The following is a 108626-nucleotide window of genomic DNA, read 5'->3' on the forward strand; positions in this document are numbered from 1 at the left end:
GCTCATGTCATAATCTTGTGGTCATGGGATGGAGCCCCCATGTCAGGCTCCCCGCTCAGTGCAGTCTTGCTTTATATTCTCTCTCCCTCTCCTTCTGCCCCTCTTGCTCATGCTCTCTTCCTCTGAAATAAATAAATAACTCTTTAAAGCAACAACTATACCCTTGAGATACCACTATAGCCAGTTAGAATGGCCAACATCCAGAACACTGACACCGCCTAATACCGGTGGGGATGGAGAGCAACAGAAACTCTCACCCTGGGGCACCTGGGTGGCTCAGTGGGTTAAAGCCTCTGCCTTCAGCTCAGGTCATGATCACAGGATCCTGGGATCGAGCCCCGCATCGGGCTCTCTGCTCAGCAGAGAGCCTGCTTCCTCCTCTCTCTCTGCCTGCCTCTCTGACTAGGTGTGACCTCTCTCTCTTTGTCAAATAAATAAAAAATATCTTTAAAAAAAAAAAAGAAACTCTCACCCTTTGCTGGTGGGGATACAATATGGTACAGCCACTTTTGAAGATGGTGCAGCAGTTCCTTAAACGACTAAACATATCCTTACCATGCAATCCAGCAATTCCACTCCTTGATATTTATCTAGGAGCTGAAAACCTAACTTCACATAAAAACCTGCACCCAGATGTTAATAGCAGTTTTATTCATAACTGCCAAAACTTGGAAGTGACCAAGAGGTCCTTCCGTAGATGAATGGATAAATAGATTGTGATACATCCAGACAATGGAATATTATTCAGTGCTAGAAAGAAAGGAGCCATGAAAAGAAATGGAGGAAACTTAAATGCATATTATTAAGTGAAAGAAGCCAATCTGAGAAGGATATACGTATTGTATGATTTGACCCATGGAGCATTCTGGAAAAGGCAAAATTATGGAGATAGTGAAAAACATCAGGGGGAGGGTAGGGTGAATAGGAGGAACAATAGAGGATCTGGGGGCATCGAAAGTACTCTGGATGGTATTACAATGGTGGATACATGCCATTACACATTTGTCCAAATCCAACGACTATACAACGTTAAGAGTGAACCCTCATGTAAACCATGGACTTCAGATGATTATCATGTGTCAGTGTAGGTTCATCCGCTGTAAAAATGAACCACTCTGATGGGGGATATTGATGCACATGTAGGGGCAAAGGGATATGGAGAAATCTCTGTACCTTCCTTTCAATTCTGTTGGGAACCTAAAACTTCTCTAAAAAATACAATCCAGATGCAATATAATACAATACAATATACAGGTCCCACCCAGAAAAACAGCAGATCTCTACAAAAAAGTAAAATAATGGTAAGAACCACTGGAGGCAAGAAGAAAATGGAATAATATTTTTCAAGTGTTGAAGGAAAAGAGCTTCCTTGAAGGAAAGTGACTGAATTTCATGTTCTGTTAAATTAATATTGAATTTCATGTTCTGTTAAATTAATATTGAAACACGGGAGTAAAATAAATCTGAGATATTATGAGGCATGTAGAAGAATCAGAAAGTTTACCACACAGAGACCCATCTTGAAAATATCATTGTAGGACGTTCTTTTTTTTTAAGATTTATTTTATTTATTTATTTGACAGACAGAGATCACAAGTTGGCGAGAGGCAGGCAGAGAGAGAGGATTGTAGGACGTTCTTTAGCAAGAAGAGAAGTGGATCTAGGAAAATGCCATGAGCTAAGGAAAATAAGAAATATGTTTGTGAAGTTTATCATCGTCTAAATGAGCAAGTATCAGAACAAACAATGATATTATATAATAACAATACAGAATTAAAATCCTAGGGCATGTGTTAAAGTCTTTCCTTGTTCAGTAGGATAGTATATGTATGATAAGAAGCTTAATAAGCCGATATGAAAAAATAAAATGAGTTAGAAGCAACAACCAAAATAAAAGAGATGTATAACTTCGAGTTAGCAAGAAAAAATTAATCTAGCTAATGGAAAATAGGAAAGCAGATATAAAGGAGTAATTAATACGAGGAAAGATGACTGAAATGTCTAAATGTAGAAAATAATTGCATTTATTGTAAATGAGCTAGAAGCACTTCTGGAATGGATGCATAAGGATCTTGGAAAGTCCACTCCTTCATAAAGGCAATGAGAACACTGGCAAAAATGATCAAAATCAACTGTTTTCAGAATTCTTTAAATTAACTAAAGAAAAGCTTGCAATAATCTGCAAAGTGTCTTTTTTTTTTTAAGATTTATTTATTTATTCATTTGACAGAGCGAGATCACAAGTAGGCAGAGAGAGGGAGAGGAGGAAGCAGGCTCCCTGCAGAGCAGAGAGCCAGATGCAGGGCTCCATCCAATCCCAGGACCTTGGGATCATGACCTGAGCCGAAGGCAGAGGCTTTAACCCACTGAGCCACCCAGGTGCCCCTGCAAAGTGTCTATTGAAGAAAGACAGCTGAGTTTTATAACAGTGAGCTTTATGATATTTTAACTTGCTCTATTCCCATTCCCCTCTCCCAGGTCCCTTTGAAAAACAACAGCTTCACAACAGTGGTTGCCGTGAAAAGTAACGATCAGGTTGACACGGGAGGTGGCAGAATGGATTTGGAGCTCTTCAGAAAGGTCCCATCCCCAGAGAACTGACTTTATTTGACTTGTCTAACGTCTTCCTTAGAAAGCTCCATTCTTAAGTCTTGGCCCATTGGACCTGACTCAGAGCTTACTCCAGGAAAATAGGGCATTTGTTGAAACAATCAGTGGAAACTCTTTAACAGTATAATTGCCTGGGGTAGTGATGCAAGTTTGGGGTCATAAGAGACTGACCAAAAAAATCAATGAATGCATCCTGTGAGAATCAACTAGATTCAGGCCCTACAGCCAGGGAAGGAGAAGGCCTGTGAGCTTCATGGAGAAATCTGGGCCTGAATCTAGAGGTTTAACCACCGGTTCTCTTAGGAAAAAAAAGTAGCTTATGTCTGTATGTAAGTTTGTTATAAATTTTACTGACATACAAATTATAATAAAATATAAAATATTCCCGGGGCACCTGGATGGTGCGTGCAGTTGGTTGAGCATCAGACTCCTGGTTTCAGCTCAGGCTGGGATGTCAGGGTCATGGGATTGAGTCCCAAGTGGGGTTCCATGAGTAGCATGGATCTGCTTGACACGCCCCCTGCCCCTCCCCCACCTCCCTAAAATAAATAAATAAAATTTTAAAAATGTATATAAAATGTTCCTTACTGCAAATTCCATATAGCCAGTTGATTCTCACAGGATTCATTGATTTTTGCTGAACACTTTCCTGCAGCCCGCCAGTAACTGCAAATGATGAACACGATCATTTGGACATGAATGTTGGTAGTATTTTCCTTTAAGCTAAGGAGGAAGATAAAAGCGAGAAAATGAATACATATGTCGAAATTGGACTTATTTGTTCAAGATGTGAGGAACTTGTTTTTGAATACTCCCTCGATTTTATGTGTTATTCAGAATATTACTACTACAGGCACAACACATACTTTTAGATTTAACCTTCACTTCAACATTTTCTCGGTCACTTTCGTAAATCTAGAACAGGGTTGGCAAACTGTGGGCCATGGCCAAATCTGGCCCTCTAGCCTATTTTTGTCAATAAAACTTTATTGGAATACAGCTTGCTCATTCATTTATACTTTAGCCTATGTTTGCTTTTGTGCTACAGCAGTAGGGTTGACTAGTTGCAAAAGACTATGCAGTCCACAAAGCTGAAAATATTAACTCTTCTGGACTTTCTAGAAAAAGACTGCCAGCCCTGGTCTAGACAATTAACATTACAACAAATCAACCCCTTACATGTAGCATTGGCTAATTTCTGTAATGTAACTAGTTCTACCATTGCTGACTTTCCACTACAAAGGTGGTTTCACTGGCCTGTGGAACTGGGAAGAGATTATCAGAGGCACACTTTAAAAAGGACAAGAGTACTGTTTGTTAGAAAACCCAAAAGAAAAAAAATTAAAGTGGTACCAACTGCTCATCCCTCATTTGTCACCCCAAGAGTCAGGGTGAGATCCTCCCACAGCGCTCCTTGGGATGGGTGTCACTCATAGGGTGTTAGGGATGCTTTTTGGAGCATGGCTCAGCTGTGTGATCACCAGTAGAAAGCTGGGGGACTCGGCCAGGGTCACATGCATGTCTAACCAGAGTGGCCCGTCCACCCCACTTCCCTGTCCATCAGTGCAAGACTTGCTCCTCAGCTCCCCCTCCCCTCTCTTTCTTCTCTCCTTCTAACTAAGGGACAGCGAGAGTGGGTTCCCTTACTTGGTGGTTTGCATCACCCGCTGAGCTCACCTACTTGGGCTTAACTACTTGTGCAGACAAGATAAGGACATCTGAACATTTGAGCTCAGTTCTTCCACCTTGACACCACTGACATTTTGAATAAGACAATTTTTTGTTGTGAGGGCCTACCCTGTGGCCCATAGGGTGCTGAGAATTGTGGTGACCAGGAGCACCCCAGTAGCATACCACCAGTTGCAACAATCAAAAATGACTTCAGATATTGCCAAATACCCCCTTGGAGCAAAACAGCCTGCAGTTGAGAATTTAGTTAAACCAGTCATCTTTGACTCTTATCTCATTTTGAGCCAAAACTTGTATATCACTATGACTAATATATCCATATAACTTTTATTTCTGTTTCCAAGAGAAGAAATACATAGCCTTGGTTTTCTCACTTGCCCCCCACAACACACACACATACCCCAGCAATGGGGTTTTGGCCATCTCACCACTGACCAGGCCAGTTCGGAAATTCCAACCTGAGGGCTGATTCCTGGGGCCATTCTTGGTACCAGCACGCCTTAATGTAAGTTCCTCATACGAGGACTTTATTGGCAAGTGTGAGTCCAAGAGCCAAGAGTGAGGCATGGGGGTTTAAAGCAGGGAAGGAAGGACAGCCATGGCAAGGATACATTATCAAATTGGTCACTTCCTAAGGCATTTGTTGCTTGATCCTGCAAGAGAGAAAGCTTTATGAACTATCTGAGGAGGGTCTTTCTGAAGGGAAAAAAGAGAGAAGCATCAGTTGTTCACTCTTACTTAAAGAGGTGTCCTATAACGCATCATCTGCTGCCCACCCCTGCAATCCTGGGTTTCTCCTGTCCTCATGTTGACCAATTACAGCAGACCCATGACCGCCAAGACACAAGCCATGATGCAAGAGAGAAGCCTGAGGCATGGACTTGAGGAGATGCTCACTTAGGTTCTAACTCCTGGTGCCCGAGTAATATCCACAGTGGTGAAATAAGCAGCAGGTGAGGCCAAGAGGATCTGAAATGGGGCATAAGAGGCGTTTGACATATTTGGGCACCTGAACTTGTGCATTGTGGTTCATTCCTGGTACCTATACAACCAAAGAACCCTGCACATACTCTAAGCCTCAACTTTCTCTTTATAAAATGAGGAGAGTCACCTCAAGCCTGCAAGATTTTTCTGAGAATTAGAGATCCTGCACGCATAAAGTCTGATCATGATGTCAGTTCAGCAAATACATTGTATGTGTGTACGCATAAGAATACATATATATATATTGATTAGTCAGATGTCAAGTCTTCTAAGTTGATCACAAGGGTCGGGTGTGGTGAGGCCAAAGCCACAGTTTCCACCTTGCGTGAGCCCGGAAGTAGGATTCTGGGACTCAGACAGCCAGAACCTGTCCACTCTACAGTTAACCTTCAGTGAACAAGTACTGCGTGCTGGGCTCTGGGCACCCAGAGACCAGAGATGTCCTGGCCCTTGCAATCCGATGGCTCCCAAGCTGGTAAAGGTGGGCAGACAATAGCAGTCGCGGTGCTGGAAGCAAGCCCAGGAGACAGGGGAGCGCAGAAGTTCTGGCGAGGTCCTAGGCCAAGGCGGGCTTTCTCAGTGAGGAGAAAATGGCCCCCCAAGCTGGAAGGCAGTGTAGGCGTAACCAGGCCAAGACAGAAGGCAAGGCAAAACGTTTCTCACCAGGTCCGCCAGTGCACCTCCGCCGTGGTTTACTGGGTCCCTGCCGGGCTGGGGGTGGCGGTGAGCGCCATGGGGGAAAAGGGGGTGCGGGAGGCCATAGCCTACCGCTTCCCCGCCCCCGCCCCCACCCGGGACAGAAGGAGGGGGCGCGGGAGTACCACACTTACTGGGGGGCGTCCACGTGAATAGACATCACCAGCCCTCGATCACCCACCCATTCGCAACTCGGTAGCGATTTGACTAATCCGCTCCATCACCGGTTAATTAAATTTTTGCGGCCAAAATAGAATGTGAGGAATATTGATGACTTTTTGTCTCTTGACAACCGTCCTTCGTTATAGTATTTTATATTTCAATAAAGAAAAGGTATAGATAAACAGGAAGAAGACCCCACACGCTTGTGCACCCACCCCCATCCCCAAACCCCACAGTTTCCCCACGGGACCTGGCGGCGTCTGTCTCTTTAAGAACCCGAACCTCTGCCTCGACGGAGCGCTGGGGGTGGGGAGGTAAGGGAGGAGTGCGGGCTCTGGAGTCCCGGGCCACGACGTGTCCTGGTGCTGGGGCTCTTTAAGGAGGCGGAGCTCTGCCCGGAGGAGGCGGAGAAGTCCCGCCCCCCGGATCTCCGGCTTCCGGCAACTCGGCAGGGCACGAACGTACGCGGAGGGACTGAGTCCGGAGCTTGCCCACGACCGGCTGGACTCCGAGGCCCCCGAGGTGAGGCGGCAGGGTCTGCCGGCCCGCCCGGGACAGAGGGGGCCCGCGATCTCCTGCTCGCCTGGCGAGCTGCAGCCCAGCTCCTCCCCCTGAAACACTGCCTCTGCTTCTTGGGCAGCTCTTTCCCAGACCTGCTTGGGGTTCAGTGTATCCCAGGCTGCAGGGTGGCCCTCACTTCAGCACCTACTAATTACTCGGCTGTGCACTAAGCGCCTTACACTCGCTGTCTCATTTAATGGCCTCCGACACGTTGTGAGTAGGTACCATTACAAACCCATTTTACAGATGAGAAAACTGAGGCCCCGAGGAGCCCACAGTCACACAGCGAGGAGAAGCAGAATCGGGAATCAAACCCAGGTCTGTTTGACTTTAGAGCCTGTGCCCTTAACCACTGGCTAGGCTGACCTGCCTTTGCTCTTCACTGTGCTCATGACCATCTCTCGGACTGTAGCCTCCCCTTCCTCACCCTTAAATCTCCAATCTGTACCTGGTTCTTCAACACAAACAGAGTGAGTGATATTGGATGGAACCTTTGATCCCCCGGGGTTAGTTTATTTATGACAGTTTCATAATATCTGTCGCTAAATGGTTGTCTTTATACAGGACGTGTCACACCCCACTAAAAAAAGGAGGCGGGGGGGGGGGCGGGGGAATCAGTACCATTTCTAACAGTGAAATAAGAATTGTTTGCATATATTTATTCTGGTATCCTATGAAATTTATTTATTTCTCCTTTTTAGACCTCTGCACATTTTCTTCTTAATAATTGGGAGAAGACCCACTGGCTGAATGGCAGCTGTAGATGACTTGCAGTTTGAAGGTACATCAGCTGGGTGCCCACCTTTTATGATCAGTTATTTCCACAGTCACAGAGATGGGTTTTCATTGATAGACTGGCATTTATATTTAAAAAGCTTATTTCAAACATCTTGGTAAAACAATGTCGGCCACATCCAGGTCTTTTGTTTGTCTACACCCGCTGTTCTTTTTTTGCCAAATAGCCCTTTAGATTGGTAACATCATTAATTGAACATAGTGATTACAAAAAACGTTTATAGAGTTACTGCTTTAGTTCAAGAGACATTTATTGAGCCCCCACTTTGTGCTTCTAACTTACTAGATACAGGAGATATAAAGATAAACGAGAAGTTTTTTACCTTGCTGGAGTAGATAAAAGTGCAAAAAGGTAATCATGGTGAAAGGTGATCAGGTCATTCCTTCGTTGAAATAGTAAATATCTCATGAGTGTGATTAGGAACCAGGCAGTCGTTCTAGTTATCAGGGATAGAAGAGTGAGCAAGACAGTTCACTCCCCTACGTAGCTCTCAGTCTAGTGGGGGAGCCGTTAATTTGGTAAATGATCACTTAAATATGTATCCACAAGCTATGCTGATGGAGCAGTTCATCACTTATAACCTGGAGCCCGACCTAGGCTAGGGATGGACAAATGCTTATTTGTCTTGCAAACAGTCACACAGCACTTACTGTATATTAGGTGCTGTTTTGCTTTACAAATATTAGCTCATCTGATCTTTATGTTAACTTTAGGAAATAGTTATTTTGTTCTCCCTGTTTACCAGCAAGGAAACTGAGGCACAGAAAAATTAAGTAATCTGCCTAATGGTCACATAATTAGCAGGTGGTGAAGCAGGGCTTGAACCCAGGCAGCCTGGCTTCACAGCCGATGTTATCTGAGGAAGAGATGGGATGTTTAAAGAGAAATACACCTCCATCTTCAACATACAACCAGCTTCTAACCACTTCTCATCACCTCTGCCTCTCATCATGCTCAAGGTCACCATCGCCTCTTGTGGGGATTACAGCCCTTACGTTCCTTCTGGTTTTCCTGCTTTCCTCCCTTGCCTCCTTGCAGTCTGTATTTTGCAGTCAGTAGTCCTTTGAAACTAAGTCAGATCATATCATTCCTTCAGAACCTTCCAGTGGCTCCCATCTCACTAGGAATGGAAGCCAGAGCGTTTTCTGTGTTAGGAGGCCTGAAGTGCTCCAACCCTCCACGTCCTCTGATCTCCTCTCCTGCTACTCTTGCCCTTTCTCTCTCTGCCCTTCGCACATGGGCCTGTCACTGTCCCTCCTAGACACCAAGTACACTCTTTCTTTTGTGCCGTTTTTCTGTTTGGGAATTCTTCCAGATAGCCATGGGGCTTACTCCCTCACTCTGTTCCAGTCTCAGTTCATTTGAGAGGCCCTCCTTGGTCATCCTTTCTAAGTACAGTGGGAGAAAGTTCAGCGTAGAGAACAGCATATGCAAAGCCCCTGAGGAGGGAAGAAGTTTGTTTGACTTTTTTCCCAAGTAATTGAAGGAAGGCCAATCTGCCAGAGCACAGACGGCCAGGGACACTAGCACAATGGGAGGTTAGAGATGAGGCCAGAGCCAAATCACAGAGGATGGGATAAATGGTGTTTAGGATTTTGCTCTTTAGAAGAGAACGCAGGATGCTATGGAGGTCATGAAAGACTTTCCTGAGGTAGATGGTAGTTCAGGTGAGAAAGTGGAGATCAGGTCCCTTCAGGTGGGAGACACTGTGTCAGAAAAGGAACAGAGACCACACAGAGTGTATGCCAGGATATGCCAGCATGTAGAACCAGAGAATGTTGGTGACGGAAATAAAGAACACACCAGGCTTGCCCTCGAGGAGCTGAGATGGACACGAACAACTCATATGTAGCATTACGTGTGGACAGTGAGAGGTACACACGCTACCTTCCAGTCAAACCAAGCTACCTGCTGTTTCTCAAACAGGGCACACATTCTCCATCTTCTGGTTGTTGCTCCTCACATGCCCTTTGTGTGCAGTGCCATCCCTACCCCACCTCTGGCTGTCCTTGTGTGGCATCTCCTCTGAGAAGCCCTTCTTAATCCCCTCAAATAGAGGAATTATCATCCTCCTTTTTATTTTTTAAAAAATATTTTATTTATTTATTTGACAGAGAGAGAGTGAGAGAAGAGAAAACAAGCAGGGGGAGTGGGAGAGGGAGAAGCAGGCTTCCCGCTGAGCAATGAGCCTGGTTCGGGGCTTGATGTGGGGCTTGATCCCAGGACCCTGGGATCATGACCTGAGCTGAAGGGAGACGCTTAATGACTAAGCCACCCAGGCATCTCATCATCGTCCTTTGAATATCTTTGTCCTTTCTCCCTCTCAAGTGACGCTCTCTTCCTCCTTCTGGCATGCCCTTCTGCCTACTGAACTACTGCTTTTTAAATATGAGACTTAAGTGTATCTTCCTCTGTCTGACTCCCTCAGTTGTGTCCTGTCCAGTCAACAAATGATAGCTATGACAATATTTATTATTATCTCATATCATCCCCCAAATCTCTCTGTAAGATAGGTGTTATCTGCGTTTTAGAAACAGAGACTCAGAGATACAGAGGTGTTTGCCCAAGGTCATGGAGTGTTAGTCTTAACTTAAACAAAGGACCCTCTCACTCCAGAGCACCGTGCTACTCCAACACTGCAGACTGAGGCTTGACTAATTGTTACACACCAGCCACCTAGTTAATTTTAGTCGTTCTGGTTCTCACCCTAAAACTGTTTACATAGCTGAAAGACAGTAAGAGTGGGCTTAGTTATCCTAGAGGCCCATTCCCATCTAGTTATCCTAGAACCATTCTCTTCTGTAGAACATACATTGGCATTGAAACAGTTTAAAAAATGTAATGGCTGTCTACAAAAAATTAGTTTTGATTTGTTATATTCCCCCCATATTTTGAGACAGCACACATAAAAGAAAATTAAAATTCTCAAACATTTTATATTTAGCAATTGAAAAAAAATTACACTGTTTTCCTGCTATGGTCTTTATAAAGGATTTAACATTTCAAGTAAAAAAAAAAAGGTACTAGGGTAACCTAGCTGTATCTTTTAACAGCATTTTTATATAGAACAATTTGAACTGGTATGCAAGCAGCTTCTCTTGTTGTCACATACCTGTATTCAGAGAAAATCACACCCATTTTACAGAAAAATCCCAATACATATACTGCAATAAGCTTAAAGCAATGTTAAAAAGACCAGCATGAATGGCACACAAAACTGCTTCTTTGTAAATCAACTAGAATTTCTGATCATAAAGTAGGCACAGAGAGATCCAGTCCTTAGGGCGTTACTCTCTGGAAGAATAATACCTTTAAGTAATTTTTAAAAACTAGCATCACACTGTTGAAGCGCTTGACAAAACTGCCTGTTGTAGGATTCGTGTATGCTAGTAGTTTTATTTTTTAACTTTTAAAAAAGATTTTATTGAATTATTTGAGAGAGAGAACCAATGAGCACACGAGCAGAGGAATGAGGGAGAGGGAGAAGCAGACTCCCAGCTGAGCAGGGATCCCAACTGGGGTTCTAGCCCAGGACCCCAGTATTGTTACCTCAGCCAAAGGCACAACCAAATGAGCTGCCCAGGCGCCCCTGTGCTTTGTAGTTTTACAATAGTGCCCTGCCGGTACTCTTCCTTAATCCTTCCAAGGTTCAGAGCTGCCTTGAGTTTTATTCAAGAGCAGCTAAATAAAGTTTGTTAGAATACCCAGAGACAGGAAGTCTCCATCATTGCTGGTGGTTGCCAGCAGTTGAGGTTCTTTTGGAAAACAATTTATCACCATGGCTTAAGAGCCTTATGAATGGTTTGTACCCCTTGTCCTGGTGATTGCAGTGATCAGTGTTCATAGGTAATAACTCAAGGGCTTTTCTCTGCAGAAACTTCTTACAGTGCTATTTTTGTAATGAAAAGTTGGAAACACCCCAAATGTCCAATTTAACGGTCTTTCCTACTCTTTCCACCTCCTTGATGGAAGCTGATGGAAGATTTTGTACTTTTGAACATACTGTTGTAAAGACTGATATAAAATGAAAAAATCATTTTTTCTATAATCTCTAGTCGACAGCGCAGGATACAAATTTGTTTATATAGTATCACATCCTAGATCAGTACTTGGCACACTGTAGACGTGCAGTAAATATTTGTTGAATGAATGAATGTTCATCACTGGCATGACTGTATGGATTCACTGTGTAGAGAGAAGGAAACATACCAAAAATTATTAGTGTTTGCCTTTATGGAGCAGGACTGTGAGTGATATTTATTCTGTGGTTTCTACTTTCACTTTTGACCCTATGTTTTCCATGGTAATTACATAGGAATTCTCGGAAAAAATAACTTGCATTAACATTTTTTGACCTTGAATCAAAGACGAGAGGTTTAGATTGGGTACTTGCTGTGGGCCAGCCACTCAGCTAAGGACTTGACTTGGGTAAGATTTCTAACTTTCCCCAAATTCTCTGTAGATAGTGTTCTCTGAAGATAAGTATTGTTCTCCCCGTTGTGTAGATGAGAATACCAAAGCTTATCGGCATTGGGTTATTTACTCAAGCTCATTTTGTTAGTAAGTAACTAAACCAGGACTAAAATCCAGGTCTGACTCCAGATTGTGTTGTGTTTGTAATCCTTTTTCCAAGATTGATTTCTAGATGAGTTTTTCTTCAGAGCCTTTTGCCATTTGTATCAAGTAGAGTCTATAGCTAAACTGGGGTTGTAACAGCTTGCCTTTAAATGAAAAGTCTAGCATGTGAGTGTGGGTAAGGCCTCTGATTGCTTTCAGAATTCGGTGATGCAGCCACTTCAGCAGCAAACCCTGGTGCCACTACGATTCACATCGAGGGTCCTAGTGAGAGCCCGACACACCAACCAGGACTCCCCAGAGGCTCAGGGGGAGAAGAGGACGATGAGTTGCTGGGGAACGATGACTCTGACAAAACTGAGGTTTGAACTTGCCTTTGAAATTGGTTTTTCCTTTTAACGTTTTAAAAACTTCTTCATGCATTTATTTACTGTCTCCTGTGTGCCACACAGAGTGCTGGGCAGTGATGACCCAAAGGTGGGTCACATGTGTCCTCTGCCTCGGAGTGGGGGTAGGGGGAGAGACAGACAGGTACCCAGGGCATTGTTACCCATGAGAAGCATGCTGGTAGAGGGGACACCAGGGCTGTGGGAGCAGAGCGAGGGCATTGGGGAGGTAGTGAACCCTAAACTGAGTCTTGGCACCAACGTAGGAGGTGGCCAAGGGAAGAAGGCAGGGAAGGGTGATCTAGGCAAAGGGAATTGTTTTGGCAAAGCCAAAGAGGCAGAGAAGAACATGGCACACACAGCATTTTTCCTGTCTTCACTTACATTGGGAACAAAATATAGGTAAAGACAGAAGATGAGGCCACATGGCTCGGCAGGGACCCAATCGAATAAATAGGAATTGTATTCTGAAAGCTATCAGGAGCTACTGAAAGATTTTAGATGATATGGCCAGCTAAATTTAAAGATAAAGATACTGTGGCATTTTTAGGTATAAATTGGAAGGAGATGGACTGGAGGCCAGAAGGCCAGGAAGGCGACCCTGGAGGTGGTCTAGGCTAGAAGTGATGAAGCCAGAACTAGAGTTGGACACAGGTGGTTTGGGGGGTGGGGTCAGTAGGACTTGGTGGGAAATGGTTGAGGGAGAGAGAGAGTTCTAGGAAGACCTCTAGGTTTCTGTATCTGGTTGGATGGTAAATATCAGGGGGCTGGTTTTGAGCACAAAGATTTATTTCTGTGTGTACTATTGGTGTGTTCTGGAAAATAGTATTTCTATTAATATTTTAAAGACTTTATTTATTTATTTATTTGTCAGAGAGAGAGAGAAGGCTCAAGCAGGCAGAGGGTAGCCAGAGACAGAGAGAAAAGCAGGCTCCCTGATGAGCAAGGAGCCTGATGTGGGACTTGATCCCAGGACCCTGGGATGAAGACCTGAGCCGAAGGCAGCGGCTTAACCAGCTGAGCCACCCAGGCATCCCTCTATTAATATTTTATAAATGCAGACATGACTGTAATACCCTAGAGGAGTACCCCGTTTATAGCATTGAGTCCAGAGGCTTATTAAATAGTTTAGCTCTTGGGTGCCAGGTGGTCTTTGTGGAACTCCATGAAATATCAAAATAAGTATTGAAGTTTATGCTAAATTAAATATCCTTATATACTAGATACTGTGGCAAGATCTTAAGCCTAGGAGCAGTACCTGGGTGGCTCAGTGGGTTAATCCTCTCCCTTCAGCTCAGGTCATGATCTCAGGGTCCTGGGATCGAGCCCCATATCGGGCTCTCTGCTCAGCAGAGAGCCTGCTTCCCCCCACCTCTCTGCCTGCCTCTCTGCCCACTTGTGATCTCTGTTTGTCAAATAAATAAAATCTTTAAAAAAAAAAAAAGATCTTAGGCCTAGGACCCTAACTTTGAATCCTGGCCCAGCCAGTAGTAATAGCTATGTGGTCTTGGGTAAGGTACTTGAACTTCCCTACAACTGGGTTTCCTCATCTGAAATATAAGAAAATAGCAATGTTGACTATTGTCATCATTATCATTACAATATCTGGTGTTCATTCTGTGTTTAATAGCTGCAGACACCATTTAAAGTTCCTTATTGGATCATCTTATTGAATCCTCAAAACAACTCATATACAAGGAACTATTCTTATCTTCATTCTACAAAGGGGAATCCTGAGGCACAAAGTTTAAATAACTTGCCTCTGTATACACAATTAATTTGAGTCCTCCAGAGAAACAGAACCAATACAATGTATATTTATAGAGAAAGAGGTTTATTTATTTTGATTTTTTAAAAATTATTTTATTTATTTGAGAGAGAGAAAGAAAGCATGAGAAGGGGGAGAGGCAGAGGGAGAAGCGGACTCCCCACTGAACAGGGAGCCCAACTCAGGGCTCAATCTCAGGACCCTGAGGTCATGACCTGAACCAAAGGCAGATGCTTAACTGACCAGGCACCCCTGTATTTATTTTAATATTTGAGAAATATTTATTTCACGTGAGTGCACAAGTGAGGGAAAGGGCAGAGGGAGAGAATCCTCAAGTAGACTCCCCGACCCGGGGCTTGATCTCACAACCCATGAGATCATGATCTGAGCCAAAACTAAGAGTTGGACCATCAATTGACTGAGCCAGCCAGGTATCCTGAAAGAGGTTTGTTTTTAAAAAACTGGTTCATGTGATTATGGATGCTTGGTGCATCCAAAATCTGATAAAAGTAGCTGGTAGGCTGAGATTCAGGAAGGAGTTGGAGTTTGAGTCCAAAGACATTTTTCTGTAGATCCAGGAAGAGCTGGTATAGCAGAGGAAGTCCAAAGGCAGCCTGTTGGAGAATCCCTCTTGCTCAGAGAGGTCCCCCTTTTGTTCTCTTCAGGCCTGCTCCTGATTGCTATGGCCTCCCCACATTGTGGAGGGCAATATGCTTTACTCAGAAAGTCCACCAATTTAAATGTAAACCTTATCCAAACACACCATCACAGAAACATCCAGAATAATGTCTGACCAAATATCTGGGCGCTGTGACCTAGCAAGGTGACGCATAAAATTAACCATCACACTGAGCAACAGCAGGCATCAAAAGTTCAAGAAATGTGTAAGGGGAAAGAAATCTTAAAACTGAAACATTCTATCCATTATCTTAATTCGTCTAGGAATTGGGAAGATGTTACCAATAGTCTATGGTAGATACTGAATTCCTTGTCCTAACTTACAGAACATGTGCATTTCAATATCTTGATCAATACTAGATCAATCAATACTAGAGTTCAAAAGAAACTTCGGTTTCCTTTGTTTCAGCTTTCCTCCCAGGATATAAATGCCATCTGTGGTATGTCAGAAAGACAGCACTTGGATACCTCCAGAAGAAGGCTGTTCATTACCATGGAAAGCGGCCACTGCCATTATTGGGCAACTTAAATTATGGAAAAATTGTCCTTTTAATGAACAAAAAATACCTACTGGAGCACCTTCCCTTGTCATGCAGAACTCCTCATAGGCCATCTGTGCCTTGTGCTGTGTGACTCCTCATGAAAGACCTGAAGTGGCAAGGGGCTTTCATTCTGCTGTCGAATAGCTGTGCTGTTGGGACCGATGTGCCCTCATGTGCCTCTTCTAAATTAGAATTTTGTGGGGTTTTTTGGTTTTTTTAATGTTCTTTTTTGTTTTCTTAGCTTCTTTGGTTTGTGTGTGTGTATTTTTTTTTTTTTTTTGTCATCAGAGGAGTATATTTTAAGTTTTTAGTATGTGAAAGTAAATCAGTAGATCGATATTTTGAGAATTCAGGTGGTGATAGTGTAAGAATCTTGAGGAAGTTTGTACATGTTCGTGTGTATCTATGCGTATATATGTTACTGTACCTGATACAGGTTATATAGAACTGAGCCAGGCCTTCTTATAATCCTGAAAGGGGGATCTTGTTCACAGTGCTTTTTTGGGAGAACAGTCTAGTGATTTGATAAGTCTCTCCCTGGTGGACGGACCAGGAATTGAAGCCTTTCGGTGTGACTTCAAAAATGGAAGCTTGTTTTCTATCAGGCTGAGCTGGGCACAGCTGTTGCAAAGTTGATGAATGCCGAAGAGCTCCATCTCCATGCGTCTTGATTTGCCATTAGATCAGCACCCAGTGTCTATGTAGGTGATAGAAGGAAATTACTTCCATGTTCATTACATTTTATTTTACCTCTGACAGTTACTTGCTGGACAGAAGAAAAGCTCCCCCTTCTGGACATTTGAATACTATCAAACATTCTTTGATGTAGACACTTACCAGGTTTGTAAATCAGTTTCACCTTTCTTTTCACTGGTAGTGGAAACTTTTGTCTTTTATGGTTAAACAGTCACATGACGTGAAAGCTTTTGTATCCTGGATATGTTCTTATAAAAGTAAAGGTTGACATTTAAAAATACTCTTATTGTAAGAGCTGTAATAACAGAGTTTCAGTTTTGCAGTATTTGAATTTATTAAACTTTAAAGACATCTTCAGTAGACTTACCGCTGTGTTATTTTCCAGGTCTTTGACAGGATAAAAGGGTCTCTTTTGCCGATACCAGGGAAAAACTTCGTGCGGCTGTATATCCGCAGCAATCCTGATCTTTATGGTACGTATAGCATCGTTTTGATTCTTTACCGTGTACCGGTTGAATCCAGATGAGCCCGTGGGTTGCCTGAGAAGTTGGAAAAGGGCACTGTTGGCAGGCCATGGGACATTTTATTCAGCTCTTCTGACAATCTTTTTTGGGGAAATACAATTCTGCGTTACTGGAATGCTGCGATGACAAGTAATTAGTATGTGTTTTCAGAGTCTTCAAATGACACTACAAATTTGAGACGAATTAAGTCACTCTAAGAAGAGATTGTTGATTTTAACTCTAGAGGATTTGATGGTGGAGAGAAGGGTGGGGACGGGACTCTCGCACTTACTCATTTGCATGCCGAGTCCCAGCTGTCGCTCCATGAGCTGACTCCCCGTGGGACTCAGCCAGTGGCACTGCAAGTCTGTAAGAGCAGCAGACGGGGGGATGACTGTCAGCCCTGATCTCCCTGCTGTCTGAAGGAAGGTGAGAGGCCCCCACCCAGTGCTCCTGAGGGCAAGGACTCCCACAACCGTGGCCTTCTATGTTTGAAAGAAGAGAAGAGAGCCAACGGCTCTGGGTGCTTTCTGTGTGCGGGTTCTCAGCACAAGACTGTTTGCATGGTCACCTTTAGTTCTCTGGGGTAGATGTCATTATCTGCATTTCTCAAATGAGGAAGCCAAAGCTCGATGAGGCTCAGGAAAATGTATGCTTAGTCCTAAATAAGTATTAGAGTAATATGTTGCATATTTTGTACATACGTTGATTATAAGAGGAGAAGGAATTCATGAGGATCTATTGTGTGCCAATGACTGCATTCACTGTTTAGTCCTTTCAACAAGACTCTAGTGTGATTATCCCTCTTTTCCCTATGAGGAAACCAAACTAAAAAAGTCGAACTAGAACTAGCTCAGTGTTCCATAAAACCCATCTTTATTCTCTTCGCCTGATGATTTTAAGCTACAGAACCTTTTCATCACCTGGCATAGATGTCCAGTCTTTGGAGCCAGTGAAGGGGGAATGGCTGCGGGGGAGGCTGAGGAGAGGCACCTCCCAGCTGGCTTCTCTCTCTGGCAGCACCAACAGCCCCAGCCAGATGTCGGTGCCGCGCCTGGAGCAGGGAGCGCCGCACACACATCCTGCCTTGGCCCATGTCTCTCGTCGAAGTGTTGTCAAGGTGGTCTCTCTCCAGCTCTCTCATTCATTCTTCTAGCCCGAGATCTTGAGAGGCCGTGTGTCTGAGTGATCCGTGCCATCAGCACCTGGCCAGAGGAAGCACGCCAACAATTTTTGAGCACCCTATTTTGTGTGAGGATTCAAAGATGCAGTCATAGTCTCCACTCCCAAGGAGAGAGAAACGAGAGAAAGAACATCTGTTGAGCCAAGTGCCAAGAGCTCAGCTCCGTGTTACTGTTTCACAGTTTTATTTCCCCCACTCTGAGGTAGCCTTGTCTTACAAAAGAGAAAATGGAAATTTGGGGAGCAGAGCTTGCCCACAGTCACAGACTTAGCCATGAAAATGACACTAGCAAACTGTGTGTCCCTGTCATTGGGGGAGAACCTGGATTAACTCACTTCATCCTCATGGCAACCTGAATGTTATGAGGCAGTTACTCTTATTATCCTATTGTATGGATGAGGAGGAGGACGCTGAGTCACGCAGAGGTCAAGTATCATGCCTAAGATCCTGTAGCTGGTGAGTGGCTGAGCTCGGTTTTCAGATCAGCACCATAGCTCTTGAAACCGATATCCCTCATCTCTCTGGTATGCTGCCTTTCATGGCAAAGTCAGGATTTGAACCCAAAGCTTACTTCCTTCACAACAGTATTAGCCTCATGGACCCATAGACATGGTTAAGAGGAGGTACCATATAGGTAAAGAGCTTGGTAGAGGGGAAGACTGGGCCTTGGCAGGAAAGTGGAGGTAGTGGTCTGGAAAAAGGTGACAGAAGCACCAGTCTGCAGAATTGGAGGGAGAGATTGGTGAATTTGACTCCATGTAAACTAAAATAGAAAATTTCTGTGCCACAAAATAAACCATAAGCAAAGTAAAAATTAGGAAAAAAAAGATAAATAAGTGACAGACCAGAGGTAATATTTGCAATTCTCATAAGCAACAAAGGAAGAAAAGCAGGAATATGTTTAGAACTCCTACCAGTTATGAGAATAAAACCAGTTATAAGTTCTGGGGGAAAATGAGCAATTCACAGAAAAGGAAACCCAGATGGCCCACAAAAACTTGCAAAGATGCTGAGTCCCACCTGTAATCACAGAAATAAAAACAAAACAAGGTGTATATTGTAAAGCTCATCATTTTAGCTAGCATGTCCAAATGGGTTTGTCTTCATTCATTCAGTTAATTCAGCAAATATTGAGCACTTCATTATTCTAGGCACCAGAGACAGAGCAATGAGGAAAACAGACAAAAGTCCTTGTTTTAAGGCAGTTTAGAATCTACTGAGCTTAGCAGTAAGCATGTAAGAAAAGTCAGATAATATATGCTAGTGGTGGGGTGCCTGGGTGGCTCAGTGGGTTAAGCCTCTGCCTTCGGCTCAGGTCATGGTCTCAGGGTCCTGGGATCAAGCCCCGCATCAGGCTCTCTGCTCAGCAGGGAGCCTGCTTCCCCCTTTCTCTCTGCCTTCCTCTCTGCATACTTGTGATCTATCTCTCCCTCTGTCAAATAAATAAATAAAATCTTAAAAAAAAAATGCTGGTGTTAAAGGCCAAGGTGAAAAATTTAAAGGACAGAAAGTTTGGGTGGGGGGGGGGATTTGAAATTCAAAAAAAAAAAAAATTTAAGAGGTGAATTTACTCTAAAGGTCTGGAGGAATCAGCAGCAAGCCATGTAGATACCTAAGGGGAAGGCATCTGAAGCCATGGGCACAGTAAGCACAAAGGCCCTGAGGCAGACAGTTGGCTTGGTATGCTCAGAGAACAGCAGAGACTAGTGTAACCTGGCAGAAAGGAAGAAGGGGACCTAGTAGATGAGGTCAGGGGGCAGAGTGCAGGGGTAAGTTGTGTAGAATCTTGGCAACAAAGAGGACTTCATCTTTTTCGTGAGTGCAAAGCCACTGGAGGGTTTGAGCACAGGAATGATGTACTCTTAAGTCAGAGCATCAGAAACATTAATACCGAGAGTTGTCAAGAATGTGCACAGCAATGGAAACTTCTGTGTGTCTGGTGGGGATGTAAGCGGTATGCGAAAGGGAGCCATTGGAAGATGCTCATACCCTACCACTTAGCAGTTCCACTCCTAGATGTGTGGTCCTAGAGAAACTCACAAATACAAAAGAAGACATAGAAGAATATTGACTGCAGCAGCAATGCTTACAAGAGAAAATACTCAGAAGCAACCGCATATTCACCATCAGGAGAAGAGACGTGAACTGCGGTGTGTTCATACACAGAATCTGCAGTTTTTAAGAATGAATGAGATCGACACACATCAATGTGGCTAAATCTCAGAACAAAAGATAAATGAAAAAAAGCACATCATAGAAGGATGTGAGAAGTTTGACCCCGTTAGAAAGACTTGAAAAAGTAGCATGACAGGTACACCAGGGTTGGTTTTATCATTCTTTGTACTTTCCTGGATGTTAGAAATATTTTATAATATAAAAATGCATAATGCAACTAAATTAAGGCTCCCTTCCACCCCGCCCCATAATAAGAGTAGGAATTTGGCAGGAGAGAGGAAGAGAGAAGGCATATGAAGCAACCTGGCAGGCAGGCCCTAAGATGTGTGGGCGGTTGTGTGCCTCTGGAATCCGAGCTGTCTATGTGCCCGCAGGCACAGGACACAGTGACTGTATCTGTTGTGCATCATGGTGTCCCCAGCACCCGGGCTCGGGTCTAGAGGACAGTGGGTTCTTACAAGTAATGGCCAGTAGGATATGATGCTCTCTGCTTTCTAGTGATAGAAAGTATAATACTTGGGCAACTTGTGGTCGTGGCCCATTGACAACACAGGGTCAGTTTTGTTTATTTGTTCATCAGAGATTTGGGGGATTTTTTAATTGCTGAATTGTAGGAGGTGTTTTGGTCTTGTTTGTTTGTTGCCTCTTATGTATGGTCAGTACACAGAATAATACAGTGAACAAGATTTGGTCCCGTAGCAGAGAGCATGCAGGCTAGCGAGTCAGTAGCAATTAGTGGAAAGCCACTGTTGGTGAGTCTTGGAGCGTCTCAGTCGGTTGCTTGTGCTCCCTTTCCCACTGTCAGGAGCCAGCCTGGCTTGGAGAAGTGCTAACCCGTTTCTGCCAGGCATCTCCCACAACACAGTAATTTTCTGAATTTTGTGATATGTCACGGCGCCTGTATTTATTCCCAAAGGTGTCCCAAAACATTGGTGAAATTGGAAAATTAAATTCCTAAAATTTATTAGAAATCTCTCGATTTAAAAATTCTGTTTGGAGGCACCTGGGTGGCTCAGTGGGTTGGAGCCTCTGCCTTTGGCTCAGGTCATGATCCTAGAGTCCTGGTATCGAGTCCCACATCAGGTTCTCTGCTTGGCAGGGAGTCTGCTTCCTCTTGTCTCTGTCTCTGCCTGACTCTCTGCCTACTTGTGATCTCTGTCAAATAAATAAATTCTTTTTTTTTTTTTTAAAGATTTTATTTATTAATTTGACAGACAGAGATCACAAGTAGGCAGAGAAGCAGGCAGAGAGAGAGGGAGAAGCAGGCTCCCTGCTGAGCAGAGAGCCCAATGCGGGGCTCGATCCCAGGACCCTGGGATCATGACCTGAGCCAAAGGCAGAGGCTTTAACCCACTGAGCTACCCAGGCACCCCTCAAATAAATAAATTCTTAAAAAAAAAAATCTGTTTGTGCTACATAGAACTTTTTCTAGATAGGGAGAAACAAGGGTGGCATTCATGAAATCAAGTGAAATCGTGAAAAGGATTTGCAAAGCATGATGTACTCGTTCGTGCAGTGGGATATTTGATAACCACTAAAAAAAGAGTGAGTTGATTTTTATGAATAGCTATGGTAGAATCTCTATATTAAAGTGGAAATAGTACAGAGCAAGATATATATGTACATATTATATATACACACACATATATATGTATGTATGTTTTCGTTTATATAAACACACACCACATATGCATTTGTTTATAGGTATGTAGAAATCTCTGGCAGGATTTGCCAGAAACGGGTTATGGCGGCAAGCTCTGGGGAGGAGAAATGCACAGAGCTAGGGAACAGAGAGAGATGGAAGGAAGTTTATTTTTCTCTAGATTCCTTTTGTACCTTTTGAACACTGAACTATGTGCATTTATTACTTTTTCATTAGAAAAACAGAGCCTTAAACACACATTATTGCACACACACACCCATGATAAACTGGTAATTAAATTAACTCTTCTCCAAAGTGTTCTGCTCGCCCTATTCTTTCATTTAGATTGCAGAAGGACCTGCCTGGTTTATTTTTCTCTGGCATTAATTAACATTTGGCACATAGATAAGGGAAGTAACCTTTGCTTCCTGTACCGCGATGGTGAAGATTTAACAAAATGTCCATGATTTTTTGGACGATCCTCTAATGAAAGAAGTTATAAACAAATTAGTGTCTTTATTCACCTAATTGTGGAAGGTGTTTTGGCCTTTTCATTCGGTCTCCCGTCTTCAATGCACCTAATTGCTGAGTTGTGTGTTTGACCTTTTAAAAAAAAGATTCCCATTAAATGAGTATTGATTGCATCTAAAATTCATTTTCCCTTGCTTACATGAATAGGGAGAGGGGGATAAGAAATTACTCTGTAAGTGTCCAGAAGCAGGCCTTCATTTTCTTGACTGAATTTTCTGGTTTTCTCTGCAGGCCCCTTTTGGATCTGTGCCACACTGGTCTTTGCCATAGCAATTAGTGGGAATCTTTCCAACTTCTTAATCCATCTGGGAGAGAAGACATACCATTATGTGCCCGAATTCCGAAAAGGTTGGTGAATAGCTCGACTCATTGGGAAGGCTTTCAGTTTGTAACCATGAGTTCCTTTTACTGAGTCCTTGGGCCCCTGTCTCTAGGTGCTGCAGCCCCGGCTTTTTGTCTTTAAGGATTCAAACATACTTACCATCTCAGAATTACCACCCATCTATATAAATCTACATAACCTTTTATTTTATTGTGGTAAAAAACGCATACCATAACATTGGCCATTTTAACTCTTTTAACGTATACCATTCAGTGGCCTTGAGTACATGCACAATACTGTGAATCTGCGTTTCTTTTGGGATGCTGGAAGGCAAGGCCGAGTAGCAATTGGAATTTATCCAAAGAAAAATGTGCAAAGTAAGTAAAAAGCAGTGTGCATGAAAGTCTCCATTGTAGCATTATTTGTATTATCCAGATGTTGGAAACAATAGGGGCATTGTTTTTTAAGTCGCAGTGACTCAACTAGCTGGGTTGGTAGCCCCTAATCATGAAGCACTTAGAACAATGTGGGACACTGATAATCCAAAATTATGCCTGTGCTATTGACAACATTGTTACAGAGAAGTCTGCAAATGGTCAGAGGATCTCGCAGGGAGAACCTAGAAAGGAGTTTGTCCTAGCGATGGGCTTGTGGATGACATTGTTTTAAAACTTCCTTTCTTGTGGCAATATTGGATTATTACACAAAGAAAGCAACAGACAGTTTTTTAGAGACTTGCAGAGGACAGCCACCCCCCAGTGAGGACGTTTGGCTTTGTAGGAGATTGAGTGGGTCACTTCCTCTGCCCTCTCCTTCCCTCCTCTTGCCTCTCTGCCGGCCTGCTGTCGAGAGGCTCTAGATAGATGAGGCTAAGAGCACAGTCTCCAGAACCAGATGACAGGCTTCAGGTTCCAGTTCCACCACTCATTAGCTTCTACGGGTTGGGCAAATTAGCTCATTGCTGTTGGCCTCAGATTCCTTATGAGTGCAATGGGAATAATAATACCTATATTGTTGGGCTGTTGGGAGAATGAAGAATTGAGGTGTGTGAAGAGGTTGGAATAATGCCCTACACAAAAAAGAGTTCCTGCGCATGCACACATGTGTGTGTGTAGGGAGATACATAGTTCCCTCTGTGTGCATGGTCTGTCTCCCCATGTATCCGTGTGTGTGTGTCCCCCTGTCCCCTTCCTTATACTCTCCTGGCCCGTTTACATGGAGTCAGACTTGAATTCAGTTGCCTTTGTCAAATGACTCTGGTTTAACTCAATAAATGTTATTCATGAGATATAAACCCTGCCTTCAAGTGGTACAGAGGTTAAATAAAGAAAGATGGATAAATGAATATTGCTGTTAAGTGGGATGTATTAAATTCTGTATCAGAGGTATGTGTAGGTATAGTGACAGAGAAGGAGTAACGGCCCTTCCTGCCTGGGGGTCTGTACGCTCGGGAAGGTTTTTATCTTTTCTTATCCTCCTTGGCTGGGAGTCATGATAGAAATGTACCAGTAAGATAGTCATTGACTCTATCAATAAACATTTTTCCATTTTTTGGAAGATTTATTTATTTATGAGAGAGAAAGAAAGTGGGGGGAGGGGCAGGGGAGAGAATCTTCCAGCAGACTCCCCGCTGAGCGCAGAACCTTCCATGGGGCTCAGTCCCATGACCCATGAGTTCATGACCTGAGCCAAAACCAAGAGTCAGATGCCCAACTGACTGAGAGCCACCCAAGCTTCCCTAAACATTTTTCCATTTTATGTAAAGAGTATTTACATAAATACTTTACATACTTTATAGAGTACTTTAAAGTACTTTATAGAATACTTTAAAGAGTATTTACATAAATATACAAAGTAAGATCCTTCTTCTATCACTTGTTAATTATTTGACCTTGGCCAAACCACTTAGCTTCTTTGATTCTGTTTCCTTATCTCTAAAATGAAGATGTACATTATTTGAAGTAATGTATTTATGTATCAGTTAATAATATAAAAGGCTAATTCTTGATTGAGCATTTATTACTTATCAATCAGTGTTCCAAATATATTTGTTTTAACTCATTTAACTCTACTAATCTTATATGGTTGTATACTGTGTTTATTCCCATTTTACAGATGAGGAAGTTAAGGCAGGTAAGTTAAGTAATTCACTTACTCAGAGTTACTTAGCTACAAATGGCAGAGTTAGGGTTAGAACCTGTGGAGTTCGCACGTGGAATCTGTGCCCTTGACTTCATTATTACACAGTGTTGCCTCTCAGTCTCTCAGTAATGTATTTAGTGGAATGCCTGACACCTAGTGGATGGCCGTAGGCATAGAGGCAATTTTCTTCCTCTTCCTTTAAAAAAAAAAAAAAAAAAAAAAAAAGGGCATTGTATCAGGAGAATTACATTTGACTTAATGAGGGAGTTCTCAATGTGAAAAAAAAAAACCTCCCCTCGGAGCTAAAAATGTTTTGGCCAATCATATGTCTTCACCAGAGTCTGACTACAATTACTTGGGGTGCCTTTGTGCTTGCCAAGAGTGTAAAGTGCGTCACCTACTGATTTTCCTGTAGGAAGGGCTGGTGCCATGGACTTAGCCACATTTACTGGTCCTCTACTCCAGAAGAGGGAGAGCGAAGCCTCTGGAGCATGGTGCTCCTGGAGGAAGAGGAGGAGGGACAGCAGAATTCTGAACGTTGCTATTCTGAGGAGCTGCTAGCTGGCATTTCCAGCACAGAAAGCGAAAGTGAGGAACTTTTTGAGTCGAGTTCCTCGGTGAACTGAAACTCCCTACTTCAGGGACAGAAGGCACTCCGAATAGCATGCAGAGCCAGTTAATCTGTACCCAGATTTTAATAAATTTGCTCGAGAAATCAGCATCAGCCCTTGTGATACTAGGAAAGAGGGTGTGTTCTTTTTTTTTTTTTTAAGATTTTATTTATTTATTTGACAGAGATCACAAGTAGGCAGAGAGGCAGGCAGAGAGAGAGGAGGAAGCAGGCTCCCCGCTGAGCAGAGAGCCCGATGTGGGACTCGATCCCAGGACCCTGAGATCATGACCTGAGCCGAAGGCAGCGGCTTAACCCACTGAGCCACCCAGGCGCCCGAGGGTGTGTTCTTCTAAGGGCATAGTTGGCTTTCCTTTGTTCGAAATGCTTAATATGTTTCAACACTTATTGTGAGGCCCTCTGAAGTCTTTCAGTTGCATAATGCAGTTGTTTAATACTTTAGTTGTTATTAAACAAATTATAAAAGCTACGTGAGAGACCTCTGGTCATCACCATAAAGATGGTGCTGAAGATTCGTCAATCAGGACTCTCCTCGGGTGTCTGCTCTAAGATGCGACCCCACAATCCCACAAAGCAGGTGGACATGCTAGGAAATGAGGTGGGAGATGTGCTCTGATAGTAGTTAAAGACATGATTACACGGGGCTTACCACCTCTGTCCTGTCCTCCTCAGTGTCCATAGCGGCCACCATCATCTATGCCTACGCCTGGCTGGTTCCTCTCGCACTGTGGGGTTTCCTCATGTGGAGAAACAGCAAAGTCATGAACATCGTTTCCTATTCGTTTTTGGAGATTGTGTGCGTCTATGGATATTCGCTCTTCATTTATATCCCCACAGCAGTAAGTACCACACTTATTCTGCGTGATGCCCTAGGCTTGTGGAAAATCAGCCAATGACATCATTTCTAGCCCCGCATCGATGGGCACCTGAAATATCCTTTGAATTTAGAAAGTCAGCAGGAGAGGGGATAGTGAGCCAGATGCCTTTGCTGGACCTCAGGCCCTTCGATCTGAAAGCATTCACCTCAGTCTGCGTGTTGGGATGTTTCTCCAGGCTGGGACAGAGAGGCCGGAGTGGGAGGGGGCGCCTGCCTGCTGATGAGCTCAGGGGACTTTATAAACACAGATGCATGGAATGAACACATGCGTCTCCCAAATGCCTCCAGTAAAGCCCTCCTCTCCCTCCTTTTCTCTCAGGTACTGTGGATCATCCCCCAGAAGGCTGTTCGGTGGATTCTAGTCATGATTGCCCTGGGGATCTCAGGCTCTGTCTTGGCAATGACGTTCTGGCCAGCTGTTCGTGAGGATAACCGGCGCATTGCCCTGGCCACAATTGTGACAATTGTGTTCCTTCACACGCTGCTTTCTGTGGGATGCTTGGTAATGGTCTCATTCCTGTGATCTTCCTGTATGCTTTAGATAGAAATGCTGAAAGACCTCAAGCTGTTATTCACAATGATTCCTTTGAAACCAGCTCCATAAAATTAACATTGTTTTAAATAGACTGTCCTAAATGAGAAGTAGTAAATTTAGGAGAATTTGATGGTATTCTCTGGCTTTACCTAATTTCTGAAATTTGGTTATGATTCAGAGTCTGGCTAGAGGAAGTGGAGGTAGTTGAGTGTCTCTAATAGGTTGGGGGGCGGGGATGGGGGCGAGCTTGGCCTTTGGATGTCTTTGCTGGTTTTCTGCTCATACCTAGAAAGAGTTTTGAAATTTAAAATTTCTTTTCGTAGGTGAAAAGCATGAAGATTGAGTCAAATTAGGAAAGGGGAAATATTTTTAAAGTGAATAACGTTTAAAAGAGTTCTTAGAGTCTTGTATTTGGGTGTCTTTTTAGGGAAAGCATGTCCTTTGAGTTGCACCGGCCCAGAGCAGAGACTGGCTCTGTCACTCACTGGCTATGTGAGGTTGGCCATGGCACCTAACTTCTCTGTATCTGAACATCTTAATCGATAACATGGACATAGTATTTCCTGCCCCAGAGAGTTTTTCTGAATAATAAAATAAAATCTAAATAAAATAAATTTTAAAAATCTAAATAAAAAAAATCTAAAATAAAATAGTACATATAAAATATTTAATGTAGAACTTGTCCCATAAATGCCTGTAAATTAGGTCCCTTTCCCTTGATCCTAAGGGGACATGATTTTCTATTTTCTGTGCACATTGTACACAAAAATTATAGTCCATGGCCTTAACAAGGCCTGACGCAGGGTTTGAAAGAACTTTGAGTCCAAAAATGTTAAGGTCACCGATGAAGGGAAAGGACATGCCCACGGGAGGACATCCGCATGACGGATGTCTAGACCCTTGGTTAGGTTTTACAGTTGTGGGAGTAAATATTTCTCTGGCACCATCTGATCTATACGATTTTTGTGTAGACAGCCTGGGTCATGCATAAGATCCTGATACTTGATCATTGAACCAGTCACATAAAAAGGGCCGGGTTCTGAGACACAGAGCTGGTTTACATATACTTTCTAAGTGTCTGAGCTTTAAATTTTTGAGACTTCTGGAAGACTGTTGTTTTGACTCATGGCAGAGTGACACCGTTAATTTTTGGCACTTGGAGCCCCTGGGCTGATCCCTTGTAATGCTGCTGCAACCCTCCGTGACCCTTCTGTCTGCTGAGGAAGAATGTCCTTTCTCACTGTAGCCCTCTCACTGGCATGTCCCCGTGTTTCCCTTGAATTTTCTTCTGTATATATCTAGTTGAGTCATTGATGGAGAGAAGGAGGCAGGAAGAAGCGCTTCTTTGTTTGGTTGCGTAAAGAATCAAGGGGAGCATGGCACGTCAGACTTGGGATCAGGGAGGAGGGGGTAATGGGTAAGAGTGTTGCTAAGAATCTATTTCATTTCAATCTAGTAGTGTTACTAAGAATCAATCTGTGTGTGGTGGAATTTTTTACCTCTATGCCTGTTCCTCCCTTTTGGGATAAATGACATAGACAGTGGGACTTAACCTGCCCATCTTGCTGCTCAGGAACTTGCTGGAAGAGAACAATTAGAGGGAAGCAGAAAGAGCCCTGCACTGCGAGCCTAGGCGAGAGTCCTCTTTCTCAGAAACTTGGCTTCCTCCTCTGTCACGGACATTCGTATTTTGTGGGTTTTTGTGACCCTCAGTGAGATGGCTGTGAGAGCCCTTCATATGCTGTGAAGGGTTCTTCAGATTTAAAGAAGTTACTAGAAGAGTTTCATGTCTTCTGAAGCTGCCAGGGCCCTCTGCTGCTCATCCCTCCTGAGTGCCTCAGGAAGGGTGGTGCAAGGCCACACAACTCGAAAGACAGGGCCCTTCCATGGGTGCCTCTTGCTGGCATCTTCCTGCCTCTCCAGAATGTCTTTCCCATCATACACTTGGTTGGGAAGTTGGGGAAGACAAGGAGGCAGGAGAGAAGACCTTGCCTGGTTCACTGCTAAGGGACTCTGGGGAGCCAGGCGCATTAAATGATGGAGCAGAGAAGGAATTGCAGGTGTAGGACCCCTTCTTAGAGGGGAAGCCAGTTTTCTCCTCCTCAAAGAAGGGAACTATTCTATCATCAGGTGTTTAGCGTGGGGTCTCGTTCTCCAGCCAGAGATGGCCTCCTCTGTGCTGTTGTGGAGATGTGCAGGCCGAGAGGCTGAAGCAGAGGTGATGGAGATGGGGTCTGGCTCCAGCTCCCTCACCCCTGCTTTGAAGATTGAGTATGTTCTACACATAAAACACAGAGTTCCCGACCTCTCTCCTTTTTTTTTTTTTTTTAAGGATTTTATTTATTTATTTGACACAGAGAGAGAGAGAGAGAGATCACAAGTAGGCAGAGAGGCAGGCAGGGGGCGGGGGGTGGGGAGCAGGCCACCTGCTGAGCAGAGATTCCCAATGTGGGGCTCAATCCCAGGACCCTGAGATCATGACCTGAGTCAAAGGCAGGGGCTTAAACCACTGAGCCACCCAGGCACCCCCCCTCACCCCTGCTTTGGTTATTTCCCCTCTCTGGACCGCACCTCCTCACTGAGAAAAGGGAACTGCAGGAGCATCTTTACTTTTGCAAAGACTGAATGTTATATGTAACATGAACAACACAAGCCGAACACATGCAAGATGGTTTTTTGTTGCTGTTGTTGTTTTTGAAGATTTTGTTTATTTATTTGTCAGAGAAAGACACAGTGACAGTGGGAACACAAGCAGGGGGAGTGTGAGAGGGAGAAGCAGGCTTTCCGATGAGCAGGGAGCCCAATGTGGGGCTTGATCCCAGGACCCTGGGCTCATGACCCGAGCTGAAGGCAGACACTTAACAACTAACTGAGCCACCCAGGCACCCCAGGATGTTGTTTTATTGAAGGGCAGGGAGAAGAATTGGCAGCAGAGGGGCACCAGCTGACCCAGACAGCTTGGCTTCCCACTCTGCCCTGGGGAGCACTGATTCGCATTTTTGCCTCAGTGTTCGGAAGCATATGCCGGCCCTCTACCTGCTGAGGGCCCCTGGGTGCTCACGGCTGTACACCACGTTGGTAGCGGGACACTCCTGGCCAGGATGACTAAGGAAGCCCCAGAGGGTGTTTGCTTGGCTGGCGTGTTTGAGCTGCACAAGCCTGTGTTTGCAGGGGTTACTGTTGATAGCGGACTGTCCTGTGCCCTCATACTCTGCCAGGTGACACTCCTGGCCTGACTTCTAGAAAGCCTGATGGTTCATCCTGACACTTCTATGGTGCCTAGATCTAGATGGGGCACATAGGTCAGGTGCCAAATTGCAGGTCACCCACAGAAGAGAAGAATGTTGTCTTGGGGCTGGACACTGCTAGATTGATACCCTAGCTCAGACACAGGGTTGTGTAGCCTTGGGAAAATCTCCATCTCTTTGAGCCTCCACTTGCTCATCTCTAAAATGGGGTTAACATTGCCTGTTATTAATGATCAAGTGTGTACCTGGTGCGCAGAAGGCATTCCCCAGATGGTAACTGTGGTTGTTACTAAGGATTTGTGGCATTCTTGAACTAATGAGTTATAGAATTATAGCTGGCCCTTAGAGATCATTTTTTCCAATCCCTTTGTTTTACACATTAGAAAACTGAGGCTCAGAGGGGTAGAGTGACTTTTTCATAGTTATGGTGTGAGTTACTAGCAAAGCCAAGTTTAGACCCTGGCCTCCTGCTCCTTTCTATCTGATGAGGGCCTCCTCCAAGAGCTTGGAAGAAAGGCACAGTTCCTTCATTAGGAGGTGTACTTTGTAGCTCTGTACACCCTCGAGATAGCCGGAGGAGCCCAGCACTGGTAGCACGGCCGCTGTCCCCGACCCCTTTAAGAACTGTTTTTTTCCCACCTCAGAAAGCAAGTGCCAGAATGGGCCCTGGGAAGAAGGCTTTTAGAGCTAATAGAATTCCTCTGGGAATGTGACAAGCTAGGGGGGCTCTGCAGCTAGAAACTTGGAAATGGACTGTTGAAGAGTTCACACTGAGTGTGTTGGGGAAAGCTCCAGTGCGTCATCTTGGTGCCCCCTTCTGGCTGATAGAGAGTAGAGCTGTTGAAATGGTTCCTCACTTGGGTTTTTGTCTTTTTATCTTCCTCCTGCCCTGACTCCATGGGGGAAATCGCAAGTGTGCAGTGACCCCTGACTTATTAAGGGATTCCCCTTACTTTGAAGGACCTAGGTATTTTCCTGGGCTAAAGTCCAGATTCTCAGACTTTGAGACAGATCAGAAGATCCTCCTTGGTTTTTTTCCCTCTTCTATCTCCTGATTTTTTTTTAAAAGATTTTATTCATTTATTTATTTGAAAGAGAGACAGATAGTGACAGAGATAGAGAGAGAGAGCACAAGCAGGGAGGAGAGGGAGAAGCAGGCTCTCCGCTGAGCAGGGAGCCCGATGCAGGGCTCCAACCCAGGACCCTGGAATCATTACCTGAGCCGAAGGCAAACGCTTAGCCCACTGAGCCACCCAGACGCCCCTGCCTCCTCCTGATTTTTGACAGTGAAGTCGTAGATGGTGAATGGAATCACTTATCAGACCTTTCTTTTCCAAGCTGGAGAATTATGACGTCAGGCCTGCCTGGCACTTTCTTGTAAAGGTCTTTACCAAGAGCCAGCTGGTTTAGCAGCAATCTGTTGTGCCTCAGTTCCCTTGAGTTTCGGTTATTTACATCATGGGCCAGGCCCTGAGTGAGAGGCTGGTGGCATAGGGACAGGAAGGATACTGTCTTTGCCCTGGAAGAGAGACTGTGTAAGGTAGTGATGAAGAGGTTGAACCTTGGAGTCAGAAAGACCTGACTCTCCCACTCACTAGCCATGTGCGCCGGATTGAATGACAGCCTCTCTGTGCCTCCGTTTCTCGTTTGTCAAGGAGGATAATCATAGCAGCCTGACAGGGTTCTTGTGCAGATTAAGTCCTAGGCAGGAAGTAGCCAATAAACAGTGGCTACATTTTAAAAAAGTAACTGAGTAAGTGAGATGGACAGAAACAGAGTCGCTTGTGGTTCTGTGGGATGACAAGCATGGCAGAGGGAAACATAGGGGCCATGAGAAATACTCTTAGCATGGAGTCTAGAACACTTGAGCAGACTGTTGTGTTTTAACTGCCTGCATGCATTTCCTTTTCCTGCAGGCATACTTTTTTGATGCGCCAGAGATGGACCACCTCCCAACAGCTACAGTTGCTCCAAACCAAACAGTTGCGGCAGCCAAATAGCTAAAGAGGAAAGTAAGAGACTGTATTATTGTTTCTTTTTCTTTTTTTTTTTTTTTTTGAGGTTTGGTACAGTAACAAATGGGCAAGTGTGTCACTTCCAAAATTGTTAACATCAGGAACCAAGAGGGCCAGACCCTTTTGTCTTTCCATACGATTCACTATGGTGTTTGGGCACAAGCATGTCTGTATATACGCAGCCCGCCACCCGGAGTCCTCCGTTGTGAAATCCGCATGGTCCTGGCGTGATAGATTTGGGAGATGTGAGCTCTTAGCTTTTTCACTGGAGGAGCTCCTGCCTTTTGGCCCCAACATCCCCTCTCCTCTGCGCTCTGTCCTCTTCCCAGGAGCAGAGTATGGGTTTGTTCTATTTGGGTACACTCCTGGTGGTTTTCCTAGTTTCCCTGTGACTTCTCAACCTGGCCTCAGACCCTGAGTGTGACTTCTCTTGAATTATTCATAGGGTTCCCAAAGCCTACCAATGCTCATGGCTGATTTGCTCTCTGGCCTCTTGGATGATTCTGTTTCAGTGGTTGGCTCAGTAGGTCTGCGTCCTGGAAGAAGAGACAAATCCTCCATGGTTCATTCCTTGTCTCCCTGTTCCAGATCCTCAGTGTACCAGGGCTGCAGCCATGCTGAACTTCTTGCCATTACCAGAACAGACATGCCCTTGCACTTGCCATTCCAGATATCTGAGTATTCCCTCTATTCCAGCAGTCATCACTTTCCTTGTGGTCCTGTGACACCTTGTATTATACATCGCTGTTAATAGTGCTGGAAGCACGAATTCTTCACTGTCTGTGTGTCCATCTGCATAGTCATTTGTTTATTCATTGATTCATTTGTCCTCCATGGACTGGTATGCCTCTCCAGTTCAACTCAGCAACGTGAGAACAAGAAATGGGTATTATCCTGCATCTTTGTTGCTCATCACAAGACCTGGTATATAGGGAGTGCTTAGTAAATGTTTGTGCAGTGAATGAATGAAGCCACACTCTGCACATGATCTCCCTGCCCATGGAGAACCTCTAGTCTGTTTTGTAATCACAGGGTGAACTTCTCCTTTCCCAGAGCAACAGGGTGTGGTGCGAAGACCAGGGCCTTTGCAGTCAAGTGGAACAAAAATGAAATCCTGGCCTCACCACGTACTACCAGTGTACCTGGGACAAGGAGCTTACTGTCTCTGAGCTTCAACCAACGTAACTGTCAGAGAAGGATGATACAACCTATACTAGATTAGAGATCATGTTTATAAAAGCTCCTGGCTCATAGTTAAGATGCTCAATGACAGAATCAAGCTACTGGCCCTCTGAGAGTGGGTCTGTATTTGTGTTGAAATTTGGTGGTACTCATAGACTTTACCTTGACCCTTTATTTCCTTTTTGTAAAACGAAATAGATTTTCCTTCTTAGTTGAGGAATTTGGGTTGTAGGCCTTGCAAGTTGACAAGATATGGTTGGCCAAAGACACCTCTGGCCATCTTGATGGTAAGACAGTTGCCCTGGCCAATGGAATGCCTAAGGAACTATTGTAAATGTCACAGCCCACCTTCCCCTCTTCCCTTCTTCACATGGGGATGTGATGATGTCAGAATCAAAGGTCAGAGCCCTTGGAGACAGGGTGGGCTCTTCTCTCCTTTTTACCATAAAGAGGCTGAGGCCAAGAGAGAACAGTGCCTTGTCCAAGGCCATCCCAGAGTTTTGTGGCAAACTAACATGAGTATATCACATTCCATTCTACAAAATACCATCTAGATCACTCTCTCTTTGTCCGCTGTTAGCAGCCTTACTGACCCCATCGTACAGATAAGGAAGCTGAACTTAAGAAGTTTGAGTTGACTAAGATCACCTGCCTCTTTTTTTTTTTTTAAGATCTTATTTATTATTTATTTGACAGAGAGAGATCACAAGTAGGCAGAGAAGCAGGCAGAGAGAGAGAGAGAGAGAGGAGGAAGCAGGCTCCCCGCCGAGCAGAGAGCCCGATGCGAGACTCGATCCCAGGACCCTGAGATCATGACCTGAGCCGAAGGCAGAGGCTTAACCCACTGAGCAACCGAGGTGCCCAATCACCTGTCTCTTAAAAGGCACAGCTGGGACTCAAACCCAGGTATTTTGGAGCTATTTCTTGAGGTTTTTCCACTTTCCCACTTTTAAGGCTGATGTTCTTTTTACCCCTAAAATTTGCAGGCTCTCACTCCTGGACTTTTGCATCTTTTTTGAACCCTCCTTTGCTTTTCTAGAGATGCTTCAGTTCAGTTCAGAGAATCCATACTTATTGGATTGCACAACCTCCCAGGAATTTGAGGGCTATATTAATTATCTATTGCTGCCTAACAGTGTTACCTCAAACCTATGCCCATTTATTAGTTCAGTTTCTGTGGCTCAGGAGTCTGGGCATAGCTTAGCTGGGTTCTGTCCTTCGGGTTCTCTTACAAGGCTGCACTCAGAGTGTTGGCCTGGGCTGGGGTCTCATCTGAAAGCTCGACTGGAAGGATCTTCCTCCAGGCTCACCAGGTTGTTGGCAAGATTCACGTCCTTGTGGTCTGTTAGACTGAGGGTGCTCCTTACTAAGTGTCACCTGGAGGCTGTCCCCAGTTCCTTGCCACATAGGATGGCTAACATCATCAAAGCCATAAGTGGAGATAACAGACAGTCTATTAGGAAGACAGAGATAATGTAAAGTAATCGTGGAAGTGATATCTATCAGTTTTCCTATATTCTTTTGATGAGATGCAAGTTATAAGTCTTGCTCACACTCAATGGGAGGGGATTACCCAAAGACATGTGAGTACGTGGAGGCAGGGATCATTGGAGGGCATTTTTCACTTGATCTTAGCCGAAAGGCCGAGAAGCGATAGGAGGGCATTTTTATTTTACACTATTTTTCAGCTTTATTATGGTATCATTAACAAGAAAATTGCAAGTTACTTAAAGTATAGGTTGTGATGATTTGATCTACATGTACATTGTGTGGAGGCCATTGTGTAGTCTGTCCGCCATAAGCACACACCCTAGTAATATGTATGTATTTGAAATATTTACATTGTTGTCAATCCATATAGTAACTATGAAAGCTTAATTTTTTATTTTTTGATGAAAAATAAATATTAATAGAAGTTCTAAATTTTTCTTCCATTACCTCAGTGGGTGATTTTTACAGTCCACTGCCTTAGAATGAGCATTTGGTAGCTTGTTTGCCTTATGGTTTGATTGTCTACATACTTGTTAAGCTCCTCCTGCAGATGGATTTCATTGACAGTTAGCAGAGAAGGCCCTGGGGCAAGGTAGGTCTCTTCCTGAGATTGAGGTCCATGGGAACAGGATTAAGTCTGATTGGACTTGAACTCCCCAGTGCTTAGCCCAGCACAGACAGAGCAAGTGCTCAATTAATGTTGGGTGGCTGGAGGTGACCCAAGGAGGTGGTGACCTTAATTTGCAAAATTAAGGAAAGAGCGGGGATGTGGGCTTTTATCAGAGGTGTCTTGGCTCACGGAGCCCTCATTTACTCTTTCACTCAGCATTTACTTGAGGCTGTTCTGTGGCCTTCGTGGTCCAGAAACTGGAGACCTAGAAAGTCAAATACAGTCAGCCTCGGGGAGCCTTGGTCCATGGGTAAAACAGCAAAACAGATAATAAACAGACAGTGTTTGTAGAGACGTGCCAGACCCAATTTGTGAATTGATGAGCTTGGTGGGAGCACAGAAGCTGTGACTCACTGGCCTGAGGGAAGGCTTCATAGAATAGGTCTTGTTTGAGCTGGACCCTGAAGGTTGGGCAGAAGCAATCAGTTACCTATTTTTCTGAAGAGAGTAGTTAGCTTCTCATGGCATTTGGGAAGGTGAAGTCTTAGGTTCATTGGGACACAGTGATGTGATGTGGGCTCATATCCCTGGGAACAAGAAAATCTGAGCCCAGCTGGAGGACAGAGGTTGTGCCCACAGTAGCAGCCATTGCTTGGGTCTCTCTTGGCCAAAAATACCTGACATCGACCTAGGGAGGGCCTCTTTCGGGCTGCTCCTATGTTAGAACTCAAGTTTCTTCCTTGCATTTTGTTATGAAGGCTCCAGGTCAGTGTCCCATGTACTCTAAACCTTCAGAGAGTCAGAAGCTGGCGTTTGAGAAAAGCCTGGTCCTACGGGCCTTTGCATACCTCCCATCCTGATTTATATAGATTTGACACCTTTGGGCTTTGCTCAGATCTATAAACTTGGGCATCGGTGTCTCCGTTCAGGTGTCAGGTCTCCAAATGAGATAGTGATGAAGAGTTTCTTTGGAGCTTCCGTGGCAGAAGCATCAATCGCTTTGCCAACGAGGGCTGTCCAGAGCCCCAGGCTCTGCGGATTTATGAGCTGCCTGCGCCTTCTTCTGTAATCTCTAGACTCCCAGCTTTCACTGAAAAAGAATGGCTTCTAATCTCACAGATAACCTTCCTCATGTAAATCTGCACACTGGAGGGCTTAGCCTGGCACGGATTACTAGGAGAACATCCACCCCTTCTCTCCCTGGAAACTTGGGATCACAGAGGAGCCTCCAATGACTTATGATCAGGGAAACCACCCCTATATAAATCATAGAGATATTACAGAGAATATCTGGCTTGCTTCTTCCCTCTTTTCCTTCCTTTCTAAAAATTATTTATTTATTTATTTTAAAGATTTTATTCATTTATTTGACAGAGATGGCAAGTAGGCTCCCCACAGAGCAGAGAGCTCGATGCGGGGCCCAATCCCAGGACCCCGGGATCATGACCTGAGTCGAAGGCAGAGGCTTTAACCCACTGAGCTACCCAGGTGCCCCATACTCCTTTTTTTTTTTTTAATTAAATTATCACCTGAGGGCCAGCGCCATTTCTTCTCTGAGCCAAGACCCTGGGGAAGCCTGGAAACTGTGCCTTGGGAGTCTTACTTTGGCTTGTGGGATGGGGTATCTGAAAGATGGCATTTGTATTGGGGCTGCCTTCCCAGGAGCTGTGACAAGTGGGTCTGTCTGGAGGAGGGTGGCCAGCAGGTAATTACACTGCGGTGTGATCGGGCTTTAGTAAGAGATGAGCAAAGGGCATTAGGAGATTCCTTTGTAATTAAAAAACCCTCCTGATTTGATACACAGGGTTTATGTGCAATTATCCTTTCACTCACTCCTGTTAAGAGTGTTCATATTATAAGCCAAAGCTACAAACCCTTTTACTATGTTTATACACATCAATTCTTTTATTCTGAAATCAGTTTTAACTCAGTGCTGTAATCCTCTTTAACAGAGCATCCAGACTGTATGACTTACCACCATGACTAAAGCTGTTTTCCACCAGCCCCTTCTTGTTCACACCTCATCTGAGATGTCCCTGCCCAGAGAGCCCAGTTTCAGTGTCTGTGCTGTTTCTCCATCAGTTTTCTTCCTGGTTCTCTTTGAAGTCAATCGGAAGAACCCGGGTTGGAGAGTGGGTCAGCACAGTAACTTTTTTTTAAAAGATTTTATTTATTTATTTGAGAGGGAGAGAGAGAGCACAAGCAGGGGGAGAGGCAGAGGGAGAAAACAAAGCAGGCTCCCCACTGAGCACAGAGCCCAGTGCAAGACTCGATCCCAGGACCCTGGAATCATGAGCTGAGCCAAAGGCAGATGCTTAACCAACTGAGCCACCCAGGCACACAACACAGTAACTTTTTATTCTTGCTTAAACTTGTTTAGTGCAAAGTTTTTACACATAGACAAAAGCAGAGTGAATAGTATAGTGAATGTCCATGTACCCATTGCTTACTTTGCACAGTTGTCAACTCACAGCCAACTTTATTTCATCCATTCACCCATCTATACCCCCATATTATTTTGAAGCACATCTAAGATTAATACCCCATATTATTATTATTATTTTAAAGATTCCATTCATTTATTTGACAGAGAGAGAGATCACAAGTAGTCAGAGAGGCAGGCAGAGAGAGAGGAGGAAGCAGGCTCCCTGCTGAGCAGAGATCCCAATGCAGGGCTCAATCCCAGGACCCTGAGATCATGACCTGAGCTGAAGGCAGAGGCTTTAACCCACTGAGCCTCTTAGATGCCCCACCCTTTATTATTTTTAAGCACATTTAAGCACATGTATTATTTGATCCATAAATATTTAAATCCTGGATCTATAAAAGACACTTTTAAACTTTTAAAAACATAACTGTAATACCACAGTCACAGCTAAAAGAAATTATATCTTCTAAGTACAGGCATACCTTGTGTTACTGAGCTTTGCTTATTGCGCTCCACAGATACTGTGTGTGTCTTTGTTTTTTGTTTTTTGTTTTGTTTTTACAAATTGAAGGTTTATGGAAGTCCTGTGTTGAGCTGAGTCTATCAGCACCCTTTTCCCAAAAGCAATTGCTCACTTTGTGTCTCTGTGTTACATTTTGGTAATGCTTGCAATATTTTAAACTGTTTCATTATTAATGTGTTTCTTATGGTGATCTGTGATCACAGGTCTTTGTTGTGACTGTTGTAATTATTTTGTGGTGCTATAATCTGTACTCATATGTAAGATGGTAAACTTCATAAAGGTTATGTGTGTTCTGATGGCTCCACTGACTGACCATTCCCCTCTCTCCCTCTCCTTGGGCTTCCCTATTAAAAAATTGTAATATTGGGATGCCTGGGTGGCTCAGTTGGTTAAGCAGCTGCCTTCGGCTCAGGTCATGATCCCAGCGTCCTGGGATCGAGTCCCACATCGGGCTCCTTGCTCGGCAGGGAGCCTGCTTCTCCCTCCGTCTCTGCCTGCCATTCTGTCTGCCTGTGCTCGCTCTTTCTCCCCCTCTCTCTGTGATAAATAAATAAAATCTTTAAAAAAAAATTGTAATATTGAAAATGAGCCAATTAATAGCTCAACAATGACCTCTGAGTGTTCAAATAAAAAGAGTCACACATCGCTCACTTTAAATCAAAAGCTAGAGATGACTAAGCTTAGTGAGGAAGGATGTTGAAAGCCAAGATAGACTGAAAGCAAGGCCTCTTGCACCAAACAGCTAAGTTGCAAAAGCGAAGGAAAAGTTCCTGCAGGAAACTGAGAGCGCTGCTCCGGGGGACACACGGATGATAAGAAAGTGGAACAGCCTTACTGCCGACGTGGAGAGTGTGTGAGCGGCCGGAATAGAAGAGCAAACCAGCCACCACATTCCCTTAAGGCAAGCCTGACCCGGAGCAAGGCCCGAGCCCTCCTCCATTCTGTGAAGGCTGAGTGGGGTGAGGAAGCTGCAGAAGGAAGGTTGGAAGCAGCAGAGGTGGGTTCGTGAGGTTTAGGGAAAGAAGCCGCCTCCATAACGTAGAAGTGCAGGGTGAAGCAGCCAGTGCCCGTGTAGACACCGCAGCTGGTGATCCGGAAGCTCCGGCTCGGATCATTCATGAAGGTGGATGCACTGAACACCAGATGTTCAGTGTAGACGGAGCAACCTTCTGTCGGGAGAAGATGCCCTTTGAGACGTCCACAGCTGTAGTCAGCGCCTGGCTTCAAAGCCTCAAAGGCTGGGCTGACTCGAGTGGGAGAGGCTCATGCAGCTCGTGACTTTATGTTAAAGCTGGTGCCCATTTGCCATTCATAAAGCTCCAGGACCCTCAAGAATTTTGCTCAATCTATACTTTCTGTGCTCTGTAAACAGAACAACAAAGCCTGGATGACCGCATACTTGTTTACAAGATGGTTTACTGAGTATTTTAAGCCTCCTGTTGAGATCTCCTCAGAAAAAAAGATTCCTTTCAAAATATTCCTGCTCACTGACAGTAGTACATCTGGTCACCCAAGAGCCCTGATGGAGACGGACGAGGTAAGTGTTCGAATCCCTCTGACACAGCATCTGTTCTGCAGCCCATGGATCACGGAGTCATTCCAGCCTTCTGATTAAGAAATTCAGTTCATAAGACTGTCACTGCCATAGTGATTCCTCTGGTGGCTCTGGGCAAAGTGAAATAAAAACCTTCCAGAAAGGATTCACCATCCTAGAACATCCGTGATTCATGGGAAGAGGTCAGGATAGCAACACGAGCAGGAGTTTGGAAGAAGTTGGTTCCAGCCCTCATGGGTGACTCAGAGGGGTCAGGACGTCAGGGAGGAAGTGACTGCAGATGGGGCGGAAGGAGACTGAGAACGGGAAGTGGAGGCTGAAGTTGGGACTGCACGGCTGCCCTCTCAGGGTAAAACTTGAGGGTGAGCAGTTGCTTCTTACAGATGAACAAAGAAGGTGGTTTCCTGGGAGGGAATCTAGTCCCGGTGAAGATGTCATGAAGGTGGTTGAAATGACATCAGAGGTTCACAATATCACAGAAACTTGGTTCATGTAGCAGCAGCAGAGTCTCATAGAATTGACTCCAATTTTGAAAGTTCTGTTGTGGGTAAAATGCTATCAAACGGTATCGCGTGCTACAGAGAAATTTGTGAAAATAATCAATCCATGTGGCAAACCTCATTGCCGTCTTACGAGAAATTGCCACATCCAGCCTTCAGCACCCACCACCCTGATCAGTCGGCAGCCATCAGCATTGAGGCAGGACCCTCCCCCAGTAAAAAGATCATGACTCGCTGGAAGCTGATATGATGCTTAACATTTTTTTTAGCAATAAAGTATTTTTTAATTAAACTATGTACATTTTGGGATGCCTGGGTGGCTTAGTCAGTTAAGCATCTGCCTTTTGGCTCAGGTCATGATCCCAGGGTCCTAGGATCAAGTCTCACATTGGGCTCCCTGCTCAGCAGAGAGCCTGCTTCCCCCTCTGCTCCTCTCCCCTGTTCATGCTCACTCTGACTCTGACAAATTATGTCAGAGAAAAAAGTATGTACATTTTTCAGACATAATGCTATTGCACACTTAGTAGACTCTGGTATAGTATAAACATGACTTTTATATGCCCTGGCAAACCAAAAAGTTCATGTATTCACTTTATTGCGGTATCCACTTTATTGCCTTGCTCTAGAGTGTCTCCCCAATCTCTTTGAGGCATCACATGTACTTCAGTGTTTGAATTTCACCTTGCAGTTTGTTGATGTATCTCTTAAGTGTTTTTTAAATGGTAGGTAGATTCCTACTCCATTCTCCCCCCTTTCCCTTTACCATATATTTGTTGAAGAATTATTTATCCTATAGTTTTTCACCATCTGGGTTTTGCTGATTGTATTTCTATGGTGTTGTTTATCATGTTGCTTTGCCTTTGTTTTCTGTAAACTGGTGGTTGTATCCAAAGATTTGGTCAGATTCAGCCTTGGTTGGTTGGTTAGTTGGTTGGTTGGTTTTGACAGGACTACTTGATATGTGGTGTTAAATGCTTTCACCCATAAACTCATAATATGTAACTATCTTTTGCTTTTTGATATTTAAAGTAATTAAGTGATGCCTACATGTGTTAAATCATTAGGGTTTTCAAAATGGTGATATTTCAGTTCTATCTTTGCTTCTTTCTTTATTAATTAGAATACTTCTTTCATAAAAACTTCCCTTTATCTACTATTTGGCTCAGCAGTGGTGTAATTCCTGGAGAAAAGCAGGGTAAATGATTCTTTTGCTTTTTTTCCCACCTACTTTCAAAATAGTAGTTGGCTTGCTAGCACTCAGCAACAATGACCAGTTAGTTTCAGTCCATTGCAAGTATTATGCTTACCAATATTCAAGTTGTCCCTTCTTTGGCTAATGGGAAGCTCTTCAAATTGGCCCGAGTCCTGTTGGCATAGCCCTAAGAATCTCTGATAAATGTGTTATTATCTGTTAAACAAAATTTTCCAGACTTTTCCAGGCTCATCTTGAACATTTCCTGTCCCAGATCCAGACTGAGTCATTTCTTGAAGGAGTCTTGGTTCTGTTCATTAGGGAGATAGTCATACCAAGTCACAATCTGGATGCTAGCAGTACTCATTGCCATTGGGTTGTTTTTTCACAGGCCTTTTCACTGTTCAGAGTCAGGAAATATATGTGTTGTGTGCTTGATTCCTTTTTTAAAGGAAATGCAATGTGGGTTCATACTCATACTTTGAATTCTTATTTAGCACTACAGTTTTTTCTAAATTGCTTTTATCTTATATCTGTAACTCCTTTCTTACCTCCTGGGAATCTCACTTTACAACAATACCAGCAGTGATAGAATTGGGCTAGCACATAAGTACCTAATTGTTTTATCCAGGCACTAGCAACAGTCCAATAATAACAACAGCACTCCCATTAATTACTGGAAACATTGCTTTAAAATCTTTTAAGGCTTTTTTTTTTTTTTTTTTAAAGGTTTTTAAGTTCTGGAATTCCCCTTCCTGGCTTGTTTACTTGGAAGCCCACTATTTATTTTTCAGGATGCACTTCAGATAGCCTGTCCTTTGGGAAGTTTAAATTACTTACTCCTCTGTGCTCTCCTACAGCTCTTTGTATGTTCCTCTGTTAGAGCAATTCTCTTATTCACAGGGACATAGACTGGGAATCCCTAGAAAGGGAAGACTTATTGACCAGTATAGCTGCAGCATCCCACAGGCTTTGAGGAAAGCTTGATTTTGAACTTGACAGTTCATAGACCCATCACATGCACTCATGCTCTGTTCTTTTGCCTGGTGACTTGAAAACTTTTTACTTGTTCGTTCATCGAGAGCCTACCCTTGGCCACCATTTGCTGGGTCACTGGGGTCAACAGTGGAGACTGGACTTTCCCCTCCCAGATTTTACACCCCATTTTCTATCTCAGGTTTCAGATAGACTAGAAGGCCCTGCTAAATTAAAAATGGAACCCTAACTTGGGGAACTTTGGGTTTGAACACCCCTGATCAGGCTTGGGTGCAGGGGTGCCACCACGAAGAGGGCTCAGGGCTGGCCTGGGTCACAGTAGGGCCACCCAACATGGGGAGCCTGAAGTGGCCAGGAATCGGGTTGTAGGTAGGCAAGAGGCAGGGGAGCTCTGGCTAATGGTGGCATTAGGGACCAAGTCTGGCACAAAGGACAGTGTCATCTTACTCACCACCCTCTGGGCTAAGCCCCAGGAATCCCCAGCCTCTGTCAGGCTACCTACTAAAGGTTGGCAGCCGGGCAAGAGAAATTTTCTGTCTTTAATCCCTCCTCTGGTCTTGACATTAATTTGGAACAGACAGCTAGAGAGATGAGAGAAAAAGAGCATGTTTATGAAAATAAAATCTTCAGTGCCTGCCCTGTGGGCTCGTTTGTCTCTACCTTTATTTAGCATTTCAGAAGCCCGAGCTAATGTTTACCAGAAGGCGAGGAAGGACTGTTATTTCTTCCAGTCCAGCAAACTGCAGCATTCATGCTTCTCCAACCACTTTTCACAGATATATTGTTGACAACATTTCCCTTTTCTAGAGCCGGGACATTGAGGCAGATACCGCCGTCTTAGGCCCACCTTCCTAGTTGTGATCCTACCCCCGAGGGTAGTAGGAGGCCTGGCACATTCTCTTAGGTTGGAGGCCATTTATTAGGAAACGCCTCTCTGCCACATTTCTTAATCCCCACCCTGGATTTAACTATATCTAGCACCTCTTCCCAAATTTTCATCTATTGCAAGTCGCCAGCCAGCTAGGTGTACCAACAGATGAGTCAAATTCGTTACGTTCAAGACTAAACCCATCTCCCCCGCAACCAGATCCTCCTTATATTTTCCTGTCTCCGTGAATGGCACGACCATCCACATTGCCCCTGACTTTAGACTAGGTTAGGTTCTTTATTATACTGTCTCACAGTACCTCACAATTACAATTACATAAGTAATATGTTATGTATATGTTTACCCGGTAGTTTCCACTGCCAGACTGTGTAACTTCCTTGAGAGTTGGGACCATGGTGCTTTATTCATCATGGGAATTCATCACTCCAATGCCCAACCCATCTGACACATGAGTCCTCAATCACTATTTGTTGGAATAATTAAGAAATCCACCTGGTCACCCTAGAAACCTCATCATCAATGTAGAATCCCCCTTCTAACCTTCAATATCTTACCTCTCCGTACAACTTGTCTATTCTACCCCTGAAATGTTTCTCAGGTCTGTCCTATTAGTACTATGCCTGATGTTCCTGGTGTTCAGGACCCAATCATCTCACATTTGGACTATGATGCATAACCAAAGCACTTTTCAAAAAATTATAAAACTGTGTCACTTAAGAACTTTCTTTTCTTCTTCTTCTTCTTCTTCTTTTTCTTTTCTTTTTTTTTTTTTTTGGCCTCTGATCGTCTAAAAGACAAAATCTACACTCCCTGCAGGATCAATCCCTAATCTGTTTGTCCTACCTCATATCCTGCCGTTGTCCCCTGCACAACCTCGTGCTTCAGCAACCACAAACAGCTCTCCAGTTTTCAAATATTTTCATGTCCCTCCATATTTACTTTATTCCTCCTCTAGCACCTAACACAGCTGTTACAAAGAAGGGAGACAAAGAAGGATGGGGGAAGGTAGCCATGAGATCTGGCGGAAAATCACTGGTTTTTCAAAGTAATAGAGGAAAACTTTAAAATGTCGTCTCCCCTCCCATAATAAGTCTTCTTGGAGTTGGTGACTCAGGGCTCCAGGTTGTCTGGTATTGAAGCTATACCTCTGAACATAAACAAGTACCCTTCCCTACAGTTTAGGTCCTTTCTAAATATTGGGGGGGGTGTCTTTTTCTTTCTTTATTATTATAATTTTTTTAATATTATGTTAGTCACCATACAGTACATTATTAGTTTGTGGTGCAGTGTTCCATGATTCATTGTTTGCATATAACACCCAGTTCTCCATGCAGTCCATGCCTTCCTTAATACCCATCACCGGGCTCACCCATCCCCCACACCCCCAAAACCCTCAGTTTGATTCCTGGAGTCCATAGTCTCTCGTGGTTTGTCCCCCTCTCTGATTTACCCCCCTTCATTTTCCCCTTCCTTCTCCTGATGTCCTCCATGTTATGCCTTATGTTCCACAAGTAGGTGAAACCATATGATAATTGTCTTCCTGTGTTGAGCTTACTTCACTCAGCATAATCTCCTCCAGTCCCATCCATGTCGATGCAAATGGTGGGTATTCATCCTTTCTGATGGCTGAGTAATAGTTCATTGGATATTTACACTTTTTCTTAAAAGTGACTCTTTTTGTTTTTCAGTTCTCTTTTCTGTTTTTTGAAGTGTGGTTCTTTGGGACATGGCATCTACTGCAGGGAAGCAAGCCCGTGGGAAAACTGATGGCATGGCCCACCCTCCGGCAGCTGTAAGGTGCCACGCTGAAGTCTCATCACCCAATTTAACAAACAGTAACTAAATGTTGATCAGTCCATGTGTCTTTCGGCTCTTCTTTCTCACCTGTCAGTTATCATTGTAACTATGCACCAATTTAGGACAAAATACAAGGGAACGTGGTAGGTGTGCCTGCCATCTGCCTCTCGCTGTCCTGGGATGCCCTTAACACGTAAAATGGATCCATCCTAACGTCTGATGACTTTCTTCGGAATTGTATACAGATGATCCTCTAAGGTGATCCTCTTCTCTCCAGTGCTTGCCATCGTAAACTGACCGAACTGTATGAACTTTGGTTTGGATTCATTGGGAGCCCAAACAATTTGTCTGTGGTGACTTGACACTGGGCAATTGAACCTGATTGTTGCAAAATAAATACCTCATAGAATGTCTGTCTGCATTTCATGACTTTGACCTCGAGTTCTTCCTTGATGTTTTATCTTTAGCATGCTGGAAGCTGCTGTAAATCTGGATTTATTTAATGAGATGTGGGGATTAAAGTGGACATCAGAATTTTTCTTCCTGTAAGTATGGAACAGAGGGTTGAAAGAACTTGCTCCCTTATAACATATTTCAACACAGAGATTTTAGAAAAAAATTTTTAGGGCACTTTGAGCACCTCTTCATGGTGGCATGACTCCTGGCTATAGTGCATTAAAGGGAGAAACAAGTGACAACTCAGTTACTTTGTTTTATTTTTTTATTCAAAATGTATGCCATCTGGGAAGCTGGGCTTCTGCCGGGTCAGGATTGCCGATCCCCTACTGTTTCTGTTGTCCTCTTCAGGCCAGGAATTTCCAGTGTGTTTCTGAGACAGCTACAAAGACACACGTGGACTTAAAAGGCTGGTCACACCGAAAAAGGAAGAGGCACACAAACTCAGGCCACCGTGAACTTAAGGACAAGTTGGCAAACCTCCCATCAAACACAGGGTACCCTCCCCTCCATGAATTTACTTCACAAATGCAGGTAGTGCTCATATGTGGTCAGCATTCTAGGTGATGGGGCAGGAGCAGTGAACAGAATAGACCAGGTCCCTGATCCCAGGGATCCTGCGGGCACACGATCGTGTCTGGGGGTTTCCCAGCCTCAGCCTCTTCAAGGTCGCTGTCTCCTCCTGGAACAAGTCCTTGTGCGCGCATCTCTGCGCTTTTGCCACTTGGTCTGAGCTCTTCCCCTGGGCCTCTCAGATCTAGTCTGAGCTTTCTTCCCTTTGTTGACTTCAGATGTTTGAAAGCAGCTGTTCTGCCCTCCTCCCCCCACCCCCCACCAGCTCAGTGTTTATTCTGTCTTCAGGGACTCTTCGGAAAACTTGGTGTCTCTACCTTCCAGACCCTCTCTGAGCTGGTACCCTGGTGTTCTTTCATTAACACCTAATTCCTGCTGCCCAAGGCAGTGATTCTTACGCATGTGGGCCCTGTGAGCGGGTACCTGCGGTCTGCAACCTCCCCTTCCTGTGTCTCACCAAAAGTGGTAGGATTTTTCTCCACTAAAGAATAGAAGGATACGGGGCGCCTGGGTGGCTCAGTGGGTTAAGCCGCTGCCTTCGGCTCAGGTCATGATCTCAGGGTCCTGGGATCGAGTCCCGCATCGGGCTCTCTGCTCAGCAGGGAGCCTGCTTCCTTCTCTCTCTCTCTCTGCCTGCCTCTCAGTATACTTGTAATTTCTCTCTGTCAAATAAATAAATAAAATCTTTAAAAAAAAAAAAAAAAAAGAATAGAAGGATACTATGAAATTATATATATATATATATATATATATATATATATATTAGCCTCTGCTACGGTTTCGACAGAGCTGCTAAGAGCCTTGCTATTTCCTGCGTGATAGAGTGTCTGACAGAGCTCCCAAATTTCTTGGAATTTCCTGGGTGGTGGAGCATTTTTTTTTCTAATGAGGTGACTCTTGGGGTGGTGGGATCTGGATGGGGCTGGTCACCAGGAAGACCAAGCCATGACTGGAAGCTGGGAACCTTCAGCTCCACTCCCCATTTTCTGGAGAGAGGTGAGGGGCTGGAAATGGAGGTAATAATCGATCAGGCCCGTATGATGAAGCCTTCATAAAAATACCGAAAGAACAGGGTTTGGAGAGCTTTCAGGTTGGTGAATACATCCACCTGCCAGGATGGTAGTGCATCCCCAGCTCCGAGAGAGACAGAAGCTCCTGCACCTAGGACCCTTCCAGACCTCGCCCCATGTATCTCTCCACCGGGCTATTCATTTACATCCTTTAAAACATCCTTTGTAATAAATGAGCAATAGTGAGTAAACTTTTTCTGGGTCCTGGGAGCAAATTACCAAACCCAGGGAGGGGGCCTTGGGAGCCTCTTCTTAATTTGTAGCCAAGTTGGACAGAACTCATGGGTAACCTGGGGATCCACTGCTTGCAATTGACAACTGAAGCGAGGGGGCAGTCTTGGGGGACTGTGCCCTTACCCTCTGGGCTCTGCACTACCTCCAGGCAGGTAGTGTGAGAATTGCTTGGTGTGGAAGATCCACATATCTGGTCACGGAAGTGTTGTAAGTGCTAAAGGAAAGGAAAGCAGTGAGTTTTTCCCAGGCACATGTAAATATCCTGGGAAGGATATTTGAGAAGGAATTTAGTTACTACTGAGTATTTATGTGGTGTAACTGGTAAAGTTTTCTCCCCAAAATGTTTAGAGATTTTGGGGGCACCTGTGTGGCTCAGTGGGTTAAAGCCTCTGCCTTCGGCTAGGGTCATGACCTCACAGTCCTGGACTTGAGCCCTGCATCAGGCTCTCTGCTTAGCAGGGAGCCTGCTTTCTGCTCAGCAGGGAGCCAGCTTCCCTTCCTCTCTCTCTGCCTGCTTGTGATCTGTCAAATAAATAAATAAAATATTTTTTTAAATGTTTAGAGATTCTTTAATACAGAGGTCAGGATTTTTAAAGTAAGGATTCCAGACACAATCAGCATCATAAATTAGAACCATCATCTTATAAAAAGAGAGGCTATCATAATCTCAAATAATCTGGAAGGATATAATGTCAGTACTAAAAACTTGAATAAATTGAGCTTTCTGGAAAGCTGACTATTTTGCTCATTTTTTTCTCACCTACCAAAGACCAGTGAAAATTTCACGAACCAGCCAGCACCACCCTTTAGGAGCCCCTACTCTCGGGATCCCCTCGAAGCACTTAGGAATCGCACTTAGGAATCGTATTCAACAGTAAGAGAACTCTTAAAAGCAGTAGCTTAAACAAATCAGCACTTGTACTTTTCACATGGAAATAGAAGTTTAGAGCTAGCCCCACCCAGATGAATACAGCTACTCCGTGATGTCATTAAGGATTCTGGCTTTTTAAAATTTTTCTTCTGCTCAGCAGTCCTTAGTGTGAAATTGCCATCATCTGATCCCAAGACGTGTGCTGCTTTCCGGCAAAGTATAGGCAATGAAGAGTCTGGCTCCAAGCCAGAACCCTATGTGTGATCTTTCAGGCCTGATCGTGGGCAGTTAGGGGCTATGGACCTGAAGGTCTTCTCCTCCTGACAGGCCTCCTGGGAAAGCCCCCTACACACACCAGACTAGGTGCACAGCCTGAGCACTGCACCCTCTGTGGGGAGTTGTGGTCAGTGGTTTTGGCCTCACCTTACCATCACCCCAACCTTGTTCTTAGGCAAATCTACTATCTCTAGCCCAGCTGCCTTCTTCTGGAGGCCTAATGGAGCTAAGGGGTGAGGGCCCTAGCCATGGCCTCTCTCAGGTGCCTTTGCCGAGACTAACATACTGGGGGTCCTTAAAGATGTCTTTTCCACTCTGACCCAGTATTCAGTACTCTTCCACCTGCCGCCCCTCCCCCCTTCCTCCTCTTGCCTCCTAAACTATAAAATGGCAGGAGGTTTTTGTTTAGGCAGTAAGACTGTGCCCACATCCGCACCAACCCACCTGACCCTTGTGTGGCACTGTGCCATGGAGAAAAATGGAACATAAGGGGAACCAATGCTTTCTCCCATTTCGTATCTTGCTTATAACATCACAGTAACTGATTAAAGACTTGACTGTAACTTTTCACATTCACTGCTCAGACAGTGAACAGCTGAACAGTGAACAACTGAGCAGTGGCAGCTCAGCTCTCTCCAGCTCAGTTCCACTTTTGACAGGCAGGAAGCAGGGAAAGGGCAAAGAGCGTTGACCAGTTGAATTGACCTGGCTTTTAATGAGCTTTCTCCCAAACCCCATCTAATGCCTTATGCTTCTATCTTATTGGTCAGAAATGTATCACATGGTCATCCCTAGCTGCAAGGGAGGCTGGGAAATGCTCTTTAGCTGGGCATACTGCCACCCTGAATGAAACCAGAATGGGTTTGGAATACATAACTGTTACATCGTGGAACCCCTGCTTTTAGAAAAGTTAATGGATGGTGGTTTTTCCATTGTCAGTTTGATTTCACGGTTTGTGTATAAAGATTTAAGAGGCGCCTGTGTGACTCTGTCATTTAAGCATCTGATTCTTGTTCTCAGCTCAGGGGTTGATCTTACAGTCATGAGTTCAAGCCCCTCATGGGCTACACAGTGGGCATGGAGCCTACCTAAAAAAGGAAAAAAAAAAAAAGGATTTAAGAGAAAAGAATTCTGGAAAGATGGCAGTGACATTTTTTGAATTTCCCCAAATTCCTCCATAAAAATAGAGTATCTGGGATAGCAAAACCAAAAACCTGTGGACAATATCAATAACAAACTTGGGTGACAAGATATCACCACAAACCCCCAAATTCAAGCAGATGTAAACCACTAGCCACTCAAAGACTTGCATGGTATCAGCATTTTTGTGGAAAGAAGCAAAGGAAGCAGCTGGGTGTCTGAGAAATCTAAAAATAAGAAAACCCCAAAATAGCCAAGAGGTACTCCCTAGAAAGTACAGTGGACCAATTGGAGAAAAGCAGCTAGATTTGGGGGCAGTTTGGTACAACCCAGTTTTCAGCTGATGAGTGCAAGGGGTCCGAAGAAGGATCTGAAGAAGTTGGGCTCTGGAAACCAGCCAAAGTATCTTTCCAGGACATCAGAGTAGAAACTGCAGGGAATAGAATACAGATAGAGTAGGCCAGGGATATTTGGGGCAATGAAAAGGGAAATCAGATGAAAGGCACGGAGCCAGAAGATCCAGAAAGTTTGAAGCCATATTTTTGAACACTTCCTGGAAACAGAGAAAGAAGTGATAGAGTCTCAAATTTAGCAAAGCTGTCCTAACTCACCCCTCCTTCCTAAATGTGCAGGAAAACGAATTTCATATAAAAATGAGCAGCAGAAAGGACTGCAATCAAACCTCATAATGAAGTTATTATAGGAAAAATGAAAACATGGAGCTGAATAATATCCCTAATGATATGAAAACATTCTGGAAAGACATGCCCACAAAACCAGATGAAAACTGTAACGTAAGATTTCAAAATAAGCTAAAGCAAATTAAGGAAATAATACAAGTTCCTGCTCAACAGCAGTGGTGTAGTTGTAACAGCAGTACTGGCGTTCCCCCCAGCAGCCCCACGTCATGAGTGTGCTGGTGGGCTCTAATGTAGAAGGAATAGCACCTTCATGATATTTGGATAACTTCCTTCTCCCTTTGCTACTACAGCCCTATTCTTTCTGCCCCATGCCCTTTCAGCCCTTTGAACACTTTTATTATCTATTCCCTGGGTTCCGTTCCTCTTTGAATTAGGTAACAAAGTTTGTTGTCCTGAATAGACACTTTATGCTGCAGTTCCTTCCATTCATTCTTCTGTTCATTTAGCAAACATTTATTGACTACCTTCTCCTGTATAGCATTTTGGAAACAATGATAAACAAGATAGACAAAGTCTCTGCCCATGGGACACTTATGTGCTAGGTAGAATTCAGACAATAAATAGGTAGTTACACATGATGATTTCAGAATATGATTAGTTGCTCTAAAAATAAAAGTGGCGCAAACAATAAATAATTGTCTCTGTTGTGTAAATGAAGGCAGGAAGTAAGGGCAGGTAGCTAGGATTGGTATGGTTGCTTCAGTAATCAGGTTTACTTTGAGCTCAGTACTTGATTTTGCCTAGAGTGTGACACATCCAAATTCTATGCAGCTGGATGCAGGAAGGGATTAATAAGGTGGCAAAGGACGTGGCTAGCTCTCTTTTAAGGGGAGTTTCTGGGAAACTACCATGCAATAGTTTGATTATATTTTATTGGCCTGAACTCATCAGTCACCTGGCTCCACCTAGCGGCCAGGGAGACTAAGAAATGTAGCCACATGCCCAGTTAAAAATCAGGGATTCTATTTCTAAGAAGTAGAGGAGAAAGAATGCTGGGGTAGACAACTAGTAGTCTGAACCAGGTACTAAAGGAACTAAACAAAGTAAACTGACTGCAAGTGACCTTGTCTGTGTTTAATGACACTCATTTAGAATGATTATCTTTTTCCACCACCAGAAAGAAGGTTTCTTCTTGGCAGAGACTTGATCTACCTTTGTATTCCCAGTTTATACTGCAGGGCTTCAGACATGATTGATATTAACATGTTTTTGGAAATGAATATAATCTTAAAGCAACAGTATAGCAAACGTTACAGAGCGCTGTGTGTGATGTCAGTTTCTCTCACTAGACTGAGTTTCTCCAGAATCAGTAAATCACTAAATCTCTCTGTCTTTACAGAGTACTGAATGTTGACTGTGGTATATAATTGGGTATTAAAAGGTGTTAGCAGTATACCTCCAGGGATCTAACTGAGGGCTAATGCAATCAGAGAAAACTTCATTAAGTGGGACTTGGATCGGTAGAAATCTTTTTCCTTACTGGCAGGAAATTAAGGATAATCCGTATTTGTAGTAGCATTTTCATATTTTCGCAACATCAATGGATGCCATCTTTATTTTTATCCTTTTTTTCTAGATTAAGAAATGGAGTCTCAGATAGGATCAAGACATTCCATTTAGCAAGTGGCAGAGATGGAACTAGGAACCAGATCTTAGGAAACCAAATACACTTAAAAAAAAAAAAAAAAAAGATTTATTTGACAGAGAGAGACACACAGTGCGAGAGGGAACAGAAGCAAGGTGACTGGGAGAGGGAGAAGCAGCGTTCCAGGGAAGCAGGGAGCCGGTTGCGGGCCTTGATCCCAGGACCCTGGGATCTTGACCTGAGGCCAAGGCAGACACTTAAAGGCTGAGTCACCCAGAAGCCCCCAGATTCACTTTCATACAGATTATTTTCCATTTCAGTAAAATCAGTGAGTACCTCTCTGGAGAGGGCCACAACATTGTTTGATTTCACTTTCAGGCAGTCGATAAAGAAAATCGGGAGAAATAAGCGCGAGTCATTTTGCCAGATCTAAGTGTAAAATCCGGTCAATGGACACTGTTAACTCTTAGGGGCTTTATAAAAGACTACGATTCCCAGCACGTCACAAGGTACCTCTGGGAAAACTTCCACTCCCAGCATGCTGTACTTTGGAACTCTGAGTCCCAGAATGCAACGCTCCCTTGCGCCCAGAGCGCCATCGAGACTACAGTTCCCAGCATGCAGCGTCGCCCCTGGTTTCTGGCGTCCCGCTGGACCCTGCTTTGGAGAGACCTTTTGGTCTCCAGCGGGCGGGCCCTGAAATCCCAGCCCCCTCTGGGGGACGTGTCCGGGGGCCACTTCTGGCGCGTTAGGCCTGTCCAGACGAAGCCTCGAAGGGACTGGTTGGGCCCTGGCCCGGGCTTCTCTCAGGCGGCGTTTGAGGCAGCCCCAACAGGGTCCTCCTGGGGCCTTTCTCCCTTTGAACAGCGGTGGCGGGCGGGCGCACTGTCTCCTGCACCCCTCAGAGCCGGGACCGCCATCACCATGGCCACGGCTGCAAGTCGGCCCTACGCCGGCGGGTCGCGGGACATCTTGTGGCGCGTGAGTGCTGCGCGCTCTGTGGCGCGCGCTCGGCCCGCAGCTGGAGTCGGGCCTGGCGGGCGGACGCGCGCTGAGCGCGCGTGCGCGCCGGGCGGGGAAGGGACCGGCTTCTGTGTAGCATGGGGAGCGCGTGGGGAGGGGGCGGCCAGAGGGAGTGATTACAGGGATGTGGGGGGGTGTCCCGAGTGGAGTCTGGTTGTGGGGTGGGCGGGGCGGGCTAGGGAAAGCTGGTTACTAGTGTGCAGTGGCGGGATGTCCTGAGTGCAGACTTGTCATGGGGTGGGAGAGGAGTCCTGAGTGGAAGCTGTTTAGAATGACAGGGATGACCTGCATTGGAACTGGGGGAGGGATTGTTAAGAGTTTTATGCAAGGATGGTGTACCTGGTAGGTGCAAAATGAATAATTTGTTGATTACTTGGGGTAAGAAGTGTCTTACTTGGGGTGGGAATATCTAGAATTAGAAAGAATATGATGTGGCCTCAGCAGAGGCTGTATCCGAAGCTAAAATTTTGAGTCCTTAAGTCTTGCCTATTCTTTACCACCTATATTATCAATTACTGATTTTCTATAGATGTACTTCAGAAAATATGACTGCAGTTTTTTTTTTTTTTTTTCCTCCTTTCTTTCCCATTGCCACTGCCTTCCTTTGTACACTGTGAATTTTGGCTTTGGGCACGTGTAGTAGACTGCCTCCTAATTGTCTCTTGTGTGGGTCTTGCCCCCTTTGACCCACCTTCATCATAAGCACCTTGCAAAGAGTGTTTTACTTTCCAAAATGTAAATCCTATTAAAGCACTTTCATGCTTCAGACCCCTCAGTATCTCTTCTTTACTCACTTATTCAGTAGCGTATCTTGTATCTCTTAAGTGGTAGGCACTGGTGATTCACACATGAATACATTGTGCTAATTGTCCAATAACTGCCATAGCTAATAATTGTAAACACAATTACAGTATGCAGATGATCCCTATAAAATGTGTACAGCTTTTAGATATTGACATATCAATCAATTAAACCTAAAGAGACAAGTATAAGGCTGGGACGCCTGGGTGGCTCAGTGGCTTAAAGCCTCTGCCTTTGGCTGGGGTCATGATCCCGAAGTCCTGCATCAGGCTCTCTGCTCAGCGGGGAGCCTGTCTCTCCCTCTCTCTCTGCCTGTCTCTCTGCCTACTTGTGATCTCTGTCTGTCAAATAAATTAATAACTCTTAAAAAGAGAGAGAGAGAGAGACAAGTATAAGTTGTTGTAAAATACAGTTATAAAACTAAGACAATTCCTCTCCTCCCTCAGACTGTGATGTTCAATGTAGCGTCTGACTCTGGTCTAAACGCAAGCATCAGTTCCCTGATCTTATAAGATTCGGGAGTTGTATGTCATGTTATTAATAGGAGTAACCACTGGAGCTTATAGCTGCATGGGCTATGATCTAGTGTAAATACTAGTGATTGACTTCCCATATGAAAAGATAGGATTTGCATAACTGAAATAACTGAAGTAGCTTGACTTCATGATTGAGGGATTTTGTTTGTTTAATTATAGGTTTTGGGCTGGAGGATAGTTGCGAGTATTATCTGGTCAGTGCTGCTTCTACCCGTCTGTACCACAGTATTTATCATCTTCAGCAGCATTGATTTATTTCATCCTATTCAGTGGCTGTCTGGTAAGTGGTGCTCAGTTTGGGGAAATCAAATTTACAGGACCTATTTCTCAACATAAAAGTTGTGTTATGTTTCAGATCATTTGTTTTTAATCACTGCCCGTATTGATGGACATGGCAAAACATTCCCCTTGGAGGTGACCTTAAGGCATTCCCTTTATAGATCACCTTTTCACTGTGTAATTATAAGATTAGTAAATCGGTCAGAGATCTGTATTATCACATGAGCAAAAAGATTATTAGAAGACTGCATAACTGAAAACTTAGCTTAATTTTTTTATGTCTTTGTCTTTTTTGACTCCTTTTTTGACGTTTTCATTTTTAAGGACCAGAACTGTTTCCTTTGTCTACTTAAAAATTTTGAGTAGAAAATAATGACATTTATCTTTTTGAAAAGCCTGCCTAAAAATAAGACTACTTCATTTCTGTATTGTGGCTAATAAAAAGATGAGAAGAGAGAAGAGGAGGAAGGAAGTACAGACTAAGAAGCGTAGAGGTGAATATAAAGACTGATGAGGAAGAAAAGCTTGGAGCAGATTAAATGTGGAGATCAAAGTAAAATTACTAAATTTATTAAATTTATTATGATCATGTTAATTAATAATAACCTCCAATTATTGCCATGTACTGCATGCCACGTACCGTACTAAGCATCTTAAGTATATTGTTATCCTTCCTACAACCCTATATAATAAAGAGGTATTATCTCTGCTTTATAAATGAAGAAGCTGAGACTAAGATTATAGAAGTCTGTGTAGACATACAGTCAGTGAGTAACGGAACCAGGATTTGAACCTTGGTTTCTGACTTCAAAGCCTGTTTTTCCACTATGCCAACTGGAATTGGAGAGAAGTGTTGCCAGAGTAGGTTTTGAACTCTTTTAAAAAGTCTTGCCTGGGGCGCCTGGGTGGCTCAGTGGATTAAGCTGCTGCCTTCGGCTCAGGTCATGATCCCAGTGTCCTGGGATCGAGCCCCGCATCGGGCTCTCTGCTCAGCGGGGAGCCTGCTTCCCCTTCTCTCTCTGCCTAACTCTCTGCCTACTTGTGATCTCTCTCTGTCAAATAAATAAAAAAAAAATAAAATTAAATTAAAAAAAAATAAAAAGTCTTGCCTAAGGCTAAAAAGCACAAATACTCTCGAAATTCTTTTTATTTCCCTCTCCACAACAATAACAAATTCCTTTTGCCTAGGGAAGTGGAAAGTGTGTTGTTAATTTAATTTTCAGAAAAAAAGTGCTAATTTTCAAGGAGTTAGCAGCTTTACCTTGTGGTCTTTGGAGCTATTGCTGCTAAAGAATCATAGTAGTGTTACGTTCTTGTTGAGAGGTCTCAATCACTTCTTGCATGGGACCTATAGGGCAGATAAAATTAAGCCATGAGCCAGCACAGGAATGCCAGGTATTTCTGTAACCACCTTCTCTGAGCCTGGATCCCTCATTGATCTCAGCGGTCTGGTCACAAGCTTGGAATATTCAGTCCTGAAATCTAGAACCATTACCCATTGTTCAGGTTTGGCACTCAAGAAAAAACTTTTTGCCATTTCATGGGTCAGGGATTTTTAATCCTAATAATACTTTATCTGGAGATGAGATTTGATTTATGCCATTTTTCTCATCAAATGTTACTCATCTCTTTCAACTTTTGCTTCACAAAGTCTTTTTAGAGAAATTGTACTCTTCCCTTACTTATTTCCAGTCACATGAATCAGTTCTTTCATTCTCTTAGCTCAGTATAATGTTGGGGTTTAATTGTGAATCCTTAATAAATACTCTTATTAGTTTAGGTCAATAAATTATTCTCTTAAAAGTTATTGATTTCATTAAGTTTTAGTCTATTCAGCAAATGTATTTCCTTGCTGTTTTTATTTCTCTTATTTATGTTTTTATTTTTATTTATGTTTTATTTTGTTTTATATATATATGTGTATACATGTATACACACACATATATGTATATATGTTTTAAACTGGGCCAGATTTTTTAAATGAAATATTGCTTGTTGAACTACTCTAAAATGTGAATATATTAGTATTTTTACAAAGGTATCATGATTTTTTTTTTAAATTCAGCATTTGAATGATTTATGGATTATGCTATTTCCAGAAATGTTACTTTTTTCATAGTAGAAGTTAATTGCATTTGTTAAGAAGAGATCTGAAAAATATTATTTATATTGTAAAAAGAAGCCTTGTTGGTATATTACTAAATGTGGTACTTCTCTGTTTCACATGAGGAAAGAGATTTGCATATGGTAGTATTTTTCTGATGTTAACATCTGGGTCATCTAAAAGAAATTCTAGTATAATTTTAAAGGACCCCGAGCTTGGTCCAAATAACTCACACTGTAGTTCTTGAGTTGATGTCCTGTGGGATCTGTCAACAGTGGATGAGTGAATTCTTGAAGAAAAGATAACTTTTAAAAGGAAAGTTACAGTTGTGGTTCAAACCCGTTTTCTGTTGCAATATACTGATCATGACTATATGACTGAATGAACTTACTAATTCATCTCTCTTGTGTTTTAGATTCTTTCAGTGATCTGTATAGCTCCTATGTAATCTTTTACCTCCTGCTGCTGTCAGTGGTGGTAGTAATAATAAGTATTTTTAATGTGGAGTTCTATGCAGGTGAGTTTTCAGATGTTAATCATCTTAAAAGTATGTGAATTTATATTATTATTATTAATGGCAGGCTCAGCGCATTTAGTATGTGGATGTGTGTAACAGGCTTGTTTTGTGTCAGCCTAAAGTGTACATACAGAATCATCTGCTTTGAATGTTTTAACTAAAAATTTATGTGAAGGTTCGTTTCTGTTTGAAGAATATTTAGAGCTGTTAGGACAAACATTGTATGATTTTACTTACATAGGAGGTTCTAGAGTCGTCAGATTCTTAAAGACAGAAAGTAGAATGGTGGTTGCCACAGGCTGGGGGAGGAGGGATTGGGGAGCTGTTTGCTGGGCACAGTTGTGGTTGAGGTTGGGGGGAAAGTCCTGAGGTGCATAGTGGCAATGGTTACACAAGAGTGTGAGCGTATGTATGCCACAGAACTACATGCTTAAAAATGGTTAAAATGGAAAAAAAAAATGGTTAACATGGCAAACTTTACTTATGTGTGTTTTACCACAATAAAAAAAATTTAGACCTTTTAATAGTTAACAGCTGCTGTTAAAGCTGTGACTCAGCAGATGTATTATAAAAATAACTCCTTTATAGGGTAGGAGATCAGGACCAGATGATTTCTAAGGTCCTTTTCAAATATAAAAGTCTATAATTCTATAGTTTGAAAAAACCCAGTTGTATGTTTTGCCTTGGGAGAATCACCTGCTAGATTCCAGAGCTTTTTCTTTTCCTGTTTTTCTTTTTGCTTTTTGTGCCTTTTCTGATTCCTGTGTCTGTACTTACGGTACAGTGAGAAGCTTCTTATTCGAGTATAACATCATTCCTCTTTTTAGCTCTTCAGTAGTTGCTTCTTAGAGCTGGTATAAAATTTCCAATCTTACTCTGGGTGTTATAACACATACCCTTTTCCTTTGCTTTCCTCGTCCCTCACTCCTCACTGCTGGATATCTTTTTCTGTTCAAGCCATACACAGATCTCCTTGGCTTATAGCACGTGCTCTTTTACATGGTCCCACATACTTAGGTCTTCTTGATGTAGATGCCACACTAGGGCTCTCTGCCTTGTCATTCTTAAAGTCTGATTAGTCACTTTGGCTCATTCCTTCAGCAAGCATTCTATGTGCTGTGCATTGTGTGGGGATAGGATATAAGTGTTACGGTCCCGGTTATCCTGAGAGGACCACAATTAATAGGGAGACAGACTAAACATCAAATATATTTAATTACAATACACTGGATAGTATGGGAATATATAATATAGGAGTACCATTTACCCAGCCTGGGAAGCTTCCTGGAGGAGGTGATGCTAAAAGGATGAATTGTATTAATTTGAGAAGGAAGATAATGATCCAGGGAAAAGGATAGCACGTGAAAAGGCTTAGAGATACGAGAAGATTTGGTATGTTCAGAGCATTATAAGCCAGTTGCACACTCAGTAGGTCTAATGGGCATTTCTTGGGGGGAAGAAGAGGTGATAGCAGCCTCTTTCTCAAAGTGTTAAGCACCTAAGCCCTCTCCCTTCACATGAATTTTCCATCTCTCTACAGTCTCTTTACTTGGAATATATTAAAAGAAGGATATGTATATGGTTAGATCAGGAAACCCTCTACTAGCTGTTTTCAAGGGTCAGCATCCCTCCAACCCACACTCACCTACCCGAATACACCCAGAAAACTTATTTTGATTATCTGAGAGGCATTAGAAATTCCTGTACAAACATTTATTTTGGTATTCAGTATTGTCATTATTTATGTATTTTGTGGTTTATTTTTTCACAGTTGGACTATATATTGACCAGTTCAAATGCTGAAGTAAAAATAACTTGTCAGAGGACAAGCACTGTCTTTTAAAAATTATGATTATTTCTTTTCTGGCACCTAAGAGAGTGGTAGGGTAGACACTATTTGAACTGTCAGGAAATTTTACTTAAAAAGAACTGAAAAATGTTAATCATGCTATCCTTAGGCTTCATCTCTCAGAATCTTTGATTTTTCTTTTTTGTGTACATCTTTGTGTATTCAACCTTTTCAAAATCTTTTAGGTTCAAATATTTAACTTAGAATTTTTCTGTACTTTACATTGACTCTCTGTTTCTTCCTCCCCTTTGGAATATTTGTGCAAGTATGAGAGGGAATAATAGTTCAGGTCCTCTGACTTCATTTGGTGCAGCCTAAAGCCATTGTAATGTGCTTTGTTTACAGTTGTGCCTTCCATTCCCTGCTCCAGACTGGCACTGATAGGGAAGATCATTCACCCTCAGCAGCTCATGCATTCTTTTGTCCATGCTGCAATGGGAATGCTGGTGGCTTGGTGTGCTGTGGTGATAACCAAGGGTCAATACCGTTTCCTTGTGGTTCCCTGCACTGGTACTGAGAGGTAATAGTAAATATATTCTTTTTATGGAACCTTGTTTAGTTACTAAGGTGATCTGCACAGATAAATAGTTTATGGACATTCTTTGCTTTCGAGACTTTTATGGAAGGTGCTTTTATATTTAATATCAAATGTTTTTGATATTTATGTTTGCTGAATTCAACAGGTTTTTTTAAGACATGATCTCTGCAAGGCGCTGTGCTAGGTGCTGTTGGATTTATGAGAGGGATTCATGCATAAACTATAAGGTGCTTGAGATTTATGAACAGGAGGGGAATTAAGCCATGGACACAAATGGGTGTGATAGGAGAGAAATAGGAACTTCTGTGACATGGGCTGTAATAAGATAGTGAGATGTGCACATAAACCTGTGGCAGTTCAGGAGGCAGGGAAGATCCCTGGCTTCTTGGAGGAGGTGGCATTTAGGTTGGGAGTTTAAGGAAGGATTGTATGGGAAGAATGAAGAAAAAAACTTTAAAATAATGACAACTACCTTCTTCAGTAGAGTACTTGTATAATTTTGAAACTGATACAGTTCTTTGGGCAAAGAGCACACACAGAGGTCAGGGAAAGAGAAAGGAGAAAGAGAATATTAGAGAATCTTGAGCAGGCTTCACACCCAGCACGGAGCCCAGTGGAGCTTGATCACATGACCCTGAGATCATGGCATGAGCCGAAATCAAGAGTTGGTCGCTCAGCTCACTGAGCCACCCAGGCACCCCATAAACTGTTAACAGTTCTTGAACACATGACATTAATACCAATTTCAGGTTGATATTCTAACTTTAAAAATCAATAAAGATTACGGTAGGGTTATCTGGGTGTCTCAGTGGGTTAAGCCTCTGCCTTCAGCTCGGATCATGATCTCAGGGTCCTGGGATCGAGCCCCACACTGGGCTCTCTGCTCAGCGGGGAACCTGCTTCCCCCCTCTCTCTCTGCCTACTTGTGATCTCTCTCTCTCTGTCAAATAGGTAAGTTAAAAAAAAAAAAAAAAGATTACAGTAGTAATCTTAAGTTCCCAATTTTCTTTCTTCTTCTTCTTCTTCATTTTTTAGATTTTATTTATTTGAGAGAGAGCATGAGTGTGGGATGGAGCGGTAGAGGAAGGGGGAGAACCAGACTCCACACTGAGCAGGGAGCCCATCTTGGATAGAGTCCTAGGATAGCCCTGTATCCTAGGACCCCAGAATCATGATCTGATGCTGAAGGCAGACACTTAACTGACTGAGCCAGCCAGGCGCCCCTATACTAATGAATATTTAATTTCTTTTTGTCCCTCAATTACTATTACATAAGGCAGGGTTTTTTTTTCCCCTAATTTGTTTTTTTTTTTTTTTTTTTTTTTTTTTTTTAATAAGCCTTTACATGAATACACATTCCCTTTTCTCTGAGGCAAGTACGTAGGAGTAGAATGGCTGGGTCATAAGGTTTTTTTTAATTAAAATTTTTTTTTTTTAAATTTATTTAACAGACAGAGATCACAAGTAGGTGGAGAGGCAGGCAGAGAGAGAGGGGGAAACAGGCTCCCTGCTCAGCAGAGAGCCCGATGCGGGGCTCGATCCCAGGACCCTGGGACCATGACCTGAGCCGAAGGCAGAGGCTTAACCCACTGAGCCACCCAGGCGCCCCATTTTTTTTTTTCTTTTTTTTTTTCTGTGATGCCTGTTTATTCCCCACACATTTCTTGTCACCGTGGCTATCACTCAAGTTAGGACACTCAAACTAGCACTCAAGTTAGCACTCAAGTTTTCTTTAGTGAGAAGGGTCCCTGTGAAGGATTGCCCAGTTATAAGAGACAACACAGAGAGAAGCCCAAAATGATGGCATCTCTAGCAGGTCCATAACATTCAGTTCTAGTTCCTCTCCGTCTAGATACAGCATACCCACCTGTAAGCAGCGTTGGGGACATTCATACCCTTTTCAGATTTCCAGAGGAAGAGCTAACACGTTAACCTTTAGAGAGGTCAAATTCTCATGCATCAGGGTGAGGGTTTTGTTCATCTCTTGCCCGCATTGAACCTGAAATGAACTATTTTGTTAGAATTTGGGACATTTAATAAATGATTAAGTCAAAGTTTGAGCCTAAAGAAGTGATATGTGTCCCTGACTGTCGAATTAATAACCTGTTTCTCTCCAGTTTAAACAGCCCTGCTGCACAGACCTGCTTAAATGAGTATCACCTTTTTTTTCTACTGGCTGGAGCATTTATGGGCTACAGCTATAGTCTCCTGTATTTTATTAACAACATGAATTATCTGCCATTTCCCATCATACAGGTAAGATAGCATTTGGGTGTTACCTTATGTCAGAATTTGGCAGATGTAAACTTGCCTTGATGTATATATATATATAACTGGCCTCATCTGATTAACTCAACATGTGGTCAGTAAAACTTAGGACTGAGATCATCAAAATGCCATTTGGAGAGGAGAGACTTGTCTTCATGAGATTTTAGCATATGTGTGAGAGCTATCACTGCCCTTGCCACTGCCGCTCTGAGAATACTGCTTTGGCCCACTCTTTCCCACCCTGCTAGGTAATGGCAGTGGCTGTGACCTAGCAGGGCTGGGGGAGGATGATGATGACATTCATGCAGTATACCTCTGTGCAGCTGCCAGCTTCTTTTTGAACCTAAGAACTCATGGGCTTGACGATATGCAAGTAAGTATAGAATGTCAGTTACTGCCTCAGATCTTTTCTAGAACAAGGCATGGTGTGTATAAATAAATAAAACAGTTTTGACTAGGACAGTTGGAACTCTCTTTCAGTTAGGTTTTTAAAAATCTAATCTGGTAGGAGCCTTCTGTGCAACTAGAACTACCTTCTAAAGCAGGAGAAAGAAGTATCAGTTGAGATTTCTCCTATGGGGTCAGGGTTCTCCCCAGGCTGTTCCCACTCTTCCTGGCTGTGTTCTTAGTTGCTTCATTCCTGTCCTGTGGCAGGCCGAGGACTGGGCCTTGGAGCAAAAGTCTTAGAACCAGCCCCTTCCCGTTAGGACCCAGTCTGGTGGGGAGGGAGTGATGTGTGAACAAATGTGAGAGTAAGGGAGTATCTAAATTAGGCTTCTCCTGGTTTCCCTGAAGAGCAGTCTGTTGAAAATCCACGTACTGCAGGAGGGAGTGTTCACAGAAAAGGAGCTGGCCCTTCCCTCCCTGCAGACCGTGAGTGTATGAAGAAAGAGTCCCAGTTAGAAATTCTTCACGTTTTGAGAACATGAATTAAAAGCGGAGTATCAGCTTTACCACTTTAAAATTTTATAAGGAAGAAAACCCCTGAAATTCTGTACAGAAATATTCATGCTAAATCATTTTTTTATAATATAATTAGGAATATGAAGAAGAAAAATGTTAGCGAAACATGAAATACCCCCAAATACCTTGCTCCTTCCTGAACCTCAGTTGAAAGTGACCATTTGTTTAACTTCACATATAGGCAGTAGAGTAAATGTAGGGGCAGGCCAGTAATTGACAGTACAAATAAATTGTTCCTATTATGCAGTGTCACATTTGCCTACTAAATTTGCCTACTAAATTTTTTGTAATTTCGTTTGGCTAAATTTTATTCTTGTATCCCAGAAGTTTCTCTTCTGATGGTAATATTTAGCTTTGACTTCAGGTTCAGCTCTGGCAGAAGTTTAGCTTCTAACATTTGGTCATTCACTATTTGGCCAAAATATGTTTTGGGGGCATCTCTTGGAACCATAAGTGTATAGTGCTATTTGGTCTGCCCAGCTGGGTGCTCTCTCCAGCCTGGGGATGGTTGGAATAGGTTTTTTTTTTTTTTTTTAAGATTTTATTTATTTATTTGACAGAGATCACAAGTAGGCAGAGGGGCAGGCAGAGAGAGAGATAGAGGGAAGCAAGCTCCCTGCTGAGCAGAGAGCCTGATGTGGGGCTTGATCCCAGGACCCTGAGATCATGACCAGAGCTGAAGGCAGAGGCTTAACCCACTGAGCCACCCAGGCGTCCTGGGATAGGGGTTTTGTTGGGTGGGTGCAATAGAATAAGGGAGGTCAGGATTTTGGCAGGAGCAGTTGAAATGATGAATCTTTGTGCCTAGGATCATAGCTTCTCATCTATCACGTTTGTAACTGCCTTTGTTTGCCCAGCTGGATATATTTGCCTCCTCAGAAGATTGAGGGGGAAGAAGGACACCATACCTTAGCTTTCCGGCATACCAGAGCCTGATCTACGTTATATAACCTTCCCTTATGTACTTTAAGTTGCTAAGGAAAGCAGGATTGATTTTTCAGGAAATTGTAAGCTCAATGTAAGATCAGACCTATGTCTTCTTCTGAACCTCCATAAAGTGATATGATGGCAATAGCCATTTACTTTTTTCTTTAACTGGACAAGCTGATCAGGGAATGTTAGACCTTAAAAAAAAATTATTTTTTATTATTTTTTTACAAACAGTAACAACCATTATTATTAGCATCATCATCATCTTTTGTGATGTCAGATTACTTCCTAAGAGTATAGCGGTAACATTTCAATTAAAAAATATTCAAATAGTATAGATAAAATGAAAATTCCTTTGGCCATTCTGGGGCCAATCTCAGTCTTTACCTCAGAGATAATTGTGACCAGTTTAGTGTAGACCCTTTCCTGTACATTTACCTATAGAATGCCTCCAACGTTATGTATCTTGTCAGGTGGAGCCTCCATAAACAGTTTTATATTATTCCTATTATTCAGTAACTACTGTTTTCATGTAACTCTGAAAGATTATGTCTTTTTGGAGATCTAATTCTAACCAGTTTACCATTAGCTTATTAATTTTTCTTTAAACTAGCCTGTAGTTCTAAAGCCAATTCCATTTATCAAACTCTTAATGACAGACTGATAGGGAAAAGCAGAACATTAGCGAGGAGGAGAGGACAAAGAAGTGGATGAACAACAAGACAGGGCTTGGCAAGTTCTAGGCCAACAAGACTGAAAGTATTAGATGAGATAAGATTTATAGAGCCTGGCATGTAGTAAATCCTCAATAGAGGGTAGTTTCTAGCTAAATAACAGAAGAAACCCAAAAAGGGAATTGAAAAACACTTCAGCTGGGAAGCAATAAGAGGGTATATTAGCTATTCTCTGCATATCTACTGAAATGCCTACCTGCTTCCCTCTCCTCTTTGGACCCTGTGAGTAATGGTTGAGGTGAGAGCCTCAGTGGAAATAGTATAGGAACTATACTCTTTACTGGGTGAGGGGGTGGCGGTGGTGTCAAATAAGAAGGTTAGCATCCAGTGGCTGCATGGAATTGTGCAGTTCCATATCTCAGACTTTGAATATATCCAAATAAACCAGGATTCTTGAAGCTGTGTGGTTAGTGACCAAGTATTCATATGGGCTGCTTTTGGCAAAGATACTGTAGGAGTTCACAGATATGGTATGAAGATAAAACTTTTACCTATGTACTGTAATTATTTGCTCTTCTTTAGCTTCTGAATTTCCTTAAAGAAGGATCAGTCATAATAGAAGCATAAAAGAAGACTAGAATTTGGGAAATTCATCTTTGCTGCATTAAATTTCCTTAGGTTCTTTCCAATAATTTAAAAATATTTTTTTCCATTGGTATTTTTGGGGCAGGAATGGGAGGGGGGCAAATACTCTTTATTTCACAAAAGCTTAGTTTTACCAGGAAAAAAGCATTTCACATTTTTTCTTAATTGATATTTCTTTCTTAGATTGTTAGAATTGAAGGTACTACTCATTAGTGCACTGTTCAGCTGGGTCAGCCTTCTTAGTGCACACATAATTGGAGACATGCCTTGCTCAGTGCTGTAGAGAGAAGCACTAGAACTCAGGTCTCCTGACTCAGTCTAGTGTCTTCTTCTGCCTCCTGTTTTTCTTGAAGATAGCATTTAAAAACAGTTAGTGTAGAGGCAGTGTGTACATTATATTTAAGATTACATTCTCTGAAACTGGCCTGCCTGGATTAAAATGTCAGGTTTTCCTTTTGCTAGCTGGTAAATTGGTTCAGTATGCCTTGGTTTTCTCATAAATAAGATGCAGATAATAATGGAACCTTCTCTATAGGGTTGTGCTTAGAATAGTACCTGGTACATGCTAAAGAACCAAAGAATGTTAGCTGCTGTTGTTCTGGTCATATGTTTTTTGTGCTTACTCCGTCTCTGTAGTTCTTAGTGTAAGTATAGATCAGTATTGTTAATTATGTCTGCTCTCGTATCAATGAGATGTTGTATAATGTAAATATTAAATATTTTATCATCAGAAATTACTGATTTTTTAACCTCTGGAATAAACTTTGTCTTTTTATACAGTGGTTATGCTTTTTATATGTGGACTGTTTTAGTTATGTGCTTGCTTTAAAATAAAATTGAACCTCTACTTGGATGTGTCATTTGATTCTGTTTTTCTTCTTTTTTCATAGCAATACAAATTCTTACGCTTCAGGAGATCTCTGCTCTTGTTAGTTAAGCATAGTTGTGTGGAATCACTGTTCCTGGTTAGGAATTTTTGCATCCTTTATTATTTTCTTGGTAAGAATTTCTGTTTTTTGATACAGTGTATGTGTTATCTCATTGCTCAGAAAATGTCAATTGCAAAGCCATTTTTTATTGTATTTGTATGTTTCTTAATTGTAGGTATGTGATTAGTCCAACTGATTGATTGTTTAGATTTTCATAGAGTATTTACTTAGTTAACAATATTGTTAAAGAAAATTTGGTATATACAATGGGATATAATTCAGCCTTAAAAAAGGAAGGCAATGCTGTCACAAGCTACAACATGGATGAACCTTGAGGACATACTAAGTGAAATAACCCAGTTGCAAAAAGACAAATACTGCATGATTCTACTTATCTGAGGTATTATTTGAGTAGCCAGACTCTTAGAAACAGAAAGTAGAATTGTGCTTGGCAGGGCTGTGTGGGAAGGGGAAAGGAGGATTGTTGCTTGGCGGGTAGAGAGTTTCAGATTTTCAAGACAAAAAAGTTCACGGCTCCATTGCACAAATTGCATATAGTGTGTGTACACTTAAGGTTAAGATGATAAATTTTGTTATGTGGTTTTTACTACAATAAAAAATGCTTTTAAAAAATATTGTATATTCTGTAAATAACCTACTCCTTTTTATAGCTTTTTATAACTTGGTACTAATATATTAGAAATATCCTGCTGCTGAGGGGACCTTATAGAATTTGTTAACATGAATTCTAAGTACAAAAATTGATGTACTTATTTAATATGATGAACAGTTCAAGTTGAGTGGAAAACATTAAGCTCAATAGCAACACATAATAATATATAAACAAAATTCAACATCCTAAAATACTCTTTTCAGACTATAGGTTTCCCCCATCATCTGAAAGTAGAGAGTTCCTATGAAACCTTCTGTAAGCCAAATGGCACAAAGTGAAGAAGCAATAAGCTTTAATTTATATGGGAAGATCTTTGAGTATCTCAAACCCCCAAAATAACCTCTCTTAGGCTTTGCTAATGCCTTCGGACACATCTTGCTAACTCATGCACAAAGCAAATGGGGATAAAGCGCAGAAGCTCACAGACACAGTTGAAAGCTCTGGAGGCTTGATGCTGAGATGCTGAGTGTACTTCGCAGGTTAGGAACTTGGCTGCACCCCTCTCACCATTCAGGATGCCCTGCTTCTGTGCAGTGACAGTTCTGGCTTGGGACAAAACAAGTGCTGAATGCTGTTTTCCCTTTTGTGCCTTATTTGTAAATTTGGATTTCTTTCAGTTGGTGAAAACAGGTGCTAGCATAGGCCTTTCATAAAAGTGAAGTGACATAACACAAACTGGAAAAGGGGATACCTATATAACTTTCTGCTCCTACTTTTTCCTATGGAATAATTTTAGAGTTGTTCTCACAGGGCATAGGCCATTCTGTTGTCTCCTTCCTTCACTTGTAGTTTATATAACCCATTTTTCTACATTGCCCTTATAATTGTCATTTAATGTTAACACTTGGTTGTTTTGTATTAACCTGCTACCGAGAGTCTGGATGTTTCCTACAATTGTATTGTACAATTGGGCTGACGTTGCAGCCAATCAGCATTTCCGTGGTCAGCTGTATCTTCTATAACCCACTTACGTTCCATTCAGGTTTCATTTCAAGTGTTACCACTTTTCATTTTTTTTGTTGCACTTTGGTCTTTTTGGCCAGTGTCCTCTTTCAGTTACTCGTTTTTGTAAAATGTTGTGTGGGCTTTTCAGGGAGACAAAGAGACAGCACAATTACACATTTTGCTGTCTGTGCCTTAACTGAATGACCGGTCACCAACAGACTTAGTAAGAAGGGATGTGATTAGTCACAAATTATGGTGTGTATCCATTATCTACATACTGATTTGTGTACTGAAAAGCTAGAAGTACTGTGTTCAGTTGCTCACAGTAAATATACTGTGGTAACTGAAATTTGAATTGTGTTGTTGGGGGACTTTTGTGATTTAACTTAACTGCCACTGAAATATGACTGAAATATGTACGTAATCTGACCCATGCAAAGCAAGGACTTCTGTATTTAGAAATTATTCTCTTTTCCTGACCATTTTTAAAAAAAGATTTATTTGTTTATTTTAGAGAGAGTGGGAGTCTTAGGAAGCAGAAGGAGAGAGAATCTCAAGCAGACTCCCTGCTGAGCACAGAAAGTCAGGCTTCTTGATCTCACAGCCAAGGGCTGAGAGCATGACCTGTGCTGAAATCAAGAATTGAATGCCTGGGCGCCTGGGTGGCTCAGTGGGTTGAGCTGCTGCCTTCGGCTCAGGTCATGATCCCGGGGTTCTGGGATCGAGTCCCGCATCGGGCTTTCTGCTCAGCAGGGAGCCTGCTTCCTCCTCTCTCTCTCTCTCTGCCTGTCTCTCTGCCTACTTGTGATCTCTCTCTGTCAAATGAATAATAAAAAATCTTTAAAAAAAAAAAAAAAAAAAAAAAAAGAATTGAATGCCTAACTGATGGAGCCTTTTAGGCACTCCTTCTGCCCACTCATAATCAAACAATGTAGCATTCTGACCAAGGTCTTTGTGTCTGTGTGGTCATCTCATCAACCTCATACTAAAGCATGGTTAAGATTTGCTGTATTAACTTTTTATGTTCATAGCATGGTATTTTTTTCCTTTCAGGCCATATTCCTAAAGCTTGGATTAGCACTGCGATGGATCTTCAGATAGATGAGTAAGTGACAGGTGAAAAGTCTGATTTTTAACACTGCTAGTTTCCATCCTTTTTAGGTGTTTCCACTTCCAGATGGTGGTGTTCAGATTTAGCCTTTAAATAATTGTGTTCATTTTGGAATATACCTGGCTCGCATAATTTAAAATTCCAGTGCCATAAAACAGGTTATACAGTTAAAAAGAATCCTTTTGCTCCAGTCTCTGTAGTCACCCAGTTCCTCTACCTGGAAGTCAGCAATGATAATTTGTTCTTCATTAGATATAGCTTTTATATTATGAAAATGTGAGCTTCTTGAGTTGCACTCTTTTGCTTTTCTCCTCAGTCATCATTCTCTGCTATGTTGGAGTAGGCGAGCACAGTGCTATGGTATTATTCTAATTTTGCCTCTAAGGAAGCCATAATTGAGCAGGGTCATGGGACCAGTTGAAGGTCATTAAGTGGCAATCAAGGGGTCACACTCTGGTGTATTGCTCTAGTTATTCCCAATGTACTTTGCCCATAGTTAAAGCTTTAATCTTTACTTGGCAAGTAAGTGTAAATTTCTCTAGTAGTATTTGTTCTTTTAGTTATTATTCAACTGTGAGGTTTTTTTGTGCATCGTATATGGATTTAACTACTACCATTTTTGGGGAGTGAAGATACTTATATTTGTGGGTGCTTAAGATATTATGGTTCCTACTTTGTGAATTTCAATTTCTAACTTTAAAAATTCCTAGGTAAAATTTAGTTTTGTCTTCTGCTTAATTGCTCGATATGAAACTAAATGCATGGGTCATTTATTATGTTAATTCGAATTTTACATTGGGTCAAACGGAAAAAGAAAAACAATAATAATTTGATTATAATTTAATATAGTACTTTTTTCTTTCTTTCACTTAAAATGTATTTTGTTCATATGGCAGTGCCTAATATACTGTCCTTAATACATGGTGGGCCCTCAATAAAGATTTACTAAAGGGGCGCCTAGGTGGCTCAGTGGGTTAAAGCCTCTGCCTTCGGCTCGTGTCATGGTACCAGGGTCCTGGGATTGAGCCCTGCATCGGGCTCTCTGCTCATCAGGGAGTCTGCTTCCCTCTCTCTCTGCCTGCCTCTCTACCTACTGTGGTCTCTGTCTGTCAAATAAATTTTAAAAAACCTTAAAAAAATTTACTAAAAATCTGAAAATAACTTGCTTCTTCCCAGGAAATGTTAAGTACTATGCTGGGCACTCCTAATATAAGGTGTTTCAAATCTCTTAATAGCCATAAGAGGTAGAAAGAGATTATATGCCACTATTATATGGAAGAAGAAGTTGAGGTGGGTTAGGTCAACCAGTTAACATAATCAGCACTGATAAATGGCAGAGCAAGAGGTTCTAATCCTGTTTTTAAAATTGCTAGTTGTGGGTTCCTCGGTGGCTCAGTGGGTTAAGCCTCTGCCTTTGGCTCAGGTGATGATCCCAGGGTGCTGGGATCAAGCCCCACATCGAGCTCTCTGCTCAGCAGGGAGCCTGCTCCCTTCTCTCTCTGCCTACTTGTGATCTCTCTCTCTGTCAAATTAATAAATAATATCTTTTTAAAAAATTGCTAGTTGTGTGGTTGTAGGACTATGAGGACTTTGCCTATTGATCTATTCAGTGTTTTGGTAAAACAGTGAGTGTTCACTTTATTTAGCTTTTTTTTTTTTTTAAGATTGTATTTGAGAGAGAGACAGAGAGTGCATGTACGGTATGGGGAGGGGCAGAGTAAGAGAGATGAGTGGACTGCCCGCTGAGCACAGAGCCCCATGGGGCTGATCCCAGGACCCCAAGATCATGACCTGAGCTGAAATCAGATCCTCAACAAAATGAGCTACCCAAGTGCCCCTTCTTTTAGCCTTCTAACAGTTTCTTAAATTATTTTAAAAGTAAAGATTGTGATTTTTAGATAGTGCCATGTCCTGTTAACTATTGTGGAACTGTTTTTAGGGTGTACAGATAGAGCTGAAATCTGACCCAGGAGAGGTGCTAGTCCTGTTGAATGGTTATGTATCAAATTACAAAGTAACAATAGTAAAATTTTACCCAGCCTCTAGGGGTTGGTTTATAGGCTTGACTCATTCTTCCTTCATAGTAAATGACAGTGAAGATTTGGAACAGAAGAAACTGAGCACAAATTTAGGTCTGTTCTTCCTTTAAGGCTCCCTTATGTAGTTCATAAAAAGGTATCAGGGAGCGAATTTTATGGGGTGCAAAAGGAAAGGCATCTATATCACCATTATTATTTAGAAGTAAGATTTATTTGTTTTTCATTATGAGGCCCAAGTCTATTAAATGCTTAGATTGTATTTTCCTCATAGGATTAAACAGTAATTTCTGCTTTCATAGGCACTTTCACAGGCCTCTTGACACTGTGCGTGGCCTCCTCAATCTCTCATTACTCTACCATGTCTGGCTGTGTGGTGTCTTTCTTCTGATGACTTGGTATATCTCATGGATACTCTTCAAAATCTTTGCCACAGAGGTTTGTAATGAGTTTTTTGTTAATGCTTTTGTGTTTGGGAGTGCACAGACTTATTTATAGCAGAGCACTGAGCAGTATGCTCTTGTGCCCAGAGCCATTATGAGTAAGTTGGGTTTCCGTTTCCTTTCTAAGACTTTGTTAGGGATGTATCATTTGTGTGTCTGCTGTCTGTCTGTCTGTAAGAAACAGTGTTACTGCTCTTGATTTTTGGCAACTAAACTGAACTGCTAGTGGAGCTTACTTTGTTTTATCTATAGTGTAATTCTATTCTGAAAGTTTCCCTTTCTCTATTGAGCACATACTAAATGCGTGAATTTTAAATCAGTTTTCTGTGCTATTGATATTACTACTATTAAAATATTTAATGTAAGACAATAATTGTTCTTTGAGAGAAAGTTTTAAATTTTATATTGAAATGGTTTTAAATAAATGGGATTTCCATTGTCTTTGTCATCCAAGTGTTTGTCTTAGAAAATGAATGTTTCATTTTACCGTCTCTGTAGGTTTGTAGAGAATATTTGTTTCTATTTTTGGCAGCCAGAGATCTAATAAAATTGGGAAAGTAACATTTTAGAAAGTGGTGTATTTGGGTATATTTAATTTTAATGCAACCTGTTATTAAAATACTGAAGATACTAATTTGTTGTGTTATCTCCTGTTGTAATAAATTACCGTCAGTGTGAAATTACTGAATGTAATAAAGTCAAGAAAATCATCATTTCATAGTCTTTATATTTGATTATATTTGATAGGCTCATCTGTTTCCTGTTCAGCCACCATTTTCCGAAGAGTCAGATGAATGCCTCCCAAAGGTTTTAAACAGCAATCCTCCCCTCATCGTTAAGGTACCTGAACTGTACATTTTGTGTCTTCATACAGTCACCTCTAACTTGTCTTATGGAATGGACTTAATATGCAGTGTATTTGATACATTTTTTGAGGGCCTAGAATATTCTAGTACCAATATTGTAAAAAAAAATCAAATACATGCTATATTGAGTGCTGTTTACTTTTTCAGTTTTTATTCCAAGTGACTAAAATACAAGAATATATTTCAGTGTATTTGTACAAGCTAAACTAAACTGTATTTAGGATAGATATAAAAATAGTTCCAACCATGAAATGCCATGATATACAACCATGTGCGTTAGCTTTTCACAAACTCCTTATGGTAGCAAAACAAAATACCGTCTTTCGTTTGTTTGTTTTGTTGCTGTTGCTGTTGTTTTTATCATGAGTCAAAATGTATTTTTACTCATGTAGTATTGTTGGCTGTTACGATCAAAGGTAGGTGTACACATACAGTGAACTCAAAATAGATAATCATAATGATCCTAAAATCAATTTTATTTTTTTAATTTTATTTTTTTTAAAGATTTAATTTATTTATTTGACATCACAAGTAGGCAGAGAGGCAGGCAGAGAGAGAGAGGAGGAAGCAGGCTTCCTGCCGAGCAGAGAGCCCGACTCGGGGCTCGATCCCTGGGATCATGACCCGAGCCAGAGGCAGAGGCTTTAACCCACTGAGCCACCCAGATACCCCCTAAAATCAATTTTAATGAGAAGAGTTTAAAGAAGCTGTAGTAAGTTCACAAATTAAACCTAAGTGAGAATAACTTGTTTGGATTTAAATTGCATTTTGAAATTTTCAAGTAGATCTGTAATATATGTAATACTGTTAAGAGATCATAGTGCTTAAAAAAGAATTTGAAGAAAATGGAACCCAGAGTTTGGAGTACACTCTAGAAAAGTTGTAAATTGATAAGAAAATGACCCACTGAGGTTCTGATTATCTTTAAAAATCAATTATGACTAATTTATTAGATAAAACAAATATATCAGGTACTCATTGTGTTACTTAACAAATCTGTATTCACTTGGTAGATGTCAGTCACTGCTAGTTGCTTAAGGCATAATAATGAATTAGATGTAGCACAGCCTAATGGAAAAGGCAGATATACAAACTAATGAAAATTTACTGTGGTAAGTGCAGTGGGAACCACTTATTCTGCTTAGAACCAAAAACAAGAAACCTTCACAGAAGTTATGTTGTCTTGAATGATGAGTGAAGGGGTTTGCCAGGAGGCAAAATGACGATTTTTGGTAAAAAAGTACAACATATGTTGTGTGTCTGCTGTGTGCCAGGTACTGCCTTTGGATGTGGTAGCAAGTAAAATGCTATCCCTGCCTCACAGTTTAGTGGGTGGAACCACATGAGACAAGGAAACAGTTACAATAAATTATGTTAAGTGCAAGAGTTGAGAGCTGTGTGAGTATATGTTTGTCTGGGGGGACCTGGGAAGTTCCAGGAGGAAGTGATGTTTTAAGTTTCCCACCATAGAAGTGGGAAAAAAGACACAGAGATCCGTAGATGGAGCCGCCAGTGAATGGGGCAGCCTACAGAAGGTAGAGGCAGGAAAGTTTTGGGAGTCTAGAAAGTGGAAGAGTATTTCCTTCATGAAAAATTTCAACTAATTTCCCCTTACATATATAATGCTGAGCCCAATTCATAAATAAGATTTTTATATAGAAGTTAAAAAAATTAAGTAATGTGTATTTTTTTTTCTTTTTAGTATTTGGCATTGCAGGACCTGATGTTGCTTTCTCAGTATTCTCCTTCACGAAGACAAGAAGTTTTTAGCCTTAGCCAGCCAGGTATTGCTAAAAGTAACAGACGCAGGCATGTGTGTGCAGAAAGTGTTCCACTTAAAGTTTTTGGTGAGAGAGATGTGTTTAATACAATATCCCACAGCTGTGAGTCCATTAAGTGAAGTATTGATTTAAATCTTATGTAAGTAAGATTCTAACCACCGCTATGGGTAGAAGTTATATTTCCAGAAAAGTATTTTTAAACTCTTATATGTTATCTTCCTCAGCAGCCTCATTCCCTTAACCTGAAAAAATTATGAGGTAGGTTGACAATTTTAGGGCAGAAGAGTACAGTTTAAGAATCCTCAAAGTTTTAATGCTATAAAGGGTCTTGAAAATCAGGTGGTCTAATCTCTAGATGGGGGATCTAAGTCTCAGAGAGATTAAGTGTCTTACATAAAGTTAATGTCCTAGAGTAAGAAATTTTGTCCTTTGACTCCCAAGTACAGAGCTCCCTCCTTTTGCCATGCTACCTTGCCTCCCTTTATTTTTTTATTTTTATTTATATATTTTTTATTAACATATAATGTATTATTAGCCCCAGTGATACAGGTCTGTGAATCACCAGATTTACACACTTCACAGCACTCACCATAGCACATACCTTCCCCAATGTACTTTGCCTCCCTTTAAAAAAAGTAAAAGAGTACTAGATTTGATAGTGACCCAAGGATGCTCTTGGCAACTCTGAAAGACTTCTCCATTTTTACTTGTTACAAACTCCTTGTTACAACTATGCCAGTGCTCTCCCTTGTTCCTGGATGGCAAGCATCTCAGCCCAGTCACCAATGGAGAATAGGGAACCTAGGTAGCTTTTCATCTCTGTAATCAGCTTTTCATTATTTGACTATACTTGCCAATTCCCACATTCTAAAAGAAACCTCTATAGTTAAGTGTTACATGGAAATGAAATTCAGTTACATGAAAGTATAAATGATTGAGCCACTCTCTTTTTAGTAGCATGAAACATCCAGAGCTGATGCTGTGGAAAATTAACCAAGTCTTTTCTATCAAACTTAAGTTCACCAGGGAATGCTCTATGCATTAAATATTTTCACCAGTTACTCCAGTAAACTGTAGTAGGGTGACATGTTCTCTGCCAGAGAACTTACATTCTAGGGCGAATTATTAAAATTTAACTCAAGCATTACATAGTTCTTTAGTGGTCCTGAGTTAAGAGCAGTACAAAACCTTTTGAAACTTATTGATGGAGTACTTTGTTTGCATGCAGGTTAAGTTGTGTTCCTCTTGAGCTGTAAATGGGGACAGTGTTTAGGGAGGGATCTAAGTGAGGGGAGGAGCATTATTTGTCACCCAGGCTGGGGAAACCAGTTTTCAGTGGACTCCTCAGCTATTCTTAACATAAAGAGATTGATTAGTTGGTTGATTTTTACATGGCAGCTATAGGTGATAAGGTCTTAGAAAATGAAAAGATAATGAGAAGGAAGGGAATTTTTACAAGATTTTGGATTGCAGTAGTTTACTAAATAATAAAGAATGTAAATTCTCTAAGTGTAAAGTATGATTGTTATCATGTTATCAAGTATGATTATTACCTGTGTTATACCTACAGATATAATAACAAATAGGGGCTATTATTAATGAAAATGTAAGAAAACATAGTGGGCCAGACACAACAGTTTATATAGGTAATTGAGGGTCATGGGTTGCCTCTCATTAGCCATGCTTGTATTCATTGTCTTAGTCTTTAGTCTGTTCAGTGGTGCTAAGGAAGTAATCCTCTTTTTCACTGAACCCATACTCTAGTGTTTGGCTTTATTTTTAGCAGCCAGTATTAGAGTTTTTTGTTTGGTTTGGTTTTGTTTTATGCTAAAATAGCAAGCTTTTGCTTGTAGAGTTTTTGGAAAATTATTTTGCCCAAATATTTATTGAACTCCTGCTATGTACTAGATGACAGGAGTATAAATAGTAGCTTAGCCAAGTAAAGTGGGCCCTGATGCAAAGTGTCATAGCATTTTTTTTTTTTAAGATTTTATTTATTTATTAGAGAGCGCACTTGCACATGAGTGGAGGGGGGAGAGGCAGAGTTCAGAGAAGCAGACTCCCACTGAGCAGGGAGCCTGGCCCAGGGCTCCATCCCAGGACCCCAAGATTATGACCCAAGCCGAAGGCAGATACCCAAACAACTAAGCCACCCAGGTGCCCCTGTCATGTAGCGTTTCTTATTGAATTTTCTCCTCACTTTGAGAAGGTGACTGTAAGATTATGTACATTTTAAAAGCTGGTATTTGGACCTCCTAGGTGGACATCCCCACAACTGGACAGCCATTTCAAGGGAGTGTTTGAATCTTTTAAACGATATGACTCAGAAACTGGTTCTCTACCAAGAAGCCGCTGCTACAAATGGGAGAATGGTGTCCTCTTACTCCGTGGAACCCAAGAAATCAAATTCTCCAGGTAGTTCCTATATTACTGTGAGAAGGCAAAGCATGTACATTTTTTTCCCTAAGATACATGGCAGTAGTCAATCTCAGGATATGTATACATGACTGTGAGGGATTTATTTTTAGGGAAAATTGATCTAATACATAGAATATTATACTGAACCAAGAAAAAGGCCTGGGTATCACTATAGATTGAAGAAATAAGGTCTGCTGTATCCGTGGTGTTAGAAAGGTTAACAAACTGTGGCCCATCTGATAGAAGCCTTTAGCTTCCTCAAGTGCAGAGCCAGGTGAAGCATTATATGTCATACTGGGTGCTGTCCTTGTCGCAGTATCCCTGAGACAGGTAGTTGTTGGACAATGCCCAGAGGAGAGCACCTGCAGTGACTGAGCAATCTCCCCATGGGGCCATCACATTCATTGTTTTAAGATAGCTTCATAGGATATTTGAAAGATGGAAGCTGAGAAGCACGGTGGAGGGACAGAGACTATTTGACCAAATTCCTTAAGTAGAAGAAACCTAGGAATGTTAGACTGATGAAAGGTCTTAACGTCCACATGCCTTTTGGAGGCAGGCCTTGAATGAAAATGAGCAAAACTGGCTGGGTGAGGAGTGTGGTAAACTTGAGAGCCCTGGCTTCACCCAACGGGGAAAGGGTAAGCTTCGGTCCACTGTTCCCCTGTGGGAATTTGGACCTGGTGTTCTGTGTCGCATCCCCCCTCCCTGCCATTAGGTGAAGCCTGAAAGCTAAAAATACTGTGGGTAAAATTTTCCACTTTTTAAATATTGGCAATTGATCTTGATACTTAAAAAAATCCCTGTATGGGGGCACCTGGGTGTCTCAGTGGGTTAAAGCTGCTGCCTTTGGCTCAGGTCATGGTCCCAAGGTCCTGGGATTGAGTCCCGCATCGGGCTCTCTGCTCAGCGGGGAGCCTGCTTCCTCCTCTCTCTCTCTCTGCCTGCCTCTCTACCTACTTGTGATCTCTGTCTGTCAAATAAATAAATAAAAAATCTTAAAAAAAAAAAATCCCTGTGTGGGTCATAGCAAGCATCATTACTCTGGAGGGGCCATTGACCAAAAACAAAAGATTACAAATGAGAAATGATTTAAGTAAGGCCATGAATGTCAGATTGTAAAAGATTGTAGAGTGTCTCTGTTCTCAACATTCGGATTACCATTTCTTTTTTTCAACAAATTTTATTGAATGCTTACTATATACCAAGCAGTGTGCTAGAAGCAAGAGATTCAAAGATGAAAAAACACTCTTAGAACTGACTTCTGGTGGGAGGCACATAAATAATGACAAGACAGTGTAACTGCTAAAAAGATGTCTGTCAAAAAGGAGTCTGAATGGGTAAGATAATGGTAGATAATAGAAGGCGGCCTTGTGTGTCCAGGTAGGAGTTTGTATTTTGTAGGGATAGGGTGCCATTAGTGAATTTTAAATAGGCTAGTTATATCACATTAGCATGTTAGATCATTGTAACCCTGGGTTAGTGGGGAGAGTCAGGGGTCTGATCAAACAGGAATTGTGCGTTACTTTAAGTTGCTGTCACGTTCCATTGCTCAGTCAAAATTTGTTTCTAATTTTGTAAAACGTAAAAACTTCTGTCTTAATTTTTTTAAAAGATTTTATTTATTTATTTACTTGACAAAGATCACAAGTAGGCAGAGAGGCAGGCAGAGAGAGAGAGGAGGAAGCAGGCTCCCCGCTGAGCAGAGAGCCCGATGTGGGGCTCGATCCCAGGACCTTGAGATCATAACCTGAGCGGAAGGCAGAGGCTTTGACCCACTGACCCACCCAGGTGCCCCCGTCTTAATTTTTAAATTGATTCTTCAAATATTTCCAAAGTTTGGCACTTTAAATATTTGATGTTTTATGGCGGTTTTATATATACATATATGTATATATACATACATATCTATATATGTATGTATATATTTTAAGATTTTATTTATTTATTAGAGAGAGAGAGTATGAGCATGAGCACAAGCAGGGGGAGGGGCAGAAGGAGAGGGAGAAGGAGGCTCCCCAATAAGCAGGGAGCCCAACGTGGGCTGGATCCCAGGACCCTGGGATCATGACCTGAGCCGATGCTCAACCCACTGAGATGCTCAACCCACTGAGCCACCCAGGCACTCCTTATGGCGGTATTATTAAGAAGATAGAATACTAGTGTAATTTATTTGTCTTTGTGCCTTGTACTGAAGTGGCTGGAAAAATATTCCTTTGTTTTTATACAACAGAATCTATAAATTGGTGGTTATAAGATAATTATTGAGCAAGGTGTTTACAGATCATATTTGTAGATGATTCTGGGCAAATTCATCTCTGGTGTGACTTTTGTTAACTCAAAAAAATGCTGTAGAAAATGGATAAGTGTGCACCCTGTATCAGTACACTTTCACAGTACAGGTTTGCTTTAGTCACATGACTGCTGCAGTAGGAACTTGGGGTAGCACTGGGCATATTCCAGTGCGGTAATTGAAGTTGCCGTTTGAAAGTGAAATATAAATTGGTAAGTTCATTCAACACAGCTTAGATTTAGAGAAACTGTCCTTGAAGCTGAAGATATTCTCTGCGGGGAGAAAACAAGCGGGGCTGCACCAATCTAACAGAAGGGGGTGCAGAGTGCTCCGCGAGCGGTCACTGAGCTGCAGCAGTGAAAGCTGGATGTTGAGGATGTAAACCCAAAGGAAACCCACTCCTGAGCCTTGGGTAAATGCATGAAACCAAAACCCGAGGTGCGTGCAGTTTGTTCGGGCTGCCTCTTAAGCACTGGATCTGTTCTTTTACAGAAGAAGCTACTTTTCAGACCCCAAAATCCAGCCAGATGCCTCGGCCTTCAGTGCCACCATTAGTTAAGATGTCACTGTTTTCCTCCAAATTGTCTACGCCTGATGTTGCCAGTCCCCTTGGAAGCCCGTTTGGCTCTAGTGTGGTGAATCGGATGGCTGGAATTTTTGATGTAAATACCTGCTATGGGTCCCCTCAGAGTTCTCAGCTCATAAGAAGAGGGCCAAGATTGTGGACTTCTGCTTCTGGTAAGGGGACTGTTTTCTAGAATTTGAAATGTAGTTACAGAGACTTATAACCCGAGTTTTCACCTTCTTGGTTTTTTGTTTTGTTTTTTGTTTTCTTTAGATCAGCAAATGACTGAATTTTCTAATCCTTCTCCATGTACCTCTGTTAGTGCTGAGGGTAAGACAGCGAGACAGCCCAGTATGATTTATTCATGGATTCAGAATAAACGTGAGCAGGTAGGGTGATAGAGTTATAGGATTTATATTCGCATGTATCATTGAGAGCATCCAGGATTGACTCATATGAAATTGCTGGTATTTGACTGGTTTGGAGCTATGTAAGTTGCAACTTCATATGACTTCACCTAATGCGATGCCTTTGCTCTGTAAATTCTTTCATCTAAGAAATATTTGCTGAGTTCTTTATATATGCAGAGTGTGGTTTTAGGCACTGGGAAAATACTGAACTAAAGCCCCTGACTATTTGTTTACATTCCAGTGAAGGGAAATAGATGAACAAGCAAATGTATTAAACTGTATCTCTTTCAGTATTAAAAAATTCTACTAACGGTAAGACTTACTTTGGGTACCATTAGGAAAAAGTTGCCAGTTAAATCATGTTATGCTATTGATTATAAGATGGATCCCAATACGTTACATTCAAATTATGAACAATATGTGTTTTAAAAGGGAAGAAGTTTGATGTCTTAAGTGCTGTACAGAAGAATAGAGCAGTTACGAGAGGTCTTGTTGCTTGGGTGACACCTGATTAGAGACCTGAACGGAAGGCGGAGAGCAGCAAAATGCAAAGGTCTTAGGTGGGAGTGGGCTTGGTTTGGGTGAGGGATAGTGTGGACACCAGTAGGTGTTGGGGAAGTCAGAGAGGTAGCAGCACCCAGAGTTTATCAGGCGCATTAGTTGTTTTGAAGACTCACATTTTCTCTGAGTGAGACGGAAAGGCACAGGATGGTTTTGTTCATGAGAATGATGTGATGTAACCTTACATTTTGAAAATGCTGCTTTAGCTGTCGTGTTGAGGTAAGATTCTCGGAGGGCAGGAATAGAAGCAGAGAGACAGTTGTAAAGCTGTTGAGGTAATCTAGTGGGAGGTGATGGTATCGATGGTTGTGGTGGGGACTGCAAGATGTAATCAGGGTCTGGGTATATTTTGAAAGCAGGCCTAATAGGATTTGCTTATGGTCTGGTTGTGACGTAAAAGAGTTAATGTTGATTTTCGGATTTTTGGCCTGAGTATATTCTGATACAGTATAGTTGCAATTAGCTGATTATTCTGGAAGAGGAGATTTGATAGAGGTGAGGTAGGGAAATGATGAGATCGGTTTATGTTCTTTTGAGATACTTATTAGACAACCAATTGAAAGTACTAAGAACTGAGACATATATCTAGAGCATAGGGAAAAGTTTTGGGTTAGAAATGGTAATTTGGAAGTCATCAGCATACAGGCAGTATTTTTTTTTTTTTTTAAAGATTTTATTTATTTATTTGTCAGAGAGAGAGAGAGTGAGAGCAAGCACAGGCAGACAGAGCGGAAGGCAGAGGCAGAGGGAGAAGCAGGCTCCCTGCAGAGCAAGGAGCCCGATGTGGGACTGGATTCCAGGACGCTGGGATCATGACCTGAGCCGAAAGCAGCTGCTTAACCAACTGAGCCACCCAGGCGTCCCAGCATACAGGCAGTATTTAAAGCCATGAGACTCCATGAAAATTCTTTGGGATTGTATACAGAAGAAGAAAGAAGCAAGAATGGGATCCTCTAGCGATTCCAGGTCTGGGTGGTGAGGAGGAATGGCAGAGGGGACCAAGTGACTGTGGAGGTGGGAAGAAAACTGAAGAGGAGAAGTGAGTGGTGCCACATGTTGCTGATGGGTAGCCTGAGAGCCGCTCTAGGATGAACTGATCTGTGTGTGGGGGGGGGGGTGGGGGGGTGGAATGTGGAGGTCATTGAGTCCTTGATGAGCTTCTGGGTGGAGCAGATGGGACTAATGCGGATTGGATGGGGCCAGGAGAGATTGGGGGAGGAATCCGGCCACAAGGAAAGCTGGATCTTTCAAGGAGTTTTGCTATTAGGGGTGCAAAGAAAAGGGGTAATTAATAGCTGGAGGGAGTTGAGGGGTCAAGGAAGGGTTTTATGTTTTAAGATGGGAGGAATGACAACATCTTTGCTGATGGAATGATTGATTAATAGAGGCACTGCGGGCATTTCACAGACTTTGGGATCCCATTTGCCTTACGTATCATAAATCCTGCCATATCATGAATTCACTTTCAAGTCAGTTGGGGTATGTAGCTTTCAGTTTAATACTAAGAAAATTGTTTTCCATGTAAATGTCAACTAGTAGAAAACCATTTCCTATCTTAAGATTCTTTATTTTATTTATTTATTTTTTTGGTAAGGGAAACACACACTTTTTTGGTATTAAGAGGCTAAAGGTCAAGACAGTTGTCAAGAAGTGAGTAAGAAAATACCCCTGGAACCACTTTGAATTCCTTTTATCATAGAACTCTAATTTGGGGGTTAGCATGTGTACATGAAAAGTCAGTTTAGGTTAGACGATCCATCTTGGTTATCCAACTTACGTACAAAAGGTATTTACTTACATGGTTTACTGCAAATACTGTCCTTTCTCTGTAAGATGTGAAGCGTTTCATTTAATTTAGTGTCAGCAAGTACATGGGAATGTGTTAACATTATATTTGAATAGAACTGAAAACTTTAAATGTGTTCATTCTTCCTTTTCTCCAACTCAGGTTAAGAATTTCTTATCAAAACGGGTGCTGATAATGTATTTTTTCAGTAAGGTAAGAATATATAGTTCAGTGTTAGGAATGGGGGGAGAGGAAATGAGAGAAGAAAGGAAGTACCAGACTGGATTTGACTTCTAAATATTGAGCTCAATCCTAGCAAGCCAGACAGCTTTGCAGAGTGCTTCACTGCACCTCTGTGTGAGTAAGAGCTGCCCTCGACCCCCAGCTCATCCCAGGGACTTCCTGTGGCTTGACTCTTTTGGACTTCTGAGTCTCCTGGTTGCAGGCAGCTTTGTGGGGGTGGGCAACCCCTTCCTGCAAAATGGTCAAATCCATGGCGGTCCCTCATGGCTCATTGTCTTGCTACAATCTTTGTGACTGGATTAAGTTGCAGATGTTAAGCTTGTGTGGGATAAAAAGTTGTAATTCAGGCCACAAACTAAATGACTTTCCATCTTGTGTGTCAGCTGCTCCAGCTGTCACAGGAGAGTAACTGAATGGCAGAAGCTAAAGAATCCTTCCTTTTTCACTCACTACAGCTGTTGTATGTTAATCCTTTGATGAGCAAAACCTTTGCCCATATGTAGGGGAAAGAATTTTTGTTTTGTTTTAGTTACTTTAGTCTGGCTTCTTTCGTTCTGAAGATATTACAGTATTAGCTAATACTGTACTCCAAGGGCACTGGCATGCATCATTAATTTTTACTCTGTGGGGAGAGAGATCTAAGAGTGACTCTGACAGAATATAGGTACACAGAACAAAGAATCATTTCAAGGGCTTGAAACTGTTTTCTCACTTTGGTGGCAGAGGAGATCTACCCACCTAGCAATGACGTTTACCAAAAAGAATCTACCTTAGGCTCTCCATCAGAGCTTTGGGACAACCATCACCCTCCTGAGGAAGGGGTCTTGTCTTCCACCAAGAGGAAGAGGGGTTGTCCGAAGTTTTACTTCAGAGGATAGGAAGAGGACTCATCCTTGTGTCTTATGTACACTGTGTTGTTTCCTCTTAAGTTCCCTCATTTAATTCTAACAGCATTCCTCTGAGATATCTCTCTGTCCTCATTTTACAGATAAAGAAACCTGAGGCTCAGAAAGGTCAAGTAACTAGTCTAAGGGCACGGAGCCAATAAGTGGCAGAGCAGATGCTGAACAAGATCTGCTTTTTCCGTGGAAGTGAATGGCTGCCTTTGATTCTAGTTTTGCAAGTGGATCTATTTTATGATAAGGAGCTGTACACGCTGCTGTTTGGTGTTGAGAAATGTAACATGCCGATGTACTTAATAGGCTTCGTTGGGTGCATCACAAAATCAGCATTTGTTTAAATGGACCAATTAGTGCTCCCTACTCTTCGACCTTGCTATCTTAAGGAAGGTTGGATGGTGTTTCTTTTGAGTGGGGCTGAGGGTAGACAATTAAGAGAGGTAATATGTATTTAGGCAGTTCTGGGATTTAAAAAAAAAGCATTGTAGCCATTCTCTGAGGTGATCTGTATACTAATCTGAGGTGAGTTGAGTGTGTGTAACTCTTATTTTACATGAGAAACTGAGACAGATTTAGAGATTGGGCAAGGGTCACACAATAAGTTGGTGACAGAATGCTTTATTGCAGTTAAATCCTATTATATAAGAATTTCAGATTTTAATTCTTAAGAGGCTGCTGAGAATTTTTTATTGTTATAGGCTCCCTAGTTGATTAGATGAAATAACAGAGTTAATGCCCAGCTGAACTTAAATGTTTCTGTTGTATTTGTAGCACCCAGAGGCCTCTATTCAGGCTGTTTTTTCAGATGCCCAAATGCATATTTGGGCATTAGAAGGTAAGCAATCACAGTGAACTACAATACAACTCTGATTTTAATTATCAGTTAAATACTGAAGCATCTCCAAAAAAAAATTTACTGAAGTATATTCATGAAAAGTCAGGTCTGGATCTTGACCTCAGTCTTTGAATTTTTAGATACAATTTTTATGTCTTTGTTTTATATGGATCAATTTCCTTAGATATTTAAGTATACTTTAATTTGGGCAGAAATTATCCTTGTATACAAGCAGAGAAACTGAGCCTGGGATTCTTGCTTGTCTTTTTCTACTTCAAAAAACTGCAATTAATAGAATGTTTTCAACTGTCAACTTATATTGACATAACATTTTTAACATTTGAACATATTTAACTTAGCTTGAATATAAAAACTTAGTTGTTAAAGAAGTGAGGTTTTTTTTCCATCTCCTAGATCCTGCCTTCTGAGTGCTTAAAATGATAACTTCCTCAGAGAGCCCTTTCCTGACCCCCTGTGAACAGTGTCCTCACAACTGTCACTCTCTTCCCTTATTCTGCTGTTTTCTTTCTACCACTCATCACTACCAAACACAGTATTATTTAAAAGCTTTTTTTCGTGCTAGAATGCAGACCGTCATCTTATTCCTGACCCCATATAGTTGAGCACCTTTCCAGTGCCTGTTCCAGTCTTTTGCCCATTTTTCTATTGTACTCCCCTCCCATCCAATATTTTAAGCTCTTCACATATTCAGGATGTTAATAGTTTCTCAGCTGATGCAAATAGATGTGCCTAATTTGGATTTCCTTTAAATTTTTTTTTCTTTTCCTCTTGAGGTCTGTCTCACTTAGTAGCAGCATCGTTTACCGAAGACAGATTTGGAGTTGTCCAGACTACACTACCAGCTATTCTTAATACCTTGTTGACGCTGCAAGAGGTAAGCAGTATTTGGGTTTGGGAGAGGTTGTGTCTTTCTCTCCTTCCCAGGTTTTCTGGTTTGTTTCTTATAGCTCATGTTTACAAAGCGTATGTTAGAAGTTAAATATGGTACTGTTCTCACCCTTGGGAAATCAACAATCTGAGAGAGACCAGGAAGAGAAACTAATTCCTTTGTTAATAATAATTTTATAGAATAGAAAAAGGAAGTTACTAACCCTCTGGTATTAATCAGATTATTTAGGATATTAGGATTCTGTTCAGTGATATAAATTTGGTTCCTTACACAACTTACAGCTACTAAAAGTGACCTGTAGTTATCTATGCAGATAAATGTTACCTATTGGCCAGAGGCTCAAAAGGATAGAGCTGAGCCTGGTGGATCCCTGCTGCCAGACTGGGTGCACAGTTTTAAAGTAGTAGGTCCTTTTAGTCCTAGATCTAAAAACAGAGAAAACCTGTTTCTTGCCTTTGAACAGGCTGCCTTTCCTGACTTCATGTTGGGTGCCTCATCACTGTAGCTGTAAGTCAGATGAGAAATAGGAACACTGGGTGCCGGAAGCATCTTGAGGTGGGAGCTGGGCTGCACACTATTTTTCTGGGGCAGTGGTGTTGAAGTAGGTTGAAAGGAGGGCAGTTGGTGCATCTCTGGGTCTTGGGAAGCCTGAAAAGAAAACATGTTTTGCTGTTCCTTTCTTCAACTCTCAATTTATTTTACCTCTTAGAAAGTTTTACCCATCAAAGCCAGTGATTTGTGTTTTTCCCCCTTTGAATTCTTTCTGTGCTCACTTTCTCATGTACCTTTTTAAGACATGTGGGAACACGTGAATAGTTTTATTATTTATACTCTTACCCAGCTACCTTTCTGTAATGAAAGAATTTCCTAGTATTTTGCACACCACCTAACAATCGCCTTGCCTAACCACACTGTTGGGTTCCCAGGCTTTGGGTGTATCTTTGACATTCATAGCAGAGTTTGTTTTTCATCATGCTGGCAGTGTAGTTTACAATATAATAATAGCACAGTAGTTTATAGTCTATGGACTGATTTCTTCTTATATTTTATTTTATTTTATTTTATTTTTTAAATTAGGAAGATTTAATTTTAAATTCTCTAAATACCAAACTTCTGGGATTTTTTATTTTTTAAATTTTATTAAACTTTTTAAATTCAAGTATAATTAACATACAGTGTTATTAGTTTAAGGTTTACAATATAATGATCCAAGAGTTCTATACATTGCTCATTGCTCATATAATATGTGTACTCTTAATTCCCTTCATCTGTTTCACCCATTCCCTCACCAGCCTCCCTCTGGCAACCACCAGTTTGTTCTCCATAGCTAAGAGTCTGTTGGGGTTTTTTGTTTGTCTCTTTTTTCTTTGTTTTATTCTTTTTTTTTTTTTTAAGATCTTATTTATTTATTAGAGAGAGAGAGAGAAAGAGAGCATTGGGAGGGGCAGAGGGACAGGAAGAAACAGACTCTGCCCAGAGTTGGGAGCCTGACTCCAGGCTTGATCCCAGGACCTGAGCTGAAGGCAGATGCTTAACTAAGCCATCCGGGCACCCCTTGTTTGTTTTGTCTCTCAAATCTGACCTCACTCTTGTCCAAATGGCTAAAATGACAAGCACAAGAAGTAACAAGTGTTAGCGAGAATTTGGAAAAAAAGAATCCCTTGTGCACTGTTGATGGGAATACAAACTGGTGCAGCCACTCTGGAAAACAGTATGGAGGTTCCTCAAAACATTAAAAATAGAATGACCATATGATGCAGTAATTCCACTACTGGGTATTCACTCAAAGAAAATGAAAACACTAATTTGAAAAGGTATATGCACCCCTATGTATATTGTATTATTTACAACAGCCAAAATATGGAAGCAACCTAAGTTTCTGTCCATAGATGAATGGATAAAGAAGATGTGGGGACACAAACACACATTCACACCCACACACAGGAATATCACTCAGCTATAAAAAAGAATGAGATCTCGTCATTTGGAACAACATGGATAGATCTAGAGAGTATTATGCTAAATGACATTCAGAGGAAGACAAATGCTATATGATTTCACTCATACCATTCTTAGTTGTTTTTTTGTTTTTGGTTTTTTTTAATCCTCATAACTATCTTGTAAAGAAAGTAGGATGGAGATATTTAGGCCTGTTTTACAGATGAGGGAAGCTTGGGAGCATGGTGACATACCTCAGGTCTCACATACAAGTCTCGTAGATGGCAGAGCTAGGATTTGACCCTGAGCTGTTTGCAGGGCATTAGCAGTGGAGAACCTTGGGTTTGAAGGCTCTGAGACCCTTGACCAATCTTCTCTTATATGTCATAGTTCATTCTTTGTTCCGCTAGATTCGTGTGCTGCTCTACCTAACGTACTATAGGATTGTGTCTGTCTCAAAAAGTCTATATCTATTGATATGCCTTATCCAGGATCATGCTCAGTAAATGGTAGAGGCAGATTTGAAAACTAGGCTTTCAGGGCACCTGGGTGGCTCAGTGGGTTAAGCCGCTGCCTTCGGCTCAGGTCATGATCACAGGGTCCTGGGATCGAGTCCCGCATGGGGCTCTCTGCTCAGCTGGGAGCTTGCTTCCTCCTCTCTCTCTCTGCCTGCCTCTCTGCCTCCTTGTGATTTCTGTCTGTCAAATAAATAAATAAATCTTTAAAAAAAACAAAACTAGGCTTTCAGACCCCAAGTCCTTTGCCTCTGTGAGGACTTGGAGAGGTATGCATTTCTTAACCTCCTTTCCTAAGATGGAATGGCAGTGTGTCAGAAGGACCAGAGACAGAGCTATAGTCAGTTCTACTTGTGTCTACATTCTGGTTCCTACTATTCCCTAGCTCTGCAACCTTGGAAAAATGTTTATCATATTTCATTGAGTCCAGGATATCATTAATTAGAAGATACAGCTCCAACTCAGAAATTATAAAATGGCGGGGGGGGAGTATGTTATATAACCAATAAATACAGGAATCTCTAAATGTCAGCATTTGTATTTGGAAATTGGAGGGAGTGATAACAGTACTTACCTCATCCCTGACAACAGGGATGTGAATTCTGAATGAGATCATCTCTGTAAAGCACCCAAGGTACCTGTCCCATATTAAGTGCCCAGCAAATATAAGGTTTTATTACTTTGTTATTATTACCATGTTGTACGACACTGTTCTTATAGTGTACAGGAGAAAAGGTCTTTCAAGATTTAAAAAAAGTATTACAGTCAGTACTGTAAGCAAACTTGAGCACTGGGTGTTGAATGTAAGCAATGAACCACTAACATCTACTCCGGAAACCAATATTGCACTGTATGTTAGTGAACAAATTTAAATTTAAGTAAAAAAAAATACTGTAAGCAAGCATTCCAAGAGACACAGTGTCAAGCAGCTGCCCAGTTCAAGTCCAGCCTCCAGTACTTTCTTAGTAACCGAGGGTAACTTATGAAATATCTTTTAGATCAGTGTCTTCATCTTTAAAGATTTTATTAATTTATTTGACAGAGATCATAAGCAGGCAGAGAGGCAGACAGAGAGAGAGAAAGGGAAGCAGGCTCCCTGCTGAGCAGAGAGCCCGATGTTGGGCTCGATCCCAGGACCCTGGGAGCATGACCTGACCTGAAGGCAGAGGCTTTAACCCACTGAGCCACCCAGGCAGCCTTTTGTGTCTGCATCTTTAAAATGTAGCACCTTGCAAGATTATTATGAAGGTTAGAGATAATATCTGTAAAAAGCCTGGAGTGGTGTCTGGCCAAGTTATCAACTGCCTGGCAATTATCTAATGGTTACCATGTGCTAAGATACAGAATAGAAAAAGACAGACCTGGTTCCTGCCCTTTAGGAGCTTACAGAGTATAAAACAGATTATTGACAAAAAGGAATAATTAACTACAATTATAATAAGTACCACAATGTACAGAAATGCAGGATGATCAGAGAACCTAAGAGAGGTATGCAATACATAGCAGATGCTAATATTATAAAAACATCTCATTAAATGGAATGGTTGTGATGTTCGCATGATGGCTTTGTTAGCAAATTATTTTACTATTTAAATGAAATTACATACATAAAGCAGTTAACTCAGTTTCTGGCACACAGTAACCGCAATCAGTAAATGTAGCTATCAGCATCGTCATCTAATATTTTTATTATTTTGTAGCTGTGGTTCTTGCCAGGGGTGGTTTTGCTTCCCAGGAGACTTTGGGCAACGTCTGGAGACATTGTGATGGGCACAGAGAAAGGGAGGGCTACTGGCATCTGTTGTGTGGAGACCATGGATGCTGCTAAATGGCCTGTAATGTGCAGAGCAGCTGCCACAACAGAGAATCACCCAGTCCAAAATGTCAGTAGTACTGAGATTGAGAAACTCTGCTCTGCAGTCATGATTTCCATTAAGGAAATTCCATAACAAAGCTGTTATCCTTGCCAATTGTTTGGGATTCTGGCTTTAGTGGAATAAACCGTTGTTTTAACTGGGTTATAAGTAGGATCCTTGAGACCAGGAAATTTGAAAGCTCTGTACAGTGGACATTTGTTAATGACGCTGACAGATAAATACTCAAAGGATAGCAACTGGGGTTTTATCTTCATTTGGCTTTTGCGTATTTAGTACTGCATATAAATCCAAATGGGCCCAAAGTGCCCATTTTCATAGGATAGCCCTTTTTTAGGCTTCTGTAAGGGCTAAGGTAAGGCCTTCTTGGAATTTTTAACTTTTCCTGAGGAGTGTATTGTTTAGTGGTATACTGTACTCACCACTTACCCTTTTAATTATTTGGGGTAATCCTTAACTAGGTATTTGAGATCCCAGTGATGTGATCTGAGTCCTCAGGCCAGGAACCATGTGTGGCGCATAAAATGAGTGCTCAGAGATACTTGTTTAAACTCACAGCTAATTGAGCACTTCAGTTCTGACCATGGGGCACATCATTAAGTATTACAAACTGGTGTTTCTTAGATTTAAGTTATTCATGTAAGACTTTCATAGTTTTTGCTGTAACTGTTTACTAACCATATATTATTATAATTTTAGTCATATGCCACCTGAACTATTATTTTCTTAGTATTTTAAGTCTTTTTTTTTTAAAGATTTTATTTATTTATTTGACAGACAGAGATGACAAGTAGGCAGAGAGGCAGGCAGAGAGAGAGGAGGAAGCAGATTCCCTGCTAAGCAGAGAGCCTGATGTGGGGCTCGATCCCAAGACCCTGAGATCATGACCTGAGCTGAAGGCAGAGGCTTTAACCCACTGAGCCACCCAGGTGCCCCAAGTCTTTTTTTTTTTTTAAGATTTCATTTATTTATTTATTTGTCAGAGAGAGAGAGCGAGCGCACGCACAAGCAGGCAGAATAGTAGGCAGAGTCAGAGAAAGAAGCAGGCTCACTGCTAAGTAAGGAGCCCGATGTGGGACTCGATCCCAGGACCCTGGGATCATGACCTTGAGCTGAAGGCAGTGGCTTAACCAACTGAGGCACCCAGGTGCCCCTTAAGTCGTTCATTTTTAACTTAAATTTATTTAAAAGGAAATTTTATATCACTTTTGTAAAAGGACAACTAACTTGAGTTGCTACAAATAGAATATAGGTGTACTGTTCCTTATCTCATACCCTAGGAAATATTTCAAAATTCAGATTTTAAAAATTTTAAGAATATAACATTGTATATATACTATATATTACATAATACTCCTACTGGAATCTGGGGTAGAGTCCCTTTAATTAGATACATTAATATTTTCACCAGTGAAATATCTGAGTATTCATAGTAAGTGAAATTAAGTGAAATAAAGACTAAACAGCCCATGTCAGCTCAGGTCAGGCTTTACTGCTCGATGAGGTCAGGTCAGCTTTTGCCACCAAAACAGTACAGAAGTTTTTGTTTTCAGGACTTTTTTGGATTTCATTATTAAGGATAATACAAAGTGAGAAAAGACAGTAAGTGAAAGCTCTAGCTAGTTGATACTGCTGTTTGCTGAAGTCCCTGAACCTGAAACCTGTTTATCCTTTGTCATAAAAGGAGATTAAGGAGGATGAAAGATGCGTTGTGGACATACCAGCTCCAGACTCAGACTTTTTCTTCCTCATTTAACTCTGTATCCTTAGGGTCTGTTGTTCCTTACTCATTTTTTTTGCATTTCTTGTTTGAGCTGTTCTAACTATTTGTAGGAGCTGATATCTTGTGACTTTTATTCTTAGAGGTCTTTTGAACAAAGAGAAGAAACAATTCAATAAAATTCATTCTTTTGCATTTACCCTTAGGACCCTTTTAAAATCTAAGATGTATTTTGGAATCTTAGTGATTTTCCATTTCCAGTATCTTGGGACAGTTTACTCTTTGATCATCCTAGGAAATTATTTCATCATTACTCATCAGTTATTTCCAACTGTGGTAAAAAGACCAACGAGAAAACAGGAGAATGATGAAATCACATAGTATTACGTCATCTTTCAAGAAAAGGCCTAGATACACATTTTTATAGTTTTTTTTTTTTTAAATTTTAAGCTTTCATTCAATATGGTTGCTAATTCAGGATCTTAAAATCTTTTGTTCACACTGGTAATGGGAAGACAATTGCCAGTATGTTCAGTAATTATTTAGGTAAATCAGAACAATGCAAATAGAACTCTAGACAGCCCTGTCAAATCAAAATATAATACAATACATTTGTGTAACTTTACATTTTTCTAGGAGTTACATTAAAAAAATACAGATGAGGGCATCTGGGTGGCTCAGTCGTTAGGCGTCTGCCTTCAGCTCAGGTCATGATCCCAGAGTCCTGGGACCGAGCCCCGCATGGGGCTCCCTGCTCAGCGGGAAGCCTGCTTCTCCCTTTCCCACTCCCCTTGCTTCTGTTCCCTCTCTCTCTGTCTCTCTCTCTCTCTCAAATAAGTAAATAAAATCTTTAAAAAAAAAAAATACAGATGAGGTTAATTTTAATGATATATTTTATTTAATTCAGTAAATCTACAGTATTTTAATTTTATCATGTAATCAATACACAATTACTAATGAGATAATCTACATATTTTTTAACACTAAGTCTTCAAGGTCTGATATGCATTTTTCACTTAAAAGCATATCTCAGTTGAGAGCTGCCACATTTCAAGTGCTTAGTAGCTACATGTATCTCAGTGGCTACTATACTGGATAGCACTGCTCTAGATTTTAATGATGATCATGTAAGAGGAATTTCAGACTATGAATCTTCAGATGATAATATTCTAGGTATATTTCCTCAATCTCCAGTATAAATGACAGAACAATGTATTTTTTAGGAGAAAAAGGAAATATTCCCATCCAGTAAGTCATTCAAGAGGAAAGACTTGTCTGACAATATTTTATAATAAGAACCTGTGAATCATCCCACTTGGTCGAAAGTACATGTGATAGTATTGTTTCATTTTCTGTGATATGTTACACCAAAATTTACTTTATATGGTTTATAAGTGGATAAGTGCTAAAGGTATGCAAAGGTGTATACAAAGGTAATTGGAAGGAAATAAATGATATTGAAATGAAAAAACTCACTGGATTGGTCATTGAATTTTTCTTTATAAACCTAAGGATGAAAAGTTTTCCGGTTATGGTACAAGGAAAATGGCTAGTCTTTCTTCAACAAAATTATGAGCTGTCAAAAGTTTTAATTTATTTTTTATTTAAATTTTTAAAAAATATTTTATTTATTTATTTGACAGACAGAGGTGACAAGTAGGTAGACAGGCAGGCAGAGGGAGGGGGAAGCAGGCTTCCTGATGAGAAGAGAGCCCGAAGCAGGGCTCAATCCCAGGACCCTGGGATCATGACCTGAGCCGAAGGCAGAGGCTTTAACCCACTGAGCCACTCAGGCGCCCCTGTCAAAAGTTTTTTAAAATATTGCATTTTGATGATATCATTCTTCTGGTAAATTTTTTATAAGATAACCTTAAATTATAAAAATGATCTATTGGACCCAGGTGGTAAATGATGATGACTATTTTTCCTTGTCTGATGAGGGTTTGCCAGAAAGTTTACAAGAAAATTGAAAAGGAAGTAACTTTATCCATTATGATTCAGTGTTATCTAATGTTGCTTAAGTGTGTCACTGAATACCACCTCCCATACTGTCTAAAATGATCTCAAATATGTCCCAGTCTTGGGAAATACTCTTATAAGTTACTACTGAAAGAATAAATAATTGGACTTGAACTTGTCATTGCAAACTGAACACACGCATTAAATCTTGTTCCTTCCCCGCAAAGCTCTGCTAAACTACAGTAAAAGGACTTTTAAAAAGACATAAATCCATAAACAGGAGAGGAGACAACAGCAACAGAGTCTTCAAAGCTGGAGAGCAGATGGTTGAGATAACTAACTTAACAGATCTCAGAGGCAAATCTGAAATCAGTAGTGGGACAGGCACCAAGTGCCTCTGGAACCGAGGGTGAAGGGACAGGTACCAGAATAAGGATAGCTGAGAGCTGTTTGAAAATCGGTTAGATCCCTAGGTTCTCTGCTACTGGTGCTTCTCCCTCCAGCAGTTGAGGTTTATCCTTCAGAGAGGGTAGAACACCGGGGGCTCTGGGCTGGCAGCGTTGTGAGTAGATAACAACAGAGACACAGTTGTGGGTCTTGTTTGAAAAGCATAGGGGTGTACTCACCTGAGCACAGGCCCTCCAGACAGTGTACTGGAAAACTCTTCTCTGGGGACTCTGACTAATCCAAGAAGAAAAAGTTGACTGAGCTGGGCACCCACCCTAAAAAAAAACCCCATGCAGATCACCTGTTGTGAAGCCTGTTGTCGGTAATCTCTGTGTACTCAGCCTTGGGTCAGCTTTTTTAAGAGGTCCCACCCTCAGTCTCGAGCCAGGGATCACTAGATTTCTGAGTAGAATCTCTAACGCAGAAGATATAGAGACCAAAGAAGCAAAGGAAGGGAAGAAAGAACCAAAATCAAAAAACCAAAACAACAAAAATCATCAAAATCCTCAGAAATAGAAGATGTTGCGTCCTTAAAACAAAACTAGGATGCTAAAATAAACAGGATCACTCAGATGATACAAAAATGTTCTTGAAATTAAAAACTTGATGGCAGGGGTGTCTGGGTGGCTCAGTCATTAAGGGTCTGCCTTCAGCTCAGGTCATTGTCACAGGGTCCTGGGATCGAGCCCTGCATCGGGCTCCCTGCTCGGTGGGAAGCCTACTTCTCCCTCTCTCACTCCCCCTGCTTCTGTTCCCTCTTGCTGTGTCTCTTTCTTTGTCAAATGAGTTTAAAAACAAACAAACACAAACAAACAAAAAAAAACTTGATGGCAGAAATCATTTTAACTGTTTTTAGTTCTTTTGGTGATTATATCCGTAAGTATAAAGAATAGGCTTTTACTATTATTTCTTCTCCCTGTAGAAATGATCTTGCTATACTAGATTAATCCACTTAAACTTTTGTTTCTTCAGTTTTCCCTTTTTTAAATGTAGTTATATAGAAATTATATTGTTTACCTTGGACCTTTAAAAGATATACTTAAATCTCCTTATCAAGGACAAATAAAGTCAGTTCTCCCCACCTGTTCTTGCTCATAGATGCTTTATCATCTAGAAATGAAAAGGAAAATAAGCTAGTTTAGTAAATAACTTGATTTACGTATAGTTTTAGTCTTGTCTCTCTTTTTACTGAGATCTATAATAGAAGTATTCTTAGTGGTCACACACCGTAAACGGAGTAGGATATCTGTGTTTCACTTCCCAGCTTTGCTTTTTCAAGGCCATTGGAGTATAGCTCCTTTTTAGAGGACGGGTCTGGACTTTTCTCTGCAAACTGCTGTTGGGGCTGAACCTCCATTGTGTTGTATCTCAGACTGTTCTTTTTTTGCCCCCCCCTGCCAACTTCTGATTGTGATCCAGAATAAATGTTGTCTAGTATGTCTGTATGATGTGTGTATCTCTGTCCATCTATTTTAAATAAAATCTCCTTAATCCTTTGGACTAATGGCTTCCTTCTATTCTGAACTATTTTCTTTCTTTCTTTTTTGATCTAGGCAGTGGACAAGTACTTCAAGCTTCCTCACGCTTCCAGTAAACCGCCTCGGATTTCCGGAAGTCTTGTGGACACTTCTTATAAAACATTAAGATTTGCATTTAGAGCATCACTAAAAACTGCCATCTATCGAATAACTACTACATTTGGTGAACATCTGAAGTAAGTTTACCTGTTTTAATCCATGATAAGAATCCACTTTCGGGAGTTCCCTTGAGAAATAGATACGAGAATTATAAAGGCTCACATGTTGAACATGTTCTTTTGGGGCTTTCATGATTCCTACTGGGAATTAACAGTTTGGATTTAGTAATATTTATATTTTAAAATTGGGCCTGTCATACAAGCTTTGGGGCCTTCTTTCATACAGACAAAAAAGAGGATATAGAAAGTTAATAAAAGCAGTAAATGTAATTTCATTATATTCTATATAATTATGAATTATATAATTTTTTTAAATTACCAAAACACCCTTATGAGAGAAAAAAGGCAAAAAATGGAGTACCTTTACAGAAAAGCACATTAAAAATACTTCTGATATTACATCTTGGTTAGCTAGTTAAGACTTGGGGTGAGCAGAGTGTTCCATAAACGAGTCCTTGGTGCTTTGTGAATCATACTGGAAAAATAGTGACAGATCATAACACCTTCGGAAACGGAACCGGAGAGAAAACCACAAATGCCAGACCTGTTTATATTTAGTTTCATTGATGTTTACTCCTTTCTTCTCATGAAACAATCTAGTTAGGCAGGATAAGGGATACAAGTTTATTAACTGTGTTTATCACAATTATATATATGAACTTTAGAAGACACAAGAGATTGCTTTTCCTGTAAGCAGAACTATCAATAAATAGTTCAGAGCTTCCTCAAACTGCCTGATTTTAGAAACAGCAGGATATTTCTTTTTACTTCTGTAATACACAGCAGAAATAGTAGGTTTTTATGGAACACTTGGTTCTGTGTGGGAATGTAAAGAGCCCTGAAAGGTTTATTCACTTGTTTAAAAACAGACAAAATTTTATTGAGTGTCTTCTAGATCTGTGTTCTCCAATATGATAGCTGCATATGGCAGTTTAAATTTAAATTAACTAGAAAGTCAGTGGGTCAGTCACACTGTCCATATTTTAAGTCCTCCATAACTACATATGGCTTGTGGCTGCCGTACTAGACGGCTCAGGTCTAGAACATTTTTGTCATTACAGGAAGTTTATTGTGACAGCACTGTTCTGGACAATACAACTGAGCACTTTATCCATGTTCGTTTCATTTCCATAAAGAGTCTGTGAAGTGTAGAGGTTATCATAACCACACAGATGCAGAGACTGAGGCTCAAGAAGATGAAGAACTTGCCTAATAGCCCCATCTAGTTGGTGTTAGAACAGGAACCTGAAATCCGATCTTCCTACTCTTAAAACACCTCTTTTTCTTCCTGTGCCCAGGACTGCCTCTAAGATGTCAGGTGGGGGATGCTGGATGGCTGTGGAACCTGGAATATGTGTACTGAACAGGGAGAGGGGGCGCAGAGAGTTTTAGATACAAAAGGGGGATAAATGACTGATAAAAAAAATTAGGAGGATGAAATTCTGCCTTTGTTTCTTTTCTCTAAAACATGGAAGAGCCATGTTTTACATTTGATGAGGTCAGCAGAGACTATTTTGTACGTCCGGGACAGTACGGTATGGTGGGAAAAAAAGACGTGGAGTTAAAACATTTGGATTTATGTCTAGTTACGTCATTAACTATCTGTGGTTGTGGTCAAGTTACCAAATGGTTTAACTTCCCAATGATTATGCAGAATCAGAATTCAGACTAAAATCCTTCTGACCCCAGAGCCTGTCCACTGGTATCTGTACTATACTACTAGGCGGTGTTGTCTCCTTGACCTCTGGCTTTTTCACAAAAGGTCTATTTACCTCTGTTGACCCTCCTGTGGAAGAGGTGTGTCATCCGGCTTCACCAGTCCACACAGTAAAGTACTTGAAATGGTTCAATGGGAGGCAGCTGCAAGGTTGAATCTAGCAGAGATGTGTATTTGTAAGGCAATTGGGGATGATTTGTAGTGAAATTACTATAATAAGACTTTTTTGGGGCACTTTTAAAAGTGGTGACTCTGTAATCTGGAATTTTAGCATTTAATAATACGTCTTCAACAGCCAGAAAATGAGAATCTTTGACTGTATTCGGTTTTTGCCCAAAAGTTTAGAAGGAAGTTATATACTAGTTTTGGGATATATTTGCTCTAATTTCATCAAGGTAGTGTACGTTAGTGGGGGCAAGTGTGGGGAGAGAACTCCATTTCCCCATCTGAGACATGACTACGTTCAAAGGGAGAACTAAATCTAAACCACCAAGCTGTTACCTTTGAAAACGATTAGTGGAGTCCATTGTGTTTTAACCAAACATTTTAGTTTAAAGGATTTTATATTAAAGGCAATTCAAATACTCCACAACTCAAAGATAATGTTGGAATCTGGTTTAAATAAAATAATAAAATCCAGAAAATCTGCTGCCAGGCCTGGAACTCTGCACAGCAGGTTCCACAGCAGAGCAGGTTCAAATCGATGCTTTCCCTTGTCAGTCTTAATTTGCTTTGGTCTTTTAAAAGGTAGAAGCATGCCGTTACTGAATGCAAGCCCTCCTCCTCATTAGATTAAGGAGGGTTTTCATCCAGCTTTCTCAGAAGTACTCAATAAGTGAAGATTTCTATTTGTTTTTAATTGTTTTGAAAAATATTGACTCTGTGCTCTGTGGTTCACTTAATATGCTTAATGTAAAATAAAGCTTATGCTTTGAATTTATGTTTCATTTAGTGCTGTGCAAGCATCTGCAGAACATCAGAAAAGACTTCAACAGTTCTTGGAGTTCAAAGAATAGCTCAGTAATATAAACTGTGTTCATTACACTGCTGATACAGCTACAGATGGGACAGTAAATGTTCAGCATTCTTGGATCAGAAGAAAATGGACTAATTAGATGCTTCCTTTGTCGTGGTGGTTGCTTTGAAAACTATACTTTAATGGGAGAAATCATGGAAAGAAATGCTCAACAGAATAACCGAAAACTGCCTTTTCTGTACCGATTGCTTTTTGTGTGTGTGGTATAATAAAATCTTTATTCAATTTTACAGAAGCCTCGATGGCAGTAAAAATGTCTCTAGCTTCTCTAGCTTAATAATAATAGCTGGAAAATTTTTAGAATTTACTTTTGAACTGAGTAGAGCCCGCTCAGAAGGTAAAATAGGTTGACTTGATTCACTCTTCCTAACTGTGCTCAGAGTTTTAACTCTCTGTACACTTGAAATCCATAAGCCTTTTAAGAGTAGTTTCTGTTTACTGAAGGATAAAAGTGGTAACAGTGCAGAAAAATTCGCAGAAAAATTATTGTTTAAAGGACATATTTTGTTAATCTGGTAGGTTGTGTTTTTCTTTCCAGGGACAAATTAAATTTGCATGATTGTCCAAAAAAGATCTCAATTTACAGATGCTAACTCTATATAAAGGAATGTGGGAAAATTCAGTTCTTAAGTTACAAGATTAAACATTCACATTTGGTTTTCAAAAGAAGATTGACTGACAACTATGAATTTGTTTTGTATCATGCTAGTAAACAATAAGTATATGGGTATTTTCCCAAGTAGTTTTGCTTTCTTTTTCTGGAGCAAAACATTAAGTGATTGCAGAGGTTTTCAAGTGAGAGAAGAAGTTTTGCAACTACAACCAGGAAACTTTCCCTTTTTCCTCTCCATCCCCCCAGCCCCCACCCTTCATCTTCATTAGATCAAATTATTTGGTGAAGCTTGCTTGGCCTCACAGAGGGAGCAGCCTTTACTGTGTTAACTGGCTAATAAAAATATATTAGGAAAATCTTTACAACCAGAAACAACTTAGTCATCAAATAGCGAGTGAAACCAAAATGTCGGAGGGCTTACTGTACTTGGGAGTATGTTGTATGTCCCAAAAGTGAGAAGGTAATTTTATAATTGACTAAATCAACTTCTTTGGAGATGAAAGATAGGAAGTCCCACTGGTAAGTATTCACTGGACTGGCATTGGGCTGAAACGCTCCCTTGTAATTCTTTTCCTATTGTCTGTTCCCTCCCCTCTCCCCCAATTTCTTCTTTAAAATCAGCACAGTATTGTATATGAATCTTTAATGTGGTATGTATGTCTACCATTTGTCTGATTACTTGATGCATTATATCTTTATTCTTTTTGTTTGTTGCCCCTTCAGCCAGCACATGCCAAATTATAAATGAATCCTGCTGGCCTTGAGTGTCTTCAGGAGGCAGTTCCCCGGTTGTCCGGCATTTGGAGTAGTTGGGCTAATTGCTGTTCCTTTGTTTCTTTCTCTGCTTTCTCTTCTTCCTCCCTCTTTTCCTCTCTCTTGCTTTCTTTCTTTCTTCCTTCCCCCCTTTTTCTTTCTCTCTCTCCTTCTCTTTCTTCCTCCCTCCTTCTCTTTCTCTCCCTCTTTCTCTTTCTTGTCATCTGAAGTAGAGTGCTCTCTTTTTTGAATATGAACTTGAATTTTGAATGTGGTAGTGTCTTGGAGATGACCAGAAGATTTTGGCGAGGTTGACTGAAAACTGTTGTGTTCCATGTTGTTGAGCTTTTTGTGTTCCACTCTTTGTGCTGCCCCTGGCTGAGGCATTTTGGGAGAAAAGGACTCTTAACCTTCTGCTTCCAATAAAGAAGAATTGTGCTATGTGACCCATTGGATTCCTGAGAGTGAAGATGGGATGATTCCTTTAATATCTGGCTCGGTTTAGGGTTTTGCATTCCCCATATACTTTGGGAAAAGATATATTTGATGAGCAATAGGAACACTTCTGAGGTGCTCAATCCTATTTTCTCCCAAGGGAATGTGCTGTGTACAAAATACAAGTCACATAATGTCTGCCTGCTGGAGATTTGGAAATTGCCTCCCCAAATCTGGATTGTATTTAGTTGAGAAGAGAGTCTGTTCCTTTTCCCCATTGTGTTGATAATCTACGCACCATCTGCTGGGTAGGGTGTTGCTCAATCACCTGTTACCGAAGAGAGCTTCTCCTGTATACAAGGAAGAGGATCTTAGGAAGGCCAAGAGGAGGGAAGCATTTCCTTTGATGAAGCCACATCCTGCCTGTGAGCCCGCTGATTCTATAACATTGGCCTGAAAATTAGAGCATGTTCTTTAAAAGCTTTTCTCTGACTGTCAGTGCTAAGCATGGTTCTATCAGCTCTTGTAGTGTTTGCTTGAGCTTATGGAAGGTATGAATTCACATAGCATCTTTCCCGGGGAACTGGGCAACTGTCCTACAATAAACCACATACAGTTGAGTGGCTGTGGATAAGCAACAGTTCGACACTTTGCCAGATTTGTTCCTTGGTGATTGTTTTGTATATCTTCCTGTAAATATGGTAATTTGTTTATATTTTTGTATATCACTGACACTGAATTGGGTAGAAAAATAAATAGACAGTTTTTCTGAACGGGACTATTACTTAAAATACGTGTATCCTCGAGTTCAATTATTTAGTTTCTGGAGTGTGTGTGTTTCTTGAGCCATTTCAGTTCAGTCTCAGTTGGTTATAAAACTTGAAAAGGTTTAACTTCTTGAGAAATGCGGAGCTCTTGCCTCTAACTGAACTGATTTGGTGGGTGACCTGTGTTCAGTAAGAACTAAGGAGCCTGAATTCTGAGGGTCTCTTTCTTCCAAATCTAAACAAAGGATGCGGTGCTGAAAGCCATCTCTTTTCGGGCTGGAGTAGTGTTTCTGAGTGGATCATATTCCCCCAGGCTAACAGTTATGTCTATCAGCTTTACTCTAATTAGTCTGAACTTCACCTCAACGTAGCTGAGGTGTTGCACGAAGGCCCTCAACTCCCTTTTTTGCTCTCCCAACCCATAGTCCTCTTTAAAACCAAAGAGCTTAAAACAAAAATAGCTTTAATTCCACAGTTAACAATCCACCTATTTTTTTTTAAGATTTCTTTTATTTATTTATTTGATAGAGCAAGCACAAGTAGAGAGGCAGGCAGAGAGAGAGGGAGAAGCAGGCCCCCCACCGAGCAGAGAGCCTGATGTGGGGCTCGATCCCAGGACCCTCAGATCATGACCTGAGACGAAGGCAGAGGCTTAACCCACTGAGCCACCCAGGCACCCCAGCAATCCAGCTATTCTTAACAAGCTGCTGACCACCATTTTAAAATAAGCCGAACTTTTTTTTGTGTTATGGGAAATAAGACAAGGTCAGATAAGCACATAGCCCCGTAATTCCCAGTCATGGTACCTTGACATTGCCGTAATAATGTGCCTGTTGATCCAGAGCTAGCTAATCATTTAAAAACAGTCACTGAGTGTCTGTTATCACCCCACTATTAGAAAGAAACTGAACTGTGAACAAGACAGTTCTTGCCCTTGAGGAGTTGATAATCTAATGCAGTAACATTGGAAACTTGGAATCAGACACATGAAATTCACAGGGAGTGCCTGTTGGAGCTGTGGAGGCTGGGCTCCCCTGCAGCGCAGTGGCTTCAGGAGGTCTGGACTGGTTCCCAAGAGATGTTTGTAACAAATTCTAAGCAGTGGTCTGAATCGTACTGGGAGAAAGGTGTACTTTAGATCAGGAGTTAATCAAAACTTAGCATGCTTCAGAACCTTGGGAAAGTTTATTAACACGGATTGCTGGGCCCCACCTCCAGAGTTTCAGATTCAGTAGGTTTGGGGTGGACCCAAGAGTTTTTATTTCCAGCAAGTGCCAAGTGGCTAATGCTGCAAGTTAGGAGACTGCACTGCAGCTCAGGTGGATTTTCTCTTTCACATGGGGCTCTCAGATGAGTGTCTGAAGCACATGAACTATCCTTTGCTCTAGGGTAGACTTCTGCCATCCGATGCACTTATTAGAAAGCTTGAATATGGTTAGACCCCATAGGTAAGGTTGGAATGCTGAGAAATAGTCAGGTTTCATAGACCTACCTTGAAATCGGAGCAGGTGATAGATCATGAGTCGCCCTGCCATGCCTTTATGTGCTTGTGCTCATGTTCCCTTGCCTGAATGTCTGTCTTGGCACGCTTCCCATTCTTCACAATGAGCTTAGCCTTTCCAGATCCTCTCACATAGATTTCCATGTGCTTTTTTCAGTGCTTTGTCATCCCTCTTTGGACCTTAACCGATTACAAATTCGTGTCCTCTTGTAGACTATGAACTCCCTCTCCTTCCAGTCTTGTCTGCGTCTTGTCTCTCTATTTTAATATTTTTGACTTTCTAACTTTATTCTGGATAGTTCCTTCTGACCTTTTTTTTTTTTTTTCTAGATTTTATTTATTTATTTGACAGACAGAGATCATAAGTAGGCAGAGAGGCAGGCAGAGAGAGAGGAGGAAGCAGGTTCCCTGCTGAGCAGAGAGCCTGTTGTGGGGCTCTATCCCAGGACCCTGGGATCATGACCTGAGCTGAAGGCAGAGGCTTAACCTACTGAGCCACCCAGGCGCCCTCCCCCGACCTTTTTTTTTTTTTTTTTTAAGATTTATTTATTTTGAGAGAGAAAAACAAACAGGTGGAAGGGCAGAGAGAGAGGGAGAAACAGACTCCCCACGGATCCCAGGATCCTGAAATCATGACCTGAGCCAAAGGCAGCTGCTTAACTGACTGAACCACCCAGGTGCCCCCGACCTTGCATTTTCTGTAACCAGGTCTAATCAGCAGCTAAACTTACCTGTGAACTCATGTAGGCTATGAGAACCGCTAACCGTAGTTTCTCAATACAAAAGTGAAAATTAGCAGTCCTTTCTAGGTTTCCTTGAGTTTTCATTTTTAGCAGATCTTTATAATTCTGGAATCTAGAGCATTTTTTTTAATTGATTAAGTTTGGTGACAAAATGTATTTGACAGCAAAACCTGATCTGAATGGATGTGGGGCTATTTGTAGATTTAATTTATTCCATGTACTATGACTCTGCTTATAGTCGTAGCATATTTGACTATGAAGTGCTGCCCCAGACCCCATGAGGGTGTTATGTAATATGTATCATTGTTACCTTTCTAACATCTGAAAAGTTCTTTATTCTGAAACGTATGGCCTCAGGAGTTTAAGACAAGGTATTGTAGACCCGTTCTTGTAAAATGCTGTTAATTCTTCCATTCACTCATTCAGCATTCACTCACTGCCTACTGTATATCAGACCCTGTGATGGGCATTGATTGTACAAAGTCATAGACCTTGTCCTCAGAGGGTTCACCACCCTGTGTGGGAGAAATAAATGGAGGCAACCCTTGTTTGCAAAAAACTGTATTTACACAACTGATGTGTCTTCTATTGCTGTGGTTGATTGAGCACCTGTTCTGCTCCTAGCCTATTCCAAGCAATAGTTATTGCTAGTATTCATGCCCACCTCCTTTATGGACCCTTTCGGCACTAAATGCAGCATCTTCTCAGTGTCCTGGTGCTAGCCCACTTCACTGCTTGCATTATTTTGCAGGAGCTGTGTGGCTCTGCCTTGCCTCCAACTGCTCATAGTCTACCTACACGCACATATCTTATCAGATACGGTTGACTGTGCCTTGCAAGTGATCCTGGTGGTAAAGCAGTTCTGGAAGACCTATGGGATGTCCCTGGCAGAAAAACATTAGAAAGTGGCCTCAAAATCACAGGCCTTTACCTTGAAAGTCTTTCAAAGATATGTCGACTCTTGATTTGTCTCTCAACTTATTAGTAACAGTAGCCTGTGGTCTTTTTTAAAAAAAGATTTTATTTATTTATTTGACAGACAGAGACCACAAGTAGGCAGAGAGAGAGGGGTAGAAGCAGGCTCCCCGCCAAGCAGAGTCCAATGTGGGGCTCGATTCCAGAACCCTGGGACCATGACCCAAGCCGAAGGCAGAGGCCTCAACCCACTGAGCCACCCAGGTGCTCCTAGTATTCTATAGTCTTGACAAAATATAAAACACTAGGGATGCTGGGTGGCCCACTTGGTTAAGCATCTGACTCTTTGTTTTGGCTTGCACTGTGATCTCAGGGTCGTGGGATCGCCCCGAGCCCAGGGCTTGAAATTCTTTCTCCTCCCTGCCCCTCCTCCTCACGCTCTCTCTCTCTCTCAAATACATAAATCTTAAATATATATGTATGAAACACCAGTCCTTCCCTAACATTGTGGCTCTTAGCTGCAAAGACACAACCCCCACTTCAGTTTAGCATAAGTGTAAAAAGGGGAGTTGATCCTAAGGGTGTGGGGAAAGTCTTGGTGAGCGCAAGTAGAGATATGCTTCTGTCCCATGAAGAACCAGGAGAGTTTTAAGGATCTCTAAATGGTTCTTCTATGCTTCTTTCTGCTTCAGTGCTTTATTCTGTCTGCCTGTCTACTGGCTGCCTACCACTCGCTCCAGCTGCCTTCTAGCTCCTGAGTTTTCATATAATGGAGACTGGCCATTTCTGAAGGCCAGCCACATTCCACATTGAAAGAAATTAGCCCAAATGGGTCAAGTATTCAAGGGTCTAATTAGGCTTGAGGGAAAAGGTCACACAGTGCCCACATAGCTTCTGCAAGCTTACCTTTGTTTATTAGGAGAGAAAGGAGGGTAGGGGCAGTTACCAGAGCCTCCCAAGATAGGGGCACAATTTGGGCCTGCAAAGTCCTAAAAAGGGGGAGTTAAGTCCCCTTGCTTTGGGACCCCAAAAGTCTACACCCTGGAGGGAAGGGTGAAGAGGAGATAGAGTGAATGAACTGTAGTTGAGTTAGAATTCTCATTAAATTGATTTGTGGTAGTCCCTGTTTGCCAGTGTTTCTAGGTTCTGGGAGAAACTATCATAAATCCTCTGTGGAGAAAAACAACATCCTAGGCTTCAATTATTTTTACAAACAAGTTTTCAAATACAGTGTCTGCACACAATTAAAAATAACCAGGCACAGGAAGAGACAAGACAATATGAATGAGAACAACAAAAGCAAGAGACAATAGAATAGACCCACAGGGGCTTCAGATTAGAGTTAAGAGACTAATTAAATTGAATTATTTATGTATATTGTTTTTATTTTGATTCCAGGATAGTTTGCTTACAGTGTAATATTAGTTTCAGGTGTACAACTTTAGTGATTCAGCACTTCCATATGACACCTGGTGCCCATCAAAAGTGCCCCCCTTGATCCCTACCACCTATTTAACCCAACCTTCTACCCACCTCTCCTCTGATAACCAGTTTGTTCTCTGGAGTTAAGAGTGTGATTCTTGGTTTCGCTTGCTCTTCTCTCTTCTCCTTTGCTCGTTTGTTTTGTTTCTTGAATTCCACATGAGTGAAATCAGATGGTAAGTTAACTTTCTCTGACTGACTTATTTCACTTAGCATTATATTCTCTAGCTCTGTCGTAGTGAATGGCAAGATTTCATTCTTTTTTAGGGCTAAGTAGTATTCCATTGTGTATATAATGCCCCATCTTCTTTATCTGTTCATCTATGGATGGACACATGGGCTGCTTCCATAATTTGGCTATTGTAAACAACGCTACACTAAAGGTAGGGGTGCATGTATCCCTTTGAATTAGTGTTCTTGTATTCTTTGGGTAAATACCCAGTAGTGGGATTACAGGATTGTAGGGTAGTTCTGTTTTTAACTTTTTTTTTAGTAGATTTTGTTTATTTACTTAGTGCAGGAGCACTCTCTAAGCAGGGGGGTAAGGGCAGAGGGAGAGGGAGAAGCAGACTCCCCACCGAACAGGGAGCCTGGTGCGGGACTTGATCCAGGACCCTGGGACCATGACCTGAGCCAAGGGCAGACACTTAACTGAGCCACCCAGGTGCCCACAGGCACCCCATTTTTAACTTTTTGAGGAACCTCCATACTGTTTTCCACAGTGGCCGCATCAGTTTGCATTCCCACCAATAGTGTACAAGGGTTCATTTTTCTCCACATCCTCACCGAGACTTGTTTTGGATTTCTTTTGTTTTGGATTTTAGCCTTTCTGACAGGTGTGAGGGGATGTCTCATTGTGATTTTGGCATGTATTTCCCTGACAAGTGATATTGAGCATCTTTTCATGGGTCTGTTGGCCATCCAGATATCTTCTTTGGAGAAATGTCTGTTCATACCAGAAATTTTTAAATAATTATGATTAGTATGTTCAGTAAGACCTAAAAATGAAATTTTAATTCATTGGAGAATTAGAAACTACTTACATATGTAGTAGAAAGCACACATGCATATAAAACTTTATCTATCTATATGAAATTTAAAAAAGCACCACAGAAATTCTAGAGCAGAAAAATAGAATAAGGTTAAAAAGTCAGTGGGTAGGTTTACCTGAGATTAAATATAGCTGGAAAAAATGCCTTGAAAGGCAGAAGAAATTATTCAGAATAAAGCAGAAAAGTAAAAAATATTAAAATACAGAAGACAGGTTAAGACAGATAATACAATGAGAAACTTTGCAGGTGTAATTGGAGTCCTGGAAGGAGAGACAGAGCAGTTTTGATCATTTAATGGCAGAGGAACTTTCTGAAATTTTCCAATATCAAGCCACAGATTTAAAAAGCTCTCTGAACCCTAAGCATATAAACAAAGAGAATACACATGGAGGTACGTTGTAGTAAAAGTGCTAAAAACCAAAGACAAAGTCTTAAAAGTAGCAGGGGGGTAGCGGGGGGTGGGAATGGCTTTCAAATGAGCAACAGCAGCTAACTTCTCAACAAAAACAACTGAAGACGACGGAGTGCAAATTTTAAAGTGCTGAAAGAAATCCACTAACCTAGAATTCCATACCTGGCAGTAATCTATAAATATGATGCAATAAAAATGAAGGAACAAAAGCTGAGAGATTTCAACAGGTCATACTAAAATGAACTTAGTAGGGGCATCTGGGTGGCTCAGTTAAGTGTCTGACTCCATCTCAGCTCAGGTCTTGATCTCGGGGTGGTGGGTTCAAGCCCCGTGTTGGGCTCCATACTGGGCATGGAGCCACCTTAAAATGAATAATATAAATAAATAAAAGGAACTTAATTTATAAAGGTGGTTATTTTCAGGGAGAAGAAGGAAGACGAGTCAGAAGAAATTAAGCACACATAAAAAGGGTAAATAAAACATACAAATCAGAATATTTATTTGGGAGTTAGAATATCCTAGGGTGCCTGGGTGACTCAGTCAGTTAAGCATCCAGTTCTTGGCTTTGGCTCAGGTCGTGATCTCAGGGTTGTGAGATCAAGTCCTGCGTCAGACTCCATGGTTATGCACAATCTGCTTGAGATTCTCTCTCTCCCTCTCCCTCTTTCTCTGCCCCTTCCCCAGCTCATGTGCTCTCACTCTTGCTCTATCTTAGATAGTTAGATAGATAGATAGATAGATAGATAAATGAAATCTTTAAAAAATATATTCTAATGTCTTTACATTGGAAAGAGAGCAAAAGTGCCAGCAGTAGACTTTGGTATATTAAAGGATGTGAATTGTAATTTCAGGATAGCCACTGAAACAATAGTAAAATTTTCAAGTTCAGGCAAGAAAAGCATGGAATACCAATAATATATAAATACACATTTATATGTATATATACATATATAAAAATACATATAAATATGTACTTATTTTATATAAATATAAAAGTAAGTAGGAGGGGAAAAAAATCTAGAATAGGCAGGAAAAAAAGAATGTACATAGTAAGATGTAGATTTAAACCCAATATGTCATTAATTGAATTAAATAGAAAATGGACTAAATCAAAACACAAAGATTATCAAACTAAATAAACAAAATTCAACTGTTTTCTGCTAGCAAGAGCCACTTTAAAACATAAAGATAGATATGTTGAACAACAAAGGATAGGAAAAGATAAACATGCAAACATAAAAAAGGAGCTCACCTAGTTGTATCAATTAAAAAAAAAAAAGACTTCATTTATCTGACAGCGCATGGACAAGCAGGGGGAGCAGCAGGCAAAGGGAGAAGCAGACTCTCCACTAAGCAGGGAGCTCCATACAGGACTCCATCCCAGAACCCTGGGATCATGACCTGAGCTGAAGGCAGACACTTAATGACTGAGCCACCCAGGCGCCCTAGTTGTATTAATTTTTGACAAAGTCCACTTTAAGGCTAAAAAACTTACCAGAGATAAAGAGGGGCACTTCAAAGTAAAGGATTCAGTTCATGAGAAAGATACAGGTCTAAATGTTAATATACCTCATAACAGCCTCAACGTAAATTCAATCAAAATTACGGGCAAAAGATGAAGAGGCACTTTTTTTCCTATCCATGAAGTTGTTATTTATATTTCAGTTAGTTAACAGACAGTGTTAGTATTAGTTTCAGGTGCACAGTATAGTGATTTAATGCTTCTGTACAGCAGGTAATTATAAAAGAAGGTATTCAAATGGCTTATAAGAAAGAGGAGGTAGATACTCAGCACCATTAGTTATGAGGGAAATAAAAATTTACACAACACTGACATCCCATTACACACCTATCAGAAGCACTTCCAAAGTCTGACAATGACAGGTGTTGCGGATATGGAACGACTAATATTCCCAGAGAATTGCTGGAAAGTGAAGAAATGGGCAAGAACCACTAAAATGAAACCAAGGCCTACTCTAGAATCTATCCGTTCCATGAATTGGTATATGCCCGAGAGAAATGAGAGCAGGTCCCCACCAAAAGTCATTTACTAAGGATGCTTGTAGCAGGATTTTTCACAGTAGCCCAGACTGGAGACAACTCAAATGCCCATCACTGTAGTGGAATGGATAAACATGCCATAACTTTCACAATACGATTTCACACAGCAATCCAAAGAATGAACTATTGCCGTGTTACACAAT

General features: G+C 41.6%; 2 protein-coding genes and 1 long non-coding RNA gene across 9 annotated transcripts; 2 read left to right on the plus strand and 1 right to left on the minus strand.

Annotated features, from left to right (window-relative positions):
* Positions 1–1624: 1624 nt before the first annotated feature.
* On the minus strand, positions 1625–6515 carry LOC116600708. The gene is made up of 4 exons (XR_004289760.1): positions 6392–6515; positions 4700–4952; positions 3199–3333; positions 1625–1678 (listed from the first exon to the last, which is right to left on the minus strand). It is a non-coding gene; the product is annotated as an uncharacterized LOC116600708 (long non-coding RNA).
* A 13-nt stretch (positions 6516–6528) lies between these two features.
* Positions 6529–45523, plus strand: YIPF1 (Yip1 domain family member 1). Of its 5 annotated transcripts, none has more exons than XM_032360924.1 (11): positions 6542–6663; positions 6949–7020; positions 7404–7483; positions 12275–12435; positions 16207–16287; positions 16529–16616; positions 22409–22525; positions 25945–26111; positions 26469–26651; positions 31849–31944; positions 44982–45523. In XM_032360924.1, the coding sequence occupies exons 3-10, from the start codon at positions 7453–7455 to the stop codon at positions 31930–31932; spliced, it is 912 nt and encodes a 303-aa protein (XP_032216815.1). In that variant the 5' UTR covers positions 6542–6663; positions 6949–7020; positions 7404–7452; the 3' UTR covers positions 31933–31944; positions 44982–45523. The 5 variants fall into 5 exon arrangements, with proteins under 5 accessions (XP_032216814.1, XP_032216815.1, XP_032216817.1 ...); XM_032360926.1 differs by lacking the exon at positions 44982–45523 and adding an exon at positions 32536–33832; XM_032360925.1 differs by lacking the exon at positions 44982–45523 and adding an exon at positions 32393–32529.
* A 7064-nt stretch (positions 45524–52587) lies between these two features.
* Positions 52588–97979, plus strand: NDC1 (NDC1 transmembrane nucleoporin). Of its 3 annotated transcripts, none has more exons than XM_032302282.1 (18): positions 52590–52997; positions 54536–54656; positions 57175–57276; positions 59471–59645; positions 61781–61919; positions 66034–66142; positions 68744–68795; positions 71140–71275; positions 72028–72120; positions 73849–73930; positions 76187–76342; positions 79131–79376; positions 79477–79592; positions 82123–82173; positions 83874–83937; positions 84732–84832; positions 94854–95014; positions 97666–97979. In XM_032302282.1, the coding sequence occupies exons 1-18, from the start codon at positions 52635–52637 to the stop codon at positions 97727–97729; spliced, it is 2331 nt and encodes a 776-aa protein (XP_032158173.1). In that variant the 5' UTR covers positions 52590–52634; the 3' UTR covers positions 97730–97979. The 3 variants fall into 3 exon arrangements, with proteins under 3 accessions (XP_032158174.1, XP_032158173.1, XP_032158175.1); XM_032302284.1 differs by lacking the exon at positions 52590–52997 and adding an exon at positions 53199–53381; XM_032302283.1 differs by lacking the exon at positions 76187–76342 and having other exon boundaries at positions 52588–52997.
* The last annotated feature ends 10647 nt before the right edge of the window (positions 97980–108626 follow it).

Source organism: Mustela erminea, chromosome 10, assembly GCF_009829155.1.
Source record: "Mustela erminea isolate mMusErm1 chromosome 10, mMusErm1.Pri, whole genome shotgun sequence".
NCBI lineage: Eukaryota > Metazoa > Chordata > Mammalia > Carnivora > Mustelidae > Mustela > Mustela erminea.

Bases quoted from the DNA above. Each gene is read 5' to 3' on its own strand.
- YIPF1 (XM_032360923.1), top strand. From the start codon at position 7,453: ATGGCAGCTGTAGATGACTTGCAGTTTGAAG. The intron at 7,484-12,274 runs GTACATCAGCTG...GATTGCTTTCAG, and splicing joins AGATGACTTGCAGTTTGAAG to AATTCGGTGATGCAGCCACT. The intron at 22,526-25,944 runs GTTGGTGAATAG...TGTCCTCCTCAG, and splicing joins TGTGCCCGAATTCCGAAAAG to TGTCCATAGCGGCCACCATC.
- NDC1 (XM_032302282.1), top strand. From the start codon at position 52,635: ATGCAGCGTCGCCCCTGGTTTCTGGCGTCCCGCTGGACCCTGCTTTGG. The intron at 73,931-76,186 runs GTATTGCTAAAA...TGGACCTCCTAG, and splicing joins TTTTAGCCTTAGCCAGCCAG to GTGGACATCCCCACAACTGG. The intron at 79,377-79,476 runs GTAAGGGGACTG...TGTTTTCTTTAG, and splicing joins ATTGTGGACTTCTGCTTCTG to ATCAGCAAATGACTGAATTT.